The sequence below is a fragment of the Chaetodon trifascialis genome, chromosome 17 (genome assembly GCF_039877785.1).
Source record: "Chaetodon trifascialis isolate fChaTrf1 chromosome 17, fChaTrf1.hap1, whole genome shotgun sequence".
In the NCBI taxonomy this organism is placed as follows: domain Eukaryota; kingdom Metazoa; phylum Chordata; class Actinopteri; order Chaetodontiformes; family Chaetodontidae; genus Chaetodon; species Chaetodon trifascialis.
The window spans coordinates 21989908-22103640 of record NC_092072.1 but is presented as its reverse complement, the minus strand read 5'-3'; the positions used below and the strand labels follow the sequence as shown (position 1 = coordinate 22103640).

Sequence of the window (113733 nt, the reverse complement as noted above, 5' to 3'; positions counted from 1 at the left end):
AAACATTAGATTTATGATATGGATTATTTGAAAACTAATTCTATTATCAATTTTTGAACAGCGGCTGATATTTTAAAGCAGCATTAATCTATTCCTTTGGCCACCGGGGGCAGCAGAACAAACAGCAATGACTTATAACCCTTCAAAGTGGCTCTGCTGTTGGCAGACAGTTGTCTGTTTAAATGTCCAGCAGACTTAGAGCAACATTTGGAGTCTTGTGTCTCCACCTGATGAATGTATGTCCAGTTTTTCTCCACAAGCAAAAATTTTCACACAGCACAACCTCGTTTGATCCATTACTAATGTACAATTATTGATTAGTAAAGCTCACCGTATAGCGTTATGTGTTAACAAGCAGTTGCCAAGACACTTGATTAATTAAGTCCAATAATAATAAAAATATCTGGGTTATTAGCTTCTAAATGCTCCACTATGTTCACCAGCTATTAGGTAACTTGTCTGTCTCTCTGACATTTGGTGAGTACCGTGAGTTTATCCAAGCAGCCTGCTATCCATTACTATCACTATAAAAGTATTAGTGCAGCTTGGAATTTGACATCTTTAAAACTGACCATTTCACTGCTAAAATGTTCAAAAATGAGAAGTACTTAATGTTTCAGCTCTGAATCTTGGACAAGCTTTGGATTTAGTTCTTAATGGGAACCTATTAAGTGAAATTCTTTGAGTGAGTTAATAGCTCCATAGGCAGAATGAGGCATGTTTCATTGCAGGTTTTACAGACTGACACCCTAAAACTGTCAATTAAAATGATCCCCTTGATCCTGTTGGTGGGTCCACACTGACCAAGCAAAATATTGTTTACCTTAAAAAGCAATTATACAGTCAGTTCATCATCACATTCATATATCAGCGTAGACCTGTTTCTGTTTGCATTTGTCACATAGTGTAAGTCATCATCAGTCAAAAAACATAAATTCCTTTCTTCATGTTGGTCCTTCAGGACTTTTTCTCTTTTTTTGGAGAGCTGGGTGTTTATGATGCCATTCTGGTCTACTTGTTAACCCTAAATGACCACAATAATTGCAAGACTGAGCTGTGAATCTTGTAAAACCCACCGTGTTTAACCCATTACCATACCTCCAAAGGTTATTAGTTCATATTCCACATACCAAGGTGGACACTGATTTTTTTATTCTGCAGTTGCCAGTGAATGCAGCAGCTCCTCATGTGAGCCAACATGTCTAAAACAACCTCTGCATATCTATCACATGCCTGTCAGGGCCCCTGAGCAGGGCTTTTAGACCAACCGTATGAAGCTGTCAGGCCTGCCAAAGTCTGAAGTGCCACAGGGAGCTTTAACAAATGATCCAAGCATGAGGTCAAGAAAACTTCATACCTGTGAGCGCCTCTTGTCAGCATTCACAGGCTCTAAAACTGTCGGTGCAGCTTGGTCCTGCTGTAAATATATGCCAGTATGTGACACTTTGAAGTTAGATTTAAACAATGCTTCTTTTTTTAACCTAATAACCCGGAGTTCAGCTCAGTCAAAGTCTGCCTCAAACACAGCTACTGAGCAGGTCTGAGAACTACACTGAATGAACAGTGAGACATTTGTTACCAAGACAAAAATGTCTTGCAGATGTAGAGATAGTTACGTTGGTTGTTAGAGTTCTGCAGTCCCACTGTTTTTTGGAAGGGAACATAGGACAAGTCCATTTGTCATTGAAAAAAACAAAACTGAATATTTTAGAGAGATTTGGCACTTCTGTGTCTTTGAACAAGTCCCTGGAGGTGCTGTTTCCTGCTATGCTAACCACCCCAACCAAAGAGGGGGGTAAGACTTCACAAACACTGCTCCCAGTAGACCAAACAAACCAAAACTGACTAATTCACTCATGTCAATATCATGCAATATCAGTATTCCATGTGCGCTAATATGAACTGAACCATTGCCTTCGTTTACTTGCTATGTTGTTTATTTTTTTATTGTATCTTGTTTTTTTGTTTTTTTACTGAAGCTGGGCACCCCCTTTATGTTCATGCACAGCCAGGACTTAGGGACCTTCTGTGCTGTTCATTGTTGTACTGTTGAAAACTTTTTTTTATGCTATGGACATGCTCAAAATTGGTGAAACCCTGGCCGAGGAAATGGGCCATCCCATCTCTACCATACAGATACAAGACGCAATTAAATCAGTGAAAAACAGGACATTCCCTCCCACCGATGGCTGTACAGTCAAATTCTGCAAGTGGTTGTCTAATTTTAAAAATCTGTTCCATGCCATAATTTCTCCAGACCAGTTAAGTTATACATTTGCGAGACATTTGTTTTTCACACCAGAAGGCTCAATATTTTTTCCCTCCATAATTCTCCTGAAATAATAGCGTCACTTGATGTGAAAAAGGCCTTCATTTGGGTGGAGTGGGGCTATCTTTTTTTTTTTCCATTTTAGGTAGATTTGGCTTTAAGTCAAACTTTACTTTCTGGAGTTAGCTTTTGTATGCCTCCCCAGTTGAATCTGTGCAAACCAATGGCATCTTATCAAAGCCTTTTCCTCTTCAGACTGGGACACAGCAGATGCCCATGTTCTCCCTGTTATTCAAATTAGCAATATAGAGTCCTTACTAGGGCTGTCAGTTTAACGCGTTAATTAGATTAATTAATTATGCTGTAAATTAACGCGCTATAAAAATTAACGCAATTAATCATGAGTGGCAAGTCAATGCACAAGCATTTTAAATTTGGCCCTTTGAGTGACCCGTAGGCTGCAGTGGTAGGTCGCATCCTACCTGCACCACTACTCAAAAGCAGGGTGACAACAGACATGGATGCGACACCAGAGAGCGAGGCAAGCCTACTTGGACCTTTGAACAGCAAGTTTATTTATAAAAAGAACAAAGACGGGACTATTAACAAGAACGCAGTGATTTGTACCTTGTGTAAAAAAGAATTTTCCTATCACCGTAGCAGCTCCAGCCTGAATTACCATTTAAACGCTAAACATGTAGTTGCTGCTAGTGCCGCGAGTGCTACCGTGAGCTCACTCCGCCAACCCACACTTGCTGAGTTAGGAAAACGAATGAGCAAAGCCACGACAGAAAAACTGACAAACTCAATCGCAGAGTGGGTTGCTGCTGATTGCAGGCCGATTTCAATCGTGGAAGACGAGGGCCCAAAAGAGGCGTTTCAGATAGCGTCATCTGACTCTAATTTCCAGCTACCGTCGAGAACTACAGTGATGAAAAGAATTCACCAGCTGTAATGTGAATGTCAGTGAATTGTAATGTCCTAGAATTCAAATTCTTTATTTGGGGACCTTTAGCAGATATGAGATTAAAATGCGATTAATTAGATTAATTAATTACAAATCCTGTAATTAATTAGATTAATTTTTTTAATCGCCTGACAGCACTAGTCCTTACCCATCTGGCTCTGTAGCCAGGACAGATTTGAGGCCATCACATGCCACAGTCTCGTCCATAAGTTCTTCCTTTACATAGATGACCTCCTTTTATACTTTTCTCTGTCTTCTCTGACCTCAATATTTTGGATTTTGGATCAATGATTTTTTTGTAAACCAACATGCAAAAGCATTTCCTCAAACTGAATGCCTCTTTAAGATAGCTTCAAAGGGATTCAGACATCACTAATACCTCAGCTGCCTCACACACACGGGTAACATGCTCCACCGTGTTTACACTCCCTTCCAGGAAGGAGATAACAGTATGATCACGGAGTGTACAGATTAACTGGCAGATGTCTTCAAAGACATTTTCAACCTCTCACTGCTCCAGTCTTGAAGAAGGCTAAGACTAAAGACTAAAGCCTTCTGCCTGAACAACAATCTCCTCATAGCACTCACCTCTACCATCATAAAGTGGTTAGTCAATACATTCATCACCTCCCATCTTCCTTACTTACTGAACAAATTGCTTACTTACAAATTGCATACAAGCCAAACAATTCAATGAAGACATCGCCTTCGTCCTCCACACTGCTGTCTCCCACCTGGACCAGATGAACACATACTGAGAATACTGACTGTAGTTCAGCTTTCTATACCACTGTGACCCTCCAAACTCGTCATCAGGCTCAGAGTAGAGGTCTTCACAGATCCAAAATTCATGCCTGAACCTGACAAGACCCAAAAATGTACTACCTGGAACTGAACTATAGCAACCTACTGTTTGAGACCTGGGACCCAGATCCATTCAGAACTGAGACATGCCAGACCAGAACTTGAACCTGACCCGTCTATTATTTGAAAGCTGGGACCTGGACTGATGGAGAACTAAGAAATGTCAGACCCAAACCTGGCACAGACTGAATCAGCATTGCTGATTGTTATTAACAAATTAATGTTAATTTACAAATTGTCAAAACACAACTTAACATTTTACCGAATGTAATGTTAGTAGCCTTCTGCCTGTGCCTGGCAGAGGTACATAATCCATTCTGCTTGCCAAGAAAGTTGATCAAATATATCCAGGCTTTTTGTTATTTGAAACAGCATGGCTAATCCATTCATTATTTCATCTAGTTTGCTATCATCTGTGCTCTCTGAGACCAGTCTATTGTCCTGGCTGCCCTCTCACCCTACTGTTACAATGGTGCAAGTGACAGTGCACACATACAGTACACACCCAGCACCTCCATCATGATCAGCACTGTCTGACCATGTCCGGGTCTTCTCAGATCCTGAGACGGCCAACAGAGAGGCGGCCAGAGCTCTGACATCTTGGTGCCAGGACAACAACCTTCATCTCAAAGTGAGCAAAACAAAGGAGCTGATTGTGGACTACAGGAAATGACAGGGAGGAGGACACACTCCCATCATCATCAGCAGAACTACAGCGGAGAGAGTCAGCAGCTTTACCTGCACCTACCACAAAGACAGCCAGACAACTGCTTTTCTTACTCAGCAGGGTGAGGAGCCCCAACATGGACTGCAGGGGCGCAGTGAGCTAGCTGGGTGTAAAAAAGTAGATTATCCTAAGAAATGACTTCAGGCCTAAAACAAAAGGCCAACATTGTTAGAATTAAAACACTTGTCAGACATGAAAAATCCATCCATAATCCAAAACACTGTTAGAAGTCTGAAAACGACAGAGGACCCATCATTTTATTGTCAGTCTTGATGATTGCAAATTGTAAAAAAAAAAAAAAAAAAAAAATCAGGAATGTGTGCTTGCATGTATTTGACTGGCTAACACAGTGTGTTCTCAGCATGTTGCACCAAAAATGTTGTGGTCCTTTCATTTGAAAGTTAAAGTCCAGTCACTTGCTTTCTGAGTTTTCTCAGCTTCTTTTTTTGGTTTAGTCATGTACATGTAAGAACTGTGAGGCTCTGGCAGGTTTCCCACCATTAGCGGCGTTCACCCTTGTTCTGGAGCTTTCAACTGTATCACATTGCCTTCATTTGCCAAGTTGAGCTTAAAAGCCAAAATGGACAAAGGTTGTCAGAGTTCTCAGCATAATGGAGAGTTTGAATATGACAATGTTTGTGTCCAGAAAGTGTCAGGGCGTACAGCTGTGTGCTGTAAAAAGCCCGTTGGTCTTATCAAAATATGTTGACCTGCGGCAGGAAGCGCCCTCTAAACTGCCAGTCTGGTACTGGTGTTGTTGCCGCCTGGCTGTGTTTTCTTAACACAGAGCTGTCTGCAGACAGTGTGCCACAGCCAGCATTACCACCAGTCTCTTCCCATACAGCCAGCAGCATCAGGCACCCAGGTCTGGTTTCTCCACACACATCCTGTCCATATGCACAATATATGTGTTACACGTTAGACACATTTAACAAGCTTTTGAAAGAATCCACCTAAATAAGTGAAAAAAGAACAATGACAAGGTGATTTTTTACAACGTCACTGTGGTGAATTCAGGGCCAGATGAGCCTTTTTGGGGCTTTTAGCAATGACAATTAGGAATGTGGTGTGTTGTACAGAAAAGTACAACAAAAAACATCAAAGCATGACAGTTCACTGTTAATGCTGCATTACACTCTCTTCATTTGTCAAGCTCAAAATCCAAAGGTCCTAAGAGTTCTCAGCGTAATGGAAAGTCTGAACACCTACAGTTCAAAAACCACTGAGAAAATTTCATCTATTGATGTAAACTGTGGAATTCAAGTGAAACATGCCACAAAGTGGAGTGAGGATCACATGAGGCGTGTAAGCTTTACTATTTCTTGCCATTTCAATTCATGCATTAACTTTAAAATAAGTTTCTCTTTTTACAGTTTCCATACTTTTGAAACAGCAAATATATAAGTAACTAAACTGACTATTTGCTAACAAGTTAGCCATAGCATCTTTCTAACATGATGTCAGTGTTGTGTTTACAGCTTGTTCCTCTGCATCCAAGTAATCAAAAAAATCTATCAATGCAGCTTTATTTGAGACAGGATTCTTTGAAGAAATGTTTTCACCAAGACTCCAGGTAATGATTACTGAAGGATTAGTAACATTTTGCAGAGAGCGCATGTGTCAGACATATCAATGATTTATGTTGGAATTGGGCAGGAGGCCTTATCTGAGCCTGTCTGTGTGAATTATGGGAGCAGCTAATAGAAGTTTCTCACACCAACAGCTACAGCTTCTCTCAGCCCCTCTATATTCTCACATTTCCACTCAGCATATGGTTCCATGAAGATAAGCTTTAAAACACCCGAAATGTCTCTCCTTCCACTCTGAATGAACCATATTTCAGTCTAACCTCAGAGGCTGGCCTTCGTCTACCTGCATGTTCTGTCTATTTCAGCCTATCAGTCATTTTTAGTATCTACTTGTTTTGTATTTGACTCTGGCTCATGAGCAGATTATTACTCACAGATTTTTCTTCAGAGTGGGAGATAGCTGCATTAACATGGATCAGAACCAGTCGTTTTAGTAGGGTTTTTTTTGTGACCTCTGAGTCAGTATAATTTTATTAAATTGCAGTGCAGCAAGGGTGAAATAATCTTAATAGAACAAGTCAAGAACTTTAAGCTGTTTACTGTGTCAGTAATGGATGAAATGATTACATGCATGCACATGTAGTGATGAACCTGCAGAGAATTATTGCTAACTTTTTTCATCAGCCCTGTTTCCAGCAGCAGCAGGCAGCTTTTTTCAGTACCAACCACTTATAACTCCTGTCCCAGCACAAAACTACAGACACAATCAGCAACTGACCGGTAAACATAGAGAAGTATTAGCATTTTGCTAATGTTGCTTTGTTTCTGCTTGATGTGTTATTAGCCACCTGTTTGCTAACATGTTATCCATATCAACCTTTTATTTTCTGTTACTCTCTTCTACTTGAATCTAATTCAAAAGCAAATATTTCACTCTTAAATCTATAACATTTATTTGACAGCTGTAGTATCTAGCTACTTCTCAAGCTTTCATTCAATATCACTTTCTGTCTATAGCCCTAATATAACAACAACATCAACAACAACAACAACAACAACAACAATAAGGTTAGGTCAGGTACATTTAAATGCTAATGAGTAAAAGTGTGTGGGACAGAGAGAATTCCATAGTTCTGATTATTTTTCTTGCATCTCAGGACAGACAAGAGAATTGAACCAACTATAGAACACGGGGGGATTCCACAGGGGAAAGACATTGGAGATGATGAGGAGATGCCAACTGAGACGGTGAAGGATCTGTGGGACAGATATGAAGAGGAGCAGTTAAAGGCAGACCCTGAGACCCAGCCCAGTGATTTAATGTGTGAATGAAGACAGAGTGGTCTACTGTTAAAGGCTGCACTAAAGCCTGTCATAATTAGCTTCATGATGTATGATTTATTTTTATGGACTCAACTAAGAGGCTAAAATGAAGTCCACCATAAAAAGTTATGCTGCTTACATATTAATGCGTCACTGATGCTAAATATACAAAACAGAACACACTGAAGACGGGAATAGTACTTCTCTTATCTCAGTGTTTTTCTTTTTCTTTTATTTGTAAAGGAGTATTTTTCTGCTCTAGCATTGGTGCTTTTTCTAAAGTAAAAGATCTCAATACTTCTTCCTCCACTGTATGTTGACTGGATCACGTATATCTCTGCTGTAGGATGAGCAAACTCTCTTAAACTCCATGCATCCACCTCATCTGATAACAATCCTTCATTTTGTGAACAGAGAAGAACAAATTTAAGCAGGCAGTGATCAGAATCACTAATTGCTGAAAACTGAGGAAGGTTTGCCTTCAAAATAAAAGCAGAAAATCTACCACTCATAAAATTGTCTTGGCACAATGCAGGACTGCAAATAGCATTTTGAAATATACTGCAGACTTGTAAGACAACTCTAATTGTACTATACATACAAAAATAATCATAAGCTCCTTTAACTCAAAAGTAAAGTTTTATTATGAAGGTAGTAACAGGAAGTTGTAGTTGTTGTAATGTGGGAGACTTGTCACCGGTGTGCAGTGACCATCAGAGCTGCTGCAGGTTGGACTTACAGCTGCTGATCGCCCTGCCTGAACCAGCCTGGAAACAGCACTGCAGCGCCTGTTCAGCCCACTGATGGATTAACCCGGAGCTCTTATTTTATTAACGCACAGGTACATTCTTCTTCTTCTTCTTCTTCTTCTTCTTCTTCTTCTTCTTATTATTATTATTATTATTATTATTATTATTATTATTATTAAAGTAGTAGTAGTAATTGTTGTTACCAAGTATGGATCTAGTTGTAGCAATTAGTAATTGCAGTGGCACAAGTAGTTTTAGTGGCAGCAATAGTAGCAGCAAAAACAGGGTTGGTGGTAGTTATGGTAATTAGAGCTGTAATGGAATTTAATAGTAACTTAGCAGAAATAAGTAGTAGAATACTAGTAATAATATTATCAGTACTAACTGAGGTAGCAGTTGTGATAGTAGTGCTTGGGGTTGGGCAATAATGAATGAATAATGTCCTTCATCATCATATATTTAACTTTGTATCATGATATCAACACATATTGATGCATAAAATGAGTTCAGATATTGTCAGTGTAAACACACAGGAATTTCTTTTTCTGTTTTTGGCTAATGCATCAACATATATACATGACAAATTAAGTACTTCATCACATTAAGGCATTAATCAGTCCTGTTATTGATTTGCAACATTGCCTACAGTGACAGGATAAATGGCTTTACAAAATCTCTGATGGTGGACAAGCATATATTGTCTCACTTTATAAATCATCATATCATCCAGCCCTAACAGACTAGCAGCAGCAGCAGCAGCAGCAGCAGAATTAGTATCATTATAAGCAGCACTGGGTAGTTGTGATAATGTTAGCAGCAGCAGTAGCAGTGGTAGTAGCAGTATATATCTATTTGTAATTGCAGCAGTAGAAGTATCAGAAGCATTTTAAATACCAACAGGAATATTAGCAGCGTTATACAGTTAGAGGTGCAGCAGTAGTAGTAGTAGTAAAAACAGACATAGCCATGAAGGTGAAGGTAATAGTGACATCGACAAGCAGCTGTGATTAGAAAGTGTGACCTCAGCTGTAACGGAGCAGATAGCTGAGCTGAGTGACCTGTAAGCTTGCCTAACATCATCAGAGTCTGTCAGCAGTCGTTGCTGTGCTGTCTCCCTCTTGTGTCAATATGAAAACATTGCAGTCTTTGCTCCTCTTGGATCGTAGTGATGCTGTGTGGCAGATGTCAAATGCCTGATGCTGTCCATTCTTACACATCATAGAAGTAGAATTTACCACTAATTCTGCTGCTCTCTTGTCTACGTTTTTACAGGCTGAGCAGCTGGATTGAACAATGACTATGTGGTGGCTGCTGAAGGTTTTGATCCTGACCTTGGCCCTGTCAAGCCCAAGCAGATGTCAAAAGAGAAGGAGGAAAGGACAGAGAGATGATAACCAGGTCATCATTAGTGAGGCCAAAAGTAAGTGTTTCAGATAGCCATGAGGTATCAGTGCTGACTGTTCACTGAATGAATCTGAAAAAGAGTCAAAAAGAGATTATTGCAACTTGATAAAGTCTTGCGTTATCTGACCTTGAAGCCTTGTCAGTACAAAGTGTGTGTTATGTTTATATATATTATACATTTAAAGGAAAACCTGTTAGTAGCGAGGAACACTATGATTGACAGCAGAGTTGATGCTGCTCAGGAGACAAATTCTTCATACTATGGCCTGTATGATACTTTCACAATGATTGTGCTTGACCTCAAGGACTGTGGTGCCATTTGCAGGTTTCATTAAGATATAGTTTAGAGCAATAAGGACCCTGAGCCAACCAGCAGTCAGCTGTGTCACTTTGCCTAGTTAACCTGGCTTATGTCCAGTAACAGTAACAGAAGACTTATTTAGTAAAAACTAAATAAGTCTACATTTGAATCCTCTGGGAACCAACATTTTCCAGAGTACCTTTGTTCAAATTAAAGCGCTTCAAAAGCCGTCTTTTTGAGACCAGTACTTGCAAGTAAATCAAATCATTGCTTTTCTTAAATATACATGTTGACTTATATGATATGATCCAATAACATTGACAGCAAATTTATTGATTAAGATCACTTATTTGTTTTCAAGATGTCTTGCCAAGATGTGCACCAAAAGGCTTTAGTAGAGTCATTAGGAATCATCTTCTGTTCACCATGATAAGTCATACTGAACTGTGAGAAGTTATCAACATATCTTGCTCTGGACCAAAATGTTAGATGGATGAGTAGACCATCGCTTTCTGAATTATACAGATACTCTGATAAAAGTTGGTTGTAGAAGTTTTAACATACCACTGCACCAACTGCTTGAAACCTCTCTGAATGGCTGCTGTTCAGATGTAAGCCTGCTGTGTTTTGCCTCCTGCTTAGCCCTGATCTGCCCAGTGGAGATCATGTTCATCGTGGACAGTTCAGAGAAAGCCAAATCTCTGCTGTTTGAGCGACAGAAGGAGTTTGTCCTGCGCTTCAGCACTAAGCTCATGCAGCTCCACTCTGCTGGCTGGCGTCTACGGCTACGCCTGGCCGCTCTGCAGTACAGCAGCACTGTGTCAGTGGAGCACAACTTCAGAGACTGGCAGGACTTGGACGTCTTCCAGAGCCGGGTGGCCTCCATGACCTTCATCGGCCACGGCACCTACTCCGCCTACGCTATTGCCAATGCCACCCAGGTGTTCGGCCGTGAGACGTCCTCCAGCAGCCTGAGGATTGCACTGTTGATGACAGACGGAACCGACCACCCGCGCAGCCCCAGTGCAGTGACAGCCGCCGCTGAGGCAAAACAGCACAACATCAGGGTGTTCGCCATCGGGCTGTCGGGCCTGCCCAGGGACGGTCCCATGGATTCAACACTGCGATCCATTGCCAGCGCCCCCCCACAGCAGCACGTCCTCAGCCTCACCGACAGCCATCTGGATGACAGACTCTTCAATGAACTGGTCAGCCATGTTTGTGTTAGGCTTGCATCAGTGTTATAACCTGCAGTTAGTCTTCCATATAGTCTGATTATAGTTCACTCAAACATCTACTGGCATTGACAATGAGAAAACAGAATGACGATATGATGACATAAGCAATTAAAACAGATGAAATGTTGCTTTTGTATCAATCCAGATTGATGATTTGTGCAGGCCTGAACTATGAGTAACTCTCTGTCTTTCTTATTTTCTCTCAGAACACAATTGTCAAAACTGGGGTAAGTACTATGAGATACTCAACAAATATCTGAAAGATATGCTCAGCAAGTTAGCAAAATAGGCTTTGATAAAACAAAAGCCTCTCTGCTCTGTCTCTGCCTTGTATCTAAGCTTAACGTTTGGATATTTTCCCACATCTTTATTTCAGTGCCCACAGCCAAAGACCTGTCTGTGTGAGAGAGGGGAGAGGGGTCACCCAGGAAGCCCGGTGAGTTTATTATAGTGTGCTGATTGAAATCATCCTATACCACTTCTCAAGCAGTCTGTCTGTGCTAACATCTGTAACAATCTATGTGAGACTCATTTCTCAAAGATACCAATATTGGCATTTCTTTCCAATTCTCAGTCAGTGCTTATAAACTAGCAATAACTACAGCAACCAGTGAGATGAAACCAGACGTATCAGCCAACAGTCCAGTATCTTTAATTGGAAATGCTGTAATTAAACAGGATAAACATCAATCAGAAGTGAGCCAGCATTAAAATACGGATCTGCAAAAACTGCAAATGTGACCACTTTTCTTGATGTGGGTGAACATAGAAGTCTATTCCTGACATTTGAAATGGCAGTTTTCAGCCATTTTTCACAATTCAATACAAGGACTATGTGATATGATCTAAAATGATCAGCTTTATAAAACAATCCTGATGGGGTCCACCAGCCTTCTCTGGAACTCTCAACTGTATATCACAGGGTGTTCATGAGTGAATGGAGTTGAGAGGAGACAGATATATTGACATGTGTTTAACTCAGTAACACTTATGACTATAATCTCTGCTCAAAATGACCTGTATCATGTAATACAGTTGGAAAAGCTACTAAGTGGACCTTGATTTGGATTGTTTGGTTAAACTATGTTGATATAGATTTAGGTCACGTTGCCCTTGAATATCTGCACTAAATTTCATTGACGATGAAATTTGTAATAGTTGTTTTGCATCAAAGTGGCAAACAGGTGCACCAGTGTCACCATCCTTGGGCCATGCTGCTGGCTGACTAGCTGACCCATTCACCCAGAGAGAGTCAACCTTTCTACACTTTCTGATCAGAGTAGTGGGAATAAGCTGCTGGCCTGGTCTGATATCCTGCAGACTTTTCCAGACTTTTGAGTAATGTAGCAGCGCTGGCTTCAGGTTGACAGTCTCTTCCTCAGCCACCCAGAGCCCAGTAAGCCTCACACAGTGGCTTGTTATCCCTGAATAGCTGGGGATTCTCCCAGCCTCAGCACCCGAGCTGGCGGCCTCCACCAGCAGGTGCGTCTGGCCTGCATCCAAAGCACTACAGGGAAAAGATGTGAAAGAGCAGGAAATGTTTCCCACAATGCAAGTGTAGCAGGTGGTGAATGGGCCAGCTGAAAGGGCTGTTTTGACTGGTAGTGCTGCTGAAGAGAAGCAAAGGTCAAGGGTGGAAGATTAAACATGAGCAAACACACAGGCTGCGATGATCTGAGAACCTGCTGCACTGAGGTGGAGGTTTGTGTTGGACAGGGGTTACAGACAGGTCGCACTGTGAATGACCTACCTCACGTATGCCTGTACACACACAGAATCCAAACTAAAAAGGGGCCCAAATATTCTCTTTCACAATCTCTCCATTTACTTTCATCTAGGGGAAACCAGGCGAGCCAGGGTCTGATGGAGCTCCAGGTCCAAAGGGATCTCGTGTAAGTCTCTATTGTCTCCGTAATCCATCGCTGGTAACAGAAAGAATCCACAAAGTGTTGTCTAATGTTCTGTTTTGTCTGGGCTCGGTCACTGTAGGGGGAACCTGGCATTAACGGACGTCCAGGAATGGAGGGCCTTGAGGTAATCATCCAGTGTTTGTCTCAACTTTCTCTTGCCTGGGTTGGAGGTTTTTAAGCTGTCATATAAATCTTAGTACAGTCTGGCATGCTGTTATATTCTATTTTGGGAGGTTTGGAACATCCAGCAGTATTATCATTTACCATCTAAACTAATACCATACAATCTACAATACCATATAATCTATTGATCTCTTCTCCTTTTTTTTTTTTATAAATAAAACAGTTAGCAATTAGTAGCCTTATTTTGATGCTGGTTGGTTGAATGACTTTCTGTTACAGTAGCATGCTGGTTGGTGACAGTCAGCTGTCTGACTGCTTAATGTAAAATTTCCCTCTCTATAGGGTCGACCTGGCAGCAAAGGGGAGAAGGTATGTATTATTATTATTGTTGTTGTTGTTGTTGATATTATAGATTATTAAATAGTAGTTTTTACCACTGCCAAGTCCAAGTATGGAAATATCATAAAGATAGGCAAATTCTTCAGCATATGAAAATAATATGTGTTAACTATTTTTATGCATTTATGAAGGGCACTGTGATTTGGACATATGAAGTCTCATACTTACAGATGTTGCTTGTTGTCAGATTAGAAAGATGTTTCATTTAAGCTTCACTTTCCTGTATCTTAACTGGTTCTATTTTCTAGGGAGAACAGGGTGAATGTGGTGCTCCTGGGAAAAAAGGAGAGCATGTAGGTTCATTGTTTTTCATTTTCTTAACTGCCATGATGACTCTTTGCTGTGGCCTAGTACATTGTATGACTGCAGTGATATTACAATAATGTTTTTTCGTAGGGTGCAAATGGACCTGCTGGCCCCAGAGGCCCCAGAGGAGAACAGGTGAAGTCTCTAACTTCTTATGCCATAAGCCAATACTATGCACACTACATATCTGGCAGGGCATTTTCTCACCACAACTGATCTATTCTTAGCTCAAATGTCTTTCCTCCTATTGGACACAGATCTGATTTTATGTACTTATTTTGAATGGCAAAATGATCCAGTGAGTCAGTTTTGGTAACCGATCTCATTAACATATACAGTGTTCCACAAACGTGGACACACAGTCACACAGTATGTAAGCTAAATTCAAAATAATTATTCGTATTTGACCATTAAGTGCATCTTTGTAAGTCATGTTAAAGTTATGGAAGACAGCTGTCAGTGTTGGCACTGCAGCAGCTTGGCTGAGCAAGCATTTCAATGGAGGACTCTAAAATTTAAGAATGGTAAGAAAACTCAAATAAGCACCAGGAGTGCAGTTCAGTCAAATTAGAATATACAAGCTGTAACCACTGTGTCACTTTTTATTGTTACTGTCAGTGCTGTGTCAGTAACAGTATCATATAGTATGTTAGGTTTAATATTAAAATGGATATGAAAATGAATCTAACAAATCAGATGAGCAGAAATTACAGGATTAGTTCAGAACTTTCAAATCCACTTGAAAACCTTAGGTCCATTAAGCTTACTGTGCATAAAGACTGGAAGCAAGAGGAAACGGCTAGCCTGACTCCAACGTTCCAACATACACCGACCAACACGTCCAGAGTTCACTAGGTGACACACTGTATTATGTTTGCTTAGTCCATACACAAACAGAAACGTAAACAAACAAACAAAACTTCAACTATTTTTTTCCCGAGCAACAGCCAGACAGTGTGGGTGTGTGCACAGCATCCCAAAATCTTGTCATCACAGTGAGGTTGTCAGGTTTACTAAATTGAGCCTGCACAGAGCACACTGACTGTATCTGGCAATGTGTGCTATGAGCAGAGATACATTTTAGAATAGACAGATAGAGAGATAAGTTGCAGTTCTTGAAATGAAATAGTTCCAGCACGTAGGTTCTCCTAAATCCACAAGTATTTCTTTTGACACGTCTGCTTCTGTTCAGGTGAAACAAACAAGATACCACATGAATGAGTGAGCTTCAGACGTGTTGGTAGGTGTTTCTCAGAACAGCCAGGCTAACTGTTTCCCCCTGCTTTCAGTCTCTATGCTAAGCTAGGCTAACCACGTCCTGACTCAAGATCGATGTGGATTTTTTCATCTTACTCTCAGAAAGAAATTGAATAAGTGCATCTCACAAAATGTTGACCTGACCATCAAAGTGTGTACTTCATTCAAAGTGCAGACAGGAAATTCAAGGTGATTTACTGTGTGGCCTGGCAACAACCTTCAACGTCCCTGTTTTCATTTAAAAGCCTGGTATTACCATCATGCAGGTCACCTGTGAAATAGACATTTTTTATTTAAAAATTGAACAGAACTTTTCATACCCTTCATACCTGAATGGGTGTGTGGTCAAATTGAAAGATTCCTGTGTCCCCTCACATCCGCACTGAAACAATCAGCGCTGCAGTGAAAGCCACACACATCTCCTGCTCTGCACTTGTGGAATGTGAGCTGTGGATTAGGTCTTATCCCCCTCCTAATGTAGCCTTTCTAAGCGGGGAATCCAAGCTTGCAATGTTTGGTTGTAGTCTTTGAGCAGACGTTGTCCCAGAGGATTAGGATTTGGGCACATGTTATCCATTCCCTCTCTCCTTAAATGCTAGTTGCCCCCTTCAGCATCAGTAGAACAACAGCAGCCACCGTCAGAGTGCCATCAGGTTTTTCATCCTTCTGATCTGTCTCCAGTTCCCATGAAATGTACCTACGCACGGTCAAAAGTTTATTCATAAACCTGTTATATCAAAGTATACACATCACAGTGTATAACATGGTGATATCCACCAGTCCTCAAACAATGTCACTGTTGTTTATATGTTATACTGTATGACAACTTCAAATTATGAAAAGAAGTCAATTTAAAGGACCAGCTGGTGTTTTTGCATGTTTTGGCCCATTTATTATAAATGTTTATTTATTGAAATTGATGTATCTTATTTATTCATTCATTCCAGTTTAGCCCTCAGTACAGTATAGGATAGTCCAGTGGCTAATTGTCTACTTCCTAGAGCCTTCCTTGCTTCACAGACACTCTGTAAGTGGTGGCTCCTGCATTGTGTTGATTATGAATAGAAATGTTGTGAAATCAGGATCTCTTTAAAGTTGATCTCTGAAGAACTTGTTCTGTGAAGGACAAAGCAGAACGTTCCTGTAAATAGAAATGCCCCCTCCAGCTCCATTGCAAAAGAAATATAGAAATGTTAAAAAAGAGTGTAATCTTAGTTAAAGATAGCTTCTCTTATGCAACTATTGTTGTGTTTGCTAGAAATAATTTAGGATGCAAGTACACTTTTTTCTCCAAGACAGTGTTGTTTTGGGGTCTGTTTCCCTGTTTGTGGTGCTCCTCCACAGTAATGATCTGTCCACCTGTAGCTCTGGCAGAGGTGACGCAGTAGCTGAACAGTGTATTCAATGTGGGCTATTGAAAGTGAAATTATTGAAATGCAATGATTGAAATACAATGCATGCATTTCATATCATATTCAGGGGCCACACAAAATGTTTCTGAGGGCCACATTTGGCCCGCAAGCTGCACTTTGACATCCATTGTTGTAGTGGATATAACTGGTCAAACTCAAAACACAATAAAGTACTGTCTGGATTATATTAAATTAAAATCTAAAATACTGTATATAATAATAATAACTTGTAGAAATGCTTGAGTCAGGTTATCTCATCACAGTAAATGCGTAGCATGGTGATGCATTTAACTCAGATTGATTTGAAATATTATCAGTATTAAAACTCTGACAAAAATCAAAGTGCACATCATCACAATTAAGACAACAAAATATTTCTAACATGATAAAATGATCCCTAACGGGCTTTAAAAATTAATAACAAACGGCCATCTGACAAAAGCCTTGATAGTTTTTTTTATATCACAGTTACATGAATCATAAGCATACTTGGTTGCTTTTTAATCATGTTGAATTTTTTTGACTTTCATATATTTGAGGGCAGAATTTGTTTGTTACAGCTTCATGTGTAGCAGACATTCCATACACTCCAGTCACTCCTCTTAGCTTCCAGCAGAGGGCAGTCACAGCTCACCAGCCAGTGCCACGCAGCCCATTGTTCTTCATGTGAAACATATCCTCAGTCCCAGTTTGAACTGTCTCTAAGGTGTTGAGGAGTACTGCTGCATAATGTGAGAAAAGTTACATAAAGAATTTCATGGCTCCAGAGGCAGCTGATTAATGTCCTCAAATTATTCAGTATTTATTAAATTTTGCTTGAGTCAGCATCTGAAGACATGTTTGAATATCATATTGAATATTGAAAGAAAGAAGGGAGCTTATCAGACTTCTGTAGCTGCTCCACACTCTTAAGGCTTCAGACTACATTAGCTACTACTAGCAGAGCATACAGTTGCATTGTAGGCAATGCAGGCACCTACTTTTGGCATAGAAGGAAAATGTGTAGAATAAAAAAGACAATATCTCTGCTGCATCAGTATTGATCATTTTTAGAAGCGTCCATTGTCAGTCCAAGAATGCTATAGAAGTGCAATGCTCAGCTGGTGGAAATCTCTTAATAAGCTCAAACATGCATGGCAATGCTATGATCTTTTCAAACAACTCTCAGTAACCACAACAGGGCCCAGGGTTCAGTCTCTGCTGCTGTGTTAGTCAGTAGGAAGCCAGTGAGGGATCCTTCTGGTGTCGACTGGTAATTCCATGTGTATCACAGAAGACACACACTTCCCAGGGAGTCGGCAGTGACAAGAACGGGGAACTGACCTTTCGAAAGAAAAAGAGAAAAACAATAACACAACCTTTGCATTACATGTCTTCTCTTTGTTTTCACTCTCTGAAAAGGGCAAAGATTGTCAAATGAGCTCAATGTCTTAACCCCAAAAGATACCAAGAGCATTGAGTATTTCTTCATGTTAAAAGTGGAGTTTATGTTTTTATATTAAATTCTTTTTATGTTACTCAGATTCAGTCATATGTATTTGCCCTTTCCTGTTTTGTTCCTTTCACAGGGAGCTAGGGGAGGAGCTGGAGACCAGGGTCCAGAGGGGTCACCTGGATCTAAAGTAAGACCTCTAGCAATCAAGTTTCAAATACATCAAGTCAGTCATTATCTCCACAGGTTAAAGCACATTTCTAACTTTCCTTTGCCTTCCCCTAAAAGGGTGACCGAGGACTGAGGGGTGCACCTGGACCTCCAGGAGATAATGGCATCGGGTTCCCTGGTCCCAAGGTAAATTTTGGCTTGGTTCAGTATTTGACTAAATAAAAAACATTTTCCTACTTATGTGCTAGAAGACCAATATGTGTCCTGTGTACTTTTCTGTTTCTTGCTAATATGTAAACTTTATCTTTCAGGGGGACAAGGGAAACCAAGGAAGACCAGGCCCTCTTGGTCCACTGGGCAGGGGTGAACCAGGGATGCCGGTGAGTTCCCAGAACAAAGTGAAACTACAGTATGCTGATATATTCTCACTAAGACATCACCCTGTTTCTGTGGTAGACTGAAATCAGTGCCAGAAAGACGTTATTTAAGATACTGTCACTGAATTTCAGTCACATCTGTGGCAAATAGTAAACAGGTGCTCACTGGTGCTGTGAACGCTGTCACACAGCAAATGCACAATTAAAGACCAAATACGTTCCTACTGGCAGTGCAGCTCTTTTTCCAGCAACTGTCCTTGAGTGAATATTGATGATTCTATGATCACCAACATATTGTAATATCTCTTACTTCACTATTTAACATTTACCAACTTGTTCAGGGTCCAGCAGGGCCACCAGGCACACAAGGATCTCCAGGGTTTCCAGGTGAGGGTCTCCCAGGGCCTAAGGTAAGTTCCAGGACAAGCTGGTTCACTGCAGCTAGCATGTATCATTTAATGTATCATTTGACATCGAACTATTGAATTAAAAAAAAGAGGGAGTAAAGGGATCATTCAGATTGTGATTGTATGCTTTGAGCCTTCAGATGCCAGTGTGATTATCATACTTCTAGGCCTTCTTGTTCTTTTAACCCTTTCAGTGTGTTTCTCACAGGGTGACAGGGGGTATGAGGGTCCCAAGGGCAGCCGTGGACCTCCAGGAGTCGGGTACAAAGGTGATAAGGTATGCTCAATTGTTAAACGTGGCTGGGATTGGCAACACACGTCTAGTGAAAACCTATGATGCTCTAAACGATCACATGAATGACCTGTCACCTGTCTGACCCTCAGGGAAACACAGGGGCCACTGGGCTGCCAGGTTTCATGGGGTTTCCAGGGGCAGGCATCCAAGGAGAGAAGGCAAGGCCAATGAAAATGTTAAATTTGTTTCCTTGTTTCCACCCTTTATTTGTGAACCCACATTTTATAGTGTGATGTTTCTCTCCGGCTTTAGGGAGATCAAGGGCCTACTGGGCCCTCTGGTCCCAGAGGGCCCCCTGGACTGGGTATAATTGGACCAAAGGTTAGTAGCATTGAGTACTATAGACAATCAGTAAAGAGCAGACACTGTAAACTTTAGATTATTTCTAGAAATAAATGATATGTTAAACTTTTATGAAAAATGTGTGGAGAAGACAACATAACACATTACTTAAAAACAAGACTGTGTAACATTTGAAAGAGGAAATGACAGTCTTCCTCTTACAAATGGAAAGATGAATTCATAAGCGCTAAAACACACACCGGTATGACTAGTTTTAGTTTATGGTAGCTAATGTTAGTTCAAGTTAGTAAACATGCTGTTGAGCTTGTGTTACTGAGTCGGTTTGCTGATTCAGTGATACAATTTAGCATTTGCTAGTAAAGGCCCTGCATTCAGAATTAGGTACCAGCAAAATGCACTTTAAGTATCAAAAGTACTCGCTGTGCAAAATCCTCTTGCAGAGTATTAAATCATAAAGCCTCCAAAGTGCTGTATGTGCTATATAACTGAGACACACAAGATAAAAAATACAATGCTGGGGGTCTTCAGGGGCTCTTCTAGTTTTGTTGAGGGACTTTATCACTGTCATGACATGGTGACCTAAAGTAAATCCCATCATACATAGCCTCACCCATCTTAATCTATTCTATAATAGATTATATTTACATCATGTGATCATATGTTTTGCACGGAAAATCAAAGCAATTAGTAGCTACAGCTGGTAAGTCAATGTAGTAGAGTACAAAGTACAATATTTCTGTCTGAATTATAGTGGAGTAGAAGAGTAAAGCACCTTTAAATGGAAATACTTAAGTAAAGTACAAGTGCCTCAACACTGTACTCCAGTACGGTACTAGAGCAAATATACTTAGTTACTTTCAACCACTGTTTAGTTCAGTGCTGTAATTGTCACTTGTGATACAGTGACTGCTTTGTCACAAAGCAGGTTAGGCCTTTACAGACAGTGGGAATGGATCACGGACATGGTTGACACCCTTGTTTATTCAAACATTTGAGTCTGTGGGAGAGGCTTTTATGATCCTGGATGCCCTGTTCGTGCAGTGTGGATGGGGTGGCTGGCTCTCTTCAGATGGTGACGGAGACTAAATACACTGAACACTGACATCCTTCTCCAGCAGCATTGTATGGCAGCCGATTCCCAATTTCCAGCATTGTCAGATGGTCGTAGATGTAGTTAAGGACATGGCACTGGTTTCCTTTTCCAAAACTGGATAAGGACTAACACTGAAAGTAACTTTTAACATTGTGTTTACTAGACCATGTGTGCTGCCATCTTTAGACTATGCAGTCTACAGAAGTATCACTGAATTTAAGCCATTATATTCAATGTGTAAATTCTACTATATAGTCACTTTGCAGTATATAGTCTGCTATAAAATTCTTACAATAGAACAAAAACATGGACAAGTTTTGGTAAGGGCACTATTATGTAGATATTTCTATATCCCCTTTCTAATCTGTAACAGTAATAGTGTTTTGCAACACTTAATCTCCTTGTGGGATCAATAAAGCAGACGGATCTTAAAAAGACAACTATAGTGCATTACTTCTTGTATTTGATTTTTGTAGCTCCGATATTTGTTATGACTAGTACTACTCACCAGTGACACAACAAAGAGTAGGTTTAATGTGGCAAGAAACAAGATGTATGAGCAGACAGGTCTTATACAAACCCACAGTCAAATCATCTGAATCACTTAATTTTGAGGTGAAACTGAAAGTATTAGTGCACCCAGAATATCTAACCAGAAGGGCTTTCAGGGAGCACAGATCTCCAAGGCCAATATTTATCTCTGATATGAACTAAACTAAATTCATAACTGTTAGAATTATGTCAAAATATGGTCGTGCCCAGCTGGAGTCTCATCATCTCAGCTGTGCATTATTTCATATACTTACCATACTTTTGTGAAAGCCAGAAAACATTTTATTATCAGGCACATGAACAAATATTAAATTCTTAGACATCATGAACATGGCAGCTTGCCATCAAGAGTTACAGTAGGGTAAAGTTACAAAAACTGCATGTTCTCAAGGAGGAAATCACTTCATGGTCAATATTATTGTTCTTGTGAAGTGGAAAGTTTTAACACTTTTCCTTAATATCTCTGGTGGAGTTTGCTGCAGACATGGTTTGTGTGTGTTTGTGTTTCTATGGAAACACCTAAGTTTGAGAATTCAGTGTTTGTGGTGATGATACAGTTGTACCAGTTCTCCCGTGAAACCTCTGTCCTTGAATGCTCCGTAATGACTGCTTTCTGGATGAAGTTTGATGTGTTGGCTACCCCAGAGGATCACTGGTACCCGTGAATGTGGACAGGTACCAGTGCGACAATCTTTTGGATTTTAAGATGTATGGCATTCATTCCACCAAATACCCTATCTTGCAATGGCAATGAAAATGAAAAGTAATTCATGAGTTCACCCTGTCGTAAACACTCCAAACTTAAGGTGTTCTTCCCTGGCTTATGCTGCATGCTTCAACCAAGTTTCAGGAAAATTGGGCCATTATTTTTTCTGTAATTCTGCTGACAAACAAACAAACAAACAAACAAACAAACAAACAAACAAACAAACCGAAAACAACCTTCTAGGCAGACGTAATAATCTCTCATTGCATAGTAAAACTCATTATCTTTTTCCTTTAAGTTTTCTAGAATCTTAAAAAAATGATGAGCTTTACAGTCCTCCATAAAAATGGCCATATAGGTTGTCTGTTCAGGTAGGTTATTGCGACTCATGTTTATGTTTATTGTCAGATGGCGACCTCTAGCGGCCATAGTAAGTATGATGGGAACAAAGCAGGAAGTCAGGTGATGTAGCATAACAAACAAAAAGTCTGCGTATCTGCGCTGGAGTGGATGGAAGAGTCAAACAAATACAGGAGACTGCTGTTCATGTCCCGTGTGAAACCAAAAGCCAATGATGATATGTTTTAACTTTCGTCATGTTCCTAACTTAAGTTACTTAACTTATATAACTTATTTTAACCCTGGCCAAACTGTAACTGTTTCACAATGTTAACCACATGATAACAAAGGTCTGGTCACTGGTACTCTCCAACGTTCATTTGTGTCATTTTGGGAGTCATTTGCAATCAGCTTATTCAACTGTTTAGGTATGAGGAGGTGTTGCAGATTCAGTTGGTACCCAGTATGGAGCACTAAAAAAACCTAATGGATCCTGCACTTGTTGGTTAACTGAGGTGACTCTCAGTCTGCGATTTGTGTTGTTTTCCCAGGGTGACCAGGGTTTCCCCGGAGAGCCTGGACCTCAGGGAGAGCGCGGTGTTGGTGAGCCAGGAGCAAAGGTAAGTGAACCAAACTCTCCTTGAATAAAATGTGTTCAATAGAATGAACAGTGGGATCTAGAAGTTTTGAGTTTGAGTGTGATTTTCCAGGGGGAGCCAGGGCCTGATGGGCCTGCTGGGATACCTGGCATTCCTGGTGAGGATGGAGTTGTTGGGCCTAAGGTGAGTCACTGAGTGGAGGTCAAAAGTCACATTTTATTTATATACAATTTGGATTGTGTGCAATTCAGGTATCAAACATACTCAATCACTAAGTACTTTCTATATTTTGAGATGTTTAGTCATAAAAAGTTGCCAAACACATAACAAGACTGTCACTTTCTGGAGTTTGTGTTGACCACACGTTACTGCAGCAAGGACGTGCTCCAGCTCCTTCGTTTATTTTTTTTAACTATCTCTTTAACTTCTCCATAATATGACAATAGGATGAGTGGATGTGTCTGAATTTCCTCCATTTCCTTTAGTCAGTGACATATGTATAAAAATAAACTCATTTCATCTTATCAGTTCACAGTTTTATCTGGTCTGTTTAATTTTTCCTAGAGTGATCTTTTATGTTCAGAACACAAGACTTTAGACTTTAGACTGCTTCTTTATTGATCCCAATTTGGGAAATTATTTTGTTTTATACCATGGTCTGGGTGAATTCTCGATTCTGATTAGCTGCAGGGTGTCCGTTAAAAAGTGTTGTAGGACACCTATAAAAAAGTTCTGGTCAAATAGCCTGATTGTTCTAAATTATTGCGCTTACTCAAACTTACTAGTTGCTAACCGTGGCAACAGAAACTGTCTCTCTGTCTTGCTTACCTTACTTACTTGCTTGATACAGAGTGAATGGTGGATAATATTTAGAAAAACAATATAGGATAGAGTCTTGTGTGTTGCCCTGCGATCGACTGGCGACCGGTTCAGGGTGTACCCCGCCTCTCGCCCATTGACAGCTGGGATAGGCTCCAGCCCCCCCGCAACCCCGAAAGGGATAGGCGGCATAGAAAATGGATGGATGGATGGATGGATGGATTTAGGATAGACTTACTTGCTTGATACATATTTAATGATCAGAGTGAATGGTGGATAATATTTCTTGCAATAACAACGATTTAGGAAACTATCTGTGGACTTTGATTCTTTGAAACAAAATTTCGCATCATCCTCTGGACACAAATAAGCGGTAAGAGGTGCACTTGCCCTCTGAAATGATACTTTGTATCACGTAACATAACGTTGAGCAATCATCTCACTTCCCTCCACTGATTAGGTCTAATATAACAGCTGCGGCCGACCGAGCTGCAGGTTCTGTGGCCAGAGCCGGTTACCTTGGCAACGCGTCACAACGAGAGATATTAAATAGTCCACTCAGCCGCTTCTTGTGGAAAAACTTACGATTTTAACGGTAAAAACAACATTAACGTATTAGTAATTGATTTAATATTTATTTCTTTCGTAAGTGACCATGGTATAAGCAGGATAATGCCCTTCGAGGTGTCCATTATCAGAAATGAATGGACGACGCGGAGGCATGAACCGTCCGACGCGAAGCCCTCGAAGGGCATTATCCCTTAGGTATCATACTTATCACAAACTATCTTGTTAGTCACTAGAAAATGTTGTTTTTCGAGGCTGTGATGCAGTTTGATCTGCTGTTTCATCCAGGGAGAGATGGGGTTGCCAGGTCTGCGAGGCCTAGAGGGAGCAGCGGGGAAAGGCATCCCAGGAGAAAAGGTAATCTTTAGTCAGTGCTAGCTGTTGCCCAAGTATTACATTTCTAGTCGCTTAGGGAAGGGGTATCAAACTCAACCACTGAAGGAGCCAGAACTGGCTAGAATTAGCTAACAGGGACATTCCTCCCATAGCTATGTAAGGCCGTAGCTGTGTGAGGACATTGGCAGCTAGCTTCCTAAGCTGGTCTGTGCAGATGCTGTGTTCATGAAATGCTGAAATTGCAGCATACTACTCATCACTCTCCTTATGATATTTCAGGAAAAAAGTGTCAGCTCGAGGCAGCCACCTCTCTGATGTTACTCCGTCTGTATCAAACTGCTGTGTGGGTAGAGAAAACCTAGAAAAATGTTTGCAAAAGACCTGCTCATTTCTGGTCACTTTTAAGTGTGTATTTTCATCCGCCTTCACGCTTCCTGACTGCTGTTTTTTTTTTTTTTTTTTTTTAAGTAAATTGACTTGTCAGAGCACTATTTTTTATGAGTAACCATGGCAACATCTCACACAAAGCCAGCATGTTCTGCTGTTTTGTAACACTGTTATGCTTTCAGCAGGAGACCAGGTTGGTTTAGAACACAGAATGTTTCTGGAGATTGTAGTGCAGCACTTTGTGAACAATATGGAAACATACAGTAGCCTATAGGCTTTTAATCAAAAATCAAGATCATCTGGCAGGCCAGAAAAAATTGTACCTCAAGTTTGACTCGTGCCTGAGAGGATATCTTGATTGTTCTTTGTTGAACATATTGAAATTTGGATTTATTTTAATAGGCCTTACATATTGATGCCATCCACATGCAAATATTAACAACACAGGCAAGAGTTGTTCAGCACTCGCTAGGTACACATTTACATGCCTGCACTGACAATGACTTCCCTGCAAATACAAATTTGACTAGCTGAATAATTATTTACCTTTCAGAGCAGAGATGTAAATAAGCTTTTTGAACTTCTATCACAGAACCAGAGGTGCTGGGATGTATGATATCATGTGTATGTGCTTACCGCAGGGAGACAGAGGTGATCGTGGCCCAAGGGGACTACCAGGGTCTTCAGGCCCAGTTGGACCTGCTGGAGCAAAGGTTTGTTAAATACAAGTTTCCCCTTAGTATTGTCAGGTTCATGTCTGCTCACTGTGGGTGGAAAATCCAGCACTGGAGGTGTTCACCTAAGGTCAGGTTCAGATAGTTGTCACAGTAACACAGAGGTTTGAGATCAGGTCATGTTTAATAATTGAAGTTCAAGGAGTTTGAATGACTCAAAGAGTATTTTAAGAGTAATCCCATGTGACAACTGGACAATACAGTCAAGTTGAAGAACATAGAGGATGTACTAGTTTGACATTGGTTTGCTTCCAGTTTGTGTACATGAATAATATTGTCGTGATACTATAAAAGCTGCTGCCTGCTGTTCCTGAAAGCAAGATTGATGGGAGCAGTGACAGTGAACCAAAAAAGTCAAGCTGTGGACTGTAAAACCAAAACAATGAAAGATGTAGAGCTGTTGGGAACTGCAGAGTTGGGAATAGTCCTATCGTTTGATCCATTGTTAATATAGCAGCACTGTAGAGCTTTCTAGCCTACTTTAGCTTGTTGTGGTTTTATCACCGAACTCTGCTCTTATACAGTAAATCAGAGGTTTCTTCACTTAAAACTCAGGACACATGAATACTGACAGACCACCTGTTAGGAGCTTTAAAGCAAATCTGTACTGTACTCCTTATTGAAGCTCTCGAGACAAAGGCTTTCCTTACTATGACTGAGAAAAGAGATAAGAATGCTTGCTCTGCTTGCAGGGTTTTGACATGAGCATTTATTTGCTGGCAGCTTAATATCTAACATTTTACTGACTTTTATTCAGGGAGAGCCTGGCAGTCCAGGGATGGTGGGCCTACCCGGATCTGCTGGACGTGGTTTACCAGGACCAAAGGTAAACTAAATCAGTAAAACACACACACGCACGCACGCACGCACGCACACACACACACACACACACACACACACACACACACACAAATAGACACTGGCTGATGAGCTTAGTCCTGCTAATTTGCATTCACCAATTGTTCACACAGATCTGCTCAAATTTGTTGGTGCCACTCATTAAAAAAGTTTGTCTGAAAAAAGCTGAAACTGATAGAAGTAATTGGTATTCACCATTGTTTCTCTCATATTTACTAGAAATCAGACTTTGCTTTTTTTGCTACTCAACATTTTAAAGAAAACAATAAGAATGGACAAAATGATGAGACCCCTTAATCCAATATTTTGTTGCACATCCTTTAGAGGCAATAATTGCAATCAAATAAGGTTTACATGAGAACACATGGAGGGCCACCTCAGAATAGTCCAGTGTTTTGTTCTTAAGCATTCTTGCAGTGCTTGTAGCTTTGTGTTTTGGGTCATAATCTTTTTGGAGCACTCTGAGCAGTACATTTTTCTCCAGAAGGCAGCAAAGCAGTTCTAAAACATAACTGAGCCTCCTCCACGTCTCACTTTCCTTTGACAGCATAATTTTTTTGTCTGCGAACATAGGGCCAATGTGACTTGCCAGAAAGCTCCAGTTTTGAGTCACCTGTGGAGAGGACATTCCAGATGGCTTGTCAATATGCACTTTAGCAAATTCCAGTCAGGCTTTTTTATGGTCTTCCTCCATGGAGGCCACTTTGGCTCAAAAAGTGAAGGATAGTGCCATCAGAATCTGACATACCTTGACCTCGGAGTTCTGCTTGTATCTCTTTGGCAGTTATCCTTGGTTCCTTTTCTACCATTCACACTATCCATCTTGGCAACAGTTCCATGGACCTTAAACTTCTTATTAGACTGCAGATACCTCTGACTCATCACAGGAGTCAAGGTGAATCATGAAATTCAGTTATTTCTTGCAGCTTCTCAAAATGTTTCAGTAATGGTTTCCAGGACATATTTCTGTAGGGACCATGGAAATGATGTGTCATTTGAAAAATGGTTCAGAGGGAGACAGGAGTTTACTGCAGAATCAGATAATATTCTGGGGGCAGGTGAAACAGCTCTCACCCTGACTCTATTGAGCAATTTTTGCAATTAAATTGGTCAAAAAAAGGTAATCATTACTGACAGGAACAATGGCCATAACTAAAAACAAGTTTAAAACTAACTTACTTTGGATGTATACAGTTAAATATGCATGGTGCACCATACAATCCCCTCCATTTTTCATTATTTAAATTGTGGACTATTTAGATTAAACCACAATGTGAAGGCTGAGCAAAGCCATTTGGGCCATCAAACACTTGCAGCAAAGACATCTAAAGCATTTTTTTCTCCTTAATCTCACCTAACATGTTTACCTATTACATTATGCAAGTAGTCAGATTATGAAGTCACTGCATTTCATTTGTTTGTGTGTGACCAACTTAAAGGTGCCTTTTGGAGTGTCCTTATACGTAACAAAACACAGGTTGGAGAGGATGTATAAACAGGTGAATTGTATTTCTTATATTATGAGCCAGTCAGTATCCCTCATGAATAACAGTGTTGTTTTTCAAATGTACAAATAACAGGGAGATCCTGGGCCTGTAGGACCAGCTGGACCTGTTGGAGAACCTGGAGTAGGACTCATTGGGTTGAAGGTGACATGAATGAATGAAAACATAAATACAATAACCCTATGAATATACTGTGTCACTCCTCAGTGTCCTGTAGAACCTCAAACTATGCAAACTGATATCACATATTATTATATTTCTCTCAGCACTCAATTCTTAAGACCTAAAGAGATTATGGCACTGACATACTGTTTGTTGGACTATGGACTATGCACCATAGAGTTAAAACAGCTGTAATGAAAAAGGCAGGTTTTTCTTGATGAAAATAACTTTTCCCAGTACTTTAATTAAATAGTGTGTGGATTTTTGAGGTCATATCACATTACAGTCTGTTTACAAAAAAGCCACCTGTAGATCAGTAAATATTTTTATGTTAATGCATAGAAACAGCTGTTCATGTGTTCCTCCTCAGGGTAATAAAGGAAATCCGGGACCTGTGGGGCCACCAGGAATGAAGGGCGATGGCTTCCCAGGTCCACAGGTGGGAGGAAACACTTAAAAAAACAAAAAGTAATTGTACCCCTCATCAAAAATGAGGGGCACAATTATATTATCCTCATAATCAATGCATTAAAAAAAAGGTTTGTAATGAATATCTTTCTGCCATCATAAGGGGCTCCCTGGCTTACCGGGAGTGCAAGGAGAAATGGGACCTGAAGGGAAAGGACTACCTGGACCTAAGGTGAAGTGGTAGTTGTGTTACTAATTCATGAAGTCAGCTAAAGTCCTCAGAGGGACATTTGCTGAGGCTCATACCATGGTGACTGTAGTTCAGCATACCAGAGTAAGAAAGGTGGATTTTCCACAAGCAGTTTAGAAGTATTTCAACACCACAGCCATAGTGATAATCTGAGGTTACAAGTTGTAACTGAACATGAGCTACAACACCAACAAAGCAAATATCACAAGACCTCCTCATAAATATGGAAAATGGTGTGAAATTTATAGCAGGCCATGTGAACCGAGCATAATCGAGACTGTTGACTTGTGTTTAGTATTATTGGCGATAAGGACTGGACATCATGAGACAAAAGCTGAAATGGAACAAACACTAATAAAACTGTGGGCTGCATAAAATGGATAAAAGATGGAAAATATTTTTTAAAGACTGTTTTGTCCATTTTGTGTCTCAGGGTGACAGAGGCTTGCCGGGGGTGCCAGGGCCATCAGGTCCTCCTGGAATTGGACTTTATGGACCAAAGGTCAGTCTGAGTCACAACGATTTCTGTTGTTTTTATAAACCATCTCCTCTACATATTAAAATGGTATTAGCTGTCTAACTTGACAGTTGCTGTGGTGTATTATATTCCCAGGGCTCTACAGGACAACCTGGTCCACTGGGCCTACCAGGACCTCCAGGAGAAGGCATCCAGGGACCAAAGGTAGGCAATGAAAAGCATTTGACAAAGCTGTTATGGTGTCAGTCGACAAGGGGATCACACATGAATTCCACCTATATTGTGCTGGTCACTAAGGCTTTGGTACCTCTTTTTGAGGATTCAGCACCCAGCTATGGGGGAGTTCACCGTATTGATCCGTTATCTTGTTCAGCAAGAATAACCATTGTCCCATCCTGAGTCGTTAGCCTGTGCTGTTTGTGTAAGTCGAGTGGTGTTTCACTAAATGGACAGGATTTGAGATAAGTCTATATGCTGATGATACTAATGTCACACTTACCAATTCATCAATCTTTATTTGTAGGGAGAGCCTGGGTTTCAGGGGCCAATGGGCCCTCGGGGGCCACCAGGTGATGGCCTTCCAGGGGAGAAGGTACAAACAATACAGCTACTGCATGTGCCAGTGGTTGCATGACTTGTGACATATTGCCTCCGATTACCATTGCTCCATTTGCTGTTATGAAGGTACTTTCATTTCACTTCATCTCATTTCATACACACAGGGTGATAGAGGCATTCCTGGAGCCCGGGGAAAGAAAGGAGACAAGGGAGACTATGGAGAATCTGGATCTATTGGACCAATGGTAACACCGCATGTCCCATCTTGGAAACAGTTTGTTGATGTGATGATCACAGTTCCCTGTGAATGACTTATTTGTCAGCTATTGTTCTGGGACTATGTGTCTTTTTCTTCTTTTGGACACTGATGTTTTTCTCACAGGCGGCACGGTAGAGCAGCAGATAGTGCGCGTGCAGCAAGAAGGTCGCCGGTTCGATCCCCGGGTCGGATGGGGCCTTTCTGTGTGAAGTTTGCATGTTCTTCCCGTGCATGCGTGGGTTCTCTCCGGGCACTCCGGCTTCCTCCCACAGACCAAATACATGCTCATTAGGTTAATTGGTGACTTAAAAATTGAGGCGTGTTAAAAATTGTGAGTGTGAGTGTGAGCGTGAGTGGTTGTTTGTCGATATATGTTGCCCTGCAGTCGGCTGGCAACCGGCTCAGGGTGTACCCCGCCTCTCGCCCATCGACAGTTGGGATAGGCTCCAGCCCCCCCCAACCCCGAAAGGGATAGTCGGGGTATAGAAAATGGATGGATGGATGTTTTCCTCACTTCCCTTGCATGAGGTCACCATGCACTTGTCCTCTGTGTTATCATTCTACTTCCTAATCTGGGTCTCATTTTATAGGGGAGGCCTGGAGAAAAGGGGGAGCCAGGACTGACGGTGAGTAAAGTGACTGGAAAAAATGACACTGAGCTTTTTATCATATTTCAATATCAATATTTAAATTTAACAACAAATTTTCTTTTCTGGTCACAGAGAGAAGAAGTCATCAGGATTATACGGGAAATCTGTGGTAAAAAAGACATTTTAGCATGTTTTGCGTTTTTTGAGGTTCTTGGTTTAGAGCTAATGTTTGTAATAATTGTAAATGGAGTTGACAAAAGACTAGATTCTTCTTATTGTATAATGCAGTCCCTCAGAAAAAGGCTTTGAAATATGCCACTGACTATAGAGAAGACAAAAGCAATTAAAATGGTAGTCTGAACTGAAGTTTTGAAGTAATGTAGTATGTTTGTAGTATTTAGGCCTGTTACAGTGTATTTTGTTTCAATTAAGAATATAAGATGCACAAAGATGGTACTTGTTGCAAAGCTTTGTTTTACAGTTGTTTTTTTTATCCACACCTGCAGTTTTTTCTTTATCATTGTGATTTATGTCTTACATTTGTCTGCCAGGCTGTGGTCTCAAGTGCAAAGAGAGCCCTCTGGAGCTGGTGTTCGTGATAGACAGCTCTGAGAGTGTAGGACCAGAAAACTTTGAGCTGGTGAAGGACTTTGTGAACGCTCTTATTGACCGGGTGTCAGTGAGCCGAGAAGCCAGTCGTATTGGCGTGGTGCTCTACAGTCACGTGGACATGGTGGTAGTCAGTCTGCAGCAACAGTACAGCCAGGACGATGTCAAGGCTGCCATCAGACAGATGCCTTACCTGGGCGAGGGCACCTTCACGGGTAGCGCCATCCATCGGGCCAACCAACTGTTCCAGGCCTCCCGGCCCGGAGTGAGGAAGGTAGCTGTGGTGTTAACGGACGGGCAAGCCGACCCCCGTGATGTCATGCAGTTTGAAGAAACAGCAACAGAGGCCCACGCAGAGGGCATCGAGATGTTTGCTATAGGAGTGGCGAACAAGACTGATCCTCTCTATGAAGAGTTCCAGGCTGAGATGAATGTTATTGCCTCTGATCCTGATGAAGAGCATGTCTACCTCATAGATGACTTCAGGGCACTTCCCAGTAAGCCTCACATCTCGTATCAACACAAACTACACTGTTGACTATTGGTGATACTGGCATGCTCTGAGTTGACATTTATCAAAGAATGTCCCAATACAGCACTGCTTTTCCCTAACAAGCTGTTAACCCTTCAAAGTTGATTGAGGTGATTTGCACTAAACACACACAGATACCATAGATGTCTGGAATCCATGCAGTTTAGTCTTTCTAATGCTTTCAGTATCTGATCAAACAATCTGCTTCGAAGTCAAAGAAAAAAGATGCTTTTCCTCCTTACTTCAGATCTTGCTTCATCATGATCTAATTTATAGATTCTGTCAGTCTCAACAGTAATAGTTGTGTGTTTCCATGGCTACTGTGCAAACAGGAATTGGTAGCAGCTAATGCAGCATGACTTTCATGGTGCAGATTCACCAATGCGTGACCAGAATAACATGTTTATTCCAGACAGGAAAAGAGGATAGGAGAGACAAACTCTGTGAATTTGATCTTTCTGACATCAATGAAGCAAGCGAGCTATCTCAGCCAGTGAACACGCTGCTGCCACATCGGCATCGTATATTTTAGGAAATATATTTTTGTGCTTTCAAACCCAGAATGAAATAAGAACTTCAATCAGTTGCCGTCACACCTTCATTTATCAAGTGCAGACATCTGGGATGTGTTTAGCCTAGCTTTGTAAAAAGTGAAAGACGACAAGTTTATAATATAAACTATATGTTTATATGTTGTTTATAATATAAACAACATATAAACAACATATTATGTTGTATCGTCGGTAACAGTCAACCTGAAGGGGTTTGAATAATGTGCTGTGATAACACTGTCATAACTGTGTTCTGCAAAGAAACATGAACAGGGATTGTGGAAGTCTGTTGTCATTCAGCTGATATATCAGTACAAATGTTATGAGCAATGTCACATGAGTGCCACTGGTGCCACCTATTACAAATCTTTTCTCTATCATTTCATGTGATGACTACCACCTGTAACAAAGCTTTTCTTATTATGTTACCTCTTTGTTCGCTTTGGTGCAGCTCTGGAAAGCAAAATACTGAGTCGGATTTGTGAGCAGGATGACTCAATGGCATTTGTCTTTCCACCTGTGGAAATCCTTCCTGAGGCTCCAGAGGACATCCTCTCCAAAGAGTTTCCAGATGAGGAAAACATACAAGTAATGCTGCTTTAATCTCATTTGGAAAAATTATAGATTTAACACTCTAAAAGCAGGGTTTTGTATTTTTTAAAAACTTTTAAGGCGGCTGTGGCTCAGGAGGTAGAGTGGTCATCCACCAGTCAGGAGGTCCACATGCCAAAGTATCCTTGGGCAAGATACTGAACCCCAAAACTGCCCCTGATGCTGTGCCATCAGTGTGTGAATTCATATGTACGTCACTTTGGATAAGCATCTGCCAAAATGACTAATTGTAATTGTAATTAAGGTGTTGTTTCTCTTCTCCTCTGTAGTTTTGCTAGTAAGGCTTCCAAAAAAGTAGCAAACCAATTACAGCCTGAGTGATACCAGATTTTTAAGGCAAATTCTGATATGAATATTTGAGTTTAAATAGTTGTTGGCTAATTTTTTTTTTTACATAAACAAATAATAAACATTTTTAGTGAGGATCCCGCAAAGCTGATCCATAATTTTGAATAAGATATGTAGTGAGTGAAACATTTTACCATTGAAAAATACTACTCTGATTATAGGCAAATGCCTAGATGACCTCAAACCTGTCTGAGGTGCAATTTCCTGTAAATTATCAGCCAACATGTACCAATAGCAATATATCTGTACTTAGCATTGATGACTCAAACATGGACATGAGCACACAATCTATGCCTCAATGCTGCTTTAACCAAACAAAAAGCCTCAGAGTCTAAAGTCAGAAGATCAAAGGGTTCATTTTCTGGGGAGCATGAATGGGCTCAGCTGACATTCTATCTGCACATGATGCCCTGTAGTGGTACAGGAAAGGTCAGCGTGTCACCAAAAACCTTCGAATCCATCCTGTGGGAACCATAATGATGATGATGTTTACCTGGTTATGCCTCTCAAACAAGTCTCTGCAAGTTTATTTTCTTATAATTGAAATTATACACTAGCAGGGGTTATATGAAAGACAGGAAATACTGCATTGAAAAGTCTAAAACAGTGTTACGTAACAAGCTGAACTTTAGGTGTGTCTGATCTGAGCTCCTCCTCTCCCTCCCAGGTTGAACTGCCAGTGGAGACAGTTACAGCCCTGCCTCCACAGCCCAATGAGTCAGGCCGGGCCGACGAGAACCTGGTTGATACTAAACTGTTGGGGGAGCCCTGGGACAACCTGCCAGGCATCATGTTTGCCTCTCCTGGGGGCAGGGGGAAACAGGGCCCCGGGGTGACCTCTGTGGTGGGTCCTCAGACTCCTGACTTGCTGTATGACACAGAGAGCACACAGGCTCCAGTCATCCCTCCTACTCCACCCGTCTCCTCAGTTGCAGGTAAACAAACAGAACGGCGACAGATGAATACCGCTGACACCTTTGATACATGTCAGTGGTGGAATGTAACTAAGTACATTTACTCAAGTATTAAACTTCAATACAAGGAAATTGTACTCTACTTGAGTATTTCCATTGAATGTTCTTTTGTTCCGCTGTATCTCTCAGGAAAATACTGTACTTCGTTCTTCATTCCCTTTATTAGACAGCTGTAGTTTTTAGGTACTTATCAGATTAACACTTTACATATGAATCACAGCAGACAGATTCAGCTCCACCTTGACCAGCTACACTAAATCACTGCTGACATTTGTTGCATGAATCATGATCACATAATATAACACTGACAGGAGGTGTTCCGCAGAATGAGTACTTTTACTTTTGGTACTTCATGTTTCAGAAAGTTTAAAAATGTAATTACTTTGTTATACTTTTTTAAACTAGTTATGCATATCTAGTTAGGTACAAAATCAAACACAAAGACAATCAAAAAGAGAACCTGTACAAGATTTTCCAATTAAAATGCAAAGCAGAGGTTATACATTTTAAATATTGGTTTACTGTGAGTGTGTGTAATATAAATCTATATAGAAAAAGGCACTATCGTGTATGTTTTGTGGCCTTTCATTTTCTTTACTGGCCATTTAAAAAGTCACAAATTCAAAGTCTACACAGATCCATCATTTTGGACTTAAAACAGACTTGGGACAAACTTAATAGACTCAATAGAAAAGTGACCTGATCTGAAAAGCACTCATCCCAAACATTGAGAGAACAACACCACTGGCTGCAACATGATGGTCTACCAATCAACAAGCAATAGCAACAGTACATGTCATTTATTCTGCACTCCAGAGTTCACACGTTTTGTCTGCATCTAAAAGAACAGAGTCATCACTTGATCACATTTTTTTTCTTTATTCAAAATGAAAAAACAGTTACTGACATCCACAGAAAATGTGGCGAAATTACCCTTAAAGGATCTGAACACTTCTTCAACCTCTGTACAGTTTAAAAGGAGCTGAGCTTTACAATTTGTTTTATGTCACTGACTCTGTCTCATGTGGCCATGTTGAAACGAATAATTTATCAATCCAAGCCAAACATCTCACTCGTTGCACTCTTCTTGGCCTTTCAGATGAGGGCTGCAGTCAGCCTCTGGACCCAGGTCCCTGTCGACAGTACGTAGTCAAGTGGTACTACGACCTTGAAGCTAATGCCTGCGCCCAGTTCTGGTACGGAGGTTGTCAGGGCAACGCAAACAACTTTGACACTGAAGCCAACTGCAGGAATTCTTGCGTCTACACGTAACAGACTGTGTTTGGAGAAAATGGTGTATGCAACACTGACATGTTCCATCAGCATGCGTCACTAAGGAACAAAACAGACTGATGACGCAGGCTTTACTGTTTGACCAGCGCTCAGACCGGCAGCTGCTGCTGTGGTCACACTCTGTGCGCTGCTGCAGGTGAAGGAGATGATGTAGAGCAGACATGGACCTCTTCACTGTCTCTCAGGCTGCATTCACACTGCACGTACCCCTGCTCAATTCTGAACTGCTGCACATATATTAGCTGTCTGATCATTTTGGACAACTACCTACATGTACCTGCTCTGAGGTGGACATATACCTACTAAAAACCAATGCAAGCTTATAAAAGTTCAACATGTTATCTCAAGTGTAAATCATTTCATTTTTACTTCCTGTATCGTTGTCTAGCTGTCCTCCAGTTACTCAGCCCAATGTCTCTTTACACTGGACTGGAAAAACCATAGAACATAAAGTGAGTTCAGCTTACTCACTTTGGTTTATGCGTCTTCACTGAGCCTAATATTGGTGATCTGAGCAAGTTCATGTGAAAGACTCAGTTCTTATCTGCAAGCCATCACATTGGACTTCTTCAGTACTATGAGTAGAATACTTACCATAACAGGACATGAGATGAACAACAAGGACAATTACACAATATAATCACACAACTTGAATAGAATAGCTGGAGAAAAATTCAGTACTGATGATCAAAGGACTTCTGTGCAGGGTATTTTCCTCACACCCTCTGATATGACAGATGACACTGCTTTAAAACACAGTGTGACACTCAAATGAACAATATATGATTGAATTATTGAATTATTCTTGAATGATCTTAGCATTCCAAGCAGTTTCCCTTTCCACAAAATGTTGAACTATCCTTTAAATGTAAACAGCAAAAAAGACTCGATGGAAACACTTGTACACCACATTTGGATGTGATTTAAACAGTATCACTGAAAGGGAAGCTCATTCAGAGTGTTGTGTGTGAGCGGGATTTCATGTCGGGGGACGGTCAGGTCAGATATAGAATGCCAGTCTCAACATCATTTCTGAATTAACAATTGTTATGTGTACATCTGGTCAGTTCAATTATATATTGCAGTATGAAGATGCCATATGAGAAGAGCACCTGCAATGTGAATATAGTCTGCTGTCTATTACAGATGTAGTTTATGGACCGTAACAGTGTATAGAACATTTTCTAATTTTATTTTTTTAGGGTATCACGTTCTAGGATTTGTCTCGTTATACATTGTTTTTGTGGGTCTCTGTTTGTAGGTGTTTCATTAAGAGTCGTCCACAAAGCAGTAATGCCTGTAAGAACATTGTGACAACTAAACACACTGTGTATTCTTAACCTGTTTATGGTATTTTCACATTATGTTGTAGCTACTTCAGTGTTAATTTCTTAAGATCTAGTTGATTTAATTCATCTTAACAAATTTATTAACCTCCATTATGATGAATGTTGTATTGAAAGAGACACTTGACTGTAAAATATATTGTTTAACACTGCAAAAGTGCCAGAAGGAATAGATAGAACATGGTAGTTAAACAAAATAAACTTTTTTTTCCAATAAATGAAATATAATTTCTTAAAGATTGCCCATTTCAATAACCTCTTTTGAAAGTGCATCACAGATACACACATGACATTCGACATCGAGTGCACACAGCTGCTACATAATAATAATAATAGCAAGACAATAAAATGAAGTAAATAAGATGAAATAAAAAAGAATATGTCTTTAGTTCAATAGGCAGAGAGCTCCATAGTGTGGGGGCTCTAATAGCAAAAGCTCGATCACCCTCAGTCACAGGCCATGATCTGGGAGTAACTTGTAGCGCTCCATCCATGGATCTTAATGGTTGAGGGGACACAGACCAGGTCAACAGATAAGAAGTGTATTTAGGAGCAAGGCTGTTAAGTTCTTAAAAGTAAGTAATACAATTTCAAAATCCATACATACATCTCAGTCAATTCAGTTCAGTTCAGTCTTATTTGTATAGCGCCAAATCATAACAGAAGTTGTCTCAGGACACTTCCATATAGAGCTGGTACAGACCAAACTCTATATCTACAGACACCCAACAATTCCCTCATGAGCAAGCACTTGGAGACAGTGGTGAGGAAAAGCTCCCTTTTAACAGGCAGAAACCTCAGGCAGAACTAGGCTGTGGGCGGGCGGCCATCAACCTCAACTTTCACTGCCAAGACATAAATAGATCATCATGTCTGTCTGGTAAATATACAATTACAATTTTTGCCAGGTTGCCATGCAACCAGCGTAGACTTAAGAAAATTACTGGTCCTAGCCAAGAAATTGTACAGCACATAAAACCCGGTAATATGACATACTTTGGTTTTTGTACAGATTAAATGGGCCATATTGGGCTCGTTTTGTGACCACTGGGACAGAATCAGGCCAGTCACTTCCCTCGGTTTCTAGTCTTTATGCTTCACTCTGCTAACCAGGTTTTAAGTGGTAGCCTCACATTTTGTTGTTTATCTCCATCAGTAAATCTGCCTAATATTCACATTATTTTATGCCACATCTTATGCTACTCTTTTAGCTCCTGGATATCTTATTTACATATTTGAAACCTTGTTAAACATTAATTATTGGATGTCATAATTGGTCACGATCACCAAGGAAACTAGGCCTACAGCCACCTAACCTGCTTACAGGTGGTTGACTCATCACAGTGGATTTCTGAGCCTGTGCCACAACCATCTCCTGATCTATATATCAAGCTGCCACTCACTTCACCATCCGGATGTAACAGATAAGTCCACCTAACCCAGAGAATTTCAAAGTTGGCAGGGAGAATATCCATCATGCATCAGATCAAAGATAATGAATGGTTGGTCACCAGTGGGCCCACTGTTACTGCCTCAACTGCCACAAAACTAGACTTGACTGTCCCTTGCCTGGAGCTACAACCATCGATATCCAGAAAAGGGACTCTTGGTTTTGCTCCGGTTGACGATCATGAAAATAAATAAAGCCTCCTTGACTTACTCAACAGAAGTGGAAAGGCCGCTCTCGTCTCCGGTCCATTCCTCATGTCAGGCCGATGAGCTGCTTGCTTCAGCGCGATCCTCAGCCTTCACACCTCTGGCTTGCATTGCCTACAGCACTGAGTTTGCTCACAACTTTGATTTATTCTGGGAGCATTCTTCGATTAGATTCTTGAACGCTTGTAGCCAACTTTTAGCATGTAACACTTTCGTCCCCGTGTGATTGACTATTTACACCCCACATACGATCCCCCTCTGCTTCCTTGTTTTCAGGTCAGGCCACTATATCCAGCACCAGCACCCATCCCACCTAATGTCCTCCTTTGGCAGTAAAATTTTTCATTCTTTGATTCTCACAGATTCCAGTTATCACAAATGTCAGGCCAAAGAAGAGTATCTCTGTTACACAATCACAGAAAATCATTGGAACTTGATCCAGATTACCTGCAGCCATACAGTACAATCCATCACCTGCTCTCCACATTCCACCTGTCACTTCCTCTGCTAAAATGTATCTTCTTAATGTCATGTCTCCATCTAACAAGTATTTTATCTGTCATGATTTTATCTCGCCACAAAACATTGAATTTTTTTTTTTATAATCACTGGGACCTGGCTAAGCCTAAAGGACAGTGTTCCTCTCATTAAAACGACTCCCCCTGATTTTACAATAAGTTAACCTGGCAAATAAGCTAGTCTTAGTTTGGAAAAAGAGTGAAACTTGAATTCAGAAGGTGTACGGTTGTATTTTAAATAGGCCTTTCTTGACATGTGAATTTGTTTTGTTGTCTATTTTATTAGACTAAAAAGCTGAGAGTGCTTGTGAAACATAGCAAAATCGCATATATCTCCCAGCTGAAACTGAGGGGTGCTATACTACCAAACTATCACCTCTTGAGTTACAAAATGGTATTACAAGACAAAGCAGGCTGGGGCTAGCTGGATAGCATGCTAACATCAGTAGATATCTCTGCAACACAAAAAAAAGTCTTTGACACAGTCAGAACTTTTCTTCTTCACATTCGGTTGTTAATTTTTAGTTTTAATGTTTTAAAAAAATTCTGGTAATATCTTTCACTCTGTGCCTTTAAAAAGGCACTCCTCTGCTCCTATTTAATCCTGTGTTTTTAGATCCCTTTAGACAGAACCTTCTCCATTGTTGTTGGTTCCACAAGGGTCTATCCTTGGCTATTTATTATTTTCAATCTATATGCTCCCCCAGGTCATCTCATCCATAGGCAAAGAGGGTAGTTTGGTCTTGCTTCCTGCACCTGAGAAACATTTATAACATCTTTCTTATCTAGTCAAATCTCAATGGAGTTGTTAATGCCCCAGTCTCTTCATGCCTAGACTACTGCAACACCTTTACTCCTGTCTCAGCCAAACTTCATTACATTGCCTGCAGCTAGTGCAGAATGCAGCTGTTAGATCTATTACCGGAACTAGAACAAAACTTTTATACAAAAAAAGCTTTTTAAAATTCTTATGGCTGCAGCTTTGTGCCGATTACATGCCATCTCATTGTTTTGGTATAACTGGTGTTTTGTTTTTTGGTTACAGCCCCTTGTAATCTTAACAAAAGGTGCTATACAACATATTACTATTATTACTGTATTTCTCAAAATGCTTTGTCATTCACATGGTGGCAACCTGATCACTGTGACAGCTAAGCGGAGGGATGACAGTCTGTGGAAGAACATTCAAATATGCATGTTTGTTTTTCCTAGCAAAAATAAGACAAAACATTAAGCCAGTTGTTCTGCTGATATTGCAACAAATGGTGTCTGCATGAATTCATAGTGTTATCATATGCTGCATGCTGCTTTCCACATTTATGCAGAAATAGTGAAGAAAACCAACCAGGACAATTATGCAAGAATTAGAAAATGAATAATAATTGCTAATTGATTTCAGCAATTTCAACACAGAATGTATACAGATTTCCCAGAGAAAGACGCCCTTCTTAAAGTGCAGTACATACATTTGCAACATTGTCATAAATGACAAAAGGAAGACAGATTAAAGGTCTGTGCGATCTTAAAATTTGAATCTTCATGTCTTATTACATACAGTGACACAAGTGACAGCTTAGTAAAAAAGACCTACTCACATCCCCAAACATGGACAGTTTTCACAGTTGACCTTGACAAGAACAGTTTAGCAGGCGGAAGGAATTAACATGTCTTTAGACCTGAAAAGCTTGAAGCTATAAAATTAAGGTTAAAGAGAATTACATTATGATAAATAAGTTAAGCCTGGCTCTTAAACCTACTGATATCCTCAAGTCCTTTTCCAGTTCGTGCAAAGGTTGTTGTGCAGACACCAACATTTTACATGGATTTAGTTGTGTTGTTAGACTCAGTTTTTTCAACAGGATTAAATCTGTATTTGTATCCATATGGCCTCAGATGGTAAGTCAGGTACTCCAAAACATACAGCTGGACAGCATAAATATAGTGAAAGGACACAACAAAATCTGAGCAGCAACCTGGACCCTGGAGAGAGAGAGGAGGGGACACATTAGAGCATTCATCAAACTTGAAGCCTGTGGGCCAAATCAGCACCACAACACAATTTTTTCACCTTGTGAGAAGATTTTGACTTTCTTAATAGCCTATAGACTACTAGCCCACTTCTATACTGTCTACGATGCACTGCCCTGCAATCCCACGCAATATTCTGAATCTCAAAAAAAGACCCCGGTCTTCTGCTGAAAATGTGTTACAAAACAGGAGAACAAGCTAGTTCAGTAAGAGACTTTGCCTTGGTTACCTACAAGTCACTCAGTCACTTAAAAAAACAAAACAGGGGTAGTTAATTATTCTTTAATCTTATGTACATTTGAAGTCAGTATTTTTTGCACCCCCAATTAAATCACTGGATCTAACCCAGTTAGGAAGCTAACAAAGCAGGAAGGTTCCAGTCATGCTCCTGTTTATCTGGCCCATGATTTAGTTTGACAACCCTGCATTAAAGGTTTACTTTCCACCTCTCTACACGTAAGCCACATTACTTTTTGCATTGTCCAGAATGAATTAACTCCCACGCAGGGATAATTATTACAGGCTTCTTACTGAATTACATTCAATAAGAATTCCAGATTCTCAACAGCAATTAGCGTATTGTGTTGCATACCTCTATTGGAGCATAGTGATCGTAAATCAGAAACCAAGGCCGTGGTCTTTGGGGCTGTCTAATCAAGTAATGGTCTGGAGGATAAGCATGGAATGTTTGTCTCCCCTTCAAGTCTCTGGAGTCTGCTGGCTCCACCTTCATTGTCTCCATACATTTCCCCAGAGCCATGTCTTCTATAGTGGAGAAGTGGGTACATTCCCCTGTATCAAAGCCTTTCACAAATCTTCTCAGTGCTTCCTTACTGAGGACATAACCTGCTCCTCCACTCATGTAACCTTGACTGACGAAGGGCTTAAACCTTCTGCCCAGGTACAACGGCTTCTCTGTATCATATTTGGATAAGACATAGCGTAGATTCTCTACGACCACAAACGTGTCATCATCTGCTTTCAGGAACCAGTCTGCTTCATCCAAGTGGTGCTGGTGGATGTACTGAAAGGCTCGAATGGTCTTCCAATAGAGATTGTCCCTTCCCTCAGTTACATTCAGCTCCACAGTAGGGAAGTCACTCTTGACAGAGCTCATGTACAGTACTTTGTTGCAGCGCTTGCCCCACGTTTCCCTGATGTGCTTAGTTCGGGATTCCAAGTTCTTGGGCCCCGTCATGATCCAACATAAGATCCGTATTGGGTGAGAGGAATTATCTTCTGAGCTCTTGTTCTCACCTGGAGGAATTTATAAACCAGGTATCAGAAATATGTTGCATGGATGTTTTAGATGAGTCTGCAGGTATAAGACTGGGTACTGGTATCAGTATTGGTCCCAGGAGCAACAAATGTCACTTGGACTGCTGAGTCAAATATATAATTGAATATTTAAGTAAAGATTAGCTGGTATACCGGTTACAGTGCACAATATGCTGCAAAGACACATTCTGATGGCAATACCTCCAACAATTTCTAATAACATGATTATCATCGTCTTCAGGGGGCACCATGAACACATTAAAATCAAACTGCAAATAAACAGGAGCAAAAAGGCAGCACCTTTCTCTCAGGCGAGGGAGAAACTACAGCAGGACCAGAGAACCCATAGACTATTTAAAAGAAGTGGACAAATTAACCAAGATGTCACCCATTGGTGTGTGTGGACAACCATTTTAAAGCCTTGAGTGTGGCATCTTGGATAAGAGGTTGGAGTAACACAGGATACCAACCAGCTAATGGTAATGCTAGCTAGCTCGCTTGGATAGCAAGGGGCATCCGTAATTCATGTTAACTGTGATATTAATTGGGATGCTAATTTTGGCTCCCGAAAAAAAAAAAGGCTTGAAAAAATGAACAACTGACAGTTTCTTTCAGTACAACTGAATGATAACATGATAACACCCTAAAACAAGTTCACTGCTATTTAAATGTACACACATGGATACACACTGCTACGCCTCTGAATGACCTGAATGACAGGTCGCTGTGGTAGCGAATGGTCAGTGACAAAGTAGAGAAGTAGAGTTATTTTCTCAGACATACAATTGAACTTCTTTTTGCAATCAGTGAAGTCAGCTCCTGTTGACTATTAGAAAGAAGGCAGATTTAGATACTTCCGTATTAACTTCACTCTTCAAACCCAGAGATTACATCCACTTCTTTCATACAGTCTATGAAAGCACAAAACCTCGGTCTTGTCTCTAGCTCTGGCCATGACTTGCTATCCTAACATTAGCTGATCAATCTCCTCAAGCACGACTTAATAGGTGCTGAGTTGTAACATTCAGTGGGAGAGAGGTGAATTTTACATGACCAGAGGGAAACTTCCCGCATCAGGACTACACACATTAAATTGCTTATCAGGGATCAGATTCAACTCTAGCCTTGGCACTGGGTGTGCAGACAGACTGTAGCTTATTCTGCCTTTTAATTATTAACACCCAGCAGGTGCAAAGTTCCTAAACTCCAAAAGATATCACAGATAGCTGAATCAGATCATAAGACATCTTAGTAAAAGATCCAAAAAATCCTGCAAACTACAATTTAAGTAATATTGACGCATTCATTCAAATATATGAACAAAAACATGAATGGGTGCATAGGATCGAAAAGACAGCGGGAATATGTTGTATTTAAAGCAATTTATAATCAACTGTGTTGATCAACCAACCAGCTTTTGTTGATGGTGATTTTACTGTATCTGATGTTAAGTATTTTGTTTGTTAGGTAATTATCAAATGCATTCATGGCATGAAGTAATTTCAATATATTATAGATCCAGCACAATTATTTTTGGCCACAATAATCCATCCATCCATCCATTATCTATACCGCCTATCCCTTTCGGGGTTGCGGGGGGCTGGAGCCTATCCCAGCTACAATGGGCGAGAGGCGGGGTACACCCTGAACCGGTCGCCAGCCAATTGCAGGGCCACATGTAATGACAAACACGCATTCACACTCACACTCACACCTACGGACAATTTAGAGTCATCAATTAACCTAATGAGCATGTTTTTGGTCTGTGGGAGGAAGCCGGAGTACCCGGAGAGAACCCACGCATGCACGGGAAGAACATGCAAACTTCACACAGAAAGGCCCCGCCTGACCCGGGGATCGAACCGGCAACCTTCTTGCTGTGAGGCACGCGCACTACCTGCTGCACCACCGTGCAGCCACGCCACAATAATCATATCATGAAATTTGATATTGTCACATCCCTACATGACATTGAGTGCCTATAATGCTAAATAAATTTCTATGAACGTCTCTAAACAAGTGAAAAACTAATAAACAGTACACAAAAAGTTAAGTGAAAGGAACCTACGGGAAGGGTCACTAAGGGCCCACATCCCATTTTTGCCCGTGGGTCCCCTAGAGGGATAATCATCCTGCCTAATGGTGCCACTACTGATCAAACATTGAAATTGTAAAGAAAGAAACAACAACAACAACAACACATTTGTGCTGCAGCCTTGAAAGTTGCACCAAACTGCCCAACTAAGAAGGGACTTATCACAACTGATTGCATCAGTAATAATTTTTCTGAAAAGTGGAAATCCAGACTACAGATGGTCGAGTCAACAATATGATGCTGAGAAAATTGTGTGATTTCTGATGGTGGTGAATCAGACTGAATCATTTAGTTTGAATTGTGTCAGATTAGAGTAGGTGAATTCTGATCAAATGGTAGAAGAGCACAGGTTGTGTTGTCTCCCACATCCTGAATGAACTGCTTCAACCTGGATTGTATTTGCCTTTTGATTGCTTTCAGCTATCATTCTATTTCTAATGTCATTATTGCTTCATTGATGACATTTCAATACATTATATCAGACTATGTCAGATTACGAGTGATAAAGTCCAGGGGGCAGATGTATAAAAGATGCACAGGCACAAAAACAATGCATACGCTGTTTTCCACCGAAGTGGTACTGTAGAGTGTGCGCAACTTGGGCAGACTTCAGATCAGGCATACACTTTGTGATAAGGTGGACATGAAATAGAAAGTGAGATGTGACCTTCATCCATTGCAGCCCCTGTGCAGCCCCTCATATCTCCACGTTAAAGAGCATCTATCAGGAAAGTAATTACTCTGTGGAAGATCTAAGGTAATTCGGTAACGTTTGCTATTGCGCATACAGACTTACCCTACGTTTACACGTAGCAGGGTATTTTGTCGTTTACATGAACCCGGATAAATACGCCGTGGAGCGCATCATAACTATGCCAAACGTATGGGTGCGAGTGTAAACAAGGTCGCTCACATGACGTTAAGTATTTTCAGTCCCATGTTGTGACGTTTCGGAACCTAAAACGCCGTTTAACCCAGTTTACACGCCGACATATAACCGGCATTTTCAGAAATCTCCACTTTGGCCGGAGTTTTAAAAATGGTCGTTTTCCGTGAGAAAGAAAAAAAACAAAACAAAACAAACAAACAAACAAACAAAAAAACCCTCCGTTTGCGTGTAAACGAGAGGCCAAACAGTATGAAAACATATGCGTGTTCCCTAAGTGTAAACGGGGTCTTGGAGACATTTAGGCTACCACACCTGTCTACGACCCATCCAATACGCAAAGCTCTGTGAAGTGCGCAATTACGCACGGCAGTCCGCCGTCACCATTTAGCCATCATAACGACAAAAAAAAAAAAAGGCCAGAAAAAAACACAATTGATTAAAGTTCGTTGGTGGGCTTACCGTTTGTTGTGGCACATCAGCCCAAAGAATGCCGAAAACAAAATACAACTTAACAAAATATTAGTGAGATCAGTGCCTACCGGTTTGTACATGCTGTGAATCTTGTTTGAATTCATGCTCGACCGCTTCCGTCCTGGATTTTATGAGCTGTTGTGCTGAAAAGCTCGACTCCAACAGAAAGTGAAGGGAGAAAAACCCCATCAGCAGTCCAGTGGTGAAGAATAAATTAGAGATAAGGTGCCTCATCCTCCTGATTTATCTGTCAGACACAATGTGGAATTAGTCATTTGCTCTAAAATTTAAGTTTTAAATGGTCATTTGGACGGCTGTCAAGAAGAGGAGCTAACGTTATCAATGAAACCTAAAACAAAAGAGGAAGTGTAAATAACAGGGAGCAGGATCAGAGTCCCTTCTGACACACAGGTGATTCCACTCATCCTCTGATTGGATCCCTCACATCCAGGTCAGGCGGAGCTAAGAAGACCGCATCCCGAGCAGGGGACGATCAGGTACGCAATACAACAGGTGCAGCAAGTAAGCCCCACCTATTGACTCATAATGCTCCAGCAATTACAGGTTGCTCTGTGACAGAGAGGTGAGGCACAGCTCCAGCACTGTGGCCTCTACTGTGGACACAGAGCCATGTAGAAGAGGGAATCCAGAGAGTCTGGGACATTGATTGCAAGTTTGACTTCTGCAGCATATTCCAATATCTATCAAACACATTAGACCAACACATTAAGCCTGACTGCAATCCAGGCGATGTTTTCTAACCACACCAGAAGAAAGAATGTTGATATAGGAGAGGAGCCACACCTGTTACTGTTCTTTCAATAAAAAAGAAAAACAAAACACTTTTTATATAAAGAAGTAAAAGAAAATGTTTTGAAAAACACTGCCCGTCTCTTCATTCCATGGACAGATCGACTGTGGTACTTGAATTGTATAACATTTTATAAAATCAACTAAAATTCAGGTGACAGAGAGCCACAATTAGATTAAATTGATTACTATGGTTTCGATGTAATAGTCATATTTAAGAGGTCAAATTTTAAATTCAGTTCAAGATTGGACTCAACATTGAGCAGCATCATAGGAGCCGCATCATGGCAGGTCATGAGGTTCAGTCTCAGGCCCCGTTTACACGTACGCGGTTATTATGAAAAACAGAGACGTTTTCCTTCGTTTGTGCCCTTCGTTTACACACGAATGGAGAATTCGCCTCTGAAAACGATGCATTCTAAAAACTCCAAAACAACAAAAACAGCCAGAGTGGAGATTTTGGAAAACTTCGGTTGCACATTTGCATGTAAACTGAGAACAACAGAGAAAAACAGAGTTTTAGGTAGTTTTGATCACGGATGCATTCAGAGTAGCAGTAGCATCTATGTTGGTGCAAATTCTTTTCATATGTTTGCATTTGCAAATACAGCTGTTCTATTATATCAAGGAGCAGAGACAAATGAGTGCTCAGAGGTCAGCAATTTTGCAACAACTTCTCCCCCCTCCAACACGAAGAGCCAGTCCGCGTCACCGCCAGCGTCGACGGCATACATACACGGGTTAGTGTAAACGAAAAGTTTTCTGAAAACGGACACGTGTGCACGATGTTATTTTTGAAAATGGAGAGGGTGAAATGTCCGTTTATGAATATAGCCGGCTACATGTAGGCTAAACGTAGTGTCAGTGCAGAAATACTGGTATTCAGGTATGAGGAGAATGAGAGCGTCAGTATGTGTGTGAGAGAGAGAGCTTCTTGACTGATAGGTGCCCTGCCCCCTTGTGTGACATCACCCTCATGAAGTCATGTGATTTCAGGAACTAAACACACTGGAGCCTCAGCCTACGTTTACACTTAGGGAAAACGCACATGTTTTCATGCAGTTTGGCCTCTCGTTTACACGCAAACGGAGTTTTCTTCACGGAAAACGATCATTTTTAAAACTCCGGCCAAAGTGGAGATTTCTGAAAACACCGGTTATGTGTTGGCATGTAAACAGAGTTACATCCGGATTTTTATCCGGATTCATGTAAACGACAACATTTTTGAAAACAATGTTGTGTGCACAATGTAATCTTTGAAAACGGAGGGGCCACGTATAAACGTAGGGTCAGTGTCCCACGTTACCCAGATTCAAATAGCGTATTTTATGTGTACATATAAAATGATATGACTGGAGTTCATTTTCTTCAAATTGTACCTTCAGGATGGCAGCAGTTTAAGGAGGAAAAAAATATGCCATTTAAGTAATTAATACAAGTGATAATAGAAATACCAATTAACAAGTAAAGATTATTATTATGAATGCCAATATTAAGTGCCTTTGTAATAATAAATAACATTTAAAATGTGTATATAGAGATACCAAAATAGAAACAATTAGAAAGATACATGAACCTTTAAAAAGTTAGTGTCACATGGAAAATCACATGGAAAATCATTTTAGATATGAACATTTCATGCAATAGAATTAAGGAAGCTCCCTTGATACCTTCTGTAAGGTGCTGAACAAGCTGAAAAGCTCTGAGGTTAATGGTTGGCTACGTTTTACTACAGGTGAAACAGAACTTTGTCTCTCTCAAAGCAGGCGAGAAGTCAAGACAGAACCTCAAAGTCCCACATGTTAGTGTTATCCGAGGCCACTCAGTAATAGAAGGCAGAGGTATGACAGCAGACATTTTGGGGAAAATATTTTTACTGAGAGTTAGATGAGAACATTGACACCATTCTCATTGCTGTAGGCTGAATATGAAGCTACAGCCAACAGCCAGTTTAGAACAAATGACAGAAACAGCTAGACCGGCTCTGTCTGAAGGCTTACCATCAACTATAAAGTTCACTGATAAGCATGTAAAATTTTGTTTGTTTAATCCATAAACAGGTGTGACTGAGAAATAGTCCGTCACACGGTCACTTCACCTCCTGTGAATCGTATCAGGTGATGATAATGTAGGCTGCTAAGCTCATTCCAAAAATGAGAGATGACGTGTTTGGGGAGGCCATGCATGAAAGACATGGTACAACGTGTGTTCAGCAGTGAACTTGGCAGAGGGTCGTTTAGGCAGTTTTCTTTTCATCTTTATTACTGCAGAAATTAAGATTAAGATTATTTGATTAATCACTGCACACACATGCTACTGGGAGGAGACTGCACACACGCCATGCTTCGTGAAATTATTTTTCTCCGCGTTTGACCGTCCAGGAGCGTGTGAGTGACCCATCCTTCTTCATCACACATCTTCTTTTTAGTGGGGGTTATTTTAAGGAGGATACCCCAGGTGAACACGGGGAGAACATGCAAACTCCACACAGAAAGGCCCCTTTTTCCTTGAGCAGCAGGCACTGAAGACATGGTGGAGGACGGGACCGCGGGATTCGAACCAGGGACCTTCTAGCTGTGAGGTGACAGTGTTACCACTTGTTCCACCGTGCACATCAACATCGGAAAAGGAAATGAGAGGATTTGATTCAGTGCAGTGAACCTTGAGATTACCACTGGCCACATTGTCTTCCAACTATTCAGTAAGACCAGCCGGACTGAGCGCCACCAAAGATGGTGTGACCATGCACTACCCAGCCTACTTACTGCTAATGGAAAAACTTTCAACTCAAAAATACACCACAGGAGGTCATCAGCAGTCACATGGCAAAACAACCGGCTAGTATTTTAAGTCGAGCTGGTGATTTTTATCAAACAGACCTCAAGACTGTTTAACCTAAATTCCATCAGCATGTCCAGATTCTCACCAGGGGAAACAATAGCCGAGACAATGTTATGCAAACATTCTTGGCAGTTACAAAGCTTTACCCAGGCCTTTTTTTTTTCTTTTTTTTTTTTGGTCAATCAGACTGCATCTCCCTGTTTCTTCTGCCTACCTACTCTCAACTAATCAAAAAAGGGCTCAATCCATCAGAAAAAACAAAAACAAAAACAGTTAAACTGTGGACAGATAAAGGATTTGAATGTTAGCTTCCTGTGATATGCTGGCTACTGTCACTAAAATCACACACAGTCAGGTTTCATTAAGTAAAGCTGAGGTCGAAACTGTAATAAAAGGTCATAAGTGTGAGCATGTTGATGCTGGAGGAATTCTGGACAGAAAACCATCACGACCATACGAGACTCAAACAAACACTGGATTATATACACTGATCAGCTTCAAGCCTTTTGGTGTGTGCTACTGAAATGTTGTTTTTATGATGAGAAATGAAATATATATCATAAAGTATACATCATGGAAAATATATACTTTAATAAATGCTGAGAAAAAATGTTTAGCGGAGAGAATTGAGTTTTGTCGTTTTTTTATTTTTGTTTTTTTTTCCCCAGTCGAGCGACTGCTCCAGTCCAATAGGTGGCGGTCATGCTTCATTAAGTAGTGTCTAACAGAAGAAGAAGGCTGATTTCCGGGATAAACAAGGACATGTGTTAAGTAATCATCCTTGTAGATGCCGGTTTCTGTCTCTAAGCTTTATGTCACAGTTTTGAATTATAAGACAACAGATTAATTTAAACGAACAGTATAAACTATAAGCCAGCTTTAACTTTAATCCACATCATGGCGGCTTCTGCTCATGTCTCTAAAGTCCGCTCGTTGTACAAGAGGATTCTGGTCCTGCATCGGTTCCTGCCGATAGACCTGAGAGCACTCGGCGACCAGTATGTGAAAGACGAGTTCAGAAGACATAAAAGTGCGTCCTCCGACGAGGTGAAGGCCTTCATGACAGAGTGGCAGGTAAATAACGTTCATATGACGCAATAACCAAACCCCAGTCAAAAGTTTCTTTGCTTGTTGGTGAGGGCACCTTAATGTTGTACACTCGTCACTTTTGACTTTACTAAACTGGGAGATTTTAAAGGGGGTTCGTCGCTTGACATATCCTCTAAGAAACACTTCACGGGAACGTCTCTTGCTCTCAGTGGGTGCCTGGGATTTTGTGAGGACCCCTTTAATTTTGTTGTTGTTTTGTTTTTGTTGATAGTTATTCAATGATACTTTCTTCTAATGTTCCTTTAGGTTGGTCAGGTCTTTCCAGGAAGTACCCTGGAAAACCACTCACTAAACTGTGATTAGACTAACCTTCGCAGAACTTTGTCTTCCTTCCTCGATTACTAGTAGCAGGCTATGTAGTTATTTCCAGGAAACGTCTTAGAAAATTAACAACCTACAACATAACCGAGTTATTTCCCCCAACCAAAAGGTCTACATGCTGTTTTGAAGCTGTCTCCATTCTGCTAGGAATAGTTCTGAAAAGTCTTCGTGGAAAAAAGCGAATCTTTGATTTAAAAAAATAACAATAATAATTTTAGCCTTGAAGTTTTCAAATTTGAACATATGGAGTCTAAAATAACAAAAAAAAATTATGAAATACCAGTTGAAGGAAATGTTTTGTGTAAGCTGCTAAAACCACCAAATTACCCAGAGAAATGACTGTGGACATGTCTTCAGTGCCCCCAAGGTGCTCTATGAGATGACCCGTCATAAGTGATGTCATTTCTTTGCTGCTGGTGTGATGTCAGTTCATCACCACATGATGGCAGAGCAGCGTCAGCAAACAGGAAGACCCTCATCAACATGATTAAAAGTCAGAGAGATGATCAGTGATTAACCTGCAGAGCTCACTGAAACAGACAATTCAGGGTCAAATGATCAACAATTAATAAAGTGTTCAATTAAAAGAATCTTCTTTCTGCATAATTACCAGTTTATGTGTGTGTGGGAGGAAGCATGCACATTGTTTATGGATCTGGCCCCTGATGTTTGTCCAAGCCCCACCTGTCCAGGTACGCACAGTATGTCCTGATAAGTGATGTCAGGAAAGTCTGATATGTCAAACTCGTCCTCACGGGTCAGTTCACTTTGAAATGGGCAGAAGATTGAGCCGACGGCTGATTCCGACATAGAGCACATGCTCATCTTTGGGCAACAGGTGCAGCTCTTTCAGAACTACTACGATACGTAATATTTACTTAATACTTACTTCTTAACACATGATAATACATAAATAGCTGGCCCAAGCATAAAGTGATTGATATTGAGCCTTGGCCTAAGATCGCTGCGCGGCATGTGGTGCAAGTTCAGCTGGATCGAGGTGGTACTGAGTCCTCTCTGATTTTACAGGGACTACACTGAGTTTGATTTCAGATCGTTTGAGGGAGAAGACATGGCGTGCCCACATGAACGTTTGGATTTGATAAATGATGCATTCTCATTTTGAACTTGTAAACTAGCACTTTTTAAACTACATCACCTCGAAGCCTTTTCAGAAAGAACTGTCAGAATCTGCCATTAAGCTGACTACCTGCTCATATTGGCGGAAAAGAAGTACATCTCTTCTCACTCTTTTCTTTTTTTATCATCAAGGAGCCATGGAAAGCACACAGCTAGCAGCTTATGACAGATTTCAGTGACGCATCTGTGAGTTGTAGTTATGTCAGCGTATGATTTATTTCAAATTTTGAGAGGTAAGCTGGTTTGGAAATTGATAAAATGTGAACAATCCTGATTACCATTTAGTGTTTCCATTTAGTTTTCTCCTTTACATTGTATCAAAAATACTCTCAACCGCTCGTTTCCAACCTGAGGGTCTCGGCCGCCACCAGGGGTGGCCAAAGCTTCACAGCGGCTCACAAAGTCTCTTTATTTTAAGGAATGTAAGAAAACCTTTTTTAAAAAAATATGCAGTAGGTCTGTATCTCATCATTTCATTCATTTATGTGAAGAAAACTAAGTTAAATTTTTATTTAAAATTTAGATTATTACTGAAGATATAAAGTTAAAAAACTCTCAAAGGATAAGGGCCTGGTGTAGACCTGAACTCAAGCTGCATAACAAATAACAAAAAAACAAATAAATTAATAAAGTTGTTTACATAATTATAATGAAACATTGTATAATGTATAAATAACTATACTAGTAATTATAGTAATTATCATGTTGAAAAAAGAGTCTTCATATAGTATAAAACACACGCTTAAATCCATTCTTAACAAAATGGGCTTTTCTGAAATCAGCAAATGTACATCTTACTGCCTCCTCCTTGTGTTTGTTTTGGGTCATTCCAGTAATAATGACAATAAAATGAAAAGCGTACCATTTGTATATTCTTATGGATATGTGTATTGATTACAGTTACAGAGAATTGATTATCCCAGGCCTAATCTGATGTAAAGGCTTTAGCTGTAGCCTGGGAGAAACCTCGGCCATATTGGAGTTGGACCACAGTGACAGTAACATTTCATTAATGACGCCAGCCTCTGAAGACCCACCTTGATTCATGTGCAGATGGAGATCCGGAAATTTGCAACATGTCCTCCAGTTCCCAAAATAATCTCAACCATGAGAGCATGCCAGATCTTCTTTAATGTCACTATGTGGGGAGAGCCAGTGTTTTCCATCACAATTACGCACTTCTGGGGGAAGGTAAATCACCCATCTGCAGGTAATTTCTCTAATGAAGTAGATGGTGATTGCAGCTGGAATCCTGAGAGGTCTCTTTGTCATTGCAGTTGCTGTGAAGCCACCGGGGAGAGGGCAGTCACTTTCATTATGCTTCACTATATCAGTATGCATTGCTTTCAACCCAGTCCATTTGAATTGGTCCCAATCAGTGTTGCTTTTGTCACACTGTATATACACACTGCTTGGTTGTATTTCAAATGGAAACATTTCTAGGGACTCTTATTTGGACTGAAACCACTAGGAGGCATTCATGTCTGGATCGGCATGGAAATGTACAGAGAAATGACAATAATGTCTCTGCCTAATTGGTGTATCATCCAACCCAACCAAAACAACAAGAAGCTCAAGTTGTCAACAGTAAATTGGTGTGAAAAACACCTGAGCTGAACTGTTGGCCCAGTGTGGACGGATAGTCTTGTGGCAGGACCTTTAATAGCTTTTTGTTTCAATTGACCCTGGTTTAATGCCAAGAGAATCCTTTTCTAATTTTGATTGTGAGCTGAAAAAATGGCCGCAGAAAACAGTAGCATCTACTGGGGATTGATTCTTATATTCTTAACATGAGAATTCCAGAATTTCAATGATAACCTATATGAAAACCTTGTCCATTGAATAGTTTTGAGTGAAATGTCGTAGAGTTAAGAATTCATTTAAGTGGACCAAACTAGTTGATATCAATTGTTCTTTATGGTTTTGGACTGTTGGTTGGACAAAAGAAGCAATTTCAAGACATCACTTTGGGCTCTGGGAAACTGTGATGAGCATTTTCCACAATTTCTTGACATTTTCTAGACTATAGATAATTGATTAATTGTGAAACAATGGGGAGATTCATCTATAATGGAAATAATAGCGAGTTGCGGCGCTGCTGGCTTGTTAGTTTGCTGGTGGTACAGACCCACTCGTTCCGAGGTGTATTTTTGAAAAGGTCAAGTTAGAACAAATTTGAACTAACATTCAAACTAACAGATGCAGAAGGCAACCCATATAAGCATGATGCGAGAACAGCAGAACCATACTGGATGTCTAACATATTTTTACAGCCAAAATAATGCAATGCTTGTCAAATCACAGACAGCACAGACACAGATTAGATTAGATTCAACTTTGTCATCATCAGAGTGCAACACAGAGACAATGAAATGCAGTTTAGCATCTAACCAGAAGTGCAAATAGTCATAATATCCTAAAAAATATAAATATATGTAAGTAGTGCAAGTGGCATGAGGTATAAACTAGTGCTGTCAATCGATTGAAATATTTAATCGCAATTAATCTCATGACTGTCATAGTTAACTCGCGATTAATTGCAAATTAATCACACATTTTTATCTATTCTAAATGTCCCTTGAATTATCATTTTATTACTGTTATCAACATGGAAAAGTGGATAGACTGCAAATGTTTTTTATTGAAAATAACAACGTGTAGTGTTATATTTCACACTAACATTCTCACTTTGAGCAGTCATTCACATTTGAATTAGTGCTGTCAGGCGATTAAAAAAATTAATCTAATTAATTACGGGATTTGTAATTAATTAATCTAATTAATCGCATTTTAATCTCATATCTGCTAAAGGTCCCCAAATAAAGAATTTGAATTCTAGGACATTACAATTCACTGACATTCACATTACAGCTGGTGAATTCTTTTCATCACTGTAGTTCTCGACGGTAGCTGGAAATTAGAGTCAGATGACGCTATCTGAAACGCCTCTTTTAGGCCCTCGTCTTCCACGATTGAAATCGGCCTGCAATCAGCAGCAACCCACTCTGCGATTGAGTTTGTCAGTTTTTCTGTCGTGGCTCTGCTCATTCGTTTTCCTAACTCAGCAAGTGTGGGTTGGCGGAGTGAGCTCACGGTAGCACTCGCGGCACTAGCAGCAACTACATGTTTAGCGTTTAAATGATAATTCAGGCTGGAGCTGCTACGGTGATAGGAAAATTCTTTTTTACACAAGGTACAAATCACTGCGTCCTTGTTAATAGTCCCGTCTTTGTTCTTTTTATAAATAAACTTGCCGTTCAAAGGTCCAAGTAGGCTTGCCTCGCTCTGCGGTGTCGCATCCATGTCTGTTGTCACCCTGCTTTTGACTAGTGGCGCAGGTAGGATGCGACCTGCCACTGCAGCCTACGGGTCACTCAAAGGGCCAAATTTAAAATGCTTGCGCATTGACTTGCCACTCATGATTAATTGCGTTGATTTTTATAGCGCGTTAATTTGCAGCGTAATTAATTAATCTAATTAACGCGTTACACTGACAGCCCTAATTTGAATGAATCAAATCTCACACAATTTAACACTGTCAATAAACAGATGACAAAAAATAAATACTGGGTTACAGAAAATGCCCTTCAACAACCCTTTCTAAGGGATCAAAACAGGGTGATACAAGTTACAAAGTGCACTGTATTGTAAACTAGGACTCAGGCTATAGTGCAGTTAAACCATGGCTTAAACTTTAATTTCTTAAGTTTCCTTTGAACATAATAGCTTCCATATGCCTCTGTCGAAAGCCATCCAATGTCACCTGGTTTTGACAAGGAGGCGGCGGGGAATTTGCATTCGCCATGTGTTTGACCATCAAGTGGTATTTCAGACTGGGTGTGCTGCGGACTTGACATCCACACAAACCGGTAGCCTACTTTTTTTACAGGTAGCAAGCAGGCAAGACCAAACACGTGCGTGGAGCATGCCTATTGTTCTGTCTCCGGTTTATAACCGGATCCTGTAGTTTTTCTTACGTTACTAGCCGTGGCCACAACTTATAAAAAACTACAAGTTCACTAGGTCACAAAGAGCGTTAATCTCGCGATAAAAAAAATGACGCCGTTAAAATTGATTTGCGTTAACGCGTTAATAACGTGATATTTTTGACAGCACTATTATAAACAGTTGAGGTAGGTGCAGGTAGTGCACAAGGTGGTAAGAGGGTGTGTCAGTGTCAATCAGTTGGAGGGTGATGGGGGTTGTAGGGGGGCCATGAGGTGGTAGAGGGGGTGTCAGTGTCAATGCGAGGGTGGTTGGCGTTGGAGGAGGGACTGCTGGTGGACAGAGTTCAGCAGAGTAACAGCTCTGGGGAAGAAGCTGTTCTTGGCCTGCTGGTGCGGGAACAGACGCTCCTGAACCACCTACCAGAGGGTAGGGGGCAAACAGTCCATGGTTGGGGTGGGAGCTGTCACTGCTAATGCTGTGTGCCCTTCTCAGACACCACTTGGGGGTCCTTGATGGCAGTTAGCTGGGCACCGGTGATGTAGTGGGCGGTTTTCGCCACCCGTTGCAGGGCCTTCCGCTCAGAGACTGTGCAGCTGCCGTACCGTACTGAAATGCAGATGGTCAGGATGCTCTCAATGGTGAAGCGGTAGAAGTTGAGTTGGATCTGATGAGCAAGGTTAACTTTCCTCAGTTTCCTCAGGAAGTAGAGGTGCTGCTGCCGCTTTCTTTATCAACGTAGAAGAGTTGAGGGTTCAGGAGAGGTTCTCAGAGATGTGGATGCCCAGGAACATGAAGCTGGAGACACAGCAGAGGTTTATGGTAGTTTCAGACCAAGCAGCACAGGCTACAAAATTGGTCAATAACACACAAATAGGGGTGGGTGATATGACCTAAAATTTACATTATGGTAGTTTTTTTTCTGTTTTTAACTATGATGGTATTTTATCATGGTATCACAAAAATGAAATTCTCTTCTCAAAACATGACCCTAGCTCTTTTCACTCTATCAGCAATGTAAAGCACCTCCTAGGAAAGAAAGGGTGATAAAAAATAAATGGATGTGAGAGTTAGACAAGGGTGAGTTGATCTTTTTTTTCTCATTAATGTACACACAGCATCTCATATTGACAGAAAAAACACAGAATTGTTGACATTTTTGCAGATTTTTAAAAAAGAAAAACTGAAATATCACACAGACGTAAGTGTTCAGACCCTTTGCTCAGTATTTGGTAGAAGCACCCTTTTGAGCTAATACAGCCATGAGTCTTTTTGGGAATGATGCAACAAGTTTTTCACACCTGGATTTGGGGATCCTCTGCCATTCCTCCTTGCAGATCCTCACACATACCGCTTAGAATTAAGGCCAAAAAGTTCTATCTTGGTCTCATCAGACCAGAGAATCTTATTTCTCACCCTCTTGGAGTCCTTCAGGTGTTTTTTTTTTTTTTAGCAAACTCCATGCGGGCTTTCGTGTGTCTTGTACTGAGGAGAGGCTTCCGTCGGGCCACTCATAAAGCCCCGACTGGTGGAGGGCTGCAGTGATGGTTGACTTTCTAGAACTTTCTCCCATCTCCCGACTGCATCTGTGGAACTCAGCCACAGTGATCTTTGGGTTCTTCTTTACCTCTCTCACCAAGGCTCTTCTTCCCCGATTGCTCAGTTTGGCCGGACGGCCAGCTCTAGGAAGGGTTCTGGTCGTCCCAAACGTCTTCCATTTAAGGATTATGGAGGCCACTGTGCTCTTAGGAACCCTAAGTGCAGCAGAAATTTTTTTTGTAACCTTGGCCAGATCTGTGCCTTGCCACAATTCTGTCTCTGAGCTCTTCAGGCAGTTCCTTTGACCTCTTGATTCTCATTTGCTCTGACATGCACTGTGAGCTGTAAGGTCTTATATAGACAGATGTTTGGCTTTCCTAATCAAGTCCAGTCAGTATAATCAAACACAGCTGGACTCCAATGAAGATGTAGAACTATCTCAAGGATGATCAGAAGAAATGGACAGCACCTGAGTTAAATATATGAGTGTCACAGCAAAGGGTCTGAATACTTGTGACCATGTGATATTTCAGTTTTTCTTTTTTAATAAATCTGCAAAAATGTCAACAATTTTTTGTTTCTCTGTCAATATGGGGTGCTGTGTGTACATTGATGAGGAAAGAAATGAACTTAAATGATTTTAGCAAATGGCTGCAATATAACAAAGAGTGAAAAATTTAAGGGGGTCTGAATACTTTTCGTACCCACTATACGATAGATGCTAGTAGCCACATTAGCTGTGGGACCTGCTAACGCTAAATTCAACAGGCTAATCAGCAAAAGAAACAGTAAAGTAACATAAAAATGGCAAAACTTACAACTTCTAAGTTTGAAATTCATATCAAGCCATCCTTGAGCTTCAGTCTTCAGTGAGTCCTGTTTTCCATTGGACTGCAGTGCAGACTGATGGAAAATAATTAGCACACATACAACATTAGAACAGTTAGCCTAAGAGTTTTTCAGTTGCTATTGTGGGGACGTTTCCATCAAATGAATCCATTGAGTCTTCACTTTCTCGCATGGTGGGAGGTGATGAAGACATTTGTGTTGGATTGGGCAGCCAGCAGAGAAATTGGCGTGTGTTGCTCGTAATGTTACTTTCCACGTCTTTGTGTTAACCACAGTTGCCATTATAGTTAGGAAAATAGTTACTGGATGCAAGTCTTGTTCTGTGAGAATGTGCCCTCTACCTGCATATTACCGCAAAACGTAACACTGGTGATGAAACCGGTATACTGTCCATACCAACAGGCAAACTGAATGGCCCAGCTTAATCACTTATTGCATATTATTATTAGCTAGAAACATCAGTCTGTCTGCTTTATTGGAATCCAGTACAGTTCTCTTTTTATTGAATTACCCACTGATGAGAACATTCAGTCAGAGCAAAGAGGTTCCCGATGCATAGCTATTTATGGGCTGTCTTTGCTGGCTGTTGCTTTTTCAAAAAAATCACTATGTTTTCTTAAAATCCACTTATTAATTTATTTGGATCAGCATTAGCTTCATCAAAACAGAGGTTATTCTTTGTGGGCTGCAATCACACACCACATTGATCAACAACATAAAAATCAAATACCCACACACTAAAGCATTTTCACCAACTGCTGTATCTGACAGCTGCTTAGAACACACCAAATTCTCTTATGTAATAAGAATAGCAGAGCTCTCACAACACACACGCTCTCTCCTGACTGTGTTCCTTGGCTTCTTTTCCTCTCTGTCCATCCTTTGAATAGGAGGTGAAACTCCCCTGCTTCTCTGCTTCCTCAGAAAAATTCAGTGGAGTGGGAACAGACGAGGAGCGAGACTCAAAACGAGATTACAAGTACTGAGTGTTGTGTGTGTATAATCCATTTAATTCAGATGCACCCATGAGAGTTCTCTGCTCCTAATAAATTGCCTCCATTTGGGCCGAACAAGCTCTCCCAAACAGACAGAGAGAAATGTAAGGGATGCAGGAAAGTATGAGGGAGTACTGCTGGCATGACTGCACAGACACACCTGTATGTGGTGCACCATGAGCCGCCCTGAGCCAAAAGATTTCAAACTTCATGTCCGAGCTCAAGCTGCACTCAAAGGATAAATACAATGTGAACATGCACACACATACTCTTGTAGCTGTGATAAACTAGTTTATTTGGATAAGAAATCAACATTCTGACAAGGCTGTCTATGCCAGGGTATGACTAAAGCTAATGGCTATTATTCACTGCTTGTGTTGTGTTTTATTTATACTGCCAGAAATTACAAATTAGCTATACTGATCATCAGCTGAGTCATCCTGAGCATGAGCGATAAAAGAGTCTTTTAGCCTTAGATCAGTTTTATTTTAGCCCATACCAGTCCATTACAGTAGGCCTGCACTGGTTGTGATACCGGTCTGTAGAACCAGTTTCTGATACCTCTGGCCAAGTCCTTGACATGATAGGCTACCATGGCTCTGATGACCACATGACTCAGGTGACTTTCCCAGAAAAAGACGCTAGCTTTTTATTTCTTGAGGATTTATCAGATTGTCTTTGCATTACACTGAAGTGGTGATGTTACTAGAAGAATAACGTGGCTTAACAAGTGACGTGGCAGACTGAGATGAGACCACATGCATTTATTCACTGAGACTTCTCCCATAAGTCCTTGAAAGATTAAGTGACAAGTATGCCGTGTTGTAACGTGTTGAAGTCTTCCTTTAAGCTGTAACCCTCCTGTCTCAGGGAGGATATTTCCCCTTGGCACATGTTCAACATAATTACATTATGTGCAGGAAAAAAGCCTCTCAGATAAATGGCTTGTTATTGCTTACAGTGAAAGTGTTCCAAAAAGCCAAGATACTTTGTGAATGGGCAAACAGCAGGGGCCAGAAGCATAAAATCCTGTGTGGAGTCATGACTAAGAGACAGAAATATGCCTACTCATTCTTCATCAGATTTCCTGTTAAATAAATCTCGGGCACACATACACAACTTTCATTTGCACTCTCACAGTTTGCCATAAGTGGATATAGAGACGCCTTTAAGCATCTGTTTGCGTATCAATTCTTGTGCCCATTCCACCACTCATTAGACATGTCAGTGAGAAGAAAAAGTGTAACAGATTGTGTTGCTTCATCTGAGGTTCTTCAGCAGAACAGCTGTCATTACCTCCAACCGGTAAACATGGCCACGGCTATTTATAGCACCTGTACCACTAATTCATCACATGTACCTGTAAATCATCATCACAGCAATACATCTATTATCATTATTAAATGTCAGAGAGATGATCAGTGATTCATCTATAGAGCTCACCATTTTGAAACAGACTAGTGCTTTGCAATCCAGGTTCAAATGAAAAGATCATTGACAGAGAGATGATGGCTCAAATGGAAATTAAGTGAAGTTTAGAAGTGTAGAGAAACATTTGACAGACTGCAGTGTAGACTGCAAACAAATGACACAATCAGTGAAATTGGTGACAAACGTAAAGATGCTTACAGCCCTCGCTCTGTATTTCATGTCCACCTCATCATGTCACCCACAGCTGTCTTGTGAAAAGCCTAACCTGGTTTGAGGTGTGTGTGAGGCAAGGACATTCCCACCACACATTCTTCTTTTTCAAGTACCCGGTCATTTGTGGGAGAAGGCACATGGTTTCTGTGCATACACATTGTTAATATTGTACATCTGGCCCTACGCATGGACTGTGTGCTCTTTGTTCAAATGATGGATGGCTTTTCAGAAGTGAAGCACAGTATGTGGAGGAGTCCAGGGATGTTCAGGGTGATTCATACACAGCACTGCCAGCTTTGACTCATCACACATGGGCTGAGGTTAACTAGACAGTTCACTTTGAAGGAAGAGGAGATCTGTGTGTGCAGATGGCCCCTAAGTGATATCAATGCCGTAAACTGCAGAACATAACCTGATCTTTACTATACAGCAAACATGAACCTTTTCAGTTTTTTCATTCAAGGACTAATTGTAATTGACTGGGTGAGAATTAAAGTGTGCTGTCAGTTCCTGTGGGAGGATCAATGACACTAACAGGGCCACATCAGTCAGCGGTGACTGTCACTTTGCTTTTTAAGAACATCTGTCTGATCTTAAAGGAATTATGAACTCATTTGCATAGTTTTGCCGGTGAATCCCCTTTGTAATAATAACATTATATTCACCAAGTTATGATATTTACCATTGCTGAAATTTGAGTCTGTCCTGCTGTAGTCGTGCCCTCATACAGTGGCCCTGTGCAGTGAGGGATTATTTGAAGCATTGCAGGTGTGTTTACTTGAATAAAGTGGGTTAGATAATCAGGTTAAACTGTCTGCTTTCTCATTTGTTGCCCTGTTAAATGTTATTGTGTTCCCAGATGTCTGGCATTACTTTGGGTAGTACCATAATGTCCTAACCAGGGCTGCGACTAACAACTATTTTGCTGATCAGTTACTTTATCGATTCTTACTTTGATTAATCAATTACTAATTAGATTAGATAAAAAGAAAAAAGCTATTTTTTAATTTCCAGTATTTTTTTCAAAAAAAAAAACATATGCCTCTTCTTCCTGTACAATACTCTTTCAGCAAGTAAACAGACACAGCAACTACTGTAAAATACTTAAATACCTATTTACTTAAAAATAAATGGACATTGGGGATGCAACCATGCACCGATAATAAGAAGGAAACGTAACTAATATATTTTCAGAGCTAAATCGTTTCTCTGTTATGGTGCACAGTTGCCACAGTCCACAGCATGCATTTATTTTTCTTACTTTTAACAAACTCATAAAAAGACCAAAACTAACAATGTGTTAGTCTGTCTGTCAGTACTGTATGCCTTCCCTACCCTGTCTCTGAAGGTTGCTCAGGCTCAAGTCTGTCGGCTTCTGCTGAAGATGTAAATCTAAAAGGGCTCACAAATCTGCAGTTTCATTTCGTCGAAAGGTTCAGGAATATTGTAAAACAGCTGCCTACTGTAGTTTTTAATCAAATGGTTCTCCAGCAGGAGGAAACATATGCTGTCAGATCAGTGCTTAAAGTGGGTCAGTGATCATGCCACGTTCAATTTCTGCCACTGCTGTAACTATCACTCAGTATGGTCTCCTTCCAATGCACGTGTCAAACTCAAGGCCTGCAGGCCGAATCCAGCCCACCAAGTCATTTTATGTGGTTCGCAAGAGCGTAAAAGGCATGTGATTGAAAATAAAAGTCACAGTGACCATAAACTACATCTCCCGCAATGCATGATGATTTTGTGACCCGCAAATTGACAGCATCCTGTCGCTAGATATATCGCTGTTTAACTAAAGCGGTTTTCTAACAAGTGATGGAGTTGAAAAGGATCTACAAATAATCCCAAAATGTCAGAGAAGAGAAAAAATGATGCAGAGGGATGGCAATTTAATGAAAGATGGGAAAGTGAATACATGTTTGTGCTTCAAGGAGAAAAACCAGTACGTCTTCTGTGGATGAAGGTGTAATTTATGTGGGTTTCTTAACCTGATAAATTAAAATGATTTATGTTATGATAACACAGAGCAATGTGCTTATATATATGTTTACATTTATGTAAATGCATGTGCAATATTTGTACACTTGAATAAATAATAATCAAATGCAGAGGCGGTTATTTAACAACATGTCAAGGAGTAGTTACATTTGTACAGTCTTACAGTTCTAATCAGCCCTTTGAGGGCAACCATGATGCTGATGTGGGCCGGGGTGAAAATGACTGACACCCCTGCTCTAATGAATGAAGGTAGTCACTCACTTATTTTAGTGAGTAAAATAATCCTGCTCAGACTGCTGCAGGGGGAGGCAAAAATGTGAAATTGCTCTGTGAGGTACAATATGTTGTCTATCTTAGATTTCTGCCAGCATTCCTTTTCACTTGAAGCACTTGGTGAAGTGGTGAAGTTATGGAAATTTTGCAGCCTTGGCTAAATATTAAAGGTTAAGACTGCTGTTCTTCTACATTGCATTTTCTATAGTTTTCTACTCTGTGTGTGGCATTTAGTCCAAATCCCAAAGGTTTCTATTGAAGACAAAAAAAAGTCACAAATATGTTATTTCATTTTAAAAAAAAGGCTTAGTAATTTCCTAAATCAGCAGGGCACTAGTTTTTGAAAAATGCGAGAATAGGAGGAAATGGTGCATTTGTAAGGGACTATTTTCATTGGTGGATTAATTTGGTGTTTTAGTGAGTCTTTGTGGCAGCAGTACACTTTAATACACACACAATATGTGTTAAGGATACTTTCATTGTGGGTTGGGTTTGCAGGTAGGAAAAAGTATTTTAAGTTTTTTGACTGACTCTCATTCACATTTTTGTTGATATTTCTTTGCAAATCCATCTTGAACCACACGTTGCACAGCTCACTGTGTGTTTAATGAGGCTGAAAGTGCAGATGGGATGGAAGACCAGGTGCTAAACGCTGCTGCTATTCCTATTCCTCCCCACAGAACTACAAGGACACCCTGCAGACTCAGGTACTGGAGTCAGCAGGGGACCAACTCAGCTCAGTCAAGTTTGGGACCCACCTGCCAGAGGAGAACCTCAGCAACTTCCAGGAGGAACAGATTGGTCAGCTGTACGAACTCATGCTGGAATCCACCAAACCCAACAGACAGTTCGACATCCAAGAGGACGGCAAATGAAACCACAGGCCACAGCAGTGTGCTCGAACAAATGAAAAACAAGGTGCTATGATGAAGTCAGACCTCTAATGTGTTACATCCAAGAGCTTCAAATGAACAGTGATCCTAAAAGGCTGAGTCGAGGCTTTTAAGAATATTTTATTATGTGAAAGTGCTGTGTAATATCTCTGTGTTCCTGGGCTTGTCTCTTTCTCTGTGACAATAAAAAGAGATTCCTCATGCTCCTCTGCAGGGCATTAAGATGGGACTAATGTGTTTTCTTTGTGAACTTTTTTTGTTTGTTTGTTTGGTTATGAAGGAAAAGCACCAAGATGTGCCTCCTCGGCAGATGCACCCAGAGCTCACATCAGTAATGCCTCTTTCAGCCTCAGTGGTGATGTCGCCATTGTTGGGGTGAAGCCTTCATCATCCATGTGGAAATAAGGACAGTTAAATCCTCACAGACACAAAAGCCACGAGCTGTGTGCTGAGGGGGAGAGACGAGGGTGTTAGAGCAGTTATAAAAGTTAACTCGTGTTGTTGATGTGCTGATGCCTCCCACAGAGTTTAGACATCCCAGTGATTTCTCCGGAAATGAATAGTTATCAGGCATGCACCATACAAATGTACTGACGGTTACCAAGAGTCTTTGTCCTGCATCTGTTCCAAATAAAAGGCTGCTTTGAACCCCTGCCTCCCACTGACATCTCATTTTGTGTTCTGATAGCCGTTGTTGTCCTTTTAAATTTCTGGAGAATACCTCATGCCGCTGCGCTTTATAAGGTCTGCTAGTCATAGGAGGGAGTATTAACATTCAAACAAAACTCCCACCTCTTCTAAAATGCTCTCTTATGGCTGCACCAGGTACATAAGTGTGATGGCAAATCAATTTGGTGGAGACCAAAAACAGAGAGAAATTGTGGAAATAGGCAGCTGTTTTGCTTAGACATTAGCTATACAAACTCAAAGCTACCCTGTGGAGATTTTGACCTGTATTAACTGCCTGTGAATATTCTCATTCATCCAGGTCATTGTAAGCTTCAGGGCATTCAGTTGTTCGCAACTGGACTTTGTCAGTTTGTCTTGGAAGACGTTTTGCCTCTCATCCGAGCAGGCTTCATCAGTTCATGCATCAGACTAGATAGGACAGCTCTAGTCTAATATAATGGTGTTAGGTTCAAAGTATTTTTCCTCTGAGTCAGGCCAACCCCCAAAACCAAGGATGGTATCACTCTATTGTGAGGCAACAGATCCCCCATTAAGGCGGGCTATGGTGCAACCCTTGAGTGTCAACGACAGTCGTCTGCCTCGTTAGTGTCCCATTCTTGTCATTGGGAGGCTCCTTGAGCCATGTGTGAATGGCTTTGTTTTTTTTATATTTAAGAGGCTAAATTTTTGAATCTCTTTGGAAGAGATGAAAGACAGCATTGTATGTGGGAGATAGGTGGTGTCTCAGACCTCCCCCTCTGTTCAGAGATGGTTTTTCAACCTTGACATAGATGGCCTCTCTCACTCCTCTTTCAAACCATCTGTCTTCTCTGTCCAGAATATGCACATTTTTATCCTCAAAGGAGTGTGCTTCCTCCTTGAGGTGCAGGTAAACAGCTGAGTCTAGACCTGAAGAGTTAGCCTGCTAAGTCTGCTCACAATAGAGTGAAACCATCCTTGGTTTTGGGGGTTGGCCTCACTCAGAGGATAAATACTTGAATCTAAGACCATTTCATTAGACTAGAGCTGTCCTATCTAGTCTGATGCGCATGAACTGATGAAGCCTGCTCGGATGAGAGGCAAAACGTCTTCCAAGACTAACTGACAAAGTCCAGTTGCGAACGATTGAATGCCCTGAAACCTGTATTAACTGTTTTCACAAGTGGGTCCGCATTTTGTTTGTATCAGTCAGTGCTCATAATGTGCAAAGAAGCATAGTAATGTGAGAACACAGGTGGAGGAGACATAGCCTATAAACTCCTTAACATGGGTAAACTATGTAACAATGCACAATTTATTTTTAGATATTTTGAAAAATCAGATTTGTTGCTTATTGTTTGTCTGAAAAGGCTTGAAGGGCAGCAGGTGTCTCATCCTCTCCCAGTGAGCATTAAATTGAAAACAGCAGGAAACCGGGGACGGACACGCAGTCCATCAGAATGAACACACAACACACCTGATCTGCGTATCTTTGGACTTCAGCTAACCAAAACTCAGGAAAAAAGAATAAGAATTAAACAATCTTCAGCTTCAGTGCAGATACAACTGGACCAACTTTTAATTAGTCTTTTATATACTGTATATTGTATGTTTGGGTATGATATGCAAATTCCCTTCACCGAGCACACGCAGTCCAATCTCTTAATTAAATCAGTGATTAATATCAGCTGTGAAAAGCCCAGACTCTAATTGATTGAGGGATAAGTGAGCGGGTGCTTTCAGTAATTATTTAACATGACCTCCATCACTTCCTGTGGCACTTGATAATAAGCAGTTCCATACGTCACAAGTGACTCGTTACAGTACGTGGGGGGATGGGGGGGGTCAGTGGCTGGAAAAGGGACACATTACCCTTAAATTTTACCCTTGATGATTAAAGCTACTATGACACATATGTTACTTAAGTTTCTGCTGTGCACTGTAAAAACAAAATTAGAAAAGATTTCAATGCAATTGTGGCATCAACAGATTAAAGTCAAGTGTTCTGTTTGTTGAATAGTGAAACTCCTGATTGAATGTTCATTATTGTTCAACTGCTTCCTTTGGCCCTTGAAGAATCAATCTCATTAAAGTCCTACTCAGTAATGGAATGGCTTTTATAATGGTGACAGGCTTTCACTCTGGGGAAAGTTAACGAGGGCTTGTTAAAAGACCAACGGATGGCTCTGAAAGTCTAAAGCCCTGTCTGAGGCCCTGCGAAGCTGCAAGATTCATCACACTACTTAATACTAAAGAGCTGGACTGAACAAACAAACAACGACAAGTAACCATGGACCATGTGCTGAAATATTTTTTAGCCACACAAGAGTTGAGCTACAAGGGATGGAATGTTGATGAGTCATCGCCACCACTTTGATTCACACTAAAATATCTCAACCACTATTGGATGGATTGTCATGAAAGCTGGTACACACATTCATTCATGTGCTGCACAGGATGAATTTCAATAACCCTGGTGAGTTTTCATCAGTGCATCCATAATCAGGTTAAAATTACAATCTAACCAATGCCTCACTTTATGATCATTTATTTGCACAACTAGTACTTAGATATTCTACTTAAATAGGAGTAGTAATACTGCAGTGTATAAAATACATGTTATCCTGCTGGAAGTAGCCATTGGAAGGTCATAAAGAGATGGACATGGTCAGCAACAACACCCAGGTAGGCTGTGGCATTTAAACAATGCTCTGCTGGTTCAAAGGGGTACAAAGTGTGCAAGAAAATATCTCTTGCACCATGACAGCACTCCCTTGATACAAGGCAGAAGGGATCCATGCTTTCATGTTGTTTGCGCCACGTTCTATCATCTGAATATTGAAACAGAAATCAAGACTCATCAGACCAGGCAACATTTTTCCGATCTTTCATTGTCCAACTTTAGTGAGTCCGTGCCAAATGCAGCCTCAGTTTCCATTTCTTAGCTGACTCGAGTGGCACCTGGTGTGGTCTTATGCTGCTGTAGCCCATCAGCTTCAATGTTTAATGTTCTGTGTGCTCAGAGAGGCTCTTCTGCATATCTCAGTTATAACAAGTAGTCATTTTAATTACTGTTGCCCTTCTGTCAGCTGGAACCAATCTGGCTGTTCTCCTCTTATCTCTGCCATCAAAACGGCATTTTTGCACAGAGAACTGCCGCTCACTGCATATTTTTTTTTGTTTTCTCTGTAGGCCCTAGAGATGGTTGTGTGTGAAAATTCCAGTAGATTTGCAGTTTCTGAAATACTCAAACCAGCCCATCTGGCACCAACATTCATGCCATGTTCACTGTCTCTTAAATCACCTCTCCTACCCATTCTGATGATCAGTTTGACCAGGTCTACATGCCCAGATGTATAAAGTAGTATAAGATAGAAATACTCAAGTCCACATACCTGAAAATTGTACAATACTTGAGTAAAAGTACTGTTACTTTCCACTACTGCAAACTACCTTCCCATCAGCCTCAGTTGTACGTTGTTCAGTACTTATAGCTAACACGCTAAACTTAGATGGTGATCATGGTAAAAATCATACCCGCTAAATATCAGCAGTATGCAGCATGAGGTAGCACCACAGGGGCTAAGCCTTCCAACGTCAAGAATGTTCTTTTACGTTTAACACACTGATGAGTCTTTCTGTAGACGGAACCAAAGTACAGCCCTGATTCCAAAAACAGCTGCAACACAGTGTAAAACAAACATAAAGCTGAATGTGATCATTTGTTAACCGTTTTTGACATGTGCTCAATTGAAGTCAATATATTTAATGTTTCAACTTCAATGATTTTTGTAAATATATACTTATTTTAAATTTGATGCAGCAGCACGTTTCAAACAAGTTGGGACAGGAGCAACTAAAGACTGGGAAAGTTGTGAATGCTCCAAAAACACCTGTTTGGAACATTCCACAGGTAAACAGGTTGGTTGCTAACAGGTGATAGTATTATGATTCCATATGAAAGGTGCTTCCGTGAAAGGCTCAGTCGTTCACAAGCAAGGATGGAGAGAGGTTCACCACTTTGTGAACACATGATTGTATAAAGGAGATTACTACATGGGCTCAGGAACACTGAGTTGTGGGGTAAAACTGTGTGTCAGTACTATTCAGTGTGATGATGCACTTAAAGAAACTTTGTTTTAAGCACGGCGCAGGAAAAGCTATGGGATCATTAAAATCACAAGGTTTCCTCTTAAGTAACTGCTTAGTCATCTGCCTGTGGGGTAAATGCTATCAGCCAAAATCAAAAGCACATTGAAACCATGAATAAAGCAAGCATTCATAAGATTCTTTCTTCTTTGACTAAATTAAAAGCAACAGTTCCCTCAAACACACCTGTGTTTCAAGTCTGTTCAAGGCTGTGCAATTTATTCCTACTAATTGGAATGACGATTGATTTTTTATTTCAATGTTTGAAGAAAATATCTGGCAGGTCACAAGTTACTGCAAAAGTTTCATACACATTTATTCTACAGCTTTAGATACACTAAACTTCATTCTTGACCTCACCCAACATGGCAGAAGACCTTAGGCGCAGAAAGCTGATGGTGCTGATGGAGATCATGTGATAACTTGAAATGCTTCAGAAAAGAAACTAAATGGATCTTATGGTGAGACTGTTTTTGCAATATTGAATAATGCTAACACCTGCTTTGGTTCCTAAAATACGTGCTGGCACCAGACTTCAAAAGCCTGAGTTAGAAAATTTTATTTTGTCCTTTATCCTTCATACTTCCCTGATTGTATGCAAATCTAAACATCCCTCTTAAAGGTCAATTCTTTATTTAGTAGTTTATTACAACCAAGGTCTTATTTTTTTGGCTGTTACCATTTTTCATGTCAGTTAGGATAACACTGGACTCACCAAATTAATTGCTGAGATCCAGAAACATGCCAGCGTCACTACACTGAATTCCAACAGGTACAAAGGGTCAAGGGCTGACCAGAGGTGGCAGGATATATGTACCTGAGAGGTAGCAAGATAATGATGAAGATAGACAGAAATATAAACATTTGTGCCCTAAAAAATTGTTTTAAAGAGGCATTTCACTCAGACAACATTACATTTGACTCAAGATGACTCAGATGCATCTGAAAAAAGGATCAAACCTGACACAGCAGAACCAGAGATTAAACAATCAAACACCACCATGCTCTGACTTGTCCAGTGGGCTCACCTGTGCTTATGAGGTGACAGCTGTCACAGCCAGTGATCATAACCATCCACATGAGCCAAAACACACAGCTTAAAAAAATCAATGCTCTTTAATTAGACTGAACAATGCACGGACAGGCTGATAAGCGGCTAGTCAAACAATATCACCTGGACAAGTGTTTGCTTGACAGGCAAAAAGAAAGTGTCTCCACAGGGTCAAGCATGTGCTCTGTACTCGGGCTGTTCAATTACCATTACTACTCTATCACCATAAAACTGCTCCTGTCTGAAAGTGTGAGTAACATGAGAGGAAAAAATCAATACTTTGCAACAGCTTCATTTGCAGCATTATGTGAGCTGAATTCACTTCGAAGAATAATCCCCATAGTGTTTACTTGCTAATCAATTGGAATCAATGTGGGAATACAGAGGTCTTGTTGACCGCAGTGGTGAACGGAGAGGCAGAAGTGGAAGTAATGTGGAAGTCAGAATTGCATAAAATTGACTGAGGGTAAACTGTCGGGTGATTCTACATGCACACACATGGTAGCTGTGAAAATATCTGGAACCTCCAGGTTCATTTCTTTCAAATAAGTGAAACAGGGGCGAGTTCCTGAGTGATCCCAAAGGTTTAAAACCATTTGTATCTTAAGAAAGAATTGTGATCATTTCTGCCTGAAAGTTACAGGATATTAGTGAGATGTGACATGATTCAGCCCAATGAGAGTGGAAACCAGACTGCCAAACTCTTCAGAAAACCATTAACAAACAGCTAGGAATTCATATTTTTGGTCTTAGAGACAGTTTTACTCAGATATGGACACTTCAATTACAAAAGGCTCCAGTGGGATCTACAATTGATATTCTCATTATATATATATTACTTCTGCTTTAACTTCCTCACTAAAAAATAAATGATACAATTCTTTGAATAGCAAAAAATTGTTTTGTTTTTCAACTTGTTGGGATTAATATTACATCAGGTAAAGTGCTGATGTCATTGCAGCACCATAGTAAAGGTCAGGGTATGTTCAAGTTGCCTCCACTACATTTGAAGCCACTAGCTGTTTAGACAATTAAGCATGGACCACCAACCATTGCCATGCCTATAGCCACACTGCCAGCTTTACTAATATCCAAACACAAAGATTATCTTAATACTTGAAGCAGTATTCATTGATTTTTTAAAGCTGTAAGCACAAAATCTGTTTCTGCATTTCCACAGCTGTGCTATAACAAATCCGTATTTATTTAGCAACAAGCTTTAGCTACAAGGTTTGCTAGAAAAACTGTGTCAATCTCTGAAACATAGTGATTTACAGTTAGCGCCAAATTGTGGGTAAGGTACCACAGTTTAGTAAAATGCCACTGGAGTGCCAAATACTGCACCTACCAATGCAGAACACGCAGCACAAGAGCCTTGTTTTTCCACTGCGGTGTGAATACGTCTTTATGAAGCTTTCTTTTATTGGTCTCTCTGAAAATCATGAATGTGTTCCTGAGGTTTACTATCCATATTCTAAGAAAAATGAGCATCTGCTACAGCACTCTCATTCTGAAGATGAAAATGTCAAGGTCTTCACAAGGTCAGTGATTAATTTGTTAACATATGTTCTGTTATCATAAATGTGAATGAGCTTTTTTGCTTCTGGATCATAACCTTGAAGATCCTGTCATACTTCAGCTCACTATTTAAGTTGATATGGAAAATGTGCCAGCAAACAGTTCCCTAATTACACATCCAGAAGATACAGTGCACAGTTAATATTCATTTCTTTCCATCCAACAAACACAAGCCGAGAATCTGTCACTTACGTAGTTCTGTTCTGGTCTGACATTATTTGGGGGATTTATCAGAGCTCGTTCTTGAACTGCTTGCTGCAGCTGGAAGCAAGGCCGGGTTGATAAGAGCAGTGAGACTGTACCAAAACAATAAGGTTGAAGGTCGTGACAACCTAAAGAGTGAGCTGAAAGAGGCTTAAATGCTCAGTATGGCTGAGGGAAATTGTAAATTCAAGTGACAATTATGTCTGCCAGGTGTAAGCCTGTGTTTTGGTTGTGTGTGTGTGTGTGTGTGTGTGTGTGTGTGTGTGTGTGTGTGTGTGTGTGTGTGTGTGTGTGTGTGTGTGTGTGTGTGTGTATCCATGTATAGATGTGTGAATGTGTGTATCTGTCCGCAGCTAATTTTTGTGCAAATTTATGATTATATGCTCAAGGGCCTCTCATGGTTGCAGTGATTCACAGGTTTTGAAAAACCCTTTTTATTGACAGCTCTGTTATGTACTGCTGACTCCTCGCTCATCTTAGTCAGCCAGTCAGTCCACAAACGATCTACAGCTGCTTCAGTTTACAATCCTGTTTTTGCTATAGGGACACAAAAATTGAAAAGGTACCAACTCCGATCATCATCATCAGAATCCCATCAGTACCAGTGAGTACGTATTAACGTTACATCAATAGGTGCCAAGTAAACTTCATATGTTATGTTGGGACTTCAAATACATATTGATAAGATTCCTTACAAGTGTAAAACGTAGACGTTCTCTTTTGACTGACATCCATAGAAAAGCTTGGTCTCATCTTGAATTAAACTTAATTTCTCATCTTGAATTTAATTTCATAACTGTTATTTTATGATCCACTAAATACAGGCACAATATGAAATGAATAAATCCCTGTTTTTGTTATCTCCACTGCCATCTTGACTGTAAGTGCAGATCTGCACTCTACCAAGTGCACTCATTGCACTCATCATTTGACCTTTTGTTAATACACAAATATTGATTAACGGAGCTTTAAAATATAATAGTTAAAAATAATTTATGTTTCAAACTTTTAACGACAAAAGACTGTTTTGAATAAAAACCTCCACAGGAAAGTTAGTAGCTATTAATAATTTTAGCATGTCGTCTTGTGTAGAATGTTTCTGTGTAGTGTGTAAGTCATCAAATATTGAAATTAAAACTGAGTATTGTACAGCTGTTTAATGTAAAGACATAGGGGCCAGCAGGATCCCAGCAGGGTTATCTCAAAAGGGCCAGATACACTGCTGGGAGCTGCTGATGAATCAATTATTATTGGCAAACAGCGCGTGTTATTAGTGTGAAATTAGAGTGTTGGAGAACAAACACTGCAGAGGACAGTCAATAATGTCATTGGACAAAGAGAAATGATTGAATTATGTGTTTCAGCCATCAAAGCAATGAGCAGCTGTCTGTCATGGAGTTAATTTGAGATGTTTTCTTGTAATAAATCATTGCTTTTGGGTTGGATTACGTTAATGAAGTACAGGTTGTTTAAACCGTTGTACTTTTCCATTTCCACTGCATGAATGATTGAACTTGCAGAATGATTGTTTGCCATTTATTCTTGTGTATTTCTTTCTTTCCTCTGTCTCTGGCATACTGATATTTTAGTTATTGTCTTATTCTTTTGTGCCTGTTTTGTTAATCATACATAACTTCAAAAGTATTGATGCTTTGTTTGGTACACTGTTCATGTGTTGATTGATACACAGTTTAGATGATGATCCACAACATACACATAGTCTGATTCTTCCCAAATTACAGTGGATTTTTGTGTGTGTGTGTGTGTGTGTGTGTGTGTGTGTGTGTGTGTGTGTGTGTGTGTGTGTGTGTGTGTGTGTGTGTGTGTGTGTGTGTGTGTGTTTGGTGTTTCTGGTGTACCAGTACATTAAGTGCCAATACGCACATATGCGTGCAAGCGAACAAGTACAGTAAAGAGTGAAACCATCTGACAGAACACATTGTGGCATTTGTTTGATTTTCTGAATTGAATGTATTGGAGAAGCCAAAGACAAATTTCCACTGAAGTGGACAATAAAGTTAATCTAATCTACTCTAATTTAATTTGTGAGGAACTTAATGAGAATTGGTACTGTAAGTATTTTTAACTACCTGTTCCACAGGTAAAGTACAACCATTACTGAGGTTTACTGAGCAACAAAGTTGGACGTTTTGGGGGGAGATGGGCTAATGAGTTCTTAAGCATGTTTCCCGGATGTCCCGTCTTTAATGTTAAGATGTTGACAAAATTTGTGCCCAGAGAGTTCACCACTGTTTTTGCTGCTGCTGTTTGAGTCGGAACAGAGCATGAATTACATTCACCTGTCACATGACAATGCAACAGGATGGAGCTGGTGATTTTAATCAAACAGACTTCAGAACTACACCTGTGACGAATTTTTTTTCCTATAGCACTGGAACCTACCAATGTCCGACTATGATTGTTGATTTTGAAGAAGGTCTGATAGCATATGTATTAGGTAATAATGGAATTAGCAGGTAATAATATATGCAATGCACTGATCTCAAAGGAGTCCCTCTAGCTTTTATTGCTTTTAAACAGCAGCCAAAATACACAATGCTGTCTTAACTCAAATTTCCAAACACTCTGATATGTTCAAATTAATAAATCATACATAAACCTATAATGACAACATTCATGTGAAATGTAAAAATCAATGAAACCTATGGAATTCTATTTGAACCCATTCAGTCATAACTCACCAATTAGACACAGTACCGACTCCACTTAAATCGCAATATATTTAGTGTTGCCCACTGTTAAATCAGACGTCCTTGTCAGCATACACATACACATTTCCTTTGTTTTTCCACTAATTTAAAATGCACAGTATCAAATACACAGTATCAGCAGAGTAGAGCATTCTGCTTAGACAGCGAAGTCTGACGCCCCCCTGCTCTCAGACCTGATGCAGGTTGAGGCTCTTCACACCATGTTGAGAAATCAACATTGGTGTTCCAATTACCCATAATAATTGGCCCATTGTGTTGCAGCACAGACCAATACTATTTGTGATGCACTCCATGTTGACATGAAAGATCACAGGTCCATATGGTCAACAGTGACTCATTCTGCCTCCCTGTTCGCAAAAACAAAAATGATGTAGGCTCAACAGCTGTGCTGTGCTGTGTGTGTGTGTGTGTGTGTGTGTGTGTTTCACCTCCCCCTCAACAACCCTTCGACTCAGCCCACAGTCTTCAGTAGCACCAAGTGCAGTACTGTACATTTTGCCTTAATGCTGGTTTGTTTACTGTGTGTGGTGTTTCTCTTTTGCATTATGACATGTAAAACAAGGAATGTTATCAACACATGGGACCTTTTTATATGCATTTTTTATATTTTAATGGTAGTGACCTTGATTCTAAAGAGCTCCAAAATGAAAGCTGTGCCAAGGTCAGACACATTACACGGCTATCAGCTAGACATCCTTCCTCAGTGTTCTGTAATATTGTCACCACAGACCTAATCGGCTGTTAAGTTAAAGTTTGTGCACACAGTGTGCATTCTACAGCTTATACATCGTATATGTGCAGCAACTTAACATGCTGCATGTTCTGAATTGGTCAAATCGACATCCTGTCTGACCAGATCTCTGTTACATGTTTTAACAGCATATAATTTAAAAAATAATCTTGATATACATATACTAAACAATCATGCTCATCTCCATTAATGCAAAAACCATAATTACACCGTTAAGACCTTCCACCCTGATGCCAAGACCCACTTTAAAATCAGTCCCAAAAAGTCCAATTAACTTCCTACTCATGGAAGTCTACAATGACTGCACCCGGAACTAAATTAACACTGGAATCATGACCTTTTTCCTATAATAAAAAACAAAAACATTAATCCTGAGTTTTCAATGATACATTGTAGTTTAAAAGGACCAGTGAGTAGGATTTAGTGGCATCTTGCGTATCTGAACACCCCTCGCCTCATCCTCCCCCAAGCATGTAGGAGAACCTTTCATGGTCATTAAAAATGTGACGGGCCCTTGTAAGAGCTGGGTGTGATACAGAACAAAAGTGACAAAGCAAAACATTTGGTTATTTGCAAGAGTGAGAGGACAATTGATATTAGCAAAATTGTTATGTTAATTGTTGTGTTGTTTATCAGACATCTCATTCATTTTAACAGATTCCAGTGTTCATAATTCAGTGCTTGATGCAGTATTGATGTTTGTGGATGTGGTACACGACTTCCTCATGTTGTGCCTTTAGGTAAGTTGAGTGAGTTTTGAAGCAGAAGTTATAGAAGAAAAACATCTTTCTCCATTGGCATTGTACATTGCAGTAATTGGCACACAGCTGTGTTTAGCATCAGAGAAAACATGCTTGTGACTGTAAGTGAACATATACTGCTTTGTTTTGTAGTTAAGTGCAGCAAGCGTTTATAAATACATATGGCCATTACCAGGGTCACACAAATTGAACTCTGAACTCCTCAAAACAAACAAAATCATCCTTTGAGTTACATGATACAGAGCAGTAGCTTTAGAGTGCATCAAGCAGTCCTTCAGCCCCCATGATGAAGTTCAGCATCAAGACAAAACTCTGGAACAATGTGTACAAAATATGTCATCTCTCATTAAGACAGCTTCCACATATTCACCTTTAACCCATTGCTTATTTCAAATTCAAATAACAATATGGCACTTTTGATTAAAAAAAAAGTTCCATGAAAATCTTTGATGTAGAGGTTCTATTGGACAAAAAAAGAGATCTACAGTCTGGTGCTGATGTACAAACATGGAGCGTTCCTTTTTACCGCACACGTTCTGTGTGGTCTGAGCTATGTCATGTTGTACAACTAATCCTTTTTGTGTAGAACATTCAGGATTGTCTGAGCTAGTATTACATTTCTGCTTATTTGTAATATTTCATAAAAGTGTGGTTAATATCTTACAACCCTGGATGAAATTAATTGCACATCTCTGGCCATTTCAGACTCAGTCATGGACGTTAATCCATTACAAAAAAGACTCTTCAGGTACAAAAGTCATGATTTATGTTTTGGTGGTCATCAAAACAGGAAAAAAGCTTTTCAAAAAATATCAAATGAGAAAGAAATTAGGCTGAATTTGCATTTTTGTTCATGGAATATGCAATGAACACTAAAAAGTGATGCAGCTGACAAGAGAGCAGAGAAAGTCTTTTGAGATTGACATCAGATGGGTGAAGACATCAAAAAAACAGCCCAAATTTCATTTTAATTGGTCTGAATACAGGTCGCACTTTCAAAGCACACGGCTGGATTTACAAATATGATATTAGTAATATGGATGAAACAAATCCTCAGATAATTTGAGAACAATGTAGAATGGCAGTAATAGGGAGGAGCGGTCCAATTATATCGCCTACCTCTCGCAGCAAGACTGGTCAATGCCATGAATGATAGTCCTGGATATAGCCTTCCATAGATTGGATTCATCTGACCTACACACTCAAAACATGACACATTCAGCCTTTTGAGCACATAATCAATTAAGAGTTTCTGCTGATATTTTCAGTGGCAAAAATATTCATATTGGGGAATTCTGGATAAGCAATTAGCTTTCCTTGCTGCAGTCATGCTGTCCGTTATCACTTACTCTAAAAGTGGCCCATGCCAGTGTTACGCCATAAGAAGCACTCTTGCCATAAAAAGCACCCCCTGCTTCTGATTGACTTACCCTGATATTCTTACCCTAACTCTAATTATTGTCACTCCTAATGCCAAATGTACCCTGTGTCTTGTGGTTATTATCTGTACAGGGGTGCTTTTCACAGCGGGGGTGTTTATTAGGGCACAGCGGAGGGCCTTGCAAGAGGTCCAAAATAAATATTTTTGCATGTATGAGAGAGAAGTCAGTCTCTGCTGGGTCACTGTGGTGCTAAAGATTGTGGAATATAATAACAAGATTTCCTGATTCCATTTATGCTGCAATGCTGCACCTTCATGAATCAGAATCAAAATGTTTCAGTACCTCATTTATCACCAGAATTCTTTGATCAATAATAATCTTTTTTATTTTATTGCAAATAAGAATTATGCAATACAGTATTCTGTTTTAAAGGGCATGTTATGTTATGTATGTATATATTTCATTTAAAAACATATTAGGCCTATGTGTCTTTTCATCTTTTTATACAACTTCCTAGTGCAGTTCATCAAATGGCCACTTGAGGCTAGCTCCAAAAGTGAGTCAATCCCATATTGAAATAACCAACTTTACTGCAGAAATAAACACATTTACAGCCTGGTACAACAAATAGTTTTGGTCTGTAGCTAATTTCCCCAGTCATGTCTACTGGGTGACTTTATATGACTCACTCATTTAAATTATATTAAGGCTTACAATTAGGTATAATTATGGGCATGGCTACTCTTAGTGACAGCTAGTTGCTTCTTTTCAGTAACCAGGCTTCATTTGGCCTGCGTCAACAAACCCATGCTCCACCTCTCAGCTTTTTTGGGTAAGCTGGGAATCAGGTGAAGTCAGGCACTGTCAAGATTGCAACAGCTGGAGCCACTGTCAATTGTTTTAATATGTCCATGATTTAGCCCAAGCACAATCTCATTTATGAACAGTTATCTTTCATGCAGGCCACAAAGGGTAGATTAATACCACAGCTTATCGAAATGGAAAGGGTAGCCACAGGGTAGCTATCTTGGATCACACTTTTATTCTATACTTTTATTCAAGTAAAGTACAAGTTACTTTACTTCAGCATTTCCATTTAATGCAGCATTATATTTCTACTCCGCTACATATTGTACCTTTTACTCCACCACATTTGTCAAACAGCTGTAGATACCAGTTACTTTTCATACAGTTTTTCATATCTTTTCTGTCCAGTGAAAACCATGCATCTCACTGGTGCTATACATTTCTCACTTCACTTGAAATGTGTGCATACTCAACATCAGTTAGATATACTGTGCTGCCAGCATGCTAACATATAAGCCAATGAAACAGTGCTTTTTGTGAGACTTCTAAAAGCTATTTGCATTGCTCACCAAAGCTAAATTCTGTTTTAATATCTGTGTTATTTACTGCAGAATAGAGACACGCCACACATGACTGAAATAAGAACATTTATAGCTGTCTACACAACCAGGAAATTACATGTATCCACCACACAACACAATCTGTTTTGTGTTTATTTTCAAGTGTTTGTTCTGAAGTTCCTCTGTAGCTTCGCATGTGCTTCAGCTCATATGGGAGTCTATTATTTCCTGACTGCTGACTTCCTTCTATGCGAGAGATGCGCCTCTCTTACAGGTTTATGATGCTAACAATAGATTTGATTTTGATAAGAGAGCACATCAAAATCCATTATGGAAATATCAGTTTAGTTTGATTTATTTAATGTTCCTACTCCAGCAGTTAATGCAATCACTTTCCTGTTTAACTTCATGCTTCAGTTCATTCACAATTGCAGTGGTATTATCTTATCTGGTCATTTTACTGATCACTGTTTCAGAATCATTTAAAGGTGCTAATTCAAAATAAGCTATTGACCAAGGATCTTTTGGGAGGGTTATTTGAAATATAATAAACTACTAGTTGTGTTTAGGCAGGATTTGGATAGATAGATAGATAGATAGATAGATAGATAGATAGATAGATAGATAGATAGATAGATAGATAGATAGATAGATAGATAGATAGATAGATAGCAGACACACAGACGGGGAGCAAGGGTAAAATAGGAATTTATTGAGTGGATAATGAAGGAAAAGGGGAGAAGGGAGATATGGATTGAAGTCCAGAAAGCCTGGGGGTTGAGGTTCATGGATAGATGATTGACAGCCATGGACGCAGGTAGGCTGTAGACTCCATGTATGCAGGAAACTCATGGCTGAGAAGTCCTGGGAATAGCAGGTGAGGCACGAGGCACAGGTGGAGAGCAGCTCAGAGAATAATGCTAATAATAATGCTGGAGTGCACAGAGCTCAGGTGGTTTGATTACAGCATTGAAGGCACGTGGTGGTGGAGGAAAAGATGAAATAAGGTGGTGATGGCTGTGGACTAGTGGCTTGAGGTAGGTGGAGGCAAGTGGCTGGGCAGCGTGGTGACAGAGATGCTGGAGCTGGAGATCAGTGAAGGAGAACTCACTGAGCAGAAAGGAAAAAGACACAAGAGATGAAGCATTGGTAATCGACACAAGAGAAGCAAAAACTCAAAGTAAACTTCTACTTGCAAGTAGCAGTTGTCTGCAGTCTACAGTCTTTATGCTGTGTTTGATTGTGATGAGTCCCAGCTGTGTTGGATGCTGTTTCACTGGGTAATTTACCACCATATCAAAATTCCGTGCAAACAGGGGTATTACGCAGGGTTTGAATTGATAAATAGAGTTGCCCTCAATATAAACACATATAGCCTAAATATTAGTACAGATAGTCAAATGTGAATATATATAGCCTAAAGATAGATTGATTAGATAGATTGCCATAATACAAGTATAGATATTTCTCTAGATAAATATAGTAAATGGCTATTTGGGAGGATGTCAAGACATACTTTTAGAAAAACATATAAAAATATTTCTGTGGCATTGTTGTCAATCTTCACTGAACTTGGACTTGGCTAAGGCTTCATGCTATGGTTCCATTGTGTTTTCCAAGTAATAAAGCCCGGATGGTCATCTGCAGGCATCTGTTTGCAAAAAAATATTTGACAAATAAGAATCAGTGTGTTCAAACTTCTGTTACTAAATGTCAGTTGCACTTACAGTGATTCTGACTGCTGAGGATAAAACTTTAGTGTTTGTGAAGATCTTCAGTCCCCCTCGTTTCCTCTGTGCTCCAGTGTTTACCCTTCCTTGTGTCTCCTGTCTGACTCTCCCTCGTCTGTCTAGTCTGTGTCAGTCTGCTCTCAGAGAGGAACTTGTATCAGTCACTCTGCTCTCACTGAGGACTTGGACCAGTCTGTCTACTCTCACAAGGAGTTTGGATCTGCCATCCCTCCAGTTCAGTATAAGAGACTCTGCCTCACCTGAACTCAACTGCTTATTATTCATTAAACTGTTTTCCCACCTTCTGTCTCGTTTGTCTGAGCCTGGTACTTTGGGTCCTGTAAACTCAGCGAAAACTTATCAGTGTAACATTTCAAAAGAGACCAAAACCATGAATGAACTGTATCTATGATGAGAAGTAAATCTGGTAAAGGTGCATCTAGGTACAACAGGCTCACTCTTTGTAACAAATTGCCTGATAATCTAAGCTGTTCTGCCACCGTACAAGAAATCTTTATATATTTTCAGTTAAATCATCATAATCACTGTCATGTTACTTCCGTAGACTGAACAGTGATAAAGCCGTCCGCTCCACCTAATCTCTTCCCTCCTGAACATTCCCCTCAGCCTTCATGAAAATGAATAGAGAGCAGGGGAGAGCATCAATTATTTAAAGTCAATCACTCAGCAGGTTTTTTTTTCTATACGACACAGTGGATGATGTGTGTGTGCTTCAGAGGTATTTTTAGGATTTTATCATGCTGAATATCTGCACCTCATGATAATCACATGGAAAACAATGAGAACAATCTCCCAGATTCAGCTTGGATCTAGTATAAAACACTTGCTTTCTTTGTCATCTCCATATGTTGCTTCTGAATACTGAATTTCTAATGAATCAATATGACACATTTATCTTTTAACATGGCGTGTGGATTAATATTACTTGCTTTGTGAGATGATGTCTATTTGTTTTGCCATAGAAAACACTTTGTGCCTGGTCTTTAATCTTATTTTTAAGTAAAACATGCTGTTTACCACTGAGCCTCCAATAACATCTTGCAAGAGAAGCACCAAACACTCCCAAAGGCCCATCTCTGCTTTCGGAGCCTCAAGGACTGGGATCATTTTTATCACAGATGGCATCTGTTCAGTGAAAAAGCATATTTTCAAAATAAGATTTTTATCATTTTGACATATCTGAAACTGTCCCTCCAAGCACACATTGGTACATTTAAGTGACAACCAGGCTTTAATGGAAGCATCAGAGAGACACTCATTCTCACGAAGAGTGTGATGTAATCCATGCAGTGTCAAACCCTGAAGTATCCCTTCCCAGTGTAAATTCAAAAATGCTGTCCTATATGTGCCTAACATCAGTTCTAATATCGAATTTATTGCAGATGGATCAGTCCGTCAGTTTCACAGCCCATCCAACACTTTGATATGGTATTGTATCGTGATAATAAAACAAAACCTTGAACCTTTAACCTTGGTCTCATTGTTCCAATGGCTTATTTGTCAAGAAAAATGTCTGGAAAAACCCACTTAATGTCCCTCTGATTGGCTAGTGTCCATTGCTTGGATAACGTTAGGATAAGCTGGCTGGTTAGATGGTTAAGGTTAAAAAAATGTCAGGGTCAGGGTCAGAGCCAACCAAAGGCAAGGTGGGGGCGGGTCTTCGTGGAAAAAAGGTGGGGAAAAACTCAATGCAGGGAATTGAAATAATGAGCCATTGGAGCAATGGCATGGCACCAAAATATGCTGGCCAAACTAGCATTACATTTCTTGCAGATGAAAATGATTTCTATTGATTTTGGTGACCACTGACCATTCAGGAATCTGTAAACAAAAATCATCCTCAAATCCTGCTAGAACCCTCTCTGCCAGCATATTTTCAAAGTGTGATAGAGTGAGAACGCAACTACTGCAGCAGATATGGCCTCATGGCTACATGATGTGTGATGTGGGAGCATGCCGTTATCTCTGTGAGAGAGTCACTGTTTGGGGAACTGTGCTGTAGCTGGGACAGTGGCACTTCTGTCAGTCAGTAGCATGCTGTTTATTGCAAATTATGTTCTTTTTTGTCTAAAATATCTTGTTATGCTCTGATATATAGCAGTATAGTAGTTATCAGTACATGTGTTATGTGTACTGCCATTTGAGAGGAATAAATCTCTTTCATGTACAATTTGTTTTTCTGCCAGTGCTGGATCTACAGTTTGCTATGATCTGCTATTTCTACTTGACGCAGCAGCTAATAACACAGCAGCAGTAATAGACCTCAGAGTCTTTTCTGTTTTGTCACTGTTAGAATGCAATAAAATTGAACCAAACTTGCAAATCCGAGCTAAATTTCAATGGAGAAATCAGTGTTTATACACAATCCATGGAGGGTTGAATCTAGGGTGAACATGGAGAAACTTTTCCCTATTGTCAGATGAATGTGACAAGAGCCTTCATCATTCTCCACTGCTGACTGTATAGGTTTAGGTGCCTAAACTTAACCAAACCAAAAACAAGCATAATGTAGAGGTGGCAGACCAAAAAAATCTCTTATGAAGCTTTTTTATATGGCTATGGCTTTAATCTATTTGTTGTTTAGGTTGGAAAACTTGTTGGTAAAGTCAACAGACTTCACCATGACCCTTACTACACTTTGTAAGTCCTCATATGAATATTATAGGAATACAGACTTTGATGTCTCTTGAAATTTCTCATCAGTGCACTGCTTGTTTTTTAACATGCAAACTGAAGCATCAGGCTGTACATTTTAGTTCTTAAATTTGTTTTGTCTCTTTAAACACCTTTGTACAATAGTCTATTAATGCTGTCCAAATAATAGGCTACAGGTTATGGAGTGGAGGGAATTAAATTTTTTATGCACTTTTGCTAAATAATAGAGCGAATGTGCTGCTGCCCCAGCAAAACAAACATAATCTATGCTGATTTCACTACATATGATAGTATATCTTATGATATATCTTATGATCTCTCAGTCAGCAACCAGTTGTGCTCAACCAGAGACCTCAGTCATATTTAAAGGGACAATATTGATCAAGTGATAAAATTACACCATCAGATTGTAAGATGAGAGAAGACAACATTTGCAGGTATTGAGACAGGAAGTCTCATTGCTATTGATTTAAGAACGACTTCTTATCCCTGAAGTGAGAGACAAAGAGGAGCTGTGATGTATTTGTGTTTCTCACTTGCACAGAGATAGTCCAGTAGGGCAGGGAGGGTCAATCAGTCTAATAAGAGGCCTAATGCGTAGCGGCAGCAGAGAGAATAGAGTCAGTCCTCTGAGTGACACCTTCATGAAAAAACATGACATTTCATTTTGGCATGTTTCCACCAGCTTACCACAGGGATGCGCTGCAGCAGAGTGCCCAGCAGCGACACACTCAATACCAGGTCAAACGCTCAAATGAACCACATCACACTATTTTCAAGCTTTGGAGCCACACAATGATGTGACATAACATGTTAGCTTTGACTTTTTTCTCCTTCCAGTTAGAATGATGGCTCTGGTATTGTGTAATCACACATCTCTTACTCACTCACACCATTGGTCAGAGCTTAGAATAAGTACAGAAAGTTTCACATCAAATTATCACCGGAAGGATCTCCAAGAGATCATGTTGTCACACTGCAAACATTAGACAAAGGACATCTTAGGGACAGTCTTTCGGTCTGATAATAAATGAGACATCAGTGGTCACTTTAACCTGTAAAAGAGTAAGGCATCAATGTTTGGACCAACATATCAATATATTTCTTCTGAGCCTCCTCTTGACTTTACCTAATATCAAATTGCAAGTCATCTTTGTGATTTATTCTCTCTTTTGAGAGAGCTCTACCAAAAAATTCAAGCAACCCTCCCTTCAGGAAAAACAAAAAATAAAAGGCCATCACCCTTCTCTGACCCCCTCTCACCCCTTACTAATTTTCTTATAGTCGCTAACACTCTCCAATAAACTTCACAGTATGAAGTCATGATGAGATGACTTGTACTGTGGTTCTTGTCCTAATCCCTCTTGGGTTATCTGGGCTCACCCTGAGATTGAGGAGGGTGAAGACGTCAGACATCCGGAAAAAGCTTAGAGAGGTACCTCTGCTCCTTCATGTGGAAAGGAGCCAGTTGAGTTGGTTAGGGAGGTCAGGAGTTGTTCTTCATTCACGCAGCTGGGAGGACACTCAGGGGCAGACCCAAAACACACTGGAGGGATTATATTCATCTCATTGAGCCGGCAACACCTCAGGACCCCCAAGAAGGGGTGGAGAACCTGGCTGTAGAGAAGGATGTGGATGGATGCATGATGATAGACAGACCCTAATAATAGTTCATTCTAAAGTGTAGTGGAAGAGTACCACAAACACAGAAGAATCATCAAGTCAAATCAAACTGACTGACTGAAAATATGAAACATACAACCATTATTAAAGTGTGCTACCATTAGCTATTCTTAGCTAATGTTAGCTACAGCCTTAACGGACTGAGTGAGTTGAAGAAACAAAACTATATTGAGCAAGTGTGTTTAACTGCCTATGTTTTCATCTTTTCATTTGTAAGAGGAGGAGTGTGTTATTGTTCCATTTGCAAATAGCACAGATTAGCTTTAAGGTTGCTTTTGTGAGACACTCAAAATGTGTGGCCGCTTTTGTGTTTATTTTTGGATGTATTGTTTATCGGTTGTTATTTTAAGCATTGTTGAGTACACTCAGTGGTGTAGTGGTGCCTGATGAAGAGGGTATACTCTTAATTTATGCCCCCCCCCCCTTTTTTTTAAAGCAATTTATCCAGCAAAGGATAAACGCCCTGTGTTATTAACACTGACTAAACGATGCGCATCAGAGGGGATTTGTAAGTGGGTATATGTCACCGCCAAGGGGAGTGACTGTGGCAGTGTGAAAAAACCACCAGTCTCTGTTGAGGAGCGGCCACAACAAACAACAAACACTAGGGGAGGCTTTTAAAAGATATAAAATATATTTCTTTATTATAAAATCTAAAACAATAGGTAAAAAGATATCCTGGAGGATCTGGTCTAGACGAGAGTCCAACAGTTTGCCCTGGTTCCCAAAAATGGTGGATCAGGTGGATGCCAGTACAGCTGCAGCCAATCACTTTACAAAGAAAATAACAAAACATCCATCAGGGCTCTCAACAACCTACCAGTCTTCGACAGTTATGGCTAATTCTACACACAACTAGCACTTTGGGTGGGAAAATGGATACACAAAACAACACAACAAATCAAAGATCCCATACAAATGGAATTAAATCAAATAAAACAAATCATTCAATGAAAAATAAAACATCTACAACTCAACCAAATAAAGCCCAGTCCAAAGTTACTGTGTAAATGACTGATGGTGGGGTGCCCAAAGTTGTAATCCTCCTCTTTCCAGATATACTTTATGGGAAAGTAGGGTGGCAGCAACAGTTAATGCTCTGGCAGGTGACAGTATAGTTCATAGTAAAAGTAGAGGGGTACTTATCTGGAGGGAGGGTGGAACGCGTTCCCACCCTCCCGCTTTCATCCAAGACTTCCCCTTCTTGCACCGTGCGCCTCCACTGTTTTCTCGGCGTGCTGGCGACCTGGGCTCCTGGCACGGCAGCAACAGCTCCTTCAGCTCAGGCAGCAGGTATGCACGTCTGTCCGAATCGCTTCTCTTACACTGTCCCCCCGAACCTGGGACAAGATGCCACTCCGTTGTAACAACCGTCTGATTAGCGTCTCGCTGACAGTGTTCCTCACAGCGTGTCGTGCTCTGTCTGCTCCGCTGCTCTCCAGTTCTCTCGCCACGCTGCTGCCCATGCGCCGCCGTCTAAAAGGGTGCAAGAAGAAGGGCCCCAAACTACCCACACCTGTGACCTAATTACGATTACACTGCGCGTGCCAATAAAGGCGCGCACACACACCCATACACTCACTCACACACACACACACACACACTGCTCATCACACTGTGACATCCCCCCAAATCAAAAGGTTCTAGTCCCAAGGACCATTCATCCATCACCTATATCTAAGAGGGGGGTTACCCAGGTTGGACCTGTGGGACCGTCTTGGTACTGGGCCAGCACCTGCCTCCTACTGTTATCTGTCCTGGCCTGTCTGAAACATCAGCCCCCGAATAGGCAAAGGGGGCCTAGGGGCCCTTTGGCTGGCAGGTTGGGGTGGTTCCGGCGTAGGGTACAATAGGCAGGGTCGGAGGTGGTTGCAGTGGAGGATGCGCTCAGGCCCGTCCTTCCCCTCTGGTCTGATTTTGTAGACAGGGAGGCTTGCATGCTGGCACCCAACTACCACATAAGCTTGGTTTTCCCACCAGTCACTCAGCTTCCCTTTGCCTTGTCTTCTGTGGTCCAGTACTAGGACCCGTTCACCTGGAAGCAGTGGAGCATCTCAAGTAGTTTTATCATACAGTCTCTTATTTTTCTCTGCTGCCTTTTTGACGTTTTCAGATATCTTGCTGTAAGCATATGACAGCTGTTCTGCATGCCTTACAACCCACTCGGTAGTAGTGGTCGCTGCTTGTGCCCCTGTTATGCCGGTCACCATCTCAATCGGCAGCCTCATATGGCAGCTGAACATTAGGTACGTTGGTGCATACCCTGTGGAACTATGAACACTGTTATTGTAGGCATGGACTAATCCAGATAAGTATTCAGGCCATCTGTTTTGCTTCTCTGCTTCTAGAGTGCCAAGCAATTTTAACAGGGTCTGGTTAAATCGTTCACACACCCCATTGCCCTGGGGATGATAAGGAGTGGTATGACTCTTACGGCAGCCATAAAGGTTGCACAGTTCTGAGATCACTTTTGACTCAAAATTGGGGCCTTGATCTGAGTGGAAAGTCTCTGGACAGCTGAAAGGCTGTATCACATGGTTCGACAAGGCGTGGGCAGTGACAGTGGCCATTTGGTCAGTAGTGGGAATAGCCCAGGCATATTTAGTGAATAGGTCTGTGGGACAGCTCAGGGTTAGGAAATCCATGGAGACAAGATTCAGTGGTGCTTTGGGCACAATGGGGACTAATGGGGCCCTAGCCTCTGGCTTAGCCTTTCGCAATACACACCGGGGGCAGGTTTGAGTCTAAGAATTCACAGCCTCCTCCATACCTGACCAGTAGAACCTCCTCCGAAGTGACATCATCCTTTCCACATTCTGATGGCCCGCTTTAGAGTGGTAGACCTCCCACAGGGTCTTTGCCTGACCTACAGGTACAACCACCTGTTAGAGAGTCTCATGAGTTAGCGAGTCTTTTGCATTATGGCATACCACACCATCTCTCATGTACAGCCGCCTCCAATGATTCAAAAGTTTCTTTACTGTTTCGGGGAGTTTAACACATTCAGGGCCTCTAAGTAACCAACCTCTGTGGAGGTACTCCCTCACAAGTCGGAGTGTATCATCCTTCCCTTGTAGCTTCTTCCAGCGACTCGGGTCCCACCCCCAGCTTATAGGCACCGCCTCTGTCGGGGTCCCGGGAGCCACCACTACACCAACCAGCAATCCTTCTTCAGGTACCGGTTCGGCTGAGCCCTGCTCTGGGTGTGAGACAGGCATCCAGTACTTGCGCATTAGTGTGGTCTCTTCCTGGTCTGTGCTTTATGGTGTAATCAAAATTTGCCAACTTAGCAACCCACCTTTCTTCAACCGCTGCCAGTTTTCCGGTCTGCAAGTGCACGAGTGGGTTATTGTCAGTTACCACAGTCATTTTAGCACCCCAAAGATAGTCCTTAAACTTTTCCACAACAGCCCATTTCATTGCAAGCAAATTCCAGCTTAAATGAACTTTAATTCATGGGTTAAAATCGTTGCGTTCTGCGGGACGAAGGCTGCAGCTGCCGTAGGCTATGACTTTTTCTTGGCCATCTTGCTCTTGTGCTAGAACCACCCCCACACCTAAATGACTAGCATCGGTATAAAGGGTGAAGGGCCGTGTGAAATCAGCATAGGCCAGTATTGGTGCTTTAAGCAGTTCTTGTTTTAGCAATTGGAAGGCCCTCTCATACTCATTAATCCAGTTAATGGGCGGCGTCCCACCCCTTTGCCTGCAGCTTCTACCCACCAAAAGTGCATGAAGGGGCTTAGCAATCTTAGAAAAGTCCTTAATAAAGTGCCGATAATACCCCACAAACCCCAACAAGGAGTGTACCTGCTTTGCCGTGGTTGGTGGGCTCCATTCTTGGACTGCTGTCTCTCCGGGTCAGGTGAAACACCTTGTCCACTCACCACGTGCCCCAGAAACTTCACTTCCTTCTGAAGGAATTGGTACTTTTCTGGTCTGAGCTTCAAGCCATAATGTGCCAGGGACTGGAACACTGCCTCCAGGTGGTGCAGATGTGTTGCAAAGTCAGGGGAAAAAATTACCACATCATCAAGATTAACCAAGGCAGATTCAGTTAATTGATTACCCAAACACCTTTGCATCAGTCTCTGGAATGTTGCTGGTGCATTACACAGCCCGAACGGCATCCGTTCAAACTGGAAGAGGCCAAGTGGGGTTGTAAACGTTGTTTTCTCCTTGTCTTTTTCCTCCAATTCCACCTGTCAGTAGCCACTGGCAAGATCTAATGTGGTATACCATTCGGCTCTGGTCAGGCTGGTGAGGGAGTCCTCGATGCGTGGGAGGGGGAAAGCATCCTTGTGTGTCACACTATTCAGCTTGTGGTAGTCTACACAGAACTGCCAGGTGCCACATTTCTTTTGCACTAGGACAACTGGTGCAGCCCAGGGGCTACAGCTCTCTTTGATAACACCTTTATCTAGCATACCTTGCAACAGGGTGCGCATCTCCTTGTAGAGGGTAGGGGGCAGCGGCCTAAACCTCTCTCGGATAAGAGTAGCGTCACCTGTAGGAATGTGATGTTTAGCAATGTCAGTGTGGCCATAATCTTCGTCATGGGTAGAGAATATATGTTGCCACTTAGAGTTGGTTAAACTGATGATGTTGTTCTTTACTCAGGTGGTCCCCCTAGAGCAAAGGGCTGGTCAACTTGTCTGTCCCCACTGGGTCCTGCCCCTGACCAACCTGGACGACCCCCACCTCTACCACTCCCAGACTCACTTCCATGAGGGAGACGTCAGTGCCCTCCCTCACACTCAGTGGATCCACAACAGAGACTGTTGCTAACTTTTGGAGTTTATACAAGGAGACTGGGTAAGGGTTAAAATTACGCACTTGCACAGGGACCCTCCCCCCTTTTACCGTTACTAGGGCCCTGGATACCTCAACTCCTACGTCTTCCCCAAAAGGCTCCACCAGGGCACAGGGGTTCTCAAGGTCCGATGGTGCTGACACTCCGGCCCACAGCAGGGCCTCACTCTGGGCTGGGACAGTCATGGCATACCGGCAGGCAACCCGGGCGGTGCCTTCCCACTGTTCTTTAGCCTCAGCAGCTTGGATTCTCCTGCAGTCTGCAAACACATTTTCCCACTCCTTTCCAAAATTTCGTACCTGAGGATTGGGGCAGAGTCCACCTCGGTTTTTAAACATCTCGTCCCAACAGCCCCAGATCACGTTCATCCCCAACAAGGCTTTATGCTCCCCCAAACAGTCATCTTTCAAATAAAGTTACAAAGTGCACATTATCGCTATTATCGATAAACTAGGACTCAGGCTATGGTGCAGTTAAACCATGGCTTAAACTTTCCTTTCTTAAGTTTCCTTTGAACATAATAGCATCCATATGCCTCTGTCGAAAGCCATCCATTGCTGCCTGGTTTTGACAAGAAGGCGGCGGAGAATTCGCATTCGCTGTGTGTTTGGCCATCAAGTGGTATTTCAGACTGGATGTGCTACGATGATAATTCAGTTCACACCGACAATACACACAGATAACTTTGGTCTTGTCAGTCGACCCATCTGGCAACTTTTTGAAACTAAACTTCCATTCAGAATCTTGTTCGCATCCATTTTGGCGTTTCGTGCTTGACATCCACACAAACCGGTAGGCTACTGTTTTTACAGCTACCCAGCAGGCAAGACCAAACACGCGCGTGGGGCATGCCTATTGTTGTTTCCGGTTTATAACTGGATTCTGTAGTTTTTCTTACGTTACTGGCAGTGGCCACAGCTTATAAAAAACTGCAAGTTCACTAGGTCACAAAGAGCATTAATCTCGCAATAAAAAAATGATGCTGTTAAAATTGATTTGCGTTGACCCCTGCATTACATAGTAAACACAAAGTTGAATAAGGTTCTGTGCTCAGAGTTATATGATTCCGAAATCTCTGTCTGTCACTTCTTGTGTATTTGAATGAGCAAATGTAGAAAGCCAGTCTCTGATTTGTCACATGCTTGTGGCAAAACATTCAGGTTCCCCGTGACAAAGTCTGGCCTGCTAATACCTTCTGATGACAAATACCAGAGTGATTCACAACTTGTGTCCTTGGGAATCCGCAGCAAGCACACAACCTGAACAGAGAGCCATGGGTCATTCCAACAGATGAACTTCTGGCAATGGTTTATCCAAACACTTTGCAACAGAAAAGCTCCAGACAGAATAGCAACATCAAATTTATTTCTACAGCACATTTCCAACACAGAGGCAATTCAGTGTGCTCTGAAAAGCAAAAGAACACCCATATATAAAATGCCATTAAAGGAAAGTCCAAAGTACATAAAATGGTTATTAAAAAGAATAATATAAATATAAAGAGAAAATACAAAGTATGTGGAATAGATAAAACCAAAGTGGAAGTAACCTTGATTGTGTCTTTGTCTCCTCTGGAGCACCGATTAGAGAATCAAAAAGCAAAATTACAATACAGTAAGAATAAAATGTATGCTTTAGAGCTCAATCATATACAGGCACATAAAAATAGAATTGAATATTCAAAGATAATATTCACAGCTTGGGGTTTCATCACTCTACATAATAAATGGTTTCTTTCTTTCTTATGTTTATAAATGTTCACTATTTTCTTGGTGACAGTTCTGTCCCCCTTTGTACCTCAGTATCACAGCACGAAAAATGAAACCATCAACAAAAAGAATCATACTGAGCCTGTTTCCCACATTTATTATTTATTTTTTATTATGATAAAACAAGATTACATTTCCTGTTCTGATTAAAACTGTAAGAATTGTACATGGTTGATAACTGCTAGGACGGTGCTGTAGGTAGGTATTGCATGCATTCTATAGTTACACACAAATATGTGTATTGTTTGTATTGTCTATTATATTATATTGCTTTGTCCATATATTCTCATATCTGACTGTTGTTAAGCAAAACAAATGAAGGAATTTAGTATTTCTCCACCAGAATTATAGTCCTGGCATTGTGACAAAGGTTTTGAACCAGCATTCAAAACCCTCTGGTTCTGTTCATTATTGAATACACTCAACATTTATAGATATTATTTACAAAAAACATAGCTTTATTTATATAATGATGTCATGACAAACAGAAAACCAGTAGGAAGTGCTGACATTTGGCTTGAATATAGTATCTCATTTATGTATGTTGACTGTAAAGCATTTTTTGAAGCAGTGAGTTTTCAGTGAATTAAAGGCATACTTTCAAACTAGACTTTCAATGAAAAAGAGACAAAAACAAGTTAGGGTAAAATAACATTAAAGCTGGAGTTTGTGAAGTTGGAGAAGTCAAGAGTAAGATGTTCAAAGTATACAATCAAACATTGATTGAATTGTAATTTTGAATACAGGTGCTTCTTTTGTTTCACAAATGAAATCCACCACAGACTCAGTGAATCCACTGACCTCATCTGTGACATTGATGGTTGTGCCTTGGAACATGCTCTAGAATGTGTCATGTAGTGCATACTGTAGGGCGGCCTCTGATTCGCCTGATCAATTCTCGTGCCACTGGGGGCAAGCACTGTAGTTTGTTTACATACTTTGACCACAGAAAGATGGCTGCATATCACTCTTCATGAACACAGGTAGTGATTCCACTCTATAGCCATTTTTGAATGTTGTGTAGCAGTAATCCATTGCGCTTATTTCCCTTGTGGTGCAGTCAATATATTGGTGGAAGTCAAGCATAACCTTTTTAAGACTAAAGTCTGTGATTGAAGTCTCCAGCAATAATGAGCACTTCATCAGGATAAGGGGTCTGTGAGCAGTTCTAGTCTTTGCAAAAATTTACGCATCAGTGGAAGGATGTAGACTGCTGTGATAATGACCAATGTCATGTGTACAGAATATTAATATATTAATTTGAGTATCATCAGCAGTAACAGTGGAAATGAATTCCATGCCTGTGTGTGATTTGGCAAAGAGGTGAAATATATATAGAGAGAACAGCAGAGGACCAAGAACTGAGCCATGAGGTACTCCACATTCCACTTAAAAAAATTTCAATTTAGTATTTGAAGGCAGGAAACTAGAAAAGGTTGTCTTTCAGTCACTGCTGCAGTCTTCTATAAGAACTGTCGCTGCAGTGAAAGGGGCCAGGACTACAGGAGATTCCTCAGAGCACAGTTAAAGTTGATGAACCTATGAGGTGAGTGGTAGACACATCAGTGCCAACATTACAAGGACAGGCTGGTGATACTTCAAATTTATTAAGAAAGAGATCTGATAACACAGATGTAACACAAGACAGAGAGTCAGAGCAGAGACCCCTATCCTGATGCAGTCAAGTCAATGGTGTTACTAATGGAGTCAGTAGCTCTGAATGAACTGAATGAAACCAAATTGCCAGAAAGGCTTTACTTAAATGATCAAAGACATTATTCAAGTGAAGTGAAGTGTAATCACCAAGATTTAAACATTTAATTCATGCCATCATATAAAGCAATCATATCCAGACTATACTGGGGAATTTAACAGTAAGGCTATGGTAGACAGCTATTTGCAAAACTGAATTTGATGTGATGGCTGTGGTTTTTGGTCACTGTGTGTTTTCTCTGTTTCATTGTCTATGACTGATGCTGCGTTTCTTTCTTCACGCCCACAGCAGGTTGGAGCGGGAGAGAGAGGCGGGCCGATCTACTTAGGGAGCATGCTCCAGAGTCGCACCTGCACCTCATCAGATAATCAACCCAGCTTCTTAAGCTGCCTCGTGCTTCACTCCTGTGCCGGACTATTCTCTCAGCTTCTCTAGTGCGTGGCTCGCCTGGTGGTTCTGCTCGTCTCTCGATCTTGCTCCTCCTGTGTGCATTATTTCCTGATTGCTGGTGTTTTTCACTGTGAGTTTTTTCATAGTTGCCCTTGGTTAATATTTTTGTAGTTTGTATCCCAGTTATTTTCTGGTGAGTTTTGAATTATTTTGTGTCACAAACCGGGCCAGTTAGTGGCAAAAAAGGGAGTCCATACGTGATGTACCAAAATAAAAATGTCATTTATTAGTAAACCATAGAAATGCAAATTAACTTGTAAACCATGAAAATTGAAATTAGGTCAAACTAAACCAAAAAGGTATGCGTATGGATAAATGTAAATCAGTCATGTATGCAATGAGTGTAGGTGCGTGAAATGGGCTGAGTGCAAGTGTTGCATGCAGGAGGAAAACATACCCTGGTCCAACCTGGCAGGTGGGAGCCTGAGACCAGGTTACCAGCCTGGAAGCAGCAAAAGAGAGAGAGTGCAGGGTTTGCAAACCCTTTGTACTCTGCTCACAGGTGAGGCTAGTTGGGCTGACGACCTGCCCACCACTGCCAACCAGGAAGAGAAACAGCCAATCAGCAGGCAGAGGGGCAGGCTGTCACACCCCCCACCTAAAGAATGGGGTCCCACCACATTATCCTCCAACTCCTCCACCTCTCCACCCCTTCTCTACCCTCAGCAACCTGGATCCTAGGAGCAAATTAAGAGAGCAGTAAGACAAGGCAGAATTGTAAAGCAGCAGAATGGACAATCAGTGAGAACACAAACCACTAAGGCAGCCGAGAAAGGGCATCCGCAATTACATTCTCTGGCCCCTTAATGTGACGAATATCCAAATGATACGGCTGTAAAAACAACGCCCAGCACATCAACCTCTGGTTCGGATTTTGAAGTGATCGCAGGAAAGTCAGCGGGTTATGATCTGTGTAAACGACAAGTGGAGTTAGACCCGAGCCCAAATATACATCAAAGTGCTGCAACGCCCATATTAATGCCAACGCCTCCTTCTCAATCACAGAATAGTTAAGCTGATATCTATTAAATTTCCTTGAGAAGAAAGCCACAGGTCTTTCAACCCCATGCTCTCCTGCCTGCAAAAGGACAGCTCCTGCCCCCACGTTAGAGGCATCCACCTGCAAGGAAAACACCTCATCCAACCGGGGAGCAGCAAGCACAGGCGCCGCACACAGGAGTGCCTTGACATTCTCAAACGCTACTCTACATCTGTCTGACCAGACAAACTGGGCCTCTTTTTTCAACAGTGCTGTCAGTGGCTCTACAACAGATGAGAAATTTCGACAAAAGCTTCGATAATATCCTACCATCCCTAAAAAGCGCATCAGCTCTTTCTTGGTGGTTGGAGGGGGATACTTTACAATTACAGCCACCTTATCCTGCAACATACGTACCCGGCCCTGACCGACTACTCTACCCAAATAGGTGACTGTGGCCTTTGCAAATTCACACTTTGCCAAATTAACAGTCAACCCTGCCCAGACCAATCTGTCAAACAAAGCGCAAATGCGGTGAAGGTGTTCAGACCATGTATCACTGTATATTACGACATCATCAAGATACACTGCACAGCCATCCAGCCCTGCCACAACCTTATTCATGAGGCGCTGGAAAGTAGCAGGTGCGTTGCGCAGACCAAATGGCATAACAGTGTACTTGTACAGACCAGAAGGTGTAACAAACGCACAAATTTCCTGTGCCCGCTTAGACAGGGGGACCTGCTAGTAACCTTTTAGGAGGTCAAATTTACTCACATAAGTGGCAGACCCCACCTGATCTATACAATCCTCCATGCGGGGAAGAGGAAACACATCTGGCTCTGTAATGTTATTAACCTTACGAAAATCAGTACACGGTCTAAAAGTTTTATCTGGTTTACCGACCAACAGACACGGAGATGCCCAGCTAGACGAACACGGCTCAGCAATATTATTATCCAACATATACTGAACCTCTTTGTCCAAATGTTTGCGCTTATCTGACGAAACCCGATAAAAGCGCTGCTTTATCGGTGCCGCGTCGCCCACATCCACATTATGTTCAATGAGATGTGTGCGAGAAGGGACATCAGAAAAAAGAGCAAGATAACTTTTAATGAGGGAAACCAACTCAGCACGTTTCTTTTATTTTCCAACATAGAATCCAAGTTTTGTAGTGCCTCTGAATTTTTCAGTCGCCCTTGCAAAATCACCTCAGGTGCTGAAGCCACCTCTAGGCTAACTGCTGGAGAAGAAAAAGAAGAGGAAGTCACAACAGCGTCAGCTGTACAAGCAGAAGCCTTCACACTACCATCCCCACTCTCCCCTTTTCCCTCTGTCTGACGTGCATAAAAAGGTTTCAGCAGATTCACATGACACAACTTAGTGGCTTTTCTAGATTTTGGAGTGGCAATGATGTAATTCAGGTCCGACACCTGCCATACCACAGTGTAAGGACCTGAGAATTTTGCCTCAAAAGGAGAAGTCACAATGGGTTGTAAAACCAAAACCTGGGGTCTCATTTATAAAACATTGCATGGAATCCATACTAAAAGTGTGCATACGCCCAAAAGCTGGAAATGGCGTACGCCAAAAAAATATTCGGATTTATAAAACCGTGCGTACTCACACCTGCATGCGATTTTCCCTTTATAAATCACACTCCACCTGGAAGATTGCGCAGGTGGATTCACCTCACATCCCGCCCCCGACAGACCCACATTTTACCATGAATGGTCAATGCAAAGTACCTCATGAATGTCTTTGCATATAAACATGCCTGCTGATCAATGGCACTTTACGTTCGATCATGGCAGAAAAAAGAAAAAGAAATTTTACGGAGGGTGAAATCGAGGTGCTTGTGGGTGAGGTTGAGGCCAGAAAAGATATTTTGTTTGGTGGTCACAGTAGTGGCGTCACGAATAAAATAAAAAGAAATGAGTGGCAGCACGTCGTCACCGCAGTGAACGGTTACAGTGCCACAGAGTGTTCTGAAGCAGAAATTAAAAAGAAGTGGTCGGATTTGAAGGTGGAGGCCAAGAAGAAAGTGGCATGGCACCGTCAAAGCGCATCTGCTACTGGTGGGGGCAAGGGCGCACCTGAGCCCACACAGCTGGACACCAAGATAGCCTCGATCCTTGGTACGGCCAGCGTGTATGGCATAGTGTCAGAGAAGGAAGGAGACACCGATTTGGCAGAGACCACAGAGGAGACTGGTAAAGTACAGTTTTATCTGTTTATTAAAGTAAATATTTTAAGACTTGTGAAAAGGTAGTTGACTTCTTTGTGTCCCCAGTCATTGTGGAGTTGGAAGCAGTGGGTGACGAGGAGGTTCCGGGCACGGCGTGTCCTGGCACCGTGGCTGAAGGCCTGGCTGTCCCCAGCACCAGTGCGTCCCGACCGCATGGCGCACCTAGAAGTGGTCGGATCCTGACAGACGCTGTCCTTCAAACACAAAGGGACACCATCAGTGCCATTAATGAAGTCCGTGACGAGCTCCAGCAAATACGCACAGTGATGGGCAACATGTGTGAGGTCATGCCTGACATTGCCAGCTCCATTAAAGATCTTGTTAAAAAATGAAACATACTTGCCGTCTGATTTAAAACGCCGCATGACACCTTCACGGAGCCTTGCTCCCTGCTGAAATTCCTCATGTCGGGGAGGTGGATGTGGATCCGGGTCCTCATGGTGTGGGGGAGGGGGGCCATGCGGGAGGGGGACAGCATTCCCCAGTGCCACATTGTGCAGAACTCCACAAGCCATTATTATTTTACACACCTTTGTAGGGTGATAAAGCAGTCTGCCCCCCGAGGCATCCAAACACCTCCACCGAGCTTTGAGGAGACCGATGGCTCTCTCCACGACTGAGTGCGCGCGAGAGTGTGCCACATTGAAGCGCACCTCCTCTGCGCTCTGCGGGTTGGTGAAGGGGGTGAGGAGCCAGCGCTTTAGGGGGTAGCCACTGTCACCTGCAAGGTATAACGGAAGAGTAATTATACATCAGGCTTTAATGGGTAGAATCTATACAATGGTGTTTATGTACTTACCCAGGAGCCAGCCATCACGCACAGCGCCTGCCTGCAGCCTGCTCCCTACACTACTGTGCGTCAGGATGAATGAGTCATGTGTTGAACCAGGCCACCGTGCCACTACATTCGTCAAGATCATGTCCGAGGTACAAATAATTTGTACATTGAGTGAATGCACATTTCTTCGGTTCACATAAGCAAATTCATTTTCACTCGGAGCCCTTATAGCAATGTGAGTACAGTCAATTGTGCCGATTACATTTGGGAAACCGGACATTGCTGCAAATTGCCTTTTAATGTCGGCCTGTTCACCCACAGTGTAAGGAAACCTGATGTATCGACTGGTCATTTTTATAATGCCATCCAAAACGGCTGGCATTATGGCGCTGAGGGATGGCTGCGATATCCCAGACCTAAGGACATAATGTAACTGAATTATATCATACCCAAAAGGGGCTTTAGACAAACAATGTAACATTATGTAATACTAATCATATCAAACACTTACCTGTCGGCTAATTCCCGCTGAAAGAAGTCAGTCGCCAGGAACCCCAGAGTAGTCAGCACCTGGATATGCACCGGGATGGCGCGGTTCCAGCGGGTGGGTCTATCTAACACTGGGCCCAGTTCAGCACATAGATCCAGGAGCACCGCTCTAGGGAATCTAAATCGGCTTATTAGCCAGTCATCATCACGGGCCAGGAAATCTCCGTGGTCCCTAAAACTTCTCTCCATCCTGATCCTACCATTTGCGTGATCTTCCAGCAGTGCCAGCACATCCATTGTGCAGCATTACGCACGAGTGTCACCGCACTATTTATATGCTTACTCAGCAAATTGAATGATTGTTACACACCTTGTCACAATTACTACTAATCAATCAGTGCCATCCACCATTCTGTATCATTTGAAGATGGAAGTATGATATATGAACATTGTGCATAGAGTAGTAGGCCTAACAGCTCACTAAAGGAACACATGTATAACACTGCAGACTTAGGTGTTTGATTACGCGGGTCTATAAGTCTGATATGTGATGACATTAAATGTATGAGATCAGTCTGGCTTCAATTCACCACCTCACCATCTGCACCGCCAGTTCCCCCTGTCTCCAAAATGTTCGTAAGCAAGCATCAAAGTTGGCGTACTGGTGCGCACATTCTCACGCTGTTTATTTTTATAAATCACAACCTTTGCATAGGAAGTTGCGTACGCAACTTTTATGCCCCGTTTTGTGCGTAAGCAAGTTTTATAAATGAGACCCCAGGACAAACTCACGCTAAGTTTATTTTATAAATCACAACCTTTGCGTAGGAAGTTGCGTACGCAACTTTTATGCCCCGTTTTGTGCTTAAGCAAGTTTTATAAATGAGACCCCAGATCACCAGCCTTAAAATGCCTAGGTTCTGCCCGCCTGTCATAAAGAGTTTTCATTTTGTGCTGTGATTCTACCAACTTCTCCTTTGCACTTTCAACTGACAAAAACAGCCTACGCCTGAACCCATTCACATAGTCAAGCAGATTTTGGGGGGGTTCTGTTATCTCCCAGCTATCTCTCAAAACAGCCATGGGACCCCGTACCTTACGACCAAACACCAAATCATTGGGGCTAAAACCTGTGCTCTCCTGAACCACCTCTCTGGCTGCCAACAGGAGCCACGGCAGCCCGTCCTCCCAGTCACACCCCAGCTCGGTACAGTAAGAGCGCAGTAGAGATTTCAGTGTTTGGTGGAAACGCTCCAAAGCACCTTGCGATTGTGCATGATAAGCCGAAGCTTTATTATGTTTAATATGAAGCTGCTGGAGAATTTCTGCGAACATGCAGGAGGTGAAATTAGAGTCTTGATCGCTCTGAATAATTTTTGGTATCCCAAACACCGATATGAATTGTGTCAAAGCTTTTACCACCGATTTAGTTGTTATGGTTCGGAGTGGATATGCCGCTGGATACCTGGTTGCTTGGCATATGACAGTCAGCAAAAAATGATGCCCAAGTTTTGAACGAGGCAACGGCCCAACACAGTCAATAATCAAATGTTCAAACGGCTGCTCAACCACAGGTATTGGACAAAGTGGAGCCGGTTTGACTGACTGGTTTGGCTTGCCGGTTAACTGACATGTGCGACACATTTTGACATACGTAGATATATCACGGTTCAAACGGGGCCAAAAACAGTACCGCAACACCCGGTCATAGGTTTCTTTAACCCCCGGATGCCCAGCTACATTATCATGACAAGTTTGTAACACCAAGCCCCGAAACTTACTCAGCACCACAAACTGAAAAATAATTTCCCCAATAAGAGCTTCTCCATGAGGCACCCACTTCCTAAACAACAAGCCATCCTGAAGAAAATAGCCATGCGCAGAGCTACTTATCTCACCCACTGGAAGCACTTGATCAAACAGGTCTTTTAAGCTAGAATCATTTTTCTGCTCCGTAGCCAACTCAGACCGTGACATAGACTTAAACTGCTCAGGCAAAGTCACACAAACCTCACCAGTTTCCAACTCTGCCTCCTTGGCAGTCCTCTGAGCGTCACATGAAATAGTCATGGCACGCGTAACTGCACAAGCCGGATACACAACAGCAGAATCTGATACACAGTCTAGCTGACCTTGATTGGGCATTTTTTTAGTGACTATATTAGGAAGAGGACCATCGGGCCACACCCGTACCCCAGCAAGTTTATTCCCCAGAATTATGTCCACCCCATCCAACGGCAACTCATCGCGCACACCCATTTCAACATTTCCATTCACCAAACCCGAGACGAGGGTGAAGCTATGCAAGGGCGCAGGGAACACCGCCATCCCCATCCCCCTGACCAGCACCACATCTCCTGTCTCAGTGTCAGATGAGAATGGTAAAACAGACTTTCGCACAAATGAGTCAACTCCGCCAGTATCACACAAGATCTTTACTGGCACCTGTTCATCACCACCCCACAAAGACACAAAACCCCCAGAAATAAATGGCCCATAATCCTTCATGATTTTCTGCTGCATGTGTTCCACATGCTGTGCCGCCCCCACCGCCACAGGACTGAGCGAATTGGCCAGAGCAGCTGGTTTTACTTGTGCATTCGAAAATTTACTTTTTGATTTAAGGACTGGACATTCACTTTTCCAATGTCCACTGCCCTTGCAGTAATTACAAGTTCTACAGCCTGCCGGTCTCGCATGCCGTGATCACTCTTAACATAAGAGTCTGATCCACCTGTTTGATGAAAAAAACCCTCCCCGCGCACCTTCTCTGAACCTGACGCAGCAAAACTGCCCCTGTGAATTAACACATACTCATCAGCCAAAACCGCTGCCTGGCCTGGAGTCTCAGCCTTATGCTCTGTGATGTAAGTGGCCACACTACCAGGAACCGAGTTTTTAAACTGTTCTAACACCACCAGGTCACACAGTTTATCAAATGTATCAAACTCTGATGCTGAACACCAGCGACCAAAATGGGCAGTCAGGTCTCGCACAAACTCAACATGAGACTGTTTATCTCCTCTTTTCCAACCGCGGAACCGCTGACGGTAAGCCTCCAGCACCAACTCATACGCTTTAAAGACCGCTGACTTAACAAGCTTGTAAACTTTACAGTCTTCTGCGCTCAAAGCGGCGTATGCCTCCTGAGCCTTACCAGACAGGACGCATTGTAACATTAATGTCTGATCCCCCTCAGGCCACTGCCTGGACTCTGCAATTCGCTCAAATAATGAAAAGAATGAATCAGGATCTTTTTCATTGAATTTTGGAAGCAAACGTAAATTACGATTTATATCAAAAGACGGTGCACCAGAGCAGCTGACCCTGGCAAAATACCCTCTTGAATTAGAGTTAGCTTCTTATGTTGCAACTCTAATTTAACCAGCTCCGTCTTCTGCTTCAACTCTTCCAAAGCCAATTCTTTGGCTTTAACTTTCTCAATCTCTAGTTGTAGCTGCAATTCATGTTTTTGCTTTAACAACAGAAGCTCCTTTTGCTGCTCAAAACTTAACACAGACCCTGCAGAACCAGGAGACCCCACAACAGGTTTAAGAATTCCCTTCTCCATCAAACCTGCCATCACACTGCATTTAATAGCACCCTTTTTTTTATCTGCTATTTCCAGGTCATATTTCCCAGCAATTAGCAGTAACTGTTCTTTAGTACACTGCTCTAGCAGTGCTACTGTTGGTGAACCAACAAATTCCTCCACTACAGATGCCATGCTGCACTATCTATACAAACTGACCAACAAAGAAAAAGACAGAGGAAAAACCCAATAAATCAAAAAATTTTTATTGCTGGAACTACTGACAAAGTCTGGGACAATCAAACCAAAATGGAACCTCCCCAGTCCTGACTAACACACACAAAAAAAAAAAAAACCCTAACTAACTTCACTCCCTCCCTAGTCTTCGTGCCGCTACTTATGGGGGGTATTTATGCACTATAGCCCACTGGGAAGAAAAAGCAACTGTTACCAGCGACCTTCTCTTGCACCATGGATGTGCTCCCAAGACGACTGCTCTGCCCACGTTTGCAGCCACACTAAAATTCCCCAAGACAAGCCCCCCTAATGGAAACAAGTCTTCTTAGCCTAAAAGGGGATTAATGGTTCCTTACCATGCTAACTGCTAAATGACTGTCACAAACAAACAACCACAAAAAGTTCCAACACTTAACGTCTTTATTACCACCAAAACATTACAAACTTAAGTTAACAGAACTTAAGGATAAATGCTCTGTCACTACTTCCAAACTCCACCAACAAAATTCTCCCTCAAAACTCAACACAGAAAGACCAAAATCACATGTGGAACTCCCAACACTGGCAGTTAACTAATTGGTTTCAACCGGTGTTATCAATAAGCAAATTAACAGTTTGAAACCAATAACTCACTTAGCTACAACTAAGGCCAAACTACCCTTCCTAACAGGAACACCAAATACCAGTGTCAAAAGCCAATACTCTGACAAACCATACTGAAGTTTAACAAATGTACCCATACCACAATTAAATAAGACTTCCACTTAAAATCAACTGAACTTAATCAAACAAATATTTGACAAGCCCCCATTTTGTCACAAACCGGGCCAGTTAGCGGCAAAAAAGGGAGTCCACACATGATGTACCAAAATAAAAATGTCATTTATTAGTAAACCATAGAAATGCAAATTAACTTGTAAACCATGAAAATTGAAATTAGGTCAAACTAAACCAAAAAGGTATGCGTATGGATAAATGTAAATCAGTCATGTATGCAATGAGTGTAGGTGTGTGAAATGGGCTGAGTGCAAGTGTTGCATGCAGGAGGAAAACATACCCTGGTCCAACCTGGCAGGTGGGAGCCTGAGACCAGGCTACCAGCCTGGAAGCAGCAAAAGAGAGAGAGTGCAGGGTTTGCAAACCCTTTGTACTCTGCTCACAGGTGAGGCCACCTGGTTGGCCCACCACTGCCAACCAGGAAGAGAAACAGCCAATCAGCAGGCAGAGGGGCAGGCCGTCACATTTGCTACTTTGTTTTGATCTATTTTTTCCCCTCTGTGGTGATTCTTAGTTAGTTTTGCTTGTGAGCATTTTCCCTGTTGAAGGAGATTTTTGTTTGTACTTTGTTTAATAAATATCAAGTGTTTTTTATCTCTGCATTTTGGGTCCTGGCCTTCCTTGTCACTGTCCCATAACATTTGATGATTTGATGGTCATTTTAGGGGGGCATCTTTCAGTAATAGGCCAATCTGTAGAGCTACCAAATGGCATAATTAATGGAATACTGGACTCTGCTTTTCTCATTCCTCTTTAGCGTAAAGGAAAACATTAACATTTGTAGTGATAATGGAGCTAATAGTTTCTATAGTTATCCACACAGCAAGCTTGTTGATTTCAGAATCTGTACGTCATTGTCCTTCTCATTCTGCCTTTGTCCCTCTCAGCCACATTTCCACCTTCCCAGGCCTCTTCAAGATTATTCTTTACCTCTCCACCAGATGCCTCAGATCCTACCACTCCCATCTGCCCTGCAACCACCTCATTCCCCTCACCTGAGCTTCCCCATCCATCTCCCCAGCTTTGTTTGGTTTCTTTTATTTGTCGTAGTTGCTATGTGCCTCATGCCTTTGAATTCCAGCCATTGTATTTTTATCTAATATGTTCTTTTGTTAATTCTAGATTTGCCTGGATTTTGACCTGTTGCCTGGTCTTCACCTCCCTGCCTACCTGCTTTGGCCTTCCTGGTGTTGACCCATGCCTGCCTCATTGTACTCTCTTTGTCAGCCTACATTGTCTGCATTTGTGTCCTCTCCCAATTAGTCCACACTAATCAGCCTTGGCAGTCGCTGAATCAAAACTCTGAGGATTTTTGCATTCATTGTATAACGTACACATCACAGCTTGCTATCATTAATAGGCTAAAGATTAATGTAAGTTACTGTATTTTGAACTGGTGATCCATCAGAACAGACTTGTCTATACCTCCTTCCAGTGAGCATTTAAAGAGAAGTAATGCTGGCCATCCTCTGTAATGCTATTTAGAACCTTTTAGTGAGGCTGAACTTTCTAAATTGAAGAGACTTCACAGTATGAGTAGAGTGTCACTGTCAGCCCTCATGTCTGTGTTTGACTGATCTGGCCCACCTCCACTTTTCAATCAGCCCCAGATTGTGATCCACCACCAAGTCGAATCTGTTGAGCTCCTCAGGTATCCTGCAGGTCACATCCATTCAGGGCTTCAGACACAATCTTCCTTACTCCACCAGTGATATCTATATGCAGCTTCCCAAGGGCTGATAACCCATACTAACCTCACTTAATTCACAATGGGGTCTAAACTGTAAGCCATTCTTTTAACTAGGATCTTTGAACTGAAATAGTAGCAGGGACACTTCTATATTGTTTAATATTATCCTGTGTTAGCTGTAAATTTTTGCCAGGAGTCTGTTGCTAGTTATTTTTGCAAAACTGCTCAGGTTTCATTGGCCACAAAATCCCTGTTGTAGGGAGAAATCATTAAAGGGTACCTCAGTGATTTAAAATTGTACTAAAGGTGGGAGCCAAACAAGGGTCAGATAACCTGATTTTTAGTGACCAGGATGAGTCAAGCTCCCAAAACACTGGATCATACATTTCCCATAATGCAGCTAAATGGTTTCAATCAATTCTGACTGGTAAACACCCCTGTGTTGCAAACTCCACGCCTCCATGTTTGGGCAAGGAAGACAGAATTATCACCTCAATCTGCTGCTCTCCTCAGTTTTACAGAGCATTATAGCGACTTTCAGCTCATTGTTTAGCTGTCTGGCCCATCAAACCTTTCTGGTTCACTCTCACCTTTCTCATAGCGCTCTCAAATTTGTTATGCATAATCATGCATGCTCCCCAGAAGATGAATCATTGTTATTTTTATGATCCCACGACCTTTCTGTGTGCACTGATCATTAACTGGTGGCCTGTGAGCCACATTTGGCCTGACGAAGATGCAAGCTTTTAACATTACTCACCAATGGAAGAGTTCCAGTCCTTCTTGAGAGTGATTGTAGATTGACTGAACTTGTAAATTAACCCTGGCAAAAAGCCAAAAATCCACATTTCATCAATAATTCTTAGTTCACCAGTTCTAAACAATTAGATTATTCTTCGACTCAATCCTCTCTGCTCTGACCCATCATCAAACTGCTCCCAGAACTCCCAGACTGGCCTTTCCCTGGAGCTGACAGCAGCATACTGGCTGCACTACAGGAGGTAACTCAAGAGTTGTTGAAGAATCACTAAGCTTGTCTATTAGATGCAAGAGGCATCATTTGGGTTTACTTTCATTAGCCAACTGTAGAAAGTCCCAGAGGAGGAGGTTTTTTTTATTGAGATAAGGACTCTCATTTGTAATTGAACTGTGGGTCTTATAGTGAGCACTGACTCCCTCCTTGGTGGAGGTCTGAGTGCATTTTCCAGTTAAATATGTAAATAAAATGAATGTTTCTGTATGAAAGTCCAGCCCTCACAGTGTTTTTATCTTTAGCTTTACTATTACTAAGGCTCTAAAAAAGGTGAAATGTTCAGCATTTTGTCTTTCTCTGTTATCACCCAACACATCTCCAGTAATATGGTGTGTAATGAGCTGAGAATAAAACTGATAGAAAACATCACGTTGTAATCTAGAAGAGTGCACTCAGTACAGTGCTGATCTCTGCCAGGTGTGTCTGAAAGCATGTGGATGAAGCAGTTGTTGATAACACGCAGCCCCCAGCCAGTTAAGAGGAATCAGTGTCAGTATAAAACAGAGCAGTCAAAACACGTTTTTCAAAATCTGTGAATCACAGGACCCATCAGACATCAACACACACAAGCACACACACACACACACACACACACACACACACACACACACACACACACACACACACACACACACACACACACGTGTGGCCAAATGCTTACACCTAGAGATGAAAATCCATTACTCCCCTCATCAATGGACAATGACAGACAAAACAGCATGCAAGCGCTTTGAAGACTAATTGTACCACCTAATGTAGACTGAAGTTGAGTCAAAGGTCAGGTCTCAGTAGGACCTCAGCCCATCAAAAAGGTTTCCCCTGGTATCTGAGCAGCCACTGAAAACCCATGGAGACTAATTAACTCATAGACACCAGGCAGCTTTCTGATCCCTCAGTAGTTTGACAAATGTCATGGGAGTACCCCATTCAGCAGGACCTTCCACCTGATGGTCCTCCAACCACAGGAAAAAGTGAAATAGCAGTCATGTGATGACGGATCCTGAATAAAGTATTCTGTCTGATAAATAGTACATAAGCTGTCACAATCGCATAAATACATTCAGTCCATGTCCATCACAGCATTGTTGTCATTCACATGCTCAGAACCAGCTCAAAATTGGTGTCCAGAAATAACCAACATTTCATCTGCACAGTGAGGCTCACTGTGGCATTATTCTGTATCATCAGTGAAGCGACGGCTTTTCTTTCAATCTATCTGACTTATGATGAGCTCAGAGAATGTGGGGGGGTGGGGTGGGGTGGAGGGGGGCACCCACTCATCGTTGGCAAGAAATTGACTGGCAAAAGCATTCCTGATGGCTTTCAGTCAAGTTGACAGGCAGCATGTCAAATGACAGCTTGTTACTCGACTATACAAAGCTCCATTGAGAGTGGAGGATTTGATTGAAAAATTAAACCTGAGTGAGTGAAAATGTGATGAGAGAATGAAGTGGGACCGTCAGCTGTTTGAGGGGCTGTCTGCTGTCAGCAATGAAGAGGTTAGGACTTCTCCACCAAGTCATAACTGTTGGATAATATTTACTTTAATTTCTGATTCGCATTTGTTTATAAAAATAAGAACATTTGTGATATTTCTAAAATGTTTTTACCCTTTCGACTATTTTATGACTAGTAAAAACATTTATCTTTTGAAAACACGTGTTCATAAAAGAAACATTTAAAAGAAGCAATAACAGATTCTTCTTTTCGCAGATGAAAATATATGATTAAGGTCTGACATCTGCCTCTACCAACATGTCAACCATTCATGTGTTCCAGCAAGATGAACTTTATTTTAAGAAATTAAGAAATAACATTTGTTTTGCTATTGAACTGACTTAACAGACTGCAGTCTGCTGCAGTCCCAGCTGATAAGATATGTTGTGTGTTATTTCTGTTATTTTAGGTTTGTCAGACGTTTGACACAATTGTTACACGAACATAATGTATTTTGGTGAGTTACACTGAATGTAAACATATCTAAAAATCAAAGTAGTTTGTTTTTTTGTTTTTTAATTCTAGTTTGCACATTACCTACCTTACAATTAATAATTATTTTAAAGTGTGATATTTTTAATTATCCAAGGTGGAATAAGAACAGTCATCAAAATGTTTCCTCACTTTTGTTTTCAATGTTTAATTTGGAACTAAAGCTATTACAGGATTCAAAGCAGAGTCTCCCTACTGATCCCCTGTGTCCAATATTTCAGCAGAGCTAGCACATTCAGACCTGTGACAGGAAGGAGGCCTCCTTGCCATCACAATGATAATTGCTCAACTCCCACAGGCACCGTGGTTTCACACAATGGATTAGCACAAGAAGCAGGATGAGATCAATGCAAAGGTCAGATTCAATCCTCTATCCCACAAGGCACCAACAAAGACTTGAAATCTAGATAAAAGGCCGTGAGTAACTGCTTCAGCTCTCACATGAAGAGCTGTAAATGCGAATCTTTAATGTCAGTGATATGTGTGTGTAGCTGTTTGAGCAGAGGTTAGATGGGAAGATATGGCTGCTTACGCTGATCTACAGCCCCAGCGATACAACACATACTAAATCGAGGTTTGTGTGAGGGAGTGTGTTCATGAAAGCAAAAAGCACACTGAGAACAGCAGTGATCAGGAAAGAAATAATCAAACCATGTCACACCTGCTATTTAATGAAAAAGGCTAGTTAACTATATTGTCATCTCATCTCACATCTATTTTCAAACATATCAGAATAGAAAAAAACAATAAATATGAAAATGATTGCATTAAAATGCTCTTTCATATCCAGTTATGCCACAAGTGATGAGAAATCATAGTTGCCAGTTATCACAGGAACACAACACTGTTTTCCAGCTTGGGAGTTTTTCAGGACGTTAGCCATCAGAAAAACAGTGACCATCAGAGCAGTGATGGAAAAATCTGACACAGTAGACAGAGCTCAAAGAAATGTCAATGCGTCTTAGCCTCAGCCCTCAGCATGGTCTGATAGTACCAAATCTGTGGCCACCAACCAAACTAAAACCAAACTAAACACAACTCAGCTGATGGCTTAACGGACAGGTTTTGGCTGCTTGTGGAAGACGGATATCTGTCACTGTCCAATAGCCCATTCACTACGGTATCGCACATTCCCAACATCATGGGCACTGTTTACACCTGACAGCAACATGAAAGTACAGGTGTGATTGCACCCAAGATGCATCAAGGACACATTGAGATCCCACCCAATGTGTATATGGCCACATTCTTTCAGTAGTGTGTTTTCGAATGTGTGCTGGGCCACAGACGGGCGGGGCTTGTGGACAGGCAAGCCGATTATTGATAGGCCTGGGCTTTCAGGGACCTTTGTTGGTCCCTGGACCTCACTTTGAGAACCACTAATCTATTTATTCAGTATTTATCTCAAATGTCCCAGAAATTGTGCATTTATGTGTGCAAAAACCACATTTTTGTGGCGTGTAAAGGTGGGGTGGGGGCCCCAGGGATTTCTTGCTTGGAGCCCCAAGAGACCCTAGCAACGCCACTGGCCACACAGGAGGAGTTTTGCATTCACAGCCCGTAGTCTCAAATGTGGTTGATGAAAACAGACTGAACATTTCCAGATGGGTGGTGGAGATAGACACAGAGATTAGCTGGTGACGGAATATTGGACTTAATCAATTCTCAGTGGATGTTTCCCTGAATTGATTTTCAGCAAGAAAGCGGAGCATGCAAGATTATTGCCAAGTTTGCAAGACTACCATTAATGGTCATGCACATGTTAATTATTTTGCCCAAAGTTTATGTATTTTTAGGAGAGGTCATGAAAATTGACTGTATGTCCCATTTATTTGACAACCACATCACCTTTAACATGAAGCAATAGAAGATTGTTAAGGTTAATGATGCTAGCTCATCAGTTTAGCTATTCCAGGCTTAGGCATGAAGTATGCTTGAAACAAACCAGTTCATATGTTCTTAGTTTGTTGTCCAAATACACCCACATGTAAGTGCGTTACACCTGTCCTGAATGGCCACACCAAAAGGCGTACTGAAAAGACTGGTGTAGCCTCCTCCTGGTTGCATCAGACTGCTTTCCTGATCTTTTCTCCCAGAACTGTGTGTTTTGTGTGTCTTTGCTGTCTCAACACAATGAATCACACAAACCGTGATAACAGCACACACTTTCCAAACGTGTCCTTGAAGACATTCATTGAGCTTGCTGGAACACAAAAGAGTGAAAGAAGTAATTGTGTGAATAATAAAAACAGAGAGCTTGAGAGACATTCAAACTCTGCGTACTTTCACTCTCCACACACCTGGTCCATCGCTGTGTACGTGTGCATGATTGTCAGGTTGTATCTTTTGGAGCATCACAAAAATTGTAAGATACAATTCTGCCAATGCTGATGTTGGAAAGTTTCCCAAGCTCTGACTCTCCTCCTAACAGTAGAGGTCCACTGAAGGCAAGATGATCACTTCACAAGGCATTGTGGGATTCCAGATGATGTGGGACTGACCTGTGATGAGAGAGAAGGGAGGGGATGAATATTTAAAAATTGGGGGTATGCAGTATTGCAGAAAAACTGACAAGAAAAAAAAAACACAAGCTGTGGGACACAAAGTTAAGTCCATCACTGCTGTTGTGATGGCTAGAACTCAAAAAGACTCAAATGAAAGGATCATACAAAAAAACTGAATTGAGGTCAGAAAAGTTCCAAAGTTTACTTGATGGCTCTGGACCACAAACAAACCAGCATAGCTAGAACCCCGTGGGACAAACAAAACAGACAAAGAGCTAGCTAATACACTGAGTTCAAAGGGTCCTGCATGGAGTGGGACATGTTCTCCTCAGCAGATACAATCTGTTCTGGTTTCCTGTTTATTATTCAGGTGAACACATAGGTACTAAAATTCCATCATCTCAATGTCCATTCCCTGGATGTTCACTGGTGTAGGAGGAGAGTGTTTGTCACCAGCTGTCTGGTTTTCCCTGCATTGAAACGGAGGTGGTTCCACTGGAACACAGAGTTGTACTAGACAACATTATAGGAGATCTGCAGCCTTTGCAGCTCATTAAAAACAACATAGAAATGGACATGTACTAGTTCATTTTTCGGGACAGTGAGCCTGGTTCAAAACTGAACTTGGAGCTAGCTCTTGTGGAATCTCTAAAACTCCAGTTATAAAGAACATGTGATATGAGACAACCAGACTTAGGGGACCACTCTTCTAATTTCCAGCTGCAGTATAAGTGATTTAAGGGCCATTTGCTTGCACAGAGCTCTTTTAGAAAGCTTAGTTGTGTCATAACCTCATTTGCATTAATTTCTTAGTTAATCAGGAGACAGAAAGTCTGTGTTCTACAACTGAACGGCTGTGAATCAAGAGACTGGGACACAAAGTGTGCCTGTGGAAGAGCGCAAATCTGCACTTTGCTATTCTGGGCAACCATTGTGTATTCCCACTGTGTTCCCAGTAACTCTGTCTCAGATGATTAAAATCTGTCTGCACATGCATTAGGAGATGTCTTGGAATGGGTTTTATTTGTTTTTTGACTCATTCCAGCCTCTTGACAGACTGAGCGTAGCTATAAGCTCTTGAAGGATGGATGAGGAATATTTCCAACATCAGAGCAGCGGATCAGGGTACATCAGTGTGGTGCTCACAGCATCTTTCAGTGGCTCACTTCCTTTTTAGCATGCTGTGCAGCAGGGGAGCACGGAGACTAAATGCATGCTTTGACACAGAGGACACAGAAAAGAAAAACTTTCTAAGCATTCGCCCACTCAGTGCCATGTAGTTGTAATTAAACTGTCACCTTCTCAATGTGAAACAGTGTGACTAAACAACAGAGTGAGCATCCCGTGAATTGAGGAGTCTTGAAACTTAAGATGTCCTCAGACCCTGGAGTTTCTGAGGTAATGATGCAAAACAAGGATGTTTTTGGATGATGCTGAATAGAATGAACAGCCTAAGATGTATTAGTTTATATTCACTATTTGTTTGCTGGGCTGATGATGCTGTGTTGTACACATACATGGTTCAGGGTGTACTAGTGATGTTGTTGTTATACATTACTTATGTCCTCTTACATTTTCAAGTGCAAATGTTGACATAGGGCATATGCCTTGGTCTGAGATTTGAGAAAGAAAAAAATCACTCACTGCCACCATAAACTTTTGCATTTCCATTGTCAGATGCTGTGGATGGTACCAATAGAACCGTTCCATTCCATCTTGTTTTTTTTTGACTCAGCTCTTAAAGGTGGAGTTAAAACACTGCAGTCTGTTGATTGGTCAGAGAAGTGAAGCAGCCACAGTCACCCTGTCATCTGTGCTCAGATGCACAATTTCGCACACTCTCCTATTTATTTTTTTTTTTTCAGCAGTCTTTTGTCTTGCTGCCTGCTCTCTTTTTTTAAACAAAGCTTGTCTCCATGGTGTAATAAAGAACCGCATAGCGAGAGGCAAGAATATGAAACATCTGGTGTCTTCCATTGTGTTCTTGTTGTTAGAGCTCAGTGCTTAATGCGTGTGGTTGAGCAAGTGAGAGAGCGAGCAGCAGAAAAGTGAAGGATGTGAGAGAGCAAAGGAAAAGGTTAACAGCAAGTTGGAAATCTGGCAGTAAATGTGCACAACAGGTTAGAGTGTGTCAAGACCAAGAAAGCTCTCATCTGCTAGAAAGGTGAAGAGGGTCAGCCCTGAAGACCCAGTAACAAGCTGCCTACATTTAAGAGTACTGCCTGTGCAGAACAATTTTAGGGTTAGGTACAGAATGAGTGAGGTGTGAGTTTCAAGGGTACTGTACTGAAAGTTTTTGATGGAAATGAAGGTATAATTATCACATCGTCAATATAAAATATGGATTTGAACAGCTTTAATATGCACATGACAAATTTAATAAGGAATTCAATCTAATAATACTAAATCTAAGAAAAATCTAATAATAATACTCAGGTAGGAGCCGTGAGAAGGTCTATATCAGTGAAACTTTAACTGTATTTGTAAAATACATTCTGTTTATTGAAATGAAGAAAATAATGCTTTGTGAGATGACTATGATAGAAGATATAAAGCAACTTAAATAGTATAAAGCGGAAGTTCTTCTGCACAGCAAAGCTCACTCGATCTTTGGTGACAAACATTTTGCACATTTTTTATATGCACCATCTCAGGGGATGTATCGCCGATGGATGGTGTTTGAACCTTCTGCCATCTAACTGTTGTAAAAAGCTTTCCTCCAAGCATTCAAGATTTCACTTGACCTGGATTGGTATCAGATCTTAATAGAACTGTGCTCTACTTGCAACCAGCAGTAATGGATACTGTGTTGGACTGCTCTAACTGCTTAACAGACTTACACACACCTCTATCCTCTGGTGAAAAAACCTCAAACATTCTTATGCTTTCAACCAGTGGACCTTGTGACACCGGTTTGTTTATATTTGCTTTGATCAATGCAGCTAGTTACTCTTCATGATCCAGCTTTTCGTGGTGTTCTTCTATGAAGAAGTGTATTATTTTGCCTGCTTCCTGTGAATCTGGAAATATTTGAGGAAGATGTGGCCATTTGAATGTAGGCACTCCTCAAACTAGTTTTTTCAGAAATCAAGCCTGAAAGATTCTCACCTACCAGGGGAGCCAACAGTGCTGCTCATTGCATCTCATTTACATAAGTCCAACCCCCTAACCATTGTTCAAACCATTGTACTAGTTTGAACAACGGTTATCAAATGGAAATGGAAATTCTTTTGTTACAAAAAGCCCCTGAATAAAAATGAAAAACAAGAAAGGTAATATACTTAAGAGTTAGGAGGAGCAAATGTAGATCCTTATTTCTAATACTAAATAAAATAAATTCTGTCTCTCTGTGGTGCAGTGGGATGGATCAGTCTGCTGCTGAATGAGCTCCTGTGGCTGATCAGCACATTGATATGTTATGCTCCAGCTCCTCCTTCTCAAGTAAAGTCAAGTCAACTTTATTGTCAATGCTGCTATATGTACAGGACATTAACA

The 113733-nt window shown here is 41.1% G+C and overlaps 3 protein-coding genes across 3 annotated transcripts; 2 read left to right on the top strand and 1 right to left on the bottom strand.

Annotated features, from left to right (window-relative positions):
- The first annotated feature begins 9721 nt into the window (after positions 1 to 9721).
- Positions 9722 to 37443, top strand: col28a1a (collagen, type XXVIII, alpha 1a). The gene is made up of 33 exons (XM_070985123.1): positions 9722 to 9848; positions 10776 to 11365; positions 11748 to 11807; positions 13210 to 13263; positions 13361 to 13405; positions 13747 to 13773; positions 14052 to 14096; positions 14200 to 14244; positions 18347 to 18400; positions 18499 to 18567; positions 18693 to 18761; positions 19100 to 19168; positions 19374 to 19442; positions 19550 to 19618; positions 19713 to 19781; positions 23005 to 23073; positions 23164 to 23235; positions 24727 to 24795; positions 25803 to 25874; positions 26653 to 26721; positions 28334 to 28402; positions 28791 to 28859; positions 28992 to 29060; positions 29512 to 29580; positions 29692 to 29760; positions 30080 to 30148; positions 30279 to 30359; positions 30964 to 30999; positions 31096 to 31132; positions 31515 to 32069; positions 33107 to 33243; positions 34283 to 34550; positions 35689 to 37443. Exons 1-33 carry the CDS (start codon positions 9722 to 9724, stop codon positions 35859 to 35861), a joined length of 3513 nt encoding a protein of 1170 aa, XP_070841224.1. The 3' UTR covers positions 35862 to 37443.
- Positions 37444 to 41210: 3767 nt separating this feature from the next.
- Positions 41211 to 46492, bottom strand: c1galt1a (core 1 synthase, glycoprotein-N-acetylgalactosamine 3-beta-galactosyltransferase 1a). Its single transcript, XM_070985150.1, has 3 exons — positions 46232 to 46492; positions 42023 to 42687; positions 41211 to 41382 (listed from the first exon to the last, which is right to left on the bottom strand). Exons 1-3 carry the CDS (start codon positions 46395 to 46397, stop codon positions 41218 to 41220), a joined length of 996 nt encoding a protein of 331 aa, XP_070841251.1. The 5' UTR covers positions 46398 to 46492; the 3' UTR covers positions 41211 to 41217.
- A 4074-nt stretch (positions 46493 to 50566) lies between these two features.
- On the top strand, positions 50567 to 65169 carry sdhaf3 (succinate dehydrogenase complex assembly factor 3). Its single transcript, XM_070984985.1, has 2 exons — positions 50567 to 50888; positions 64309 to 65169. The coding sequence occupies exons 1-2, from the start codon at positions 50712 to 50714 to the stop codon at positions 64501 to 64503; spliced, it is 372 nt and encodes a 123-aa protein (XP_070841086.1). The 5' UTR covers positions 50567 to 50711; the 3' UTR covers positions 64504 to 65169.
- Positions 65170 to 113733: the final 48564 nt, after the last annotated feature.

Coding starts and splice junctions, on each gene's coding strand:
- c1galt1a (XM_070985150.1), bottom strand. CDS start 46,397: ATGAGGCACCTTATCTCTAATTTATTCTTCACCACTGGACTGCTGATG. Junction 42,688..46,231: donor TTCACAGCATGTACAAACCG/GTAGGCACTGAT, acceptor AAATTCCTCCAG/GTGAGAACAAGAGCTCAGAA. Junction 41,383..42,022: donor ATCACTATGCTCCAATAGAG/GTATGCAACACA, acceptor CTCTCTCTCCAG/GGTCCAGGTTGCTGCTCAGA.
- sdhaf3 (XM_070984985.1), top strand. CDS start 50,712: ATGGCGGCTTCTGCTCATGTCTCTAAAGTCCGCTCGTTGTACAAGAGG. Junction 50,889..64,308: donor CCTTCATGACAGAGTGGCAG/GTAAATAACGTT, acceptor TCCTCCCCACAG/AACTACAAGGACACCCTGCA.
- col28a1a (XM_070985123.1), top strand. CDS start 9,722: ATGACTATGTGGTGGCTGCTGAAGGTTTTGATCCTGACCTTGGCCCTG. Junction 18,568..18,692: donor TCGGGTTCCCTGGTCCCAAG/GTAAATTTTGGC, acceptor TTTATCTTTCAG/GGGGACAAGGGAAACCAAGG. Junction 23,074..23,163: donor TTGGTGAGCCAGGAGCAAAG/GTAAGTGAACCA, acceptor GTGATTTTCCAG/GGGGAGCCAGGGCCTGATGG.